Genomic DNA, 144,179 nt, shown 5'->3' on the forward strand with positions numbered 1-144,179 from the left:
CCCATCAATATACATCAAAACATAATTTGCAAATTACACTGGGCATGTAACTTTGTCTCTTTACTTAGCAATATAAAACCAAACAAACATAAACAATTTTAACAAACAAAAAAGAAAAATAAATAAATAAAAACATTGCCATAATGTGTTATGGTTAAACAACAAATGTACAGTTATTAAACTTAAAATAATAACAACAACATGAACCACAATATTTATCTTTTGCTTTTAGGATATTTAGCAGGGGGTGGAATATCAACATTCCTGCCTGTTAAACCTCCACGGTTCGGAGTCCAGACCTGGGTTATGTTATTGGTTCTACACTTGGTGCTGGGGTACTGCTAATGGATGCCAAAGCTAATGTTTCCGGAAGTCTATTTAAAAGTTGGTACCCTAGTGTAGTGATATTCTGATTTAAATGCACAATAGCATTAGTGTGCGCCTACTGTATTTGACTAATATTATTAATCAATGATTGTTGGGTTGAGAGGAACCCACTCACTAATGCCTGTTGTTGTGTGATGTTTTCAGCAATTTGAGTTTGAATGGCTGATGCCATATTGTGCATATTCGAGTTTATTTTTTCTAAGGTTGCATTAATATTGTTTAAAGCATTAGTTACCTTGCGGAGGAGTTTATTATTAACTGTATTTTGTCTTATCTGTGTACTCGTAAACTCCACCTGTGTTCGCTCAAATGCATAAATGGCTACAACAAAATCACAACCACTTTGTGTTTCAGGTAGTGGTGGTGTTTGCATGGCCTGTGTTACTTCTGAATCATCATGTGGTGTGGTGGGTGAAATTGGCCGCAACTCCAGCGTAAAAGTTTGGCTATTCGCAATTTCTGCACTTAGCTGGCCCTGGGGCATTCGTCCAACATAGAAATGTCAAAATCTGAAAACATTAGAAAAAGGTAAAAATAAGTAATTTTAACAAAATGAACAATACACAAGTTAACCCAAAATAAATTACAAACAAAAAATTAAAAAAACAAGGTTACTAACATTATTAATAACTTTGTAAAAACCATTATCCAAAAAAACAAAAACCATATTTGTATTATATAATTTGTAGGTTGCATGTCCTTTACCAGAATCAAGTCCAGGATTTTGAGATGCTTCCAAATGCGGTGTTGTGAGCTGAACTTCATCAGTTGGATCATTTGGAACTAAAACCTCAGCAGAGCACAGCTGACTCCACGCACAAGATGGCCCTTTAATCATTTGAGACAAAATTGATTACAGTAATTTATGTTTTTGGAAAAATTACATTGTTTGCACAAAAAACATGTAAACAAAAATAAGTTGAGCATTAAAAAAAATCATTCTCTCACAATCATGTCTAAATAATTATACTTTTCAGTAGTCAATGAAAAAGAGGCAAGCTTTGAGATTAACAATGTCAGATAGTGTCTAATTACATACTAATAGGTAATTAAAATCAATTAATCATTTAGTAAGTGTAGAAAAAAGGAATGTTATGGTGCCCATACATGGTACGATTTTTTACCCATAATGGACAGTTTCAACAGGTTGTACAGACCAATCTTATGAAAATAAGTCTTTTTTTTGTGTGTTCTGTGACCCCCATGCGCGTCCCCGCCGTCTTCTAGTTGGATCGCAGATCAGATGGTATTGCAGAGAGATCTACGATCTTTTGAGTACAATGTGATACACTTCTATGCATCTTATCCTATGATCGTAACGATCAATCGTACACCATTTGACCACATCTTATGAAAAATTTCAAGGGAAGAATTTCAAGGGCAATCGTACAACACATCTTACCAACTTTGAATTGCACCGTGTATGGGGGCCTTTAGTTTAATTGTTATTGGGAAACAAATAATTAAACAAACAATTACCAGTCAATTTGTCAACACTTTGTGGGTCTGGTGAAGGAACAGGTGCACTTTTCCTTTCTGCTGCAATCAAACAGTAACATTAAACTAATTACTGGCACATAACATACAATTACACATGTGTGTGTCCTTATATGTTTTTAATTAAAAAAAAAAGAAAAAAGAAATATAATTACAAAACCATTTTGATTTTTTAAAAAGTAGGTGTGACAAATGTTAGTGTCAGTATATGCTGAAAAATGTATATGTACTCACCAGGCACATGCCGACGCGTTGGTGCATCAGTGTCATGCACATTCACCCCTGCAACAAGTTCCAAAAGGACCTCTCTCTAGATCCACTCTCTCCTCCACAACCCTCTCTCTTTGCCTTCTTCTCTCTGGCTCCATAATGTAGTTAGAGAAAGGATATTGAAATCCTGTATTACTCACAAAGTTCAAACACTGGGGGTCATTCAGACCCGCTCGTGAGTGGCAGTACGCTTGCAAGCGGGTCGATGTTCCCCCACTGCGCATGCGCACGAATAAGGGAGCTCCGTCGTGCGCATGCGCGAGACCCGGCGAGCGACGGGCTCTCCATCGCTCCGGGTCTCGTACCAAAGGGGGCATGCTGTTGATGTTGATTGACAGCACGCCCCCTTTGGTGGGCATGCCGGGGGCGTGCCTGCCAGATGGAGGCGTTCCCATGGGAACGCCTACCGTCTGAAGCCGGCCCCACTGACATCACTAGTGACAGCACGCCCCCTTTGGTGGGCGTGCCGGGGGCGTGCCTGCCAGACGGAGGCGTTCCCATGGGAACGCCTACCATCTGAAGCCGGCCCCACTGACATCACTAGTGATGTCAGTGGGAGTGATTTTGGCTCTGAGAGAGCCAAAATCACTCCAGGGCTTGCGGCAGCGAGTCCCTACCGAAGGGTCTCCGTCGCAAGCCCGATGGTCGCGATGGTCTTGACCATCGCGACCATCATCATGGACGCTCGCATAAGCTGTGGGTGGTACCCCACAGCTATGTGAGCGTCCATGAGGACGCTATTAAAACAGGTAGGAGGGCCCTGATTCAGAGCGAGCGCTCTGGTCAGAGCGGTCAGCTCTGAATCAGGCCCACTCTTCCTTGGAAAGCTCTCTCTATGCTGTGTATCTGGAGATTGTGGAAAAAAACTCTATAGATGATCGGTATATAATCGGGAAGCCGGCTGCCTTAATACCGGCAGCTGGCTTCCCGACTGTCATATCCTGGCGAGGGTGAAATGCCGGGCATCTATATCTAGACGCCTGTCATTTCCCCGACGCTGGGAGACAGGCGCCCGGCATCCCGACCGAAGGGATGCCGGGCACCGCGAGCGGACAGCCGCGGGGGGGAGGGTTAGGTTTAGGGCACCCGGGGGGGACTTAGGGTTAGGCACCCCTCCGGGAGGGTTAGGCTAGGGGGAGGGAGGGTTAGGGTTAGGCACCGCCGGGGGGGACTTAGGGTTAGGCACCCCCCCTGGGGACTTAGGTTTAGGCAGCGGGGAAGGGGGGGTTAGGGTTAGGCACTTAGAGGGGGTATTAGGGTTAGGCACAGGGGGGGAGGTTAGGGTTAGGCACCCCTAAGGAGGGTTAGGGTTAGGGGGTTAGGTTAGTAGATACGATCGGGACTTCCAGCGCTGTCGGGCTTCCGCTGCCAGGCTCTGCTGGTTTGTCGGGCTGCCGCTGCTGGGATTCGAACTCCCGGCCATGCGGCAGCCGGGATATCATACCGATTCCAGATGATCCTCTTTTAAAGTATGTGTCAGGGTCTTTAGTAATTGCTAATTACCATTTCTAGGGCTAGAAGCCTATTTTGAGTAATAGCAATCAGACCTGTTTTTACATTTTCAAACTGAAGTTCGATTTGATGTGTGATTTGTTTTTCGATCTGCCATTTCAAAGGCAAAACCAAACAAAAAATCACTTTGTCAAATCGACCTAAATCGAATTCGATTTGAAAAACGTACACAAAATTGAGTGGAGCATTTCGGGCATTGACCCGATTCATCAGCCACTATATGCATATGGTGGCCTTGGGAAATATAAGCTCTATGCGTTGTACGAAAGTGAACTCCCTGAAGAGTGGCAGAGGGAAGATATTTTAACTGAAGTTTCATCATAGTAAGTGACTCTCCTGAAGAGAAAGTATCAGGAAAATCTTGGCACCATTTCATACTTGCCTACTTTTGAAAATGGGGGCGTGGTCTGCTCCACCCAAAGGGCATGTCTAAATCTACCTATGGGCGTATATATTCCTATAAGCTGACACCCCCACTGTCATTAATATATCTCTGCCCTACCACATTGACATTAATAGATCCCCACACACACACTTACATGAATAGATTCCCACACACACAGTCTCACACACACACATCACATGAATAGATTCCCACAGTCACACACACATATCACATTAATACAGTGATTTTCAACCTTTTCAACTCGAGGCACACTACACAAGATTTTAAAATTGCCAAGGCACACTATCCGGCTATGCGGTGTGCGTGACCAATGAAAATGCATAAACATTGGCTCTCACATAAAAGCGTACACACATATTGGCCTCCACAGGAATAAAACACACTACATTGGCCTCCACAGGAATAAAAAACACTACATTGGCCTCCACAGGAATAAAACACACTACATTGTCCTCCACAGTAATAAAACACACTACATTGGCCTCCACAGTAACAAAACACTATAGTACAAGTGCGCTGAGCTGACCACCGCGGAAAACTTGACAACTGCTCGCGGCACATTAGTGCGGTAGGGCACAGTGGTTGAAAAATGCTGCATTAGTAGTTTCACACACACATCACACACACATTAGTAGGTGCTCCCCCCACACGGCCACATATACAATACTGTGCAAAAGTTTTAGGCAGGCGTGGAAAAAATGCTGCAAAATAAGAGTGCTTTAAGAAAAATAGAAGTGTTGATTGATAAAAATAAATTATTAACAAAATGCAAATAGAACGAACGGAAGAGAAATCTAAATCAAATCAATTTTTGGTGTGATCGCCCTTTGCCTTCAATACAGCATCAATTCTTCTAGGTACACTTGCACATGGTTTTTGAAGGAACTCGGCAGGGAGGTTGTTCCAAACAGCTCTTCTGTGGATGTAGGCTTGCTCAAATCCTTCTGTCTCTTCATGTAATCCCAGTCAGACTTGATGATGTTGAGGTCAGGGCTCTGTGTAGACCACATAATCACTTGCAGGACTCCTTGTTTTTCTTTACGCTGAAGAAAGTTCTTAATGACAATGGCTGTATGTTTGCGGTCATTGACCTCCTGCAGAATAAATTTGGAGCCAATCAGACCCCTCTCTCATGGTATTGCATGATGGATAAGTACCTGCCTGTATTTCACAACATTGAGGACACATTAATCCTGACCAAATCCCCAACTCCATTTGCTGAAATGCAGCCCCAAACTTGCAAGGAACCTTCACCATGCTTCACTGTTGCCTGCAGACACTCATTATTATACCGTTCTCCAGCCCTTTGGCAAACAAACTGCCTTCTGTTACAGCCAAAAATTTCACATTTTGACTCATCAGTCCAGAGCACCTGCTGCCATTTTCTGCACCTTAGTTCCTATGCTTTCGTGCATAGTTGAGTCGCTTGGCCTTGTTTCTATGTTGAAGGTACAGTATGGCTTTTTGGCCACAATTCTGCCATGAAGACCACTTCTGGCCAGACTTCTCTGAACAGTAGATGGGTATACTTGGGTTCCATTGGATTCTGCCAGTCCTGAGCTGATGGCACTGCTGGACATCTTCCAATTTCGAAGGGATATGCATGATGTGTCTTTCATCTGATGTACTAAGTTTCCTTGGCCGAACACTGCATCTACGGTCCTCAACGTTTTCCATTTCTTTGTGCTTCTTCAAAAGAGCTTGAACAGCACATCTTGAAACCACAGTCTGCTTTGAAACCTTGTGTCTTGTTGCTGTGGTCATTCTTGCCATGGTGTATGACCTGTGACATAAAACTGTCTTCCAAAACCTTACCTATATAGCAGAGTCTGGCTGTTCCTCACCCAGGTTTAAGCCTCCTACACAGCTGTTTCTGTTTCAGTTAATAATTGTGTTCCAACCTACATATGGAAATGATCATCATTATCACCTGTTTGGTATGATTGGTTAATCCTACACCTGACTATAATCCTACAAAATCCCTGACTTTGTGCAAGTGTACCTAGAAGAATTGATGCTGTTTTGAAGACAAAGGTTTGTCACATCAAATATTGTTTTGATTTAGATTTCTCTTCTGTTCATTCATTATCACTGATAAAAATAAACTATTAACACTTCTATTTTTGAAAGCATCCTTACTTTGCAGCATTTTTTCCACATCTGCCTAAAACTTTTGCACAGTACCATACATACACGCATAGCAACATATACACACAGCCACATACTGTATACTACCACAGCCTGCACTCTGTCACTCTCTGCCCTGCCACTCTCCCCCATCATTCTCCTCTTCCAGTCTCACCAGTTGCTCCCCACACTGCAGCTACCGCTGCCGCTACTGGAACTCACCTATACCACAGGGGAAGGAAACTGGGATTGGTTTGCTTGGCATGCAGGAGCCGGGCACCAGGGCTGACAGGGGGCGGGCGGATACCCTGACACTGCAGATAAACCTTGCCTCCGCTTTCACTGAGATTGCTGAATGTTGCCGATTGTGCAGAACTGCTCATATGCTGTAAGTGGTTGGCACACAGTGATGGAAGTGCATCAGAGGAAATGGAGATGGTCAGGTGCCCATTTCAGAACTGGAACCTAGTGGCGACCAACTCCATTGTCTCCAGTACTTCCACCATAGCCCACTGCGGTTTCCAGCCCGGCCCCTTACAAACCATTCCCTTAGCACAGGTAGATGTGTCATAGTGACACAGTCTGCCCGAGGGAGCTTTGCTGCGCATATTGCTGGGATGGCAGAGCCTAGGCATCGTCCTCTATGTGGCACCCTACTCGGCCGTGTATCCAGTGTAAAGATAAAACTGTCCCTGTATAAATGTGAAAAAAGTAGTTTCCACCTGTTTTTAGTAATGAGTACATTCAGCATTACCCTAATGCATGAAATATCACTGATATCAATGTGGCACTCCTTCCCCATACACTAGAAAGGAGACCTACATTCAGTGTTGCTTGAACTGGCCATCTTTAGATGGTGTTAGCTCTCGGTGCCCCGATCCTTCCGATGGGAATGGGGTTCAGGTTGTGGACACTTGTGTAAACTTTTGCTGCTACTGAATAACAGTGAAGGCAGTGTGATAGGGCTTGCTGGGACACCAGATTTTGGAGCAGCTGATCATGCACTTGAGCAGTACTGAATTGATCCAGCAGTTTGGTATTTGCCGCCACAACCCATGGTGAGTTGGATACCTAATTAGTGGGGCCAACCTGGGCTGTGTGCCCTCGAGTCCCCTTTAGAAACTGTTACTGTGTGCATGCCCTTACATTGGGTACAGGCTCATCGAGTGCCAAATTGCCTTCTCCTCCCTGCACTTACCACCCTTTGCCCTACAACATACAGTGACTTTCCCTACCCTCTCCCCTTATCCTCATGCTACCTAGGCTGTCATTTTACATGTTATTGTACTTATGTTATGTCAGGTTACTCTGTTACTATGAATATTCCTTCTATGACATTGGGGACACTTTGTGGCACCGTAAAAAATAAAAGTAATGATATTTTCCAGCCGCATGATATGATCAGTGTCATTGCAGAGTTTTTTTATGTAACACTTGTCCTAAGTGCCATAACTTATGACAAAGAATAATGTGGTAGGGAGGATTATCCAGTCTGAGAGAATACATCTGGAGATGCATACAGCTCTGCATATAAGAGGAGACATGCTATATTACTGTGCAATTTCTTTGAGCAATTTATGCCCGTTCTGCTACCACTTCACCAGTCTCAAATGAGCTAATTCAGTTGTTAGCGCCAGTGGCTGTCAGTGCCGGGCGCACGACAGAGCAATTCAATTGTCACTTTGTTTGGGAGTGAACAGCCACTGGCATTTCTGCTCATCCCCTCCTGAGGAGGTGAGCAGAAAGGGTGTGATATAGAAGTATAATAGTGTCTAGATAGACACTCAATAGATCGACAACAGATAGTAGACAGACAATAGGTGGACAAGGACAAAAGGTCAACAGGTACAAATGATCGATGCATATGGTCATGCACAAAAATGGTTGACTTATTATTTGTACATTTACATTTAAACGTAGTCTTCCCCCTAACCCTCTCCCTAGTGCCTACCCCTCCCCCCCCCACTGGTGCCTACTCCTAACCCTCCACCTGGTGCCTACCCCTCCCCCCCCACTGGTGCCTACTCCTAACCCTCCACCTGGTGCCTAACCCTCTCACTAGGAACTAACCCTAACCATCTCCATCCACAGCCTAACCCTAACTCTCTGGTAGGTGCCTACCCCTCACCTTCAAAATGTTGAAAAAATCATGCATCGACCATTTGTCACTATCAACCGTTTGTCAGTCGACCTTTTGTACCTGTCGACCATCTTGTGTCGACCTTTTGAGTGTTTATGTAAACTGTTGATTTTTAAGCCAGATACCGACCAAAAATGTGCACAAAATCTGTGGTTTGGGCAACCTAACCAGGACATTAGGCAAGTTTATCCATTATACGCGGCTAAACCCTGTCTAATTGGGTGCAACAAGCGCGATAATTAATGCCCATGTGCCCAAAAACAGTTGAATTGTTACATTCGGCTCCCATTAATTATTGCGGTGGCCAAAACAATTGAATCACTCCCAATAAGTTAGTTGCAAAAAAACATGTTTGAAACCACTGATATCTCAGGGTACATCCAACTGATAAACAGCAGCAGCAATCTGCATCAGGAGTGTGCCAGGTGTACTGACGCCACACCATAGTAGTACATGTGACAGATGCATTAATCTAAACGTACTCAGTATAATGTAATGAAGTGTCATGTACACAACCAGGGGCGCCGAGAGGGGGGGGGAGCGGGTACAGTTTACCCGGGCCCGGGCTTCCAAAGGGGCCCGGGTCTGGTGCCGCCCCCCTCACTTCCTCCCTCCCTCTGCAGCAGCCCAGCACACAGCGTGTGCCGGGCTGCAACGGGAGATTGCTTGCGGCTGCTAATTAGCAGCCACAGCAATCTCCTATGCCTGAAGGGGGGAGCGATCACACTGATCACGCCCCCACTGGCTTTGCCCTGGGCTGAGGGGCTCACAGCGCCACCTCCCTTCGCGGCGCTGCAAAACACTGTTTTTTTTTCAAGGGGGCGTGGCCACGCCTTCTAAAATTAGGCCACGCCCCCTCTTTACAGGGGCCCCGCGTGGCTCTCTACGCCCCTGTACACAACAGAGAATTGTGTATTGACAGTATCAACAAATACAAGCCGCATGTTCATAAAAAATTTTATGAAATACCGTACAATTTGCAAACACACAAACATTTGTTGTGTAACATTTTTAAAATACAGTAAGGTTCCAGTAAGGCTCTTCTTTCCTGCAGTAGCCCAAAATAACAAAGAGGAAATCTGAAAACATGGCTGTGACCTAATATAACTTTCAACGTGGCCCATTGAGTTCTAGCTGTGTCAGAGTCTACTAGGTAAAAAGGTATGTAGTCAGGAAGCCGGTGGTCGAAACGCCAACCGCCGGCTTCCCAACTGTGAAATCCTGGCATGGGACTAATGATAGGCGTCTAAATACCGACGCCCATCGTCAGCCCCACACCGAAATCCCCACACCCGGCATTCCGAACGTAGGTAAGCTGGGCGTCAAGACCTGTTATCCGCAGGGGGGGTTAGATTTATGGACTCCCGGGGGGTTTTAGGGTTAGGCACCCCCTGGGAGGGTTAGGATTAGTCTAGGGGAAGGGTGGGGTTAGAGTCAGGAACCCCAGGGGAGGTTAGGCACCCCCCTGGGAGGGTTAGGGTGCGGAGGGGGGGTTAGGGTTAGGCACCCCTGGGGGAGGTTAGGGTTCGGCACCCCTAAGGAAGGGTTAGAATACTTACCAGGCGCCTTTGGGATCTTCATCTGCCGGACTTCCGGTGTAGGTATTTCATCCGCTGGGCTTAGGTCCGGTGGTATGTCATACTGATTCCGGTAAGAACACTTGTTTATTGCAAGGCGCTACGGCAGCACAAAACATAATATCTGAGAAGAGATATATAAATGTCTCCTGTGGGTTGACCTGTTTTATTTCCCTGCCATTTTATATGTATTTAGTAGTATTTATGTAAATATGTGTAGATAATATTCCGTTAGACAACTTGGTAACCACAGATTCCTATAGAACAGCCCCACATGTAACTATACTTATAATGAATTGTAGAAAGCTTCCTGTATTTTTCCATACACCAAGTATCTGAATAATGCATCACTCAGCAGGAAATGTTCTGGAGAACATTTATTGTGTTTGTTCTTACAATTCTTCATTTTTTATATTACAATCCATTCAATTTTTTATCAAGGGTGGTTCAGTAAATAAGGTAACAAGACCTCTCATTGAGTAAGTTTATTCAACTCATACATATACGTATAATCAATAGTATGGCCTTGGTACAGATTATTTTTCTACATAATCGCCCTATTTGTCTAAGCATTTGACAAGTATGGGGGCTACACCAAGGTATCTATCCCGGCATAGAAGAAATCAGTGCCAAGCGCCAGAAGCCAGGGCATGATGGATTGCTGAACTTCTCAGTCAGTTGCGAATCGCCTTCCACCCAGGTGCTTCTTCAATGGTCCAAAGAGATGGAAATCACTTGGTGCCAGGTCAGGACTGTAGGAAGGATGGTCCAGTACCTCCCAATGGTAGTGCCATAACAACTCACGCGTGCGGTTGGCTGAGTGTGGCCATTATCAAAGGTAGTGCAACAAGCTCAAACCTGTTTCCATCCCATGGCATTATCAACGTACACCTCAACAAGTTGGTGATGAATATCAGCTGCTTATGTGCCTTTTGGACATACAAATCTGATCATACTACGCACCTCAATGTTTGCCCATGTTCCGCCAGCCCTGCCATCTTACAACTGATATTGGGACAGTATAACTGATATGAGCCTCAGTGTAATGACCGTGAGGGGAAGCAGTGGTCTACCTGCTCTGGCCTGGCTGGAAATTAGAATGAAATAGAGAACATTACACACGTGAGAGGTTATGTTACCTTACTTATTGAACCATCCTCGTATTACAATGCATTCACTTTTATATCAATTTATTCTATTTATATCCGGCCTCCAAACCACCCCTTCCAGCCGGCCAGCACACACCTCTGATGTTATTATCTCTTATCTAATAAATATATAATAAAACCTAAATATTAAAATATAAAAGTAAATAAATAAGTATAAAAGTGATTAAGGTAATACATATAAATCACGTTTTTCTACATATAATAGAACAGTTTTCATAGAATGTAACAAATCTTATTCATAAGGCTACAATCTTCAGTCTTCCTACAATCTTCAGTCTTCCTACAATCTTGACATCTACATGGTCTTCGATGTTCTGTATAATTACAAAAGTATATCAGATCAGTATACCTATTACACATGTGTAATAATAATAATAATAATAATAATAATAATAATAATAATTTTATTTATATAGCGCTTTTCTCCTAAACGACTCAAAGTGCTTTACATTTGCCTGGTAACATGTACAAATAGATACTGTATAACATTATATACAGCTTTATTTACATTTGTGCAGTTTGTTTATTCCCTGTTACTCACCAACAGCTGACAGCATGAAGTAATATAGCCGGGTTATATACCAGCGTGTAATATTACGCCCCTGCAAAGCATATGCAGCCTTGTGACATCTCTTCTTGCACTAATGTGCACACTTATACAGTAAGCACCTGGATCTGTATATCTATGGGGTGGTGCAACATCTTGGTGGGAGAAGTTGGGATAATCAGTGTTTGTAGCTAAATATCGGGGGCTGCACTTGCAGGATGTGATATGTAACTGAGACTGAAGGGAAGGAGATTGGGCATGTATAGGGGCATTCTCTGGTTAGTGGGTGGTCGCAGAGACTATTCTCTACTAAAGGATCTTAGAAGGTGTCTGTAATTAGGAGATGGTCTAACTCTATACTATCAGTAGGACGGCTTTTGTATCACCCAGACATCTTTCAGATGAATGCCTGACTAGGTGCACATATATACGCTTTGTAATAAAAGCACTGACATATAAAAGGGACACATGCAGTAAGAACAGTCCACAACCCTCCCAGTCATTATTAATATATGACTGGTGATGCTTGTTTTAGGAGAAGGCGTAATATGGGAAACTAATGAATAGGCTGATGGTGTAATAATAGGTGGCCGGAATGTAACGTGACGCTTTTATTCTTTCCATCATCTACATTTCCATGTGCACCCACAATCCATCCAATACAGCTTTATCTCCATTTTGTGGACAGTTACCAAAGGTGTAACATGGGCTTCCCCTGTGTATGTTCTAATACGCACAATTAAAAAACAGAACACACATTGAACGTCATCATGTTGCAGTTAGTAAATGACACTTAGCACCTTTGTGAGCTTTCAGCGCTTTTTTTTTCATAAGAAAGTCTTGTTAATTATTAAGGCATGGGAGCTGATTTACTAACATACATGTGATGTATTCCATAGCAACTAAGTAGTAATTTTCTATCAAACATCTATCCACTAGACTGATGAACGGTAATATCTGTTGTTATAGCACATTGTCATATTTATATTATTGCATGCCTGTCCAACACACAGCCCACAAGGGGTCCTCATAGAGCCTGCAGTGTAATTAGAGAAAAAGGCCTCTAATCATAATATAACCTTCCAAAGAATCAGAGTGTGCGTCATCATCATCCTCTTTTTCTTATATAGGACTTCATGTCAGCATGGTAGCACCTTTAAAATTAGAGTGTGCAGTCCAGCCCCCCCTTCACTTGTATTTGTGTATATAAAGAAGATAGCTATTTCCTTCTGCTAGGTACCAGCACCCTCCCATCTGCCCTTAGGCGTTTATAACCAGCACAGGTTCCTGCATTGCTGTCTACATATTAGGGGGCATTATATAAATATACAATAATAAGCTGTAACTAAAAAATATAAATAGGGTTTTGGTAAATGACTGAATGAAAGCAGGGGATTGGGTGCCAGTATACCAAACCATTTGGAGCAATGCTGGAGGATGGGAAATAAATAAAACAAAGGGACATTACTCTGTACAAACACTGAACCCTTCTGTAGATAAGAACATGTATTAGGTCTGCTCGGTACTGTATGTGTAGCTGAGTATATAAGGCTGTGTTTTATGACACTTATATCTGATAATGTTAGGAAAACATATATGTGTGACTGCAGGAAAATGTAACAAATCCCTCTTGGAACATTTTTAAACATTAGTGTTTCCTATGTGATATGGGCGCTGTCATTGTATGACTTCCTTTATTCATACACGTAAGCCTAAAATATGTCCCTTCATATGTCAGAAATGATGCAGAAAACAACCTGTCTGGCACAATAGTGACTGCTTATGGTTAGTATTGTATGAATTAAGCGATATGTTAGACTTATATTTTAGTGTGCGCCGGTGGGTGGTGTGTTGCATGATATAAAAGCTGGTGAACAGGGGGTAGCAAAATATTTTATAGAAAAGTTGGTGGAGAAATAGTGGCATATGAGGGACAAGATCATGGGCATGTTAGAGACAAGCTGGTGGGTAGGGGCTGGCATATGAAATGAAAGCTGGTGAGCAGGGAGTGGCATGTGATAGAATAGATGGAAATGTGTATGATGTCAGTGGTTTTGCTTTATTTAAATTGTCATTTATTATAAATCCCTCAGATACCAGTTTAGAAATAAAACAACAGTAAAGAAGCACTGACCAGCTGACAGTGGGGTCACACTAACCCCAGAGATCTTACTTTTCTGGACCCATGTCAGGACCACCAAGTGGCATGTAAGAGAAAAGCTGGTTGGTAGAAGGTGACATGTGAGAGAGAATCTGGTGGGAATGGGGTGGAATGCTTTGCATGATTGTGGGGCATGTGAAGTAAGAGCTGGTGAGCAGGGGTTGGAATGTGAGAGACGTTGGTGGGTAGGGTTGGCATGTTATAGAAAACTTGCCAGTCAGGAGACATTTGGGTGCAAAGTTATTGGGTAGGATGTGCATAGGATAGAAAAGCTGGTGGGCTGATTGTGGTATGTGATAGAATAGATAGAAATGTAAATATTTATCGTCATTTGTTTTGCTTTAGTTAATTTTTTTATGATAAAGCCTCCAACCACAGAGTATTTGTGTGGCCAGTCACTATTTTAGAAACAAAGCAGTAAAGAAATAGTACCCAGCAGAAAAGAGGGTCTTGTGTGGGAAAAGCTCTTGTGCAGGAGTGTTATTTGTGAGATAGAGACTGAGCATATATGAAGCTGGTATAATGTCAGGCAGAGCATGATACCTGTTATAGTCTTGGTATCAGTACTATATACATATATAAGTTTGGAATAGAATCAGGGCAGAGTGTGGTCCCTGTAATGTGCTGGGTATAAGATACTGTATATAAATGAGGCTGGCACAGAATCAGGGCAGTGTGTGATCCCTATAATATACTAAGTATGTACAGTATACTATACAGGATGTAGTCATAATGCCGGCTATTTGAATGCCGGCGCCAGTCAGAATCCTGACCGCCGGCATCCCAATGGTAAGTAGTGGGGTTAGGGAGAGGGTGAGGGTTAGGCACTAGGGGGGGGGAGGGTTAAGCACTAAGGGGAGGCTAGGTTTAGGGTGCAGGGAGGAATGGTTAGGTGCAGGGTTAGGGGTTAAGGGAGGGGTACTTATCTGTAGGCATTGGGATTGTAATCCAGTCCGGGATGCCGCCATCAGGATTCTGACCGCTGGCATCCTGTACCCAACCGATACTGTACATATATGGGGCTGGATTATTGTCAGAATAAAGTGTGTTATGTATAATGTAATTGTATCAGTACTGTACATATCAGGCTGGCAAAGTGTCAAGACAATGTATGGTCAGTGTAATGTACATTGTGTGACATTTGTGGGAACATCTGTTGGGCATGGAAGGACAGGGGTGAAAAAATTTGAAAGGCAAGGGTTAGCATATGGGATAAACGCTGGTGGGCAGAGGGTGTCATGGGAGATAAGACATGGTGGCTGTGGGAGCATGTGAGAGAACAGTTGGTAGGGAGTGTTTGGCATGTGATATAAATCTGGTGAGCATGTGGGCATGTGAGTAAATGTTGGTGACCAGGGGGATATGAACAAAAAGCTGGTAGAGAGGACATCAAATGTGAGCTAGAACCTGGTAGGCACAGGGTGGCATATGATAGAATAGTTGGTGAGCAGAGAATGACTTGTGATTGAATAGATACAGGACTAGGGCTGAAACGGGAGGTGTTGGGCATATTATAGTGGTCAATGATCCTGCCCACTATGCCAATAAGTAAGGTGTAGAGTTAGATGAGAGTGAGAGAGACACCTCAAATTCCTGACTCACCATGCTGTGATCCAGCAGTAATCAAGGAAAACAACTCAGGCCTCACTGACGGGCGCAGCACTGATGCGGGAGAAGAGGATCCCTGCCTTGTACACCGGCCTTGGATAGCTGTAAAGAAAGGAATGGCAGTTCTGTGAGAGCACCACTATTCACATCACTGATCAAACTATACTCACCAAGTAACGAGTTCATCTGATGACCTTGGTGGAATCCTTGCTCCTACTCTTCATGGACATGACGGTGTTCTACTAGCAGGCTCTAACTGATGTTACCAGATGATCTGTGGACAGAATACACCTTATTACTTATCCTGTCCCTATTCCATCTCTGGTGATACTCTCTACAATCATTTACATGCAGCCCTGGCTGTTATACTCTACATGACATACAATAACCCAATCATCCACTGCACTGATCAGTTACATTTGGGATACATACCAGCTAGAGTACATTACTAGCGTCTTTCATGAGTGCTATAATAAATTCTCCAACATTTGTTCCCCCTGGATCACGTACCATAAGTCCCCGTGAAACAACTGATATTGCATGGTTCTCTTGCTTATTCTGAGGTGTCCATCCTCTGCTAACATCCCTGACAAGCCTCTTCTCCTCTCCTCATCCCCTATCCTCCATTTCCCCCATTTTATTATATCTCTTATGCTTAACTCAAGCTGTATGTCAGTTTAGGTAATAACCTCAGGACTGCTATTGTTCTCCAATTAGTCTTGTGAGAAGCCTATTGTACACCTTTCATTATGAATATTGATTATTACTGCTCCTTACATTATTGTTACTAGCTCTAGCTCCCTTTATCCTGCCTCCATTTAAAATATTCCATTAAACATATTTAAAAAATAATAACACACAAATATATTATGTACATACATGCAGAGACCTCAATTGGTGTAACCAGCAGTGCTGCTGCCTGAGCTCTGTGTACTTATAGGCAGGGTGGCTTTGGCAGGGTTCTCCAGGTGGAGTTGGTAAATGAGAACCCATGAAATACTGCCTGGTCCTTAGATGTTATTGGCTGTTTGCTGGCCTCTGCTGCTTCCAGACTTTCCAGGTGGTTCTTTCTGCATCCAGAGTGAGGAATGGCTGACTACAGAAAGAAGAAATAAGTGATTATTGAATCTTTCATTTCAATGTGTAAGATAGAAAAACAGCATTTATGAAACTTCTGTGTACTATGTGCCCTCAGGAGAAGCCTACGTAACCTAGAAGAGCACCTTGGTGAGCAGACAGGATAATGAATTTCCAGAGGCTCACTATGGTAAAGTGTAACTATCACTTTATATGCCAACCACTTTATTTCCCCCCATTCATTAACAAACATTTAGTGTTTTTACTGCAATACTGAATTATGTAAGGCAAGAAGAGCCCCACTAATAGTGGAAATTCCCCTTTGCACAAAAAAAATGTTTTTTTTGTGCAAAGGGGAATTTCCGCGTCCGCCCTTATCTCATTTCCAAAATATCACTCTGAGAAAGTAAATCTTAAGCTGGCCACACACATAGCGATATTTTACCCGATCTGGCCGATTCCGACACATTGGAACTACAGATCGTGTAAACCATGGCCAAATCCTGAGTAAATCGTGAGTCCTCACTCACGATGACGATGCAATGCGCGTCCCCGCTGGTCACACATCGCATCGTCAGATCTGCCATGCAGTAGGCCAGATCTGACAATCTAGGAGGCGATGCACTGTGAAAGTCTGGATGCAGGAGAGATCGTATGAAGATTGGACACCAAATTGTGTGCAGATCGTGTGGAGATCGTGTGTAGAGCTGCCGGGGAGAGTTTCAAGGGAAATCGTACACAAATCGTACACATTGGCTGATCATGTGCAGATCACCATGTGTGTGGCCAGCTTTAGACCTTACTGCTCTGGAAACATAGGAGTGCCGGTGTGCCTACTCCCTGCTTTATAATGAGCTCCCTTATTCAGCCTGTGCTAATTTGTGGTCTTCCACAGATGCTGCCATCTTGCCCATGTGTTTTGATGGAAATGTTGGTGCACTGGGTGCTCACAGCTGGCTTTACTCAGTGCAGCGACTGTGTTGTTTTTCACCAATGATCCAGAGGAGGAAATCTCTTTGTGCCCTGAACCAGCAGTTATGAGAATGAAGTCTGCCAATTCATTAGGAAAGAGTGACACCACTCAGGCACAAGGCACTGTGGGGTCTATTTAGTAAACAAAATGAAGGCTTTTGTCCAGCATTATTTTTTCTAATAACAGTGCTACAGCCTCCATAGGTTTCAATGGGGACTGTGCACAAACTCTATTTAAAAACACCATCTAAGGATGGCATTATGTGCACCATCAGGGGAGATAAGCAGGAAGAGACCGTTCTCTTCCTGCTTTCTCCCATACTGCATTGCACCCCAGGCTACTTTGGGGCAGAAGGGTAAAAGACGACAGTGGACTCTGTTATCTCCTCACTAGGTCTGTCTCGGCGCCCAAAAATATAAATATGGAGATAAAAGACAAGAGAACAGAGGTGATGCTATTATGCCGCTTCTCACTTTCCTTTTTAAATAGAGCCCTGTGTGTCCTTATAAACTTATTATGTGGGGGTGGGAGGGGTTAGAGTGGGGGGGGAGCGAGAGAGAGTGAGATGGTAGAAGTGACAGGTGCACATCTCCTTAGATCTATGTGACTGACACTTATACATCATCTGCTGATCTGCATTTAGTTACAGGCTGCCCAGGAGCTCATACAAGTTCTGTGTTATACTTACTGGAGCGGGTATGTACGGGGGTGCAACTTCAAGAGCTTCAATTGAGACCCAGTCAACATGCTGGAAAAATGGATGGTGGCGGATCTTTCCATGCACTCCGAGGCGTCTGGTCGGATCTTTATCGCGCAGCTGAAAAAGTGATTTGTATTTAATTTAGTGACTTTAATTAATACAGCAGACGTGCTCAGCACAATCATGTTATACACATTTCTGCTGCCTGGCACAGAGGAATATAAAGTGATCTGTCCATGGCCACAGTATGATAACACTGAGATTCTATCTGGGGACTGTAGCATGTCTCACATTGGGCCTGATGCAGAGGAGGATGCATTTAATACATCAGACAAAAGTGCCGGATGTTATATATGTGTGCATGGGTCTGAGACGCACTGAGCAAGCATCCTGATGGTTACCGCCAGGGGACGCAGATTGGAATTTCATGGAGACATATGCAATTCTGATAAACGTTCCTGGCCGGTGATTGGGATGACTTATGTCGGTGTACATGTCAGCAGGCAGTCTCACGGACTGCATTGTAAGATGCATTTCCACTGGCACCGGCGGCCATGTACCATCGGACATTCTGAGAAACCATAGGATTGCTCTGTCAGGTGATGCGACCGGTGTCCACTCAATTGTGGATCTATTTGTGCACTGCAGCAGATTACAGCATTACAGTAACAGCCGGCCGGTGTCTCAGTAGACAGCCCATCAGCTGCATAAAGTCACAGTAGCCCATCATCATTTCCCACTCCAGGAACACCTAAGCACCAAGTCATATGTCTGTGCAACAATGGGGGATCAGGTCTGGCTTCATTATAAAGTGGACAATTGTTTAGAAATTTGGAAATGAAATAATTACTCTTATAAATCTTGCTAGACAAATATATACTTATATGTAACATCATGGTGTGCAAGCCCAAGGGTACACAGCCAGAGTGCTCAAAGACCACACATGTGACCACTAGAAATATGTTTGTGGGCTTTGTTAGAATAATTAGTATTTTTCCAATTTGTCTCACTATACATTAGTCTTTAGTTACTTTTCTTATTATTGTCTCTTTTTCTAACAATAATGATAGCAGAGAAAACAGTTTGATGATTTAGTCATTTGTGTATGTACTTCAGTGGAGCTACTAGGGGGTGCGGGCCGTACCAGGTGACATAATCTGAGGGGGTGACACCAAAATAGTAGGAGCTACTCTGCTATTTTGCTGTCACCCCCTAGGATAGTGTCATCAAGCAGAGCAATTGGAGTAGTTTCAGTGAAAAACTACTCCAATCCCTTCAATTCACATACTTTTAGTAAGCAGATCGCATTTCCCATACTAAAATGTGAAAAAAATACCGGGGGAAGCCCTGTGATGGCGTTATCAATTGTTTCCACAAGCTGATTACTGTAAAAAAAAAAAAGAAAGTTTAAAACAGAAAAACACTTACTTACCGGTGATCGGTGCTCTGGTGATGTCCTCTGGGGCTCCTGTCAGCTGGTCTACGTGCTCCTGCACTGTGACCCTGGTCAGCTGCTGCGTAAAGGAGCTGACTGGGATCAGAGTGCAGGAGCCGGCGGACCAGCTGACCAGAGCCCCAGAGGGAGGACTTCACCGGAGCACCATTCACCAAGGTAAGTGTAAGTGAGCAGAGGTGGAGGTGGCTGGTGAGTCGGTGGCACATGCTTTATCGCAAGCTCTGTCCCTGCAAAGGATTTTTTATATATTCCTGTGATATTTCCTAAATTCGCAATGCAAATGTAGGTAAAAATATAACACTACAACTGATTGTAGTAAATAGGGCCCTTAGTGTGGTATCACATGGGGGCATCTATGTGTTTAAAAATCAGTAAATGTTAAACATGGCATCACATGAGAAGCTAATACTGGTCCTGATTCAGAGCCAGATGCTCTGACAGAGCACTCGCTCTGAATCAGGGCCGTCCCTCTGAATTTAAGAGCGGCCTCCTGGCCGCTCGCATTGCTGTGGGTGACCACCCACAGCTATAGCGAGCGGCCAAAATGATGGTCCATCGGGCTTGCAACGAGACCCTTGTGGTAGGGTCTCATCTGCCGCAAGCCCTGGAGTGCTTTTGGCTCTATCAGAGCCAAAAGCACTCCCACTGACATCACTAGTGATGTCAGTGGGGCCGGCCCCAGACGGTAGGCGTTCCCATGGAAACGCCTCCATCTGGGCAGCCATGCCCCCGGCACGCCCACCAAAGGCGGCGTTCTGTCATTCACCATCAACAGCACGCATCCTTTGGAGCGAGACCCATAACAACGGCTTGGCCATCGTTATTCGGGTCTCGCGCATGCGCACGATGGAGCCCCCTCCGTCGTGCGCATGCGCACTTGGCCAACATCGACCCGCTTGCAAGTGCTCAGCGCTCTCGAGTGGGTCTGAATCAGGCCCACTGTCTGCAGTGTCTAAGGAAAGTGTAATAATTGCTCATGTCAAATGTTTCATAGGAACTAATTTGTTTTTGTCACACTCAACGGGTTATTTAATAGGTCCGAAATTACAGAGCTGGCATGATTTTGACAAGTTCGTCTTTAAATTTTAAGCGGCAATCAGTTATATGGCAAAACCAGACTTATAACGGATTGCCACTTTAAATGCTGAAATCATACCATAATCTTGAAACCAATAGCACAGTGATAAATGGAATGTTAATTTAAACATCTAGGATTTCCCTCATGCTGTATATAATGTTATATAATGTTATCTATAGCCATTAGAGTTGCATAAGTTACAGAAATACTTCTAAACGTAATATCTAGGTTACCTTTACAATGATGTCTCTGGCTGCTGCGCCTGGTGCTTTAAATAGCTTACGTTGGAAGGTAAGTCTGCTGGTGATCATTTGGGTTAGGATGACACCAAACGAATACCAGTCAGCACCAGCGTTGTAGTTCTTGCCAGACCGCATCTACCAGAAGAGAGATAATAGTTATTATGGCTGTCACCAATCCCTCTCTAATTTACATTCTTTTATCTCACTGCCCCAGTCCATCACTCTATATAATAAGTGTTTATGTGGGGATAGAATACATGAAGGTAGAATAACAATACAATGTAATGCTCCAATTCAGAACACTGATGAGTGACTGTGCAAGCTTGTAATCATATTGGCATGTGCTGGGTTGTATGGGGAAGGCTGCATGTATACTATACAGGCATTACTATTACTCCGATCTTTATTTCATTATTTATATATCATGGATATTTCCCTGACCTGGGATATCAGGAATATAATAATGGTTACTTATCTTACTCACCTTTTCTTACTGTTTACATAGTAACATCACAAGACAACATTATAAATCACGTGATGACGATGATGGCCATCATTATAAAGATCCAAATAAATAACTAAGAACTCCTTGTTATCCCCTCATAATGTGTAACCAGCACCAGTGCTATAGCCAGGACTTGGTACAGCTAAAGCAGAGGGACCACCAGGGGGTGTGGGGATTAGCTCTCTGCTTTGTTGGGTCACCAGTGATCTTGCAGATACAACTGTAACAACATAATCACATGTGAGAGCCTGAAGTCTCACTAAGAGATCTCTGACAATGGCTAGTGGGCCTGACTCAGAGATGTACACAATGCCGATGTTTCCGCAAGTGGAGTGATTATTTGCCACTACGCAGGTATCACGGTACATTACCGTAGTCACACGCTGCCAGTTATTATTCACAGTGTAATTGGCAGGCAGGGAGCATGTGGAGGTGGCAACTGGAAGTGTTGGCTAAAAACACAAGTGTGTCTCGTCCATTTAGGGGCGTGTCACTTCCTGCCTCTGTGATCCCGTACACAGGTAATATGGTTCTGGCGGCTTAGTTATGGAACATTCTGAGTGGCAATAGACTCTCTCAAGGAGTCAATGTTTGCCTGATCAGCGTCCAATGCTGCGTATGTGTATGCAGTTGCGGATAGCTCTGATGGGCGTCTCCATACAAGTTCTGGCCACTGGTGCATTAGCATATGTTCTCACACCCACAGCTAGCTGGGGCAGCAATATCTATGAATCAAGCCCAGTGTTGCCTAATCCTCCATTTGTTTAAAGGGATAATGACAATAGATACAAACTGGTACTCACATCCTATCTGACTCCTGGAAGTGGTCACCGTGCCCTTTATACACCCTATTTCCTATTTCCCATTCATATCTAAAGTCTGTAGACTGTGAGTAAAATCAGTATCGCTTTCCATGAAATTGTTTCCTGGCTTCTATTGTGGCTCCATGTGATTTATGGAATCGGTATGAAATACCGCCGGCCGCATGGCCGACAAAAGCAGGGTTCCCGGCAGCGGAAGCCCGACAGCGCTGGAAATCCCGATCGTCGTGAAGGTAAGTATAAACTAACCTAACCTAACCCCTTAACCCTCCTTAGGGGTGCCTAACCCTAACCTTCCCCCAAGTGCCTAACCCTAATCCCCCCTCTCAGTGCCTAATCCTAACCCCCCCTTCCCCGCTGCCTAAACCTAAGTCCCCCCGGGGGGTTACCTAACCCTAAGTCCCCCCCAGGGGTGCCTAACCCTAACCCTCCCTCCCCCTGGCCTAACTCTCCCGGGGGGGTGCCTAACCCTAAGTCCCCCCCGGGTGCCCTAAACCCCTAAACCTAACCCCCCCCGCGGCGCCCGGCATCAGGGAATGTCAGGCGTCTACATCTAGACGCCCGGCATTTCACCCCCGCCGGGATATGACAGTCGGGATGCCGGCTGTCGGTATTAAGGCAGCCAGTTTCCCAATGGTATACCTGATTTATTGCATCTACATATATATAAAACTAGACTATTTTGTTATTACTTACATTGTATATTTTTATTAATTTTGTTATTTATTAAAAGTTGTCAAATAAAAAAGTTGAAACATAACAAAGGTTAAAATGCTGTTATACAGAAGCTACTGGACGAGAGCTACCTACACACTAAACAATTATTGGACCAATTTGCGAACAATGGGTGATTGGCATTATTTATTGTATTGTGTGTATGAATGATCGTTTCAGCGTTTCACCAATAAAACAGTTAGATAACACATTCCTTCCATTATCTCAGTGGTTCCCAAACTTTTTTGAAACGTGGCGCCCTAGAGTATCAGAATTGTTTTCACGGCACCCCTAAGTCAAAAGTAATTGAGAAAATCAGAAGAAAAATGTAAAGTAGTAAAATGAAGTGAATTGTGCATTCACAACCTGTCATCCTTAGGTTCAGTTATATGGTGGTGGACAGGTTTGCCCTTCTGTTTGTCCACATATTAACATTACATTGACCGCTGCAAGTGTCCCAAGGCACCCCAGGGTGCCACAGCGCACAGTTTGGGAACCACTGTATTATCTGATCTGTCAGTCAAGAATGAAAATCTCGGCCTCAATTTCCTGATATGAAGCAGTGTGTGTGCATTCTCAATAACCTGCCATACTTCCTATGTTCTCCTGTCACAATGTCATCATCCCTGTGAGTGGACTTATGCATAATCATTGTGGTGTGGTGACAAATCTGTAGCTTTTATGAGAAAATTGCATATTGTGTAGCACAGATATTGGGGCTTTCAATTTTCGGAAAAATTCCCCCATTCCTCGTCCCGATCAAAGAAATCTGACAGTGTGTAGCTATCTGTAGCCTGTCCACACATGTACAATCCATTCAATCTGATTGCTTCTTACAGGATTGTTAATCAAGAGAGTATGGAAAATAATAAATTCAATGAATCAAATGTTGATAGTTACTTCAATCAATAATCTGATTGGTTTAGGTGAGAATGCTCTATCCAAAATGATTGTGTTATATCTTATGGGGCCCATACATCGGCGACGGATTGCCGCGATCCTGCAACCCGGCATCGCAGGATCGCAGAAATCCAACATGTTGGATTTCGGCAATTTGATGATCGCGATCAAAAAAATGATCGCAGTTGTCAAATCGCTGACATTTAACAAGTGAAATGTCTGCAATCCGGCGATGGATCGAAGAACATCGATAGTGGGCGATCGGAAATTTCCGATGTATGGTCACCTTAAGTTTGTGTATTGCAGTTATATCACTACAGTCTTGCAGACGTCTATCTTCTATTAGATACATATTGTGATGTCTATGAATCTATCACTCATTTTTAATTTATCACCAGATAAACACAATCTTATGGTGGGTACACACTACACGATATTCTCCCTGAGCGATATCGTGTAGTGTTGTCCCCGGCAGGCTGTGCTCAATGTCGTTCATGACATTGAGCACAGCCGCTGAACAATATCATTAACGATATCGTTCAGCGCCGGGCTCTCTCCCCCATTCCCTGACATGCAGCAACCTGACAAGATCATCAGGTTGGCCTGCATGTCAGCCCAATGAACGATGATGACGTACGACCCACGGGAACGCGCGTCGTCGTCATCGTTCATCTTTTTGGGGTTAAAAATGGACGATAAAGTGGACGACTGAACGATAACGATATCGTTCTGTCGTCCACTTTATCGCCCAGTGTGTACGCACCATTAGTGTAATGTGTCTACAGTACACATTGCCTATAAATACATTGTGACATCTTGCTGCACGGCTGCAATGGTGCTTTTTATCAGGAGACAACACGTGCTGGTCTCAGCTTTCAGTTTTCCTAGTGAGGAGAAAACATTGCCATGTACAGTATGTGTCAGTGTAGAGACAGATTCAATTATCCGCAGGACTTACCACACGCCTGCAGCTCCTGGGTTTAATGCTCAGAGCTATTTAATTACTTATCAATATCCACCAGCAGTAAGCCCGCAGCTCATTTATAGCACGTCTAATTTGAGATGGTAAAAGCAGCTGAATATTACAAATGTCCTCTGCTGATATGGAAACTGTTGTATGAAATCTCAGTTTACTTTCCTCGTTATTGGATAGTTTGTAGGTGTAATGTACAGGTGTTCTTACAGTGTGCCTTTTGTAGCCATATTTCCTTACACCAGGCTTCTCTATGAAATGTGAGTAGTTACATGAGTAACAGTAGGAAATCCTGTGCACCTCACCTCAGGAGCGATGTAGCCAGGTGTTCCTGCGTATCCATTGGCTGTTCTGTCTCCCAGCATGTTTTCAATTGCAAGACCGAAGTCTGCAATCTTCAGATGACCCGTTTCAGCAACTAGAATGTTTTCAGGCTTGAGGTCTCTGTGAAGAAAATACAATCTTTGTATGCACTATGCATATATTATTTTAATACGTTAAATAATGTTAAACTTTAAATGTGTACATTCTAAATATTAGTAGTTTTGAATGTAGGTTTAGGAGCAATGACTAGACTGCCAGCACCTATTGTAACTTTTAAATTAGTGTCCATATGATCCCACTATTTTACATTTATATGGGTTCAGCAGAATTCTGTTAACCATTTTGCTGCTAAGGACGAGTGGGACTCTCCCTAACTACTGCATAGGTTCAAAGTGGGGTGTGGGACTTACCTAACATTCCCCTCTTAGGGCTATTTCACACACGCCGGTATTCACCGGCCGGCAAAAAAAAAATTTTTTTTGCTGTGTATTAATTTTAATACAGCCTTAAAATAGATGGGTCTGTTTAGACGGCATGGACACAGCGCGGTCATCATGTTACAGATGGGAATATCCACTGACAAAGATGGCTGCCGTCCGTGCCGTCACTGCCAGTCATATATATATGTTACAATGTTTCCTTTCACACACACCAGCCGGCTTTTCTGAGCTTGTACTGGCGTGTGTGAAATAGCCCTTATAGTTGATGTGGCTTGGACCTGTGAGGGGGTGGGGCATGATTATGTCATCTTTTTGTCCTGTGATGTCATTAAGTGTCATTACCCTTCCAGGTCAAACAATAAAGAACTTTTTGAAAGCTACAAGATTGGGGAGAGAGCATTACAAGTGCTCTATCTCCTCTCTCCTGGAATCCATAGACTAAGGGGAAGAGAATCTTCCCATTCAAATGATGTGACCCCATAGAAGTTATTTTGTGGTGATCATGTGTGATTACCATAGAACACATCTGGGCAGTCTGCTCTGTCGGCTCCTCTTCTATGGCAGGAGCCGGGTGCTGAAGGAGAATGTCACACTGCAGCACCCCATTCCTGTCACTGCAGAGGAGCCGGCATTTTGGTGTCACACCCTCCGAGGGTGACACCTGGGTGCGGGCCACACCCCCTTCATGACACCACTGTTTCTGTATAAGTGTTTTAGGGCCCTATTTATGAATGATGTATAACCCCTTTAGTGCTTGCTAAAGGGTTATGTCATCCTTTCTGTATCCAACAAACAGCAGTAATCTAAGATTACCGCTGTATGTCACAGCATCGTTCTCGCCATCTTGAGAAGGCGAGAACGATGTGGTCCCCACTGATGGAAATGGGGACCTAGCGCTGCCTTTCCGGCTTCAGCAAAGATTTCCAGGCACTGCCGGGTCTCAGACAGGTGAATGTGTCATGCACATATACAAACGGACAATCGGGGAGCCCGTCGCTGGCAGTGTTATGCTGCCAGCAGCTAAGCAGAGGACCTTGCCAATGAGGAGGACTCCGCTGGCCCTCACTGGAGGGGGAAGTATTGATATATACTAGTGCCATTTTCATTTGTATCGCAGTGATACTAAATGAAAAATGTCGCTGGTATTAAGATTCGTTCTTAAATAGGGCCCTTAAGGCCATATTCAATTTGACGTCATTTTTGCCTGTTTCATTTATCCCTGTATTCAATTTCAAAGACTTTTCGCCGGTGTGAAAAGTCTTTGTAAAAAATCGGGAATAAGTTTTCGCCACAGAATAGGTGGCAAATAAAAGTGCAGGATTGAGGTTTAGGGATGCAGGCTTTAAAAAAATAGCCTGCACCCCTGTGAATGTCCCCTAAAAGTAATTTGTGTCAAAAAAAGTTTTAAAAAAAAATCAGGACACCCCAAAAAATGATCTTTAATTTTGGGGGTAAAAAAAAAATAGGGAACAAACTTCTCAAATAGCAAAATTGATTCCAGAGGGGTTCCCAAGTATGCGGCAGGTGTTTTCTTCATTGTGGGTAGTAGCAGCAGATGCATTTTTTAAGAATTTTGAAAAATCAGTTTAGGGACTTAAAAATATGCTTGAACCCATTTTCATGTACCCCAAATTTGATAGGCATAGTTATTTTCCCCCCAAAAAAATAGTTAAATGCTTTTCTGCATCACCTTCTTCAAAGCCGCACCTGCCGCGGCTATTTAAAAACCTGACTTCACTTCAGCAGGCAAAAACGGGGGTACCAATAGTGATCCCCCATGTCAGGACATCTTTAGGGGGAGTGTCAGGATGATTGCCCGAAAATTGTCAGGACCGTTCGCCTCTTCCAGTTTCGCCGAGTCCCGTTTTCGCGTCCTTACAAATTAAATACGGGGATACGAGGGCACGATCGTGATACTTTTCCGCCTACAGAACAGGCGAAGGAGGTGAAAAGTTTGGCAGGCGAAAAGTCTGGACTTTTCACATCAAATTGGGCCTTACTCTTTTAATTTAATGTAAAGATGAAGGGGCTTTAATGTTTTATTACTCTTCCTCAGAGGTCCTCTCCAGTAGTGTTAGACATGTGCAGTAAGAGTGTGACATCCCTGTATTACAGGAGAGAGTTACGCCCTTAAGCAAACAGAAAGGCATAGTTGCCAACTTCTATATTTTCCTCCCCTTGCGGTAATTTGCAGCTAAAAAGTTACCGCTAGGAAGTGGACAGAATGCGGGAGAAGTGCCTACACTTCCAGGGATGCAGGGGGTTACCCAAAAAATCGTGAGCCTCCCGCAGGTCCCGGGAGGGTAGGCAAGTATGCAGAAAGGATATCCAAAACTCAGCATGTAGACTGCTATGGAGTTACCCTGACAATGCCTGATATGAGGGGGCCATAACCAATACAGTCCCACATCAGGCAGCTGAGAAGCTTCTGGAAAGAACCTCTGAATAATGTGAGTACAATTTTTTTAAAAACTCTCCTCACCCACAAATCCCAGTAACAGAATAAATGACTTGTGCAGAGAGATCCTATATGTGTTCTGAGAATACAGAGTGAGCATTACTGTGTAAGGGACGCAGTGTGTAAGATGTAGGTGGAAATATCGGCAAAGAATAAAAGTATAACATGTAAACATTCTGCATAATACAATCCATACTTATATAACGTCATTATACTATTGTTATGTTGTAGATATATAATTACCGATGGACTATGCCCTTGGAATGGAGGTATTGTACCCCACATACAATCTCCGCTCCATAGAACCTGGTAGAAAGAAAATAAGTTAATGTTTCATTGTTAGGATGGTCACATAATGCCAACACTCATATTTTATGACAATGTCTCTGACATATGTTTTATATTTACTAATTTCTCTTTGGTGATCCCTATCACTAATCTAACTGTATTCATACGATTGGCCAACTTGCACACCCCCAGGCAAATAGCACCTTTCTATGTGATAAGCTCCACCCCAGCTCTATCCTATTTGGATGGTGTTATACCCATGTGTCCTTCTCCCTGCATCTGACAGCTGCCTCCTTTCCTATATAAAGCTGACTTGCCCCCTGTTCTCTCTGACCTGCCTAATGCAGCCCAGCCTGAGATCTGGCAACAACAGTGAGATCAGAATCTCCTCCAAACACATGTGGTGAGTAATATATGTATACATTACTATAGGGACATTCCTCATCAAGTGATCAATGCAAATTACCTTACTGTTTACTTTTATGCTCAGCACACATTTATTACTATAAGAGTGTGTCCCAAATATATATCTCATGTAGCTTCTGCTTTATAAGTGTTTGACAATGTAAAAATGTGGGTAATATTGGCATTGGTGAGCATATGATTCTGAGTGGGACCCAGCCGCATCCGTGTGTGCGTCTTTTGGTGGTCGCCCATCTACGACTTTATGCCAATGATGCTACAAAGTCCTCCCTGGTGTACTCTTGTGCCTACGAATGTGCAAGGACTAAGACACCAACTGTCAGTGCCCGTAGATGCTGAATTACCAATTGGTCGTACCACTGACACTGGCACCAGCCCTATGGCAGATGCAATTTCCCCATCCGAGTACGGCCTCCTATATGAGCGGGCTGAGCTAGCAATTTATGACTTTTAAGGCCCATCGACAGCCTGTTTGAATACTTATTTTGATATTATCCCCGGGAGTTTTTCTATATGTATAAGTGTAATTATTATTAATATAATTAAAAATATATTTATACTATCCAAGTGTTTTCCTGTTTGATACACCAGTGCCTGGCATAATTCTCCTGGTATAAGTGGTTAAGAGTCTGTGTATACAACCACTTTCAATGAGACACCCATGGTACACCCATGACACGCCCATGACAGGGACCATCTCTGTGTATGCTCTAAGCCACCCCCCTGTCACCACCCAGGAAAACCCACTACATTTTCAGCACATTTCTGAGACTGTGCCTCCCGTGTGCTTCAATTGTAGCTCTGACCCTGTGCGCACACTATCTGGGCACATGAGCAGTGTGACATAAATTCATGCACAGCATAAAGAAATCGTCAGTGCATGCAACTCAGAGTCAGGCCCTTCATTTTCTTAGGTTAGGATAAAGATATTTAAAAAAACAAAAACATTTTGTTCAGAACAAAATATAATTTGTTATACCACATGGCTAGGTGTAAGGAGGAGAACATAGTATAATCTGTTAAACCACATGGCTAGGTGTAAGGAGGAGAACATAATATAATTTGTTATACCACATGGCTAGGTGTAAGAAGGAGAGCATAATATAATTTGTTATACCACATGACTAGGTGTAAGGAGGAGAACATAATATAATCTGTTATACCACATGACTAGGCGTAAGGAGGAGAACATAATATAATTTGTTATACCACATGGCTAGGTGTAAGGAGGAGAACATAACATAATCTGTTATACCACATGGCTAGGTGTAAGGAGGAGAACATAACATAATCTGTTATACCACATGGCTAGGTGTAAGGAGGAGAACAAAATATAATCTGTTATACCACATGGCTAGGCGTAAGGAGGAGAACATAATATAATTTGTTATACCACATGGCTAGGTGTAAGGAGGAGAACATAACATAATCTGTTATACCACATGGCTAGGCGTAAGGAGGAGAACATAATATAATCTGTTATACCACATGGCTAGGTGTAAGGAGGAGAACATAACATAATCTGATATACCACATGGCTAGGTGTAAGGAGGAGAGCATAATATAATCTGTTATACCACATGGCTAGGTGTAAGGAGGAGAACATAACATAATCTGATATACCACATGGCTAGGTGTAAGGAGGAGAATATAATTTGTTATACTACATGGCTAGGTGTAAGGAGGAGAATATAATTTGTTATACCACATGACTAGGTGTAAGGAGGAGAACATAATATAATATGTTATACCACATGGCTAGGTGTAAGGAGGAGAACATAATATAATCTGTTATACCACATGGCTAGGTGTAAGGATGAGAACATAATATAATCTGATACACCACATGACTAGGTGTAAGGAGGAGAACATAACATAATCTTATACCACATGGCTATGGCTAGGTGTAAGGAGGAGAACATAATATAATCTGATACACCACATGACTAGGTGTAAGGAGGAGAACATAATATAATCTGTTATACCACATGACTAGGTGTAAGGAGGAGAACATAATATAATTTGTTATACCACATGGCTAGGTGTAAGGAGAACATAATATAATCTGTTATACCACATGACTAGATGTAAGGAGGAGAACATAATATAGTTATACCACATGACTAGGGAGTCTATTTACTAAGCAGTGTTAGGAGACAGAGTGAAAAGTGATAAGGTGCCATCCAATCAGCTCCCAACTGTCATTTTTCAAACACAGCCTGTGAGATGACAGTTGGGAGCTGATTGGCTGGCACCTTATCACTTTTCACTCTGTCTCCTAACACTGCTTAGTAAATAGACCCCTAGGTGTAAGGAGGAGAACATAATATAATCTGTTATACCACATAACTAGGTGTAAGGAGGAGAACATAACATAATCTGTTATACCACATGGCTAGGTATAAGGAGGAGAACAAAATATAATCTGTTATACCTCATGGCTAGGTGAAAGGAGGAGAACATAACATAATCTGTTATACCACATGACTAGGTGTAAGGAGGAGAACATAACATAATCTGATACACCACATGGCTAGGTGTAAGGAGGAAAACATAATATAATCTGTTATACCACATGACCAGATGTAAGTAGGAGAACATTTCATAGTCACAGATGCAAACATTGAAAAGCAGATTTCCTAAAAAATAATGTTTTAAAATTTCCAAAAAGATTGATGTTTTAAGATTGTCCACATACAATTTCAAGAATCTCAAAACAATCTTATATTTTTAGCCATGTGTGTTTATATTAGAACATGTCTGATGTTGCACTATATTGTAGTCACTTATCAAATATTTATTTGCAATTGCAATGAGAACTGGAGCAAGGCCCTACCCACCCTCCCCTCACAGCTCACACTGGCTGCCACATACACAGCCTCTCACCCCCTCTAGCAGTGTGAAGAGGGAGAAAGAGGAGGGGAGGAGAGAGAGTGAGTGAGAATGAGAGTGAGGGAAGAGAGATGTAGAGGTTGGAAGGGAGAGAGCGAGAAGGGAGAGGGGGAATGAGAGAGGAGGGGTTATAGAGGGAGGAAGGAGGGTAAGAGATATAGATGTAGGAGGGTGATAGAGAGAGAGAGTGTGAGAGAGAGAAGAGGGAGGAGAGGAGATGGAATGATGAGAGAGACATAGGAGGGGAATAGAGAGAGGAGGGGAAGCGAGAGAGGGGGGAGGAAGAAGAGAGATAGAGGAGAGGGAGAGAGAAAGAAAGAGAGAGAGGGGGGAGGAAGAAGAAAGATGAGAGGGAGAGAGAGAAAGAGAGAGAGGAGCGAGGTAGAGGGGGAAGAGAGAGATTCCATAGCCATTGTTATATTAGTAGTAGCGCCAACCAGATATATACTAGTGGTCAAGGAGGGACTCAATGACCAGGGTGACTGCAAGCAGCCCAACTCTACCCTCAGGTAGGCTGGGGTAAAACCGCATGTGGTTTAGGGGTTTGCAAACTGCTACACATTGGATGTAAAGTGAGTTTCAAACCACACCAATAGTAAATGCAACAGTTTGCTTCTGAAAACCACATCTGATGAGTAGTGGTTTTAAAAACACATACTAAACTACACCTTATTAAATCTTCCCTTTCATTTTGCTGACCATTATATTTATATACAGCTGGGTGCACACTGAAGTGATTTCGGGCCCAAATGTAGCTTCCGGACAAATCGGAAAAACATATCGGCAGGATTGTTTACTGTGTATGGCTAATCTGCACGCTCCCGAGGTCGTTAGCGATATCTTCTGGTCGGCCATGCTGAATGGCCAACAGGACGATATCACATGTGGTGCCATGCAAAGTAACGAAGGACAGAACAAGGTATAATTTCGTCCCTCATTACATAGTTTTGATGTGTACCATGGATACGATATGTCGGCCCATCGGCTGCCATATTATCTGGGTACACATCGCTCCAGTGTGTACGTAGCATAAGACTTAGCTATGATCGGTGACATGTTTGCACACTTTGATAAAACAGCTTTACAATTATGTCACAGCTGTTATTCCAGGATAATATTACTGATATCCCTATTCTAAGATATAACACAGATGTAATTTATGTGTTATCTATTTCTATACATCAGATGAAAACGTTCATTAAGTCCATCCTCTATCTAGTTGTGTTTACAAGATATCATTCTATATCCTCACCTTGCACTGGGGATGTCAAGGCGGCCTTCCCTTGTGAGGAGCTGATGGAAATCCCCACCACATGCGTACTCCATGCCAAGAAGCACATGCTCCTGTTTATGGAAGAAGCAGTAGTATCATTACACATGTCGGGGAAGCCAGGAGGGAACAAATTGGACTGTGGGGAAATGTCATCTATTTACCAATAATAAATAAACAGAAATTATATGAGTTTTGCATTTTTAAAAATGTTTTTCCCTTATTTTCTCCTCTTGGGAATATAATGGACAGTCATAGGGAGGACAAGGAGAACATACAGTGGGTAGGAGAACTGGTAATAAGAAGTATCACACTGAATTAAAGCTCTATAGTGTTTTTACAGTGAAGTTCTTAATACATCACACCAGTAAAATGTTTATTTTTACAATGACAAATTAGAAAAGGAAATAAGTTGTCCTACATGCAAACATTGATAATAATTCAAGCATCTAAAGCAAAACATCACAATTAATGAGTAATTGCAGAAGGGCCACAAAACTACATTAGCATTAGAAGCTGTTATCAATGGCACCGATCCCCAATCTATGGGCCACATAGCACTGATCCCCAATCTATGGGCCACATAGCACTGATCCCCAATCTATGGGCCACATAGCACTGATCCCCAATCTATGGGCCACATAGCACTGATCCCCAATCTATGGGCCACATAGCACTGATCCCCAATCTATGGGCCACATAGCACTGATCCCCAATATATGGGCCACATAGCACTGATCCCCAATCTATGGGCCACATAGCACTGATCCCAAATCTATGGGCTACATAACACAGATAAAGCCGCTCTTTTCTTCCTGCAGGAAGCAGGACAGATACACGGATACCTGGTCAGAAATACCGCTGTCTCCCTGTAATTGTCCTTTCCTGCATGGTCCTGAGTCTGAGTTTGGCTTTCTGCAATCACCCACACAGCTGCAATAAGGCCTTTTATAAGTAATGTCAGTCACGCAGCAAGAATGAATGTGCTACACTGTGATATGCCCCCAGACCATTACTGTCCTAGAGCAGAGCATGGTTACCACATGGGAGGACAGGTAAGTGATATATAGGGGAATGTGTTACTGCATAGTTGGGACATACTTGCCTAGTCTTGGAACCTGCGGGAGACTCACGATTTTTCAGGTAGTCCTCCCGCATCCCTGTAACAGTAGGCACTTCTCCCGAATCCCACCCACCCACTGACTTGTAAAGTTGGCAGATTGCGGAAAATTTTACCGCAAATCCACCGTCCGTCAGTAGGGTGCGGGGCTTTTTGACACAATTATATGATAAATGCATCATTTGGTCTGCCCCTATTCAAATTTGTGCGTTTCACAGCATTTTGTCATAATGGGGCCTACTGATAGACATAGTGTGTCCCTGGCCATTACTGCCCACCTGCATCTCCTTTCTTGCTTCTCCCGGAGAGGACAATGTAAAAGTTATTTTTGTCTCCCTGGCCTTCCTTCAAAATTCCTCCAACACTTGGCTTCCTGGCTCTTAATATTCAAATGGGCTTGCAAGACCCATTTCTTCCTCAATGCTTTCCAGAGCTCATCCTAACCCACTACTCTATGCTCCTTCCTCACTAACTGGCCCATCTGTGTCACCCCTGTTTGTCTGACCCTCCCCTCAGAATGTAAGCTCTCACGAGCAGGGCCCTCTTTCCTCACGTGCTTCTTCTTGCCTTACTTTTACTTACATTTACAATGGCACCTAAAACTTGGTTACTGACACCCTGCCGCTTATTTAGGTGTTATGCAGCATTGTTTATAAATCTTGTATTTGTCCTGCATTGTCTGTACTGTTAATAACTGTTGTCTTGTGTGCTCATTTGTTTCTGTACTTTGTAAGGCGCTGCGGCACCCTTGTGGGGCCATATAAATAAAGGATAATAATAATAATAATAATAATAATAATAATAATAATAATAAGTAGGTAAGTATGAGTTGGGAGGGGTGGAGAAGAAATACAAAATGTTACTGCAGTGAGGGAGGGGTAATGTCTTGCTACAGAGGTTAGGGAGGAATATGTTATAGCAGTGATGGTGGTATAATAAGTAACAGTGGCATAACTATAGAGGGTGCAAGTGGTGCGCTTGTTATGGGGCCCGGCGGCTTAGGGGGCCCGCCGGCCCCGCAAAGCAACCCCCTGCACCCAGGGCCAGTTCTATAATTAAACTGCATGGTACGCAGTCCGCAACCATGCTAATTTATTATTTAACACAAGGCAGCAAGCAGCTGAGCTCGGGGCGGGCCACGGGCATACTTACTGTCACTCATAGCTGCCTGAGCAGCAACGCAGTTGGCTGTTCCGCTGCTCGGCAGACCTGCCCCCTTTGCATGTAAGGGGGCACTGGTGACAATACAGGTCACAATGCAGATGAAGCACTTTTTATTAGGTCTCACTACCCGCAACGTTTACAAACTTAAATAGATACAAACTTGGTGGCCGTTCAGCCCTGCCTCCCCCTTCTGCTTATGTATGGCAGCCCGCTAGTGTGATATCATGGAGTCTTGCTGTGGTTGCCAGTGTGAGGAGCCGGCCAAGAAGCTGAGGCGCAGCAGCCAGTGACAGACAGTTCACCAGCCAGACACCGGCAGTCAGACGGAACACTGCCTGACAGGGAAGCTGGAGATGAGGCAAGTGAGCTGTTGAACATAGACAGCTGCACAGGGGCGGGGTGGGCAGGACGGTACGTGAGGTCAAGACATTTACCAAGTCACTCACAATTGATCCCAGAGGGCTCTCATGCAGAACCCTGATAGTGACAGTCAGGAGTGGTAGCTGCAGCTCAATAAAATGGTAATGAGGTCAGACAGAGAGATACAAGCAGCCTATTCACAAGGCAGCCTATGGTAACTGTGCAGAGCTCTGCCTGCACTGCATATTATCTCTTCCATCCTTAATTTATACCCACCCTTTTATCTTCTCTTGATTTGCTGATAGAGAGAGATATGTATCCGTATCCTCAGTCTCTCCACTAATGCTGCTATTTATCTTACTTTGATCCTCAATGGTCTTTCCTTCCTCTATGTGCCCCCTGATTCCTATTAGGAGTTGTGTCCCTTGCTTACCAATTAGGGGTTACACACAGGTGCAGCCAGACAATGCAGGAAGGATGGTTGAAGTGGATATGATGTAAGGTAGAGGTTCCCAAACTTAGGGCCTCATTCAGACCAACTCGCGAGCAGCTGTCCACTCGCAAGAGGGTCAATGGTGTGCACTGCGCATGCGCACGATGGAGGGAGCTCCGTCGTGCGCATGCACGAGATGCGATGAGCGAAGGACTTTCCTTCGCTCGTTGTGTCTGATCAAAGGGGGCGTGCTGTCGATGTTGATTGACAGCACGCCCCCTTTGGTGGGCGTGCCGGGGGCGTGCCAGCCAGACGGAGGCGTTCCCAAGGGAACGCCTACCATCAGAAGCCAGCCCCACTGACATCACTAGTGATGTCAGTGGGAGTGATTTTGGCTCTGATAGAGCCAAAATCACTCCTGGCCTTGCGGTTGAAAAACTCAACCACAGGCTTCTGGTCGCACTGGCGATGGTCGCGATGGTCAAGACCATCGCGACCATCATCCTGCACGCTCGTATAGGCTGTGGGTGGTGACCCACAGCTATATGAGCGCCCAGGAGGACGCTCCATATTTATGGAGGTGGGCCCTGATTCAGAGCGAGTGCTCTGGTCAGAGCATTCGGCTCTGAATAAGGGCCTTAGCCCTCAAGGCACCCGAACAGTCCAAGTTTTAAGGATATGCCTGCTTGACCACAGGTAACCTAATTAGTACAACAGTTAATTTAATTTAACCACCTATGCTCAACAATGGATATCACTAAAACCTGAGCTCTTGGGGTAACTTGAGGACCATGTTTGGAAACCTCTGGTGTAAGGATATGCATGTGCACTTTGTGCCCTGAGCTAAACCAAATACCTGAACCACATAGGACAGTCCCACCTAAATGCACAGGTGACTGCATACTGGCCTTAAAAACACAACTGACTGAAGGGGTCAGAAGAATGTCCCCCCTTTCTTTGGCTGTCCTAGTGCTGATGATCTGTTTCAACTGTGCCATGTGTCATTGATGCTGCCCATATCATCCCAGGCACATGGACATAATCCATCTGCTGTTTTTGTGGGGGGGCTTTAAGCAGGAACCACCTTAGCAAGTTGAGAATATGGCTCCCTCCAGTGTGAGCCATGAGCTCATTGTTCCAGTCTGCATACATTCAGTGTAGTAGAGAACATGCAAGTGGGTGGGTATGGTGGTCAATAGGGTTCTGGATTTTCTCCAGGTCCACTTTAAGTTTCCAGTCTGTCCCTGGTTCACAGTCTACAAGGGACTTATTATGGGGAGTCAGTCATCAATATGGTGTACATGGGTTATTTTTTTGGTTGTTGTTTGGTAATGAATGTACTGTATAGTGTTGTCAGCGTCATTTGGTAATGAAGGGATTTAGCATGATGAATGAAGGGGTGTCAGGAATTATTATGGAAAAATGATTTACCAGATTTTACTATGTCCAGACATTATTTTGAAAGTGTAAGGATTCCAGGTGCTAGTATGGAATTATAAACTATTATGCATTAGTATGGAGGTGAAAAGCAGTGTGGGTTGGGACAACTAGTAAATATATATATTCTGAAAGTGATAAAATGTTTATCAAAAGCCTTTCTTTTTATATCAATTAGTAAAAATGGATTAAACAATCCTGCATTGGATGAAAATGTTCCACAAAGTATATTTTTAAATATTTTCTTCTGGATACTGTTAACAAAACAGGCAGAACTGCCTCAATCTTCATAAATACTTTTCCCCCAATGGGGATTATTGCAGATGGTATCCCCATATAGGGCAAAGTCAAAACAAGGCCTTTAGACAGCAGAAACACCCATTTTTCCATCAAAAGGGCTCATCTCCCTTTGATAAAATTGCCCACACTGTGTTTTATACTTAAAACCACTATTTAAGGATGGTTCAATGCTCAAGGGCCAGTGTTAAGGTCTGGTCTTGCCCCTAGGCCAAAATCTGCCAGGCAGCCTTTGCTGCTGCAGAAAATGGAGAGGGGTTCTACAAGTAGTCTACAATGATGATACTATTTGTGAGTGCTGCTTAGAGCAAGCGGTGAATAAATGCAGTGCACTTGCATGCCGCATCTACACTGGAGAGAGGGACTGGGCATAGGCGAAACTGGTGGGTGGTCCGGGTGTGCACAGGACCACCCATTAGCCCAGTTCACTTAAAAAAAAAAAAAAAGGCCTCCGAGGGAGCTGCTGCGCATTCCCAGCAGCAGCTCTTCACACAAGCAGCAAAATAGATGAGCAGCAGGTAAGTGCTGGCGGCGACTGCAGGGAGGGGGGTGGGGTGGATTGGAGCTGTGCACAGTGCTAAGGGGGGAGGGGGGAATTGGAGCTGTGCACAGTGTTGAGGGAGGATGTGGGATTGTTATAGCTGTGCACAGTGCTGAGGGGGGGATTGTTGGAGCTGTGTACGGTGCTGAGGGGGGAGGGAGGATTGTTGGAGCTGTGCACAGTGCTGAGGGGGAAGGGAGGGTATTGCTGGAGCTGTTCACAGTGCTGTGGGGGGAGAGAGGATTACTGGAGCTGTGCACAGTGCTGAGGGGGGAGGGGGGATTGTTGGGAGCTGTGCTGAGGGGTGAGGGGGGATTGTTGGAGCTGTGCACACTGCTGAGGGGAGGATTGTTGGAGCTGTGCACAGTGCTGAGGGGGGACTGGTGATGTGCACAGTGCTGAGGGGGGGATTGGAGCCATGCAAAGTGCTGAGGGGGGGATTGGAGCTGACTGCACAGGGGGCTGGGGAGGAAGGTTGGAGCTAACTGCACAGGGCTGGTGGGGGGGAATAGAGCTGACGGCACAGGGCTGAGGGGGGATTGGAGCTTACTGCACAGTGGGCTGGGGGGTATGGTTGGAGCCGACTTCACAGGGCTGTGGGGGATTGGAGCTGACTGCACAGGGGGCTGGGGGGAGGTTGGAGCTAACTGCAAAGGGCTGGGGTGGTTGGAGTTAACACAGGGCTGGGGTGACATGGGCTGGGGAATGATGCTGACGGACACTGTGGCTGGGGGAATGGGGCAGAGAGACGCACACTGGGGCCGGGGGAATGGGGCTGAGAGACACACACTGGGGCCGGGGGAATGGGGCTGACAGACGCACTGGGACAAAGACGCACACTGGGGTCGGGGAAATGGGGCTTAGACACACACTGGGGCAGAGAGACACACACTGGGATTGGGGCCTGGAGATAGAGACATGGAGGCCTGGAGATAAAGAGACACAGAGAGACTGGAGAACCACAGAGGTCCTGGGGATGGAGACATTGGGGGGTCTGGGGTAACAAAGGGGTGCCTGGAGAGACACAGAAGTTTGATCAGGGAAATTCACATTTTTCCTGCACAAAAGCTTCTGTTACTACAGTATATATTATCTGGTTATGATGATGACATGGGTTATATTTCTACCTAAACAGGCATCTTCCAGACAATGTGATCTCCTACATGAATAGTGAATACCGGCTGAAGACGCTGCCCAGTGAGGCTCAAATTCCTCAGATGTTCCCCGTTGCAGAGAAACCACCATACAGGTAAGAAAAGACTTTCAAACTGACTGGGGTCCCAAAAACCTGCCTAGGGGTGACACCAAGGTGACAGCAGCCGAGTGCTGCACTGTAGTATTAAATGCAGCACTAGGCTCCTGACAGTGTGAGGGAGCCGGCACTGCACAGTGCTCACCCGTACTTCTTCCACACACCAGACCACTGGGGTTCAGGCTGCGAGGCCATTCCCCCTTCTCAAGTGACCACACCCCCTGTTCACGAGGCCACACCCCCTTTTTGACGGCTCACGGCTATGCACAACATACCTCCCTGCACCTGGTGACACCATGGGGAAGGACGCCACTGGTGTTTTTTTTCCAATATCTGACATGGTGCTAAAACTGGGACCACCCATTACCAGATCTCTAGTTTCGCCTATGGGACTGGGGGCATGCCCAGCAGCTTCCGGAGCGCTGTGCATGCATCCAGGGTGCCAAAAAGTGGATGTGGCTCATGGGTAAGGCTCTTCCAACGAGACGTTGGCCCTTTAATATTATCGTGTGCGTGCCAAAGCAAGTGAAAAAATAAACAGTGGGGTGCCAGGTGCCAATTAATATATTCGCTTACCCAAAAAATTGGGCTAGGGCCAGCTCTGTCTGCACCCTGCCAAGTTTTTTTCAGTGACGTCATGCCAGAGGGGCGGGTGAGATGAGGAAGTTGTTGTTCCTGCTGCTGCTGCAGGAGTCACTGACTGGCCCCGTACACAAGCCCCCCCCCCTGTCTAACAGCCTTTCTCTACATCTGGTGGGGCTCTACTGAAGTGATGGTAAGTCCCCTGAATCTGGTGAGTGTCCCCCAACCCCCTCTGCACTGGGTCACATACGTGTTATGGCTGGTGACTGGATGTCAGGGCATCACCTGTCTACCTGGCAGCTCACTGGTTGCATCTATGGCAACTACAGTGTTACTCCTCCCTCTACCACTATATAGGCTTGTGTGACACTACATGTCCCAGCAAGTACCTACAGTGCAGACTTGTGTTTGTGGGTCTTCTCTGCCTCTACTGACAATCCACAGGCTGCCCACACCTGTGTTAATGTCACTCAGGTTATTTATATATTTGTTTATACACTTATATACACATATATATATATATATATATATATACACACTCTGGTTGACACCTGAGTTGGGGAAAGTCTTAAAAATTTTGCTATGGGGCCCACAAGGGTCTACTTACGCCCCTGATAAGTAATACATCCTGACTATATGATAAATAGAATAGTGGACAGCTGGCTCTTATTGGTATTTCTATGTTAGGATATCCCATACTCATCACCTGCTATGTCCTCCCATTTATCAGCCCAGTAACTGCAGCCCCTCAGATAACCCCACTATTAAATGATTATCGGCGAAGGTCTGTGACATATTTAGGCCAAGTAAACAGCCAGGTCCCAGCACTGGAGTAGATATGGCAGGAGATACAAAATTGATGTGTACATGAATATAATACTGCAGGAAGCACTTAATTAGTCTGATGTGACAGACATACAATCAGGTACAACATTAAATTCTCTTGTCTATTTTCAATAACTTCTATATCACCAAGTGTTGTAGACACAGAATACCAGGATTTCTGGAAATTATTAGATGAGATTTGCTTTCTAGGAAAGAAAAGTCACAGCAGAAGAAATTGAGGATACATGGTATAAGGGATATGTTCAGTATCCCAACACAGGGGATGCCGGCGTTTAGAATACCGGTGCCAGATTCCCAACCGCCGTTATCCCAAAGGTAAGTAGCAGGGTTGGGGGGAGTGTTAGGGGTTTTGTTTAGGCACTTGGGGGAGAGTTATGGTTAGGTTTAGGGTGCGAGTAGGGGAAGCTTAGGTTTAGGCACTGGGGGGGAGTTTAGGTTCAGGGGAGGGAGAGTTAGGGTAGTGAGAGGGTTAGGATACTTACAGACAGGTGTCGGTGTCCTAACCCTGGCGGGATGCCGCCCTCTGCATTTTGCCCGTCGGGATCCTAAGCGCCAGATCCTATACCCATCCCATGGTATCAGGGCAGTTTCTAGCCAATCTGGCTCCCAGTGCGAACATTCAAAATGTTTAGCTCTGAGGAAATGGAAACCTCTCTCTGCTGCCTGCGTGCCGTGCTCCGGCGTCTGTCATCACCACTGCAGTCCAGCCAGGCAGTCACACTCCGGCATCCCCTCACGAAATGGCGCCCAGGCTCCTCAGCGTCCGGGTTGTGGCTTTCACGTCATGATGCAGCCGCATCATGGGTGGGCGGGGACGTGACAAACAGGGAGAGAATGGACTCCAGTCTTTCCCTCTTCGTCGCATCCCCACCCATCCATGACACTGGAGGTAGGGAAGGGGTGGCGGTGAGCGCTGGGCAATGGTTGCTGATGCTGCCACTGGCCGACTGTCTGAAGGGTCAGGGTGGAGTGCCACGTGCGATTGCACGGGTCGCCCGCCCCTAGAAACGGCCCTGCATGGTATATACATGTATATTTAGCAATACAGAGATAGTGACAGCAGTACCTTGGTCTGGAAAGCAAAGTACCCATGGATAAGGAAGGCGCTTCCCGATGCAAGTTCTAATATCCTCCTCTCCACAAACACCATATCCTCCTCGCCCTCCGCTAGCAGCTCTCTCTTGCTCATGACTTTAACGGCCAAATGGTGACTACCATAGGAATCTGCAGCCAGCAGGACCTAGAGGAAATATTACAGAGTCATCCTCATAAGCAGCACAGGAATATAAAGGCAAATGCATTGTTGTATCACAGTGATTGTGTATTACCTGTTGGATTACTGAAAAAGAAAAATACCAATAAGAAGCTTTTGTTCTGCAGGCACCTTCCCTCACCCATAATCCAATTTATCTGGGACCATGGAGGATAAGGGTCTAATCACCAGTTCCAAGTGGGCCTGGGACAGGTACTTCAAAATATACACCACCCTCCTCCCCCTCTCAGTACCTGCATTGCTGAAGGTAAAAGTTTGCAGATACTGATGAGAGGAGTCTTTGCTAAGTGTGCATTAGACAAAGAATTGCACCTTGTTTTCCACTTTGCAGAAAGAGACTTGAAGTATTTGGGATATGCAGCTGCTCTAATGTGTGATTGGCTGACAGTATAAGAGACAGCTCCTGATTGGCTACCCAGCTAATAACAATCCACTATCACTGGAGCTTAATTCATTTTATGTATGGTCAGGGTGTAACTATAATTTTGAGGGCCCCATAGCAAAATAACTCCCAATACTTCTACAGAGACACAGCTCTCAGAAGCAGTAATTAATGCCTGATTGTAGTGTCTCAGTTTACATTATACCAGTGGCCGGGGAACAGGGGTAAATTACCCCACATGGGTAAAATTTAAATTCCTAGGGGTAATGGACAGACAGCCGGGCATGCATACGAATCATTCTATAATATAGAATGATTCATATGCATGCCCGGCTGTGCCGCAGGGAGGCTCTAAGCCGGACGCCCGCTGATATGAGGAGCAGCCGGGCGGACAGGAGGGCGGCGGATGCAGGAGCGGGGATTAAGGTGGTTTTTTTTGTACAAGCGGCACTACAGGGGCATTATATGGGGACACTACTACAGGGGCATTATATGGGGGCACTACTACAGGGGCACTATATGGGGGCACTACTACAGGGGAATAACTATGGGGGCACTACTACAGGGGCATTATATGGGGGCACTACAACAGGGGCATAACTATGGGGTCATTATATGAGGGCACTACTATATGATTTCCTTCCTTTCAAATCAAGGGGGTAACGTCGGCGTATCTAAATATATTTTGGGGTAAAAGGTAAAAAAGTTCCCCTGACCCCTGTTTTATACTATACAGTACATCCCGTTTACATTATACAACATGGTGCCTCAGTTCGAATTATGCCACACAGTGCCCCCAGTTCACATTATGCCAAAGTGCCCTCAGTTCACATTGGAGTGCACCTGCTTACTGTACCATGGTTCTTGACCTTGGATGCTTTCTACCCCATGTGCTCTGCACATCAAATCTGCTGCACGTGAACCACTGTGAGGCAGGGGTGGTGGAACGGGACAGACTACAAAGTACTTGCCATGGGCTAGTGTATACAATACACAGTATTAATTACACTAGAATCATGGAAAGTATTTTGTAGACTGTCCATTTTGGTATTCAATACTGTGTCAGCTGTTCTTACCGCACTGTTCGATGCCAATGTGAGCTGGGTGCAGGGGTCTCTGGCCCCCTAAGCCTCCACACTCCATAGCAATAGAACGCCATGCACCCACTAGCTAAGCCCCTGCAGTTGGGTGCTCCATAGAGTAGGACCATTCATTCCATGAGGAAGATTCAATTAGTGGTCTGTTTCCCCAGGTATAGTACCCAGAGCTATTCAATTACAGAACCAAGAGCAGCCCAGACACCACAGATGATGCTCATTCCTGCTCATACCTATGGGGGGAGCAAACATAAATAAGCATTAGCTTCATTGCTGCTCGTGGGTTTGTAATAAAATAACTGCAAGCACTTTACCAAAAAGATTGCGCAACTCAACCCGTAACTAATTGAATCTTCCCCATGTGTTTTTATTCTTTCCCATATGGATTACAATCCTCCCCCTGAATTAGATCAGAACAAGAAAGAATAAAGATGTTAGGTAACTATATATTATGGGAGCAGCATTTTTTTCTTCAGCGGCGGCAAAACCTAATTATTAGTCACAGGGAAGATTTATTTCTTTAGGATCAGGTGGATTATTTCTTTAAAATCAGGGAAACAATGAATGTCTTTATAATCAGGGACAAGATTCATTTCTATATTATCAAGGGCATCATTTATTTGTTAGGCAACAGTTCTTTTATATATTATGGATGCAATACTTTTTTGTCATATATTTTTTCTGATACTCAATTACCAGGGACACTAAGAGAGGCCTGACAGTGTAGATCTGGAAACCTCATCTCATGTATGGGTAACAAACTGCATAATAAACCCAGCGCCGGCCACTGCAGGGTGGTAGTGTGGACAGCACATAAGTGCCGTCCGCATTACACTATTAGTATAACAAACACACAGCCGCCGGCAGCTGTTTGTTTTAGCAGCCGATGAGAGTCAGACAGACTCTCATCGGCTGCTGCTGCGCCCACTGCCAGAGCCATCTTCCGGCTCCTGCAGTGGGTAATGGGAGAGACGTCATGACATCTCTCTCATAATGCAGAGCAGACCCGCCCAGGGTACAGAGGAGCGGACACCGGAGCGGGGATTAAGGTAAGTGGAGTTTTTTTTTATTTTTTATGTGTGTGATTGGCTGGGACTACTGCTGGGGGGGCGATCACTACTGGGGGCACTGCTGGGGGGAGACTACTACTGGGGACACCGCACGACTACTACTGGGGGCACTGCTGGGGGGTGGCTACTACTGGGGACACCGAATGATTACTACTGAGGGCACTGCTGGGGGGGATCACTACCGGGGGAGCGATTACTATGGGGGTATTGCTGGGGGGAGGCTACTACTGTGGGCACAACTACTGCTGGGGGGAGGCTACTACTGGGGGCACTATTACTACTGGGGCATTGCTGGGGGGGAGGTTACTACTGGGGGCACTGCTGGGGGGGCTACTACTGGGGGTACTGCATGGGGGGCTACTACTGGGGGCACTCCACAGGGGGGGCTACTACTACTGGGGGGTATTATATAAAGGGCACTGCATATGAGGGGACCACTACCTGGGGCAATACGTAGGTGGGACTACTACTGGGGGCATTATATAAGTGGCACTGCATAGGGGGACCACTACTGGGAGCACTGCATAGGGGGACACTACTGGGGGCACTGTATTAGGGATTGTGTAGCTATCCGAGGGTGGGGGGCGCAAGGCTGAAGAAATGCCTGGGGTGCCAAGAAACCTTGCACTGGCCCTGAATAAACCAGAGAGTAAACTAACTCCTGGGTCTTTTATAATACTGTTACTAAAAAGATTTTGCACCTTGCAGGTTGCACGTCAGGTGCATGTGCAGCCAGCGATGGCTTTCTATATTTCATGCACAGTTAGGAATTGCTTTCTATGGTGCATGTGCAGCCAGCAATTGCTTTCTATGCTGCATGTGCAGCCAGTGATTGCTTTCCATGGTGCATACGCAGATAGGAATTGCTTTCTATGGTATATGCGCAGCCAGTGATTGCTTTCTATGGTGTATGAGCAGCCAGTGATTGCTTTCTATGGTGCATGTGCAGCCAGTGATTGCTTTCTATGGTGCATACGCAGCCAGTGATTGTTTTCTATGATGTATGTGCAGTCAGCAATTGCTTTCTATGGTGCATGCGCAGCCAGTGATTGCTTTCTATGGTGCATGCGCAGCCAGTGATTGCTTTCTATGGTGCATGCGCAGCCAGTGATTGCTTTCTATGGTGCATGCGCAGCCAGTGATTGCTTTCTATGGTGCATGCGCAGCCAGTGATTGCTTTCTATGGTGCATGCGCAGCCAGTGATTGCTTTCTATGGTGCATGTGCAGTCAGTGATAGCTTTCTATGATGTATGTGCAGTCAGCAATTGCTTTCTATGGTATATGTGCAGTCAGTGATTGCTTTCTATGGTGCATGCGCAGCCAGAGATTGCTTTCTATGGTGCATGCGCAGCCAGTGATTGCTTTCTATGGTGCATGCGCAGCCAGTGATTGCTTTCTATGGTGCATGCGCAGCCAGTGATTGCTTTCTATGGTGCATGTGCAGGATTGCTGACTATGGTACATGTGCAGTCAGTGATTGCTTTCTATGGTGCATGTGCAGCCAGTGATTGCTTTCTATGGTGTATGTGCAGCCAGTGATTGCTGACTATGGTGCATGTGCAGTCAGTGATTGCTTTCTATGGAGCATCTGCAGCCAGTGATTGCTTTCAATGGTGCATGCGCAGCCAGTGATTGCTTTCTATGGTGCATGCGCAGCCAGTGATTGCATTCTATGGTGCATGTGCAGTCAGCGATTTCTTTCTATGGTGCATAGGCAGATAGGAATTGCTTTCTATGGTGCATACGCAGCCAGCAATTGCTTTCTATGGTGCATGTGCAGCCAGTGATTGCTTTCCATGGTGCATACGCAGATAGGAATTGCTTTCTATGGTGCATATGCAGCCAGCAATTGCTTTCTATGGTGCATACACAGATAGGAATTGCTTTCTATGGTGCATATGCAGCCAGCAATTGCTTTCTATGGTGCATGTGCAGCCAGTGATTGCTTTCCATGGTGCATACGCAGATAGGAATTGCTTTCTATGGTGCATGTGCAGTCAGCAGTTGCTTTCTATGGTATATGTGCAGCCAGTGATTGCTTTCTATGGTGCATACGCAGATAGGAATTGCTTTCTATGGTGCATGCGCAGCCAGTGATTGATTTCTATGATGTATGTGCAGTCAGCGATTGCTTTCTATGGTGCATGCGCAGCTATTGATTGCTTTCTATGGTGCATGTGCAGCTAGTGATTGCTTTCTATGGTGAATGTGCAGCTAGTGATTGCTTTCTATGGTACATATGCAGCCAGCGATTGCTGACTATGGTACATGTGCAGTCAGTGATTGCTTTCTATGGTGCATGAGCAGCCAGTGATTGCTTTCTATGTTGCATGTGCAGCCAGTGATTGCTTTCTATGGTGCATACGCAGCCAGAGATTGCTTTCTATGGTGCATGTGCAGTCATTGATTGCTTTCTAAGGTGCATGTGCAGTCAGAGATTGCTTTCTATGATGCATGTGCAGTCAGCGATTGCTTTCTATGGTGCATGTGCAGCCAGCGATTGCTTTCTATGGTGCATGTGCAGTCAGCGATTGCTTTCTATGATGCATGCACAGCCAGTGATTGCTTTCTATGGTGCATGTGCAGCCAGTGATTGCTTTCCATGGTGCATGTGCAGTCAGCGATTGCATTCTATGGTGCATGTGCTGTTAGCGATTGCTTGCTATGGTATATGTGCAGTCAGCGATTGCTTTATATGGTTCATGCGCAGTCAGAGAATGCTTTCTATGATGCATGTGCAGTCAGCGATCGCTTTCTATGGTGCATGCACAGCCAGTGATTGCTTTCTATGGAGCATGTGTAGCCAGTGATTGCTTTCTATGGTATATGTGCAGCCAGTGATTGCTTCCTATGTTACATGTGCAGCCAGTGATTGCTTTCTATGGTGCATGTGCAGCCATTCATTACTTTCTATGGTACATGCGCAGCCAGTGATTGCTTTCTATGGTACATGTGCAGCCAGTGATTGCTTTCTATGATACATGTGCAGCCAGTAATTGCTTTCTATGGTGCATGTGCAGTCAGTGATTGCTTTCTATGGTACATGTGCAGCCAGTAATTGCTTTCGATGGTGCATGTGCAGTCAGTGATTGCTTTCTATGGTGCATGTGCAGTCAGTGATTGCTTTCTATGGTGCATGTGCAGTCAGTGATTTCTTTCTATGGTGCATGTGCAGTCAGAGATTGCTTTCTATGATGTATGTGCAGTCAGCGATTGCTTTCTATGGTGCATGTGCAGTCAGTGATTGCTTACTATGGTGCATGTGCAGCCAGTGATTGCTTTCTATGGTATATGTGCAGTCAGTGATTGCTTTCTATGGTGCATGTGCAGCCAGTGATTGCTTTCTATGGTACATGTGCAGCCAGTGATTGCATTCTATGGTGCATGTGCAGCCAGTGATTGCTTTCTATGGTGCATGTGCAGCCAGTAATTGCTTTCTATGTTACATGTGCAGCCAGTGATTGCTTTCTATGGTACATGTGCAGCCAGTAATTGCTTTCAATGGTGCATGAGCAGCCAGTGATTGCTTTCTATGGTGCATGTGCAGTCAGTGATTGCTTTCTATGGTGTATGTGCAGTCAGTGATTGCTTTCTATGGTGTATGTGCAGCCAGTGATTGCTTTCTATGTTACATGCGCAGCCAGTGATTGCTTTCTATGGTACGTGCGCATTCAGTGATTGGATTCTATGGTGCATGTGCAGCTAGTGATTGCTTTCTATGGTGCATGTGCAGTCAGAGATTGCTTTCTATGATGTATGTGCAGTCAGCGATTGCTTTCTGTGGTGCATGTGCAGCCAGTGATTGCTTTCTGTGGTGCATGTGCAGTCAGCGATTGCTTTCTATGATGCATGCGCAGCCAGTGATTGCTTTCCACGGTGCATGTGCAGCCAGCGATTGCTTTCTATGGTGCATGTGCAGTCAGCGATTGCTTTCTATGGTGCATGTGCACTCAGCGATTGCTTTCTATGGTATACGTGCACTCAGCGATTGCTTTCTATGGTGCATGTGCAGTCATCGATTGCTTTCTATGGTGCATGTGCAGTCAGAGATTGCTTTCTATGATACATGTGCAGTCAGCGATTGCTTTCTATGGTGCACGCTCAGCCAGTGATTGCTTTCTATGGTGCACTTGCAGCCAGTGATTGCTTTCCATGGTGCATGTGCAGCCAGTGATTGCTTTCTATGGTGCATGTGCAGCCAGTGATTGCTTTCTATGGTGCATCTGCAGTCAGCGATTGCTTTATATGGTGCATACGCAGCCAGTGATTGCTTTCTATGGTACATGCGCAGCCAGTGATTGCTTTCTATGGTACATGCGCAGTCAGTGATTGCTTTCTAAGGTGCATGCGCAGCCAGTGATTGCTTTCTATGGTGCATGCGCAGCCAGTGATTGCTTTCTATGGTGCATGCGCAACCAGTGATTGCTTTCTATGGTGCATGTGCAGGCAGTGATTGCTTTCTATGGTGCATGTGCAGCCAGTGATTGCTTTCTATGGTGCATGCGAAGCCAGTGAGTGCTTTCTATGGTACATGCGCAACCAGTGATTGCTTTCTATGGTACATGCGCAGCCAGTGATTGCTTTCTATGGTGCATGTGCAGCCAGTGATTGCTTTCTATGGTACATGTGCAGCCAGTGATTGCTTTCTATGGTGCATTTGCAGCCAGTGATTGCTTTCTATGGTGCATGTGCAGCTAGTGATTGCTTTCCATGGTGCATGTGCAGCTAGTGATTGCTTTCCATGGTGCATGTGCAGCCAGTGATTGCTTTCTATGGTGCATGTGCAGCCAGTGATTGCTTTCTATGGTGCATCTGCAGTCAGCGATTGCTTTATATGGTGCATACGCAGCTAGTGATTGCTTTCTATGGTGCATGTGCAGCTAGTGATTGCTTTCTATGGTACATGTGCAGCCAGTGATTGCTTTCTATGGTACATGCGCAGCCAGTAATTGCTTTCTATGGTATATGTGCAGTTAGTGATTCCTTTCTATGGTGCATGTGCAGCCATTGATTGCTTTCTATGGTACATGTGCAGCCTGTAATTGCTTTCTATGGTGAATGCGCAGCCAGTAATTGCTTTCTATGGTATATGTGCTGTTAGTGATTCCTTTCTATGGTGCATGCGCAGCCAGTGATTGCTTTCTATGGTACATGTGCAGCCTGTAATTGCTTTCTATGGTGCATGTGCAGTCAGTGATTGCTTTCTATGGTACATGTGCAGCCAGTAATTGCTTTCTATGGTGCATGTGCAGTCAGTGATTTCGTTCTATGGTGCATGTGCAGTCAGAGATTGCTTTCTATGATGTATGTGCAGTCAGCGATTGCTTTCTATGGTGCATGTGCAGCCAGTAATTGCTTTCTATGGTGCATGTGCAGTCAGTGATTGCTTTCTATGGTGCATGTGCAGCCATTGATTGCTTTCTATGGTACATGCGCAGCCAGTGATTGCTTTCTATGGTACATGTGCAGCCAGTGATTGCTTTCTATGGTGCATGTGCAGCCAGTGATTGCTTTCTATGGTGCATGTGCAGCCTGTGATTGCTTTCTATGGTGCATACGCAGATAGGAATTGCTTTCTATGGTGCATGCGCAGCCAGTGATTGCTTTCTATGGTGCATGTGCAGTCAGTGATTGCTTTCTATGATGTATGTGCAGTCAGCGATTGCTTTCTATGGTGCATGCGCAGCTATTGATTGCTTTCTATGGTGCATGTGCAGCTAGTGATTGCTTTCTATGGTGAATGTGCAGCTAGTGATTGCTTTCTATGGTACATGTGCAGTCAGAGATTGCTTTCTATGATGCATGTGCAGTCAGCGATTGCTTTCTATGGTGTATGTGCAGCCAGCGATTGCTTTCTATGGTGCATGTGCAGTCAGCGATTGCTTTCTATGATGCATGCACAGTCAGTGATTGCTTTCTACGGTGCATGTGCAGCCAGTGATTGCTTTCTACGGTGCATGTGCAGACAGTGATTGCTTTCCATGGTGCATGTGCAGTCAGCAATTGCTTTCTATGGTGCACGTGCTGTCAGCGATTGCTTGCTATGGTATATGTGCAGTCAGCGATTGCTTCTATGGTTCATGCGCAGTCAGAGAATGCTTTCTATGATGCATTTGCAGTCAGCGATCGCTTTCTATGGTGCATGCGCAGCCAGTGATTGCTTTCTATGGAGCATGTGTAGCCAGTGATTGCTTTCTATGGTATATGTGCAGCCAGTGATTGCTTCCTATGTTACATGTGCAGCCAGTGATTGCTTTCTATGGTACATGCGCAGCCAGTAATTGCTTTCTATGGTGCATGTGCAGCCAGTGATTGCTTTCTATGTTACATGTGCAGCCAGTGATTGCTTTCTATGGTACATGTGCAGCCAGTAATTGCTTTCTATGGTGCATGTGCAGCCAGTGATTGCTTTCTATGGTGCATGTGCAGCCAGTGATTGCTTTCTATGGTGCATGTGCAGTCAGTGATTGCTTTCTATGGTGTATGTGCAGTCAGTGATTGCTTTCTATGATGCACAGTCAGTGATTGCTTTCTATGGTATATGTGCAGCCAGTGATTGCTTTCTATGTTACATGTGCAGCCAGTGATTGCTTTCTATGGTACATGCGCAGCCAGTGATTGGTTTCTATGGTGCATGTGCAGCTAGTGATTGCTTTCTATGGTGCATGTGCCGTCAGAGATTGCTTTCTATGATGTATGTGCAGTCAGTGATTGCTTTCTATGATGCATGCACAGCCAGTGATTGCTTTCCACGGTGCATGTGCAGCCAGTGATTGCTTTCTATGGTGCATGTGCAGTCAGCGATTGCTTTCTATGGTGCATGTGCACTCAGCGATTGCTTTCTATGGTATATGTGCAGTCAGCGATTGCTTTCTATGGTGCATGTGCAGTCAGAGATTGCTTTCTATGATGCATGTGCAGTCAGCGATTGATTTCTATGGAGCACGCTCAGCCAGTGATTGCTTTCTATGGTGCACTTGCAGCCAGTGATTGCTTTCCATGGTGCATGTGCAGCCAGTGATTGCTTTCTATGGTGCATGTGCAGCCAGTGATTGCTTTCTATGGTGCATCTGCAGTCAGCGATTGCTTTATATGGTGCATACGCAGCCAGTGATTGCTTTCTATGGTACATGCGCAGCCAGTGATTGCTTTCTATGGTACATGCGCAGCCAGTGATTGCTTTCTATGGTACATGCGCAGTCAGTGATTGCTTTCTAAGGTGTATGCGCAGCCAGTGATTGCTTTCTATGGTGCATGCGCAGCCAGTGATTGCTTTCTATGGTGCATGCGCAGCCAGTGAGTGCTTTCTATGGTACATGCGCAACCAGTGATTGCTTTCTATGTACATGCGCAGCCAGTGATTGCTTTCTATGGTGCATGTGCAGCTAGTGATTGCTTTCTATGGTGCATGTGCAGCCAGTGATTGCTTTCTATGGTGCATGCGCAGCCAGTGAGTGCTTTCTATGGTACATGCGCAACCAGTGATTGCTTTCTATGGTACATGCGCAGCCAGTGATTGCTTTCTATGGTGCATGTTTGCAGCCAGTGATTGCTTTCTATGGTGTATGTGCAGTCAGTGATTGCTTTCTATGGTGCATGTGCAGCCATTGATTGCTTTCTATGGTACATGCGCAGCCAGTGATTGCTTTCTATGGTACATGTGCAGCCTGTAATTGCTTTCTATGGTGCATGTGCAGTCAGTGATTGCTTTCTATGGTACATGTGCAGCCAGTAATTGCTTTCTATGGTGCATGTGCAGTCAGTGATTTCTTTCTATGGTGCTTGTGCAGTCAGAGATTGCTTTCTATGATGTATGTGCAGTCAGCGATTGCTTTCTATGGTGCATGTGCAGCCAGTAATTGCTTTCTATGGTGCATGTGCAGTCAGTGATTGCTTTCTATGGTGCATGTGCCGCCATTGATTGCTTTCTATGGTACATGCGCAGCCAGTAATTACTTTCTTTGGTGCATGTGCAGCCAGTGATTGCTTTCTATGGTGCATGTGCAGTCAGTGATTGCTTTCTATGGTGCATGTGCAGTCAGTGATTGCTTTCTATGATGCACAGTCAGTGATTGCTTTCTATGGTACATGCACAGCCAGTGATTGCTTTCTATGGTACATGCGCAGCCATTGATTGCTTTCTATGGTGCATGTGCTGCCAGTGATTGCTTTCTATGGTACATGCGCAGCCAGTGATTGCTTTCTATGGTGCATGTGCTGCCAGTGATTGCTTTCTATGGTACATGCGCAGCCAGTGATTGCTTTCTATGGTGCATGTGCAGCCAGTGATTGCTTTCTATGGTGCATGTGCAGCCAGTGATTGCTTTCTATGGTGCATGTGCAGTCAGTGATTGCTTTCTATGGTGCATGTGCAGCCAGTGATTGCTTTCTATGGTGCATGCGCAGCCAGTAATTGCTTTCTATGGTGCATGTGCAGTCAGTGATTGCTTTCTATGGTGCATGCGCAGATTGCAGATATCCACATTTCATCCACATTTCCACGTGCATCACACGGAGAATCTGCCCCTATGTGTCTATTCTAAGATTTTTCTACATCTCTGTAACCTACTCACTAATTAAACCCCAACCGCACCATAGAGCACAATGAAGTGACCCTGTCACCATCTCAGCACTTACCAATATTAAAGTATAATCAATGAATGTTCAATCAAACAAACGTTCCAATGAAGTTTTATTCTCGCCCCCCCAAAAATATTGACAAACAGCCTACTGAATATGCAGCTCAGCCGATTGCATGGATCAATCCAAAAGCCCTCCCATCCAACCTCGAAGCATACCTGCCTACTCTCCCAAAATGGCCGGGAGGCCTCTGAAAATCCGGAAAAATAATCAAGTCTCCCACACCGCCCGGACCCCCCTGCAGCCCTCTTCCATATGCTCACCCCCCCAAAAAAAACCTCCCACGGCCGCCCACTAACTAGCACAAGACGACGGTCTTTGGGAGCTAATGACGCAATTCGCAGTGAATTGTGTCATCGTAGTCCTGCCCCCAGTATATGATGTCTGTTTTCTCTACACTGTATAGCTGGGGCAGAGCGTGTCATCATGCCCCCTTCACCACCCACTTTCCTGACCACCACGCCCCCTCTTTACTGACCTGGCTGCCCCCTCCCGGAGGAGAGGGCATGAAAGTCAGTAAGTATGCATCAAAGGCCTCACATTTATACCTCACAACACATTAACAACACAAATATTCATAAGCAAACATGAGGATTTCCACGTGTGGAATATTATTACATGGAATGTGTATGCAAAATCAAAACTGACAGATTGAATGGAATTGTGCTGCAGCTTTGCTCATTTCTAATAGCATCCAAACTCAGGCATACAGTAACTCCCCTGTGACTATTGGAACTTCATTGCTTACCTTTCCAAAACTACCCTGGCCTAACTGGTGGTAAAATGTAAGTCTCTGGATGGTTTCAGAGGCTCTATGGCAGGATGACTGAGCACTGCTGGTTCCTAATGGAGACATAAAAGAACATGTCAACATCTACCATATATTATAGATCATTAACTGAGGGGTTTATTACAGCAAAAAATCACATAAAAATCACATAAAGACCTAGGCATCCAAGTGATAAAGATTTCTATTCCTGTATCCTACTACCTACTGAGTGCCAAGTGCAGTAATAATATTATTTAACACTACTGATAGTAATAATAATATACACATACAGTAATAAATGCATACACATCTAAACTCTTTATTTTGTTAAGGATTCCCCTTTGTGATATACAGCAGTGCCTAGAACATTTATGTTTCCGTTACCTCTGTGTGGTCACATGACAGTGCTGCGAGTGTAAGCCAATCATAAGTCAGTGACTGGTCATCAGTGCTGCACGCTGTCATATACACATTTGCACAGCTCTTGAGGGAGATGCAAACTTTATTAAAGAGGTTATCAGGGCAGCTGACAGTAAAGAAAAGCCTATTCTTCTCTTGTCAGCAAGAAAAATATAATAATAGCAGTTGCAGCAGAACCCATTGCAGTGCCACATTAATAATGAGGCAGTTGGAGTGGGATGGTGGGACTCTCCCGCTGAAAGTAGGACAGTATGGAAGTATGCCCAAGCTGCGCCAATGCCAGGCACTTCAACCAACAAGTAAATATCAGGTATGTTATTAAACATGTACTACTGCCATATACTATATGAGTGATACAGTATACTGTATTTGCAATGAAAACTTAAATAAGATTTTAGATCTATGTTTTGTACAAACTTGTCATTCCAAATTCTGAAATGTAAAGCGCAATGAAAAGATAATAAATATAAAGTGATTTAATGCTGAGAACTGTCTTTACCTTATCAATGTGAGTGGATCTGAATTTAATGTCAAATGTTTAGTACTGTTATATAATAACTTTTAGGGGGGTACCCAATTAGGTGCGAAAAGCCGTTTTCGGGAAAAAAGTTTCGCCGGTGACGTCATTTCGCCCGGTGAAAACTTATCCCTGTATTCAATTCCAAAGTCTTTTCGCTGGTGCGGAAAGTCAATGCATTGGAATATGCGTAAAAGATTAGCCTATGAAAGCTGTCGAAAAAAAGGGCAGAATTGGGGTTTTGGGGTGCAAACTTGCGAGAGCCAGCCTGCACCCTTGGGACAGCCCCCCAAAGGTAAACTGTGTCAAAAAAAAGTTTTTAAAAAACTTAACACCCCAAAAAAGTACTTTCATTTTGGGGGCGAAAAAAAACAAAGTTGGGGGACCAACTTAAAAAGTAGCTAAATAGACTCCAGGGGGGTCCCCAAGTATGCCCCAGGTGTTTTTAAGATTGCAGGTGCTTGTGGCAGGTGGATTTTTTATGTTTTTTAAGACTTCACATTAGCAACTTCCAAATATGCTAGCACCCATTTTCATGTACCCCAAATTTTCTGGGATTAGTTATTTTGATGAAAAAATATTGCTTAATGACATTCTTCACCACTTACGCAAAGACGCTAATAGCAAGCTTTTGGAGGGAAAAAAGCCCAGATTACCTTTATTAGGGGTACTAGAACACCCCTATAGTGATCCCCTATGTTAGTGCAGCTTTTCAGGGGGTACACACTGTTTTCCCCATTTTTAACAGGATTTTTTCGCAGGATCCAAATTCGCCGGGTTCCGTTTTCGTCACTTTCTAATTGAATACGATGATAAGCGGTGACGCGCGCGATACTTTTTCGCATGGGAAACCAGCGATGACAGTGAAAAGTCCGGCATGCGAAAAGTCTGGGACTTTTCGCACCTAATTGAATACGGCCCTTAGTGTACTTACAAGTGAAATTGAATACGTCCACTCGACCTGAGAATGTTCCCAACAATTAAATAGAGGAATTTTGCTTTGGCAAACAAAAATGACAGTGCTGGCCCGAAGCAGTAATATACATATACTAGCATTAGATAAAAGCAGCCTTTATGTCTCTCAAGGAGCAACCTTAAAAAAAAATATGCTTCATAGATTCCCAGGCCCAGTTAAATTGTACCTGCTTAAAGCACATCACTCATCTCCTGACATGCTCTGTGCTGCTGGGGACCCTGCTGCTTACACTATATAAGTCTGTGGCTTCCTGCTGCCTCCATTACTCCTCCTCATATCATGACACACCCACATAGCGCTAGCCATACCCATACTGTTTCTCACAATAGGCCACTGATTTTTTTAGCCCCAGGTGGCCCTTAATCTGTCCCAGAATGCAACACAAATACAGTAGACACAGAAAGGTCTCCCCAGTGATTATGAGATTGTGTAGGACTGAATTTTACCTACAATATCTGTTCCCATTGTTTTGTGGATGCTGCTATTACTTTTACCTCTAGAGAACTTTTCATGTAGCAAAAACAAGTCAGTGAAAACTGTTTTATTAATGGCCATTTGTTTTCTAGAAAGTCCCTGTTTACTTACACAGTTTCCATATGGGGGCTATTTAACAACATAACAACAGCCTAAAACAGGAAATATCAGTGATATTTTGAAAAACTCTAATTGGTGCTGCAGACCACAGTCCCCATTATTCTCAATGGGGAATGCGGTCTGGCACTTATATACTGAGCTCTGCAAAGTGTATGTTTTCAGAATTTAGCCTAGATTAGATTATTTGGGGGAGGGGGGAGGTTTGAACAAATAATTAGTAATTGCAATCTCTATAGTAAGCTATAGTAAACTATCTTCCTGGGGAGAAACTTTGGACGTCTCTGATAACAGACGCAGCAGTAGGAGCTGAATTTCTAGTTACAGCCATTGAAGTTACTGTGGTGTGCTGTATTCCGATATCCAAAGCATTAGCACATTTGCATAACTGTATTTACAAAGAGCAACCTTTGTGATAAGTATGTATACTAACCTACTCTCCCAGGACCCGCAGGAGTTTCACGATTTTTCAGGTAGCCCCCACACCCCCCAGAAGAGTAGGCACTTCTCCCGCTTCCTGCCCACTTCCTAGTGAAGTGGGCAGGAATGGGGAGAATCTTACCGGCAGTCTGTATAGGGGGGCCGGGCCTAATAACATGATGTTATGATAATCGCATCACTACGCACCGTCCTCTAATATTCACAACTCGCAGGATTTTCCCACAAAGAGGCGGTGCCTAATGACTTAAATACTTCACCCCCACTCCAATTATTGCCCACTTGAAAGGGTAGTGGATAGATCCCCTTCCGTAAATGTACCCTGACGTCATCAGTTACTGTCCAATGTCAATACTTATTATCCACGTGGACATAGAGGGGGAATATAAACCTGTGGTGAGCAAAGCGAGCCACCTTGCGAGAAGCGTGACGAGCAAAGTGGGCCAGCGAAGGGCCAATTTTTATGTTTTGGTGGCTTTTATGGGCATGAAACCGTACTTCTGACCTCACTCCACTTCACTACCAGGAGCATCTACTGAAGGGGATCTATACACTACCCACTTGAAAATCCTTCCTAGGCCACACGGAAAGGTAAAAACAAATGAAGGAAAGTATGTAAGGACTGTTAGCACTGGCACTCTTACTATACATTCCATAAAGTGGACTTTTCGCTCCTGTTAGGATCATTGATCTACTACGTTTATGCAACTTCCCACTAGAGAGATGTTAATTTAATTTAATGGACTATTCAAAATCTTCATGTATCTATAATTACAATTTATCCCCACAAGAAAAAAGTGGTGCTGATTATCCTTGTACCCAGGTGCTAGTAACACTGTCACGTTGCTACAGGACTACAAGATCTGCATGAATATATGGACCGTTAGTTCTACATGAATCCCTCCGAGAGATAACTATTCATCAGTGACTGTATTATAAATGGCACCCTTACATTGGACAAATTGATGACAAGAAATTCATTTGTGACATCCTTTTTTATACTTAGCGCTCTTTTGTGGATAAGTTATTGTGTTCAGTCACCTATGGCTATTTAATAATTCTAAATATTAAAATAGCCAACTCCATTTTATTGTGTAATAAGGGCCTGATTCAGACCCGCTCGCGAGCGCTATGCGCTCGCAAGCGGGTCGATGGTGGCCCAGTGCGCATGCGCACGACGGAGCCAGCTCCGTCGTGCGCATGCGCGAGACCCGGATAGAGACGGGCAATCCATCGCTCCGGGTCTCGTACCAAAGAGGGCGTGCTGTTGATGTTGAGTGACAGCACGCCCCCTTTGGTGGGCGGGCCAGGGGCGTGGCTGCCCAGACGGAGGCGTTCCCATGGGAACGCCTACTGTCTGGGGCCGGCCCCACTGACATCACAAGTGATGTCAGTGGGAGTGCCTTCCGCTCTGATAGAGCCGAGGCCGCTCTAAAAACACAGAAGGCCGGCCCTGATTCAGAGCGAGCACTCTGTCAGAGCGTCCGGCTCTGAATCAGGCCCTAAGTTCTTTGGGGAATGTTGGATTGACCCCATTTTTAGGATCTGCTAATATACAGTATATATAAATTCGTCAGTATAATATATATATATATATATATATATATATATATATTTGTCACTCTGCATTTAATAGATGAGCCTGATAAATTTCTGTATTTGTTGTTTTTAAATAATGTAAGAGATGCGATTGGTGTGGGAACAAATTGGACTGAAACAGCACAACATTTTTTTGACCCTTGTGATCCCCCAGATTCAAAGCTCCCCAAGGTTTTGGAAATAGCAAAAGCTGAAGGTAATTTTTTTTTTTAATTACTTTTTATCTTACCTCATAAGTCTGCTTTGATGGTAAATACAGTAATGATTAATGCAGAAGTTGTGTACTTTATAATGCACTCTTCTCTATTAGAAACCAGACTGACTACTTTATATGATATAAAATTGATTTACAGAAATAATTTATAAAAGTTTTGATTCATTGATGGAATATTTGGCCTATTAAATCAAAATGCTGCAAATAGGCATAGATTATAAACAGTATAAATACATCCTTCACTTTTACTAAGAAATGTAACCATGGCCGGCCCTAGCCAATGTGGTGCCCTAGGCAAGATTTTGGCTGGTGCCCCCTAGATAATCCCACCACCAATCTTAAAGTGTATACACACCTGACAGATACAGTATATCTGCAGATTATGGTTGTTCATACACACTGAACAACCATAACATAGCAACCCTCTCCCCCAATGGCCTTTGCAGCAAGTGTAAGTGTGGTCGGCTGGTCGCCCGTACACACAGCACGATGAGCAGATATATCTGTCAACGGCTGTGCTGGATAGCCAAAGCGATATGTCTGTGAACGATGTTGTTCATGAACAGATCGTGTGTATGGGATACATTCGGTATCTCGGCGATCGGGATGCCGATGCTTACATTACCTGCTCCGGAGACCCGATGCCGAAATCCTGCCTGCCGGGATACCGAAGGTAAGTAGCGGGTTTGGGAGGAGGGGTTAGGTTTAGGGTGCTGGGAACGTTAGGTTCAGGCACTAGGGGAGGAGGTTAGGGTTAGGCACCTGTCAGGATTCCGACCACCGGGATCCTAACTGCCGGCATCCTATACCCAACCCGTGTGTCCACACTGGCCGACGGGCACACAATATATCGGCCGTTCAATTAATAAAACGGCCGATATGTCAGCCAGTGTGTACCCAGCATTAGTGATTATACGTGGACGCCAAACGATATCTATATATATATATATATATATATATATATAGTGTGTGTTTAATACTAGCCACAATGAAATATATATATAGAGCGCCCCCTTATAGAGCTCAGAGCGCCCCCCTTGCCAGTGCTGAAAAACTGGGGGGGGGGGTTTGGGAAGGGGGCGTGGCCACGCCTCCCACGATTAGGCCACGCCCTGTTACCAAGGCCCGCCCCAGCTGCAGAGAGAGTAATGAGGGATGAAGGACCTGGGAGCTACAGGCAGAGTGAACTCTGCATAGTATAGAGACACTGGCACACTGCATGCCTCACTCTTTCCAGTCACTGACACCCGGCGCCACCAACAGCAACTAATCACCTCAGTCACCCTACCCCGGGGAAACCTGTCGTGTACCTGATCTGTCAATGAAGTCACTGTGCAGCCAGTGTCACAGCTCCATGCTCCTCACGCTGCAGCTGGACTGGTCTGGCACATTGACTCCGCCCCAGCCGGTCACATGGTTGTGAAGCCAGAATGAGCTTCTGACTCGGCTCTGGCTGTCACCTGACAGGCTGACTACTGCGCTGCCCGGTCGGAGCTGAGCTCCGATCGCGGTAGCGGAGGGGGGAGCTGCAGAGCCATGGAATGCCCTTAGGCAATCCAGATGCCCTAGGCATTTGCATAGAATGCCTATGCCTAGGGCTGGCTTTGAATGTAACCATGTGTGAGGTACATGTAACAGCCTGTGAGAGTCAGACATCCATTAGATTTCAGCAGATTAGCCTCTAGTGCAAGTGACTGAAGCTTCCTTGCAGGGGCGTATTTAGAGAGGAGTGGGCCCGTGTTCACTCACCATCCGAGGCCCCCTCCTCTTTCTCCGGTGGCTGCGGCATACTGACAGCTACAGTAGACTCTGGGCACGAGTCTACTGTGCATGCGCAGAACGCCAGGAAAGTGGCCACTGTGGTCAATTTCCCTACTGCGCATGCGCAGAACACTGGGAAAGTGCTCGCTGCGGCCATTTTCCAGGCGTTCTTCGAAGCGGCCTCTCCAGCCAATGTTCGGATAGGTAAGTATAGGGAAATATGGGTGCAGGGTGTGCGGTGTGGGCCCACCTGGACACAGGGGCCTGTGTGCCCGGCACACCCTGCACCCATTATAGATACACCACTGCTTCCTTGCCATGGGCAGCTCCCCATAAGCCTCTACATCTACTTAAATCACCCACACACCCAACCTGAGTATCACTGCTCCAAACCTGAGCTCTTATGTGTGTTTGATTCAAAAGAGCAGCTCCATGGCACAGACAGATAGCACAGTCATTGTATTACACATTAGCGATACTTGTTGTGGAGAAGATACAGGAGCTGATCCTGAGTTAGGAGCAAAGCAAGTACAGTAACTGTGTACCAGATTTAAAATGTGTGACTTAGATGGATGTGTACACACTCAAATCCACAGTGTAAAAATAAAGCTGTCCAGTATTTGTGGGCTACATGCAATAGCAGCCAGTATTTACCCTTCATTTATACAAATATATAAATGTATTTGCACCCCTTGCATTGCAACATGGTTTGTTCCAGATACAAAGATACTTTTTTTTTTTGCTTCACTCCCAACTCAGAATCATTAAATATTGGGATTTATAGGCATTTTCGGAATTACCAGCAAGACAAATTACAGTAATTTAGATTTTGATGCAGGTAATTTATCATTTCGCAAATAAATTCTAATAAATGTATTTTTAAATATTAGTAGATGAGATAGAGGCCTCAGCACTTCTCTAATGTGGTACAGCGACCAAAAGACATTTACAGTGTTTATATGAATATAGTTTGCATGTGTGAGTTTCCCTTACTTCTTTTCTCTGCATCTGCGTCATGTACGTCGCTCATCTTCCTCTCAGCTCCGCTCTCACTCTTCTCGTCCGAGCTAGATGGTAACTTTCTCCATCTCTTCTTATCATTTCTCTTGATGGATCCCTTCTGTTCTTCATCAGAGGAGTCGGAAACCATCCTCCTCTTCCTGGCTTCTCCAGCCCTGCTCCTCTCCTCCTCTGAGCTAGATGTTAAATTCCTACATCTCTTCTTAGTCTTCTTCATGATGGATCCCTTCACATCTTCCTCATCAGAGGAGTTGGAGCTAATCCTCCTCTTCATCGCATCTCGAGACCCGTTTCTCTCCTCCTCTGAGCTAGATAACTTTCTCCATCTCTTCTTATTCCTCCTCATGATGGTTCCCTTCACCTCTTCCTCATCAGATAAGTTGGAAACCATCCGTCTCTTCATGGCAGCCTTCTCCATCTCTGCATCCACAGCTGACGTCCAACTGTCACTGTTCCACCAGTGGTTTTAAAGTAAACAGCTCAGCTGTCCTGGCGGCAGCCGCATGCCTCAAAAACAACATGTGGCAGTTACCTGCCCATATCACTGTGCTGTATATGGTGTACGCTGGATGTGTCGATGTTCATGTAACATCCATTGGGGGGTATGGGTGAAATGAACACTGAATAACATAGGGGTGTCCTAAATTATGATGTGGAAGTAATTTGATCGATCAAGACTCACCAGATTAAAATGTATCTATATTAAGAACATTTGAAAAGATGTTTATTTTTATTTATTTATAACAATAGCAACTAGTTATTGGAAGAATAAACAACCAGGTGTAAGGGTAAATAATGTTATATAGAAGGTGAGCACAGTAGGTATTTTGTATAGCTTAGGGGGAAATTCAATTAGCTGTGAAAAGCCGATTTTATGAAAATTAAAAAAACCGGCTTATTGTGCAAATTTGTACTTATCGCGCATTCCTATCAGCCGTAACTTTTTGTGGCAAATGGTATGGAGAATTCACACCTGCAAAAAGTTTTTACCACCTCCTGAATAGTAAAGGACACCCTCCTTAATGACTAATTAGGCAAAAATAAGTTTTTAATTAGCTTCATTTGGAAAATAATGATATGTAATTTTGGGGGTGAAAAATGCAAAGTGCAAGAAAATGGGTTAATTGATGTGGGACATGTATATGGAGGTGCTGTATGAATGGGACAGGTGTTTTTAACCACTTAATTGACAATTATTTTTTTTCCAAAAACCGCTCCCAAGTTGTAGGGTTTTTTTATGACTGAATTAGGTCAAGGACATCTTTTTAAAACTTATCCAACATGATTTTATATAACATTTTTTTTAAAACACTGTATACCATAAAAATAGCAATTTTTATGTTATACTGTAATGATGGCTGTTGACAGCTGTACCATCGATAGCCGATGTGTCAGCCACTGATGTTTAATTAACATCGGTTGGGGGGAAAACCATCGATGGTCGGTGGCCATCCCTAGTATACTGTATATAGTATAGTATACTATATATACATTATATTCTCTCACCGGCTACTTCTGCGGATACCACTGGACCCTCTGTGGATGTCACTGGACCCTCCTGCACCCCTGCCGGACCCCCCTGCATCCCTCCACCAGGGCCACCTCCACACCTTGCCACAGGCACTGTTGGACACCCGAAACGAAAGCCGGACCCCCCGCTGACAACGCTAGAACCCCACGCACCTACGCCAGACCCCCAGATATTCGAAATACTGAAAAAATCCCATATCCGATATATATATATATATATACTGCATATACTGTACATACAGTGTATATATATATATATATATATATATATACACACACACACATACTGTATACATATATATATATACACATTAGTGTTAGGGACTGCTAGTGACAGAGAAGCAGTGACGTGGCCTAGCAGCTTCCCATGTATTTGCAAATTCATGCAACTAATATCTCTGAATTCCTATTACCATATAGTCTTCATATATTGTTGCAAGTATAATTCAGTGTGCTGAGGAACTATAGGGGGTTAACCCCCCCTCCCACTTTTTCTACTTGGTATAACCCCTCCCTTTCATGCACCTAAATATAGTACTGCCAGATTGATTGAGCAGCTGCCATTTTTTGTTTGTTGTCATGAGATGCATGAATGAGCCAGCATTAGGAAGGTATGCTGGTTCTAGTAGTGCTAGTTAGAGTTCCCAGGGGTGACTTCCAGGTAAGCTCGCTCTCAATTTGGATGCATTTATGTATGTGCCTTTATCATGAGGCCTTACATTTGACAAAATTTATATGTGCCTTTATCATGAGGCCTTATAATTGGTATATATTACATTTGGGGTGAGCGTTTGGTCGTAGGGCCCCTGAGGCTACTCTGGCTGGGCCTCCTCAGGGCATCACCGCTTAATACACGTAGTTACTTTTCACATCACCTTTTATGTTTGTTTTTTATTCATGTAATTTTTTCACATATATCTTAACATCTTTTTCAACACTTATTAAATACTCGTACACATCTATACTTTACACTGCACTGTCACCCTTTTTCCATTTTTCGTGTGATGCCCTGGGGAGGTCCTGGGCTGGACATTTTTTGGGGTGCCTTCCGCCCCGGACATGAACCCCTTAGTGTTAGGGACTGCTAGTTACAGAGAAGCCGTAACGTGGACTAGTACCTTCCCATGTATTTGCAAATGCATGCAACTAATATCTCTGAATTCCTATTACCATATAGTCTTCATATATTGTTGCAAGTATAATTCAGTGTTCTGAGGAACAATAGGGGGTTATCCCCCCCCCTTTTTCCTCCCCTATATCTTCCCTGGCACTTCCCCATGAGAGCCATGGCCCTTTTTCAGGTGCACTATATAATGTCCCTATTTAAAAAATGGGGGGCACAGGGCACCAGTCTACTTACAGTTCTGGAGGTTAGGGTTAGGCACCAAAGAGGTAGGGTTAGAGTAGGGAGAGGGGGAGCGTTAGCATATCGACCAACAAGTGTCGGTATGTTAACCCTGTCGGGATCCCAGCGTCGGGATTCTGACCGCCGGGATCCCGACTGTCAGTATTTCATAACGATTCCCTTTTTACAACTACATGGTATTTTGTGCACACAGACACTAACTCACATGTATATACAGCACAATCTGTTCCGCCTGTTGTTGAGGAGATTCACTGCATTGTTGCTTACTCAAATGCCCATGTTCTTTCACTGCAAGTATCTGTGTAAACTATACAAAAATCAAAGAGTTTTATGAAAGCCAGCAATGTATTGTATTCAGAAAACCTTGTATTAACACTTTATTAGGAATAACAATCTGTGATGCAATTTATATACCGTTGAGTCTCCCATATCCAAAATGCTTGGGACCAGAGGTATTTTGGATAACGTATTTTTCCGTATTTTGGAATATTTGCATACCATAATAAAATATCTTTAGGAATGGAACCCAAATCTAAACACAGAATGCATTTATGTTTTATATACACCTTATACACAGCCTGCAGGTAATTTTATACAAAATTTTATGCATCGAACGAAGTTTGCGTACATACATAAAAATTATTTATGTTTCATATACACCAGTGATTTTAAACCTTTTTAAGCCTGCGGCACACCAAACAAGATTTTAAAATAGCTAATGCACACCATCAGTCCCCCATGGGAAAAAAAACACACACACATTGGCCCCCACGGGAAAAAACACTCACAAATCGGTCCTGCGTATTAAAAAGCACAGACTGTGGGCCCCACAGAAAAACAAACACACACATATTGCCCCCCACAGAAAAAAATAAAATTCATTCGCCCCTACAGAACAAAAAAAAACACATTGGGCCCCACAGAAAAAAAAATATAAAACACAATGGTCCCCACAGAAAGAAAACAAACACTCAAATCGGCCCTGCACATTAAAAAGCACAGACTTTGGCCCCCACAGAAAAACAAACACACACATATTGCCCCCCACAGAAATTTTTTTAATTAATTTGCCCCCACAGAACAAAAACAAACACATTGGGCCCCACAGAAAAAAAATATAAAACACAATGATCCCCACAGAAAGAAACCAAACACACACATCGGCCCCCACAGTACAAAAAGCAATCACATTGTTTTTTTTTTCCTCTGGGGGTCAACCAATGTGATTGTTTTCTTTCTGTGGGGACCATTTTTTTCTATATTTTTTTCTGTGGGGCCCAATGTGTTTGTTGTTGTTCTGTGGGGGCGAATGGATTTAATATTTTTTTTCTGTAGGGGCTAATGTGATATTTTTTTTTGTTCTTTTTTTTCTGTGGGGAGCAATGCAATTGTTTTTTGTTTTTTTTTCCTCTGGGGGCCAAACAATCACATTGCTCCCCACAGAAAAAAAAAGAACAAAAAAAAAATCACATTAGCCCCCACAGAAAAAATAAAATAACCAGCTGAGAAGGCTCACTGTCCTGTCCCTCATCGTCTGGGGTTGCTCAGTCACACTCAGTGACTGAGCACACAGTGGAGAGCTAGGAGAAGGTGCAGGTGGGCGTGCAACGTGGTGTGTGTGACCCATGTCATGCTGCCGCATCTCCATAGGTCACGGCCTGGGCACGCCAGAGCCTCCCAGAAGAGCCCAGAAGTGCCCAGGCCAGCAGTACAGGTCAGCTCTGACTTTGGTGACCTCACTTGACAACCGCTTGTGGCACACTAGTATGCCACGGCACAGTGGTTGAAAAACGCTGGTATACACCTTATACACACAGCCTGAAAGCAATTTTATACAATATTTTTAATCATTTTGTGCCTTAAATAAAGTTTGTGTACATTGAACCATCAGAAAGCAAATATGTCACTATCACAGTCATGCTCAAAATATTCTGTATTTAGGAATATTCCGTATTTAGGAATATTTGGATTTGGGAGACTCACCCTGCAGCAAGAAAAGAAAGTCTGGATGTTCCCTAGTTGTGCATTGGACTGGCAAAGATTCTACAGCATTGCAATGTACAGGGATATAATTAGCCTAACAGTGACATTTATTTCAGACTCACTATTGCTGACAGCTTTAATACAGTCACTGCCATGAAAATATTTTGAGATTGTGCAACCTAAATACACAAACATGGGAGCATCATATGACTGAGACATAAACAAGTCTATATAAGATATGACACAAATACTGTAGGTGCACAACACCAAATAGATGCAAACTTGCAGACACTTTTTCAAATATCTATATTTGTCTGTTATCATTAATCTGCTAATAATTATTATTATTATTATTATTATTATTATTAAGTGAATAAAATTATGTACAAACAAATAATTATGAAATGTGATTTCTATGTGAATCCCTTATCCATTTGCCTCACACATGGGCTCTATTTACTACAATCCGCATATTGAATGCGGATTGTAGTGTGATATTACCGAGTGAATTCGCATTGCGAATTCAGGTAATATCACAGGGATTTACTATAAATCCCTTGCAGGGACAGAGCTTGCGATAAAGCTCTGTCCCTGCGGATCCCATCCGCACTCTAGTCGCGTTATTTTCGGAAAAAATACCGCGACTAAGAGCCCGCGCATGCGCCGACCGACCACCGCTACTACCCCCCCACCGACGCTAAGCCCCGCCCCGGTGCTAAGCCCCGCCCCCCGCGATCGCGGACCCCCGCTACCCCCCCCTCCCCCCCCCCGCAACCCCCCTCCCTTCATTACACTTACCTGCATCCTCCTGGCCTCCGGTGGTCTTCTCCGGGCTTCCCGATCAGGTGATCTCCCATACTGCACTGGGGCCCGATCACCTGATGACCGGGCCCCAGTGCACTGTGGGAGACCAGCTGACCGGAGAGGAGCCATCACCGGACGCCCGATCACCGGTCCCTGGATTCAGGTAAGTGAAAAAAAAAATGTTTAATTTTTTTTTTCTTTTTTTTATAGCAATCAGCTTGCGGTCTCTTTAGACCACATAGCTGATTACTGGTACCGGCTCCCGGCTCTGCTCTCCCCGTTAGAGCAGAGTGGGAGCCCGGTAACCGGGGGAGACCCTGGATAACGCCACCTCCAGGTGGCGTTATTATCACAGGGCTTCCCCCGGTATTTTTTTACAATTTATTTTTAGTAACTTGCACACAGATCACATTTCCCATTACAATTATGGGAAATGCGATCTGCTTTACTAAAAATAAGTGATACTGGGGGTTGGAGTAGAATTTTACTAATTCTACTCCAATTGCCCTGTAATAAATACAGGTGAAACTAAAATAATGTGAAAAGGGTGTGAAAACATCCTTTTTCACTTTATTTTAGTAAAAATAATGTTAATAAATAGAGCCCACAGAGCCTGATTCAGACCCGCGGCTGTCGATGTTGATCGACAGCTCGCCTCATTTTGTAGGCGTGGCGGAGGGGGTGGCTTCACAAACAGAGGCATTCCCATGCGAATGTGATGTCAGTAGGTGGACTTCCTGCTCTAGTAGTGCAGGAAGTCCACTGGGGCTTGCGGCAACGAGACTTGACCATCGCGACCATCATCATGGCCGCTCGCATAAGCTGTGGGTGGTAAGAGGCCGCAACAAAATATAAAAGCATACGCCCTGATTCAGAGCGAGCGCTCGCTTTTTGCGAGCGGCTCTGAATCAGGCCCACTGTTTTAATGTTTAGTCACAAGCTTAATACACTGTTTTAATACAAAGGATTTTCTACTATAAAGGAAATGCTGATATGATACTCTGATGCAGAGCCGTAACTAGACTTTTTGGTGCCCTGTGCCAGAGAGAGCATGCGCCCCCCCCCCCCATTTTTTAAATAGGGACATAAGATAGTGCACCTGAAAAAGGGCCATGGCCTCATGGGGAATGGCCAGGGAAGAGATAGGATAGGCCAGGAGATGCTGGGGATAAAAGAAGAGGAAGCTACAAGTGAGAATGATAATAAGCAGGAAAAAAGACAGGCCCAAACAGCACCCCCTGCCCTGCGGTGCCTTGTGCCAAGGCACAGGACAACACCACCCTAGTAACGGCCCTGCTCTGATGCCCATATGGTACTCTGTAGCCCTACATGTGAATATTAATGACTGTGCATGTGGTCTATGTAGTACTCATTTCCAATCTACCCAAACCCTTTCTGTGAACCCACACCTATTTTGGGCAAAGTTTTTTTTTTGTTTTAAACAAGAGAGCTGTTTGCATGTATGGATTTATTATAAAATACAAAAAATAAATAAATAAAAAGGAACAAATTTGAGAGTTTCAGCTTTAACATAGCTGACTACACATAGACAAACAACTAGATATCTTTGAACTTTCCATGACTGCATACACAGGCTAATAATAGTAATTATTAAATACCGACATGCTTGGCTCATTATCGGGCATTAGGAGGGGCATAAAGCACCTTTTTTTTATGATTGCTGTCTATATTGGGGAATGTTTGACCCACTTTCAATTACCTTTTTTTTTAACAATTTTCCTTCCGCTTAAATAGGGTGTGGTATATTAGGTTGACAGGTATCATGTTGACATGCATCAGGTCGACATGAGAATGTCATCATGGTCAAAATGTCGGCTAGTATGTTGACAGTGACCATGTGGACATTCATATCTACACGGATGACATGTTGACATGATAGAATGTTGACTCAATGTCCCTGGTGGCCCGACAGCTGCAGCGGCTCTAGCGCGTCTTCCGGGTTCCAGCAGTCATGTGACCATCACTTCCGTTGCAGATATCTGATGGAGCACAAGTTATTTCTCCCCCTATCTCTAATCCCTACCCATAATCCTCCCCTTAGGGCCATATTCAATATGGGGCGAAAAGTCCGATATGGGGCGAAAAGACGATGACATCATTTTCGCCTGCAGGTGCGAAAAGTCTTTGTTAAAAGAACGGGGATAAGTTTTCACCATGTAATACATGGCGAAAAAAGTGCAGAATTGGGGTTTGGGGGTATAAAGTAATAAAAAGTAGCCTGCACCCCTTGTAGTGTCCCCCAAAGGTTTTCTATGTGAAATTTTTTTTTTTTAATGTCCTCTGGTCACCCAAAAAATTTACTTTTATTTTGGGGGTGATAAAAAAAAAAGGAGGAGAAACTTCTAAAGTAGCGAAATTGATTCTAGAGGTGTTCCCAAGTATGCGGCAGGTGTTTTCTAGCATGCGGGTGGTAGCAGCAGGTGCATTTTTGAAGAATTTAAAAAAATTACTTTAGGGACTTAAAAATATGCTTGCACCCATTTTCATGTACCCCAAATTTGATGGGACTAGTTATTTCCCCCCCCCAAAAAATAAAAACCTAAGTGCTATATCAGTTCTTCTAAAGCCGCAATTATGCACCTGCCGCGGCTATTAAAAACCCCGACTACTTTCAGCAGGCCAAATCGGGGGTACCCATAGTGATCCCCCATATCAGGACATCTTTTGGGGGGGTGACAGCATGATTTCCCCAAAATTGACAGGATTTTTCGATACCTTTCCGCCGGGTCCCGTATTCGCCGGATCCTAATTGAATGCGGGGATAAGCGGGTACGCGCCCAATACTTTATCCCTGCATAAAACGGAGATGAGGGCGAAAAGTCCGACCTCAGACTTTTCGCCCCATATTGAATATGGCCCTTAGTGCCTAACCCTAACTAACCATTGGCATTCTGAAAATGTAGACATTTCACATGGCAACATTAAGAGGGCGTCGACATGGTGCCTGTCGACATTGTGACTGGATCCCCTTGAATATTGGGAGTACATGGCTTTTTTTCTAAACACAGGTTTCAATATAAATGTGCGTCTGCTTCAGAAAATATTTCACCTAGAGATATTTTCACATATAGGTTTCATAGTTCAAAGAGCAAGTATGACTAGTAATTTCCCTAAACCAGTTCTCAATTCTGAAAAATAATGTTTAGAACTTGTACACAACAAATGCAGTAACCTGGGTGCACACATGACACATTACTTTTGTATATACCGCTGTAAAAACCAAATCTCAACCAGTCTGTGGGTTTTGTTCCTTACTGATTCCATTCATCTGCTTACAAGCAACAGTTTGGTTGTGATATTTAGTTATTATATATCCCGGGTGCGACCCACAGTGACATTTCTAGAGAGGAGGGGGCCCGTGTGCAGTCTCCGTCACGGGCCCCCTCTTCTCAAACCGGCGGCCGGTAGCACACTGTGCGGTGCACTAGAGTGTGCCCAGAGTCTATAGCGCATGAGCAGGTCACTGGGAAAATGGCCGCGGCCTCCCATTTTACCAGTACTACGCATGCGTAAAACTACGGGAAAATGGCAGCGTCAGCCATTTTCCAGGCATTTTTCAGCACCGACACTGGCGCCGATTTGGGACTTCGAAGAGGTAAGTATAATATGAGTGCAGGGTGTGAGGTGCGGACCCCCCATGAACCCAGGGACCTGTGTGCACCGCACACCCTGCGCCCATTATAAATATGCCCCTGGCGACCTGGCTGAGACCCCTTTCAGACTGGCAGCCCGACCCGGCTTATTAACAGGTGGATGACATCACCGCCATCATGTGCCGAGCTGGAGATGAGATCATCTGCCAGCACTGGTTCTTTCTATGCTGTGAATGGGACCCGGTCGCATCGACCTGGGTTACCCGTTCACACTGCATCACGAGCCGGGTTGAACCAGTGTTCAAACTTGCTCATTACCAGGGTTGAAATGCCGGAATGACCCGGCTTATTTCGATCTGGCACTTTCACACTGCATAGTACCCCGGGTTGCTGCGGGCTCACGTGCATAACCCGGGTTATTGCAGCAATTGTGAAAGGGGTATAAGACAAGTTCTGGTGATGGATGATATTCATTCCTGTATTAATTCCTGTGATGTCAGCAAGATGTCTGTAAAAATAGTGAACGTCAACCTGTAGGTTTTTGATATGAATTCAAATGTTGGGGTTTATTTGCATAAAGATTGGGGAGTGCTTGAAGGATTTTAAGTTTCCTACCTTGGAGCTGTAGCCCAGCATTTGAATTTGGAAAATTAGTTTACTATAATCTTGTTCTAGCTGCTTAATATTAATACAACAGTCTCACTTACAGTACAGCTGTTGTGTTAGTGTGGGAGCCATCCTGTAATTACCACAATTCATACTTAAGGAATGTAACATTTAGGAAATGAGGATGAAGACAGTGCCCTCTTGTGTAGTATCTTGAAAAGAGATTATTATACATATTTACAATGCAAAATAGCCTCCTACCCAAAATAATATTATTTTTAGCTCACTGGTAAACTTGTCTTTACGTCCTCCTCTGTTAGATTAATTTCAACTCACAGGGGGCGATTCAATTAAGTGCGCTGTGAATATCCCTGGGAAGGAGTACCCGAAGCTATTCATTTCAGCGAGTTGTTAAGTCGGTCTATTCGGACTTCATTTGGAGAATGCCGGATAGAGCGACTGTTTAGTCGCGAGAACCGTCATTCTCCGACAAAAGTGCTGACCGCGAAGCTGTTAGTGCTGCAATTTCTCCTCGCACCCTAATAAGGGGGAGATAATAAATCCTTTAGTTGGACTAACAGAGTGCTGAATTGAATATCTCCAGGAACTTCTTCCCAGCGCTATTAACAGCACGCTAAATTAAATTACCCCCAAAGTGTCCCAAGTTGAGGAAAATAACCATGGAAGCAAATATACAGATATAGGGGAAAATCTAATTACACGCACCATGTTAAACTACAGAGGTGGATGAGAAAAGGTCACGAGAAAAGACTTTCTTCTTCCTACTTCATGGCAGCCATTACACTGAGATATACCAAAACACAATATATATGGGAGGGGAATAAATAGTAAACAGCAACAATCATGCTTAAATTACTGAATTTATTCAAGCTACTGCCCCTCTAAGGACATGACTTCCAAAGTGGGCTTCTGACACATCCAAGCAGAATGCCGTGAGAAGGTATGAACAGATGACCAGGTAGCTGCTGCACAGATGTCTTTCACAGATACTTCAGCCTTCTTTGCCCATGAAGCCGCCATTGCCCTAGACGAGTGTGCCTTCAGATTTTCTGGAGCTTTACTCCAGTTTTCTTCATAGATAAACCTAATCAATTGTTTAATCCATCTTGCGATGATCTGTTTTGTGGGTGCTCTGTCTTTCCTTGCACCTGTGTGCAGGACAAACAAATGTTTAGTCTTCCGAAATTCTTTCACTCTGTCTGAAAAATCCCCTTCACCAGATCTGACATACTGTATGTATTCTCTCTTCCTTCTCATCTTTTGTTTGTGGAACAAATGATGGCAAAATAATTTCTTTGTAAAAAACTTGGATTTGTCCTGAAGACAACCTTATCTATTAGGATATTCTGCCCATAATGCTTGATGTTCACCAATTCTTCTTGCTGAAGTGATAGCAGTTAGGAAGACCAGACCACTTTCCAAGTTAGTAGCTTTATTGGGATGTCATGTAATGGTTCAAACAGAGTTACCATTAATGCATTCAGTATTAGATTCAAATCCCACGGGGCTAAGGTCGATCTCACTTGAGGTCATATTTTTTTCATTGCTTGGCAGAACATTTTTACAAGATTCTCCTCGGATAATCTTCTATCCAATAAAATACTTAATGCTACTATTTTTATCTTAATGGTTGAAGTCGCCAGACCTTTCTCAAACCCATCATGTAGAAAACTGCAACACTTGAGGTGTATCAGCCTTCATCACATCAAATCTTGAGCCAGCCCAAAATATTAATGTTTTCCAGATTTTATAATAGATATCTGAAGATATAATTTCTTATGTACTCAAAAGAGTATCACTTGTTCAGACACACCTTTCTGTCTTAGTAGCTCCCGTTCAATTTCCACACCGTCAAATGAAGACTTTGAAGATTCGGATGTAACAACGGCCATTGATGTAACAGACCTGGTGTGACTGGTAAAATCCATGGATCTTCCACTGCCATTCTCACTACTGTTGGGAACCACACTCTTTTTGGACAAAAAGGAAGCACTATTATCACTTCTACTCGTTATCATCTGATCTTTTACGATAAATCATTGGAAATGGTGGGAACACAAATCCCAGTTTGAACTTCCAAGGTAGAGATAAAGTGTCCACTCCGCTTGTTTATGGTAAGTGGCATCTGGAGAAAACGCGTTGCACCTTTATGTTTTGATGGGTTGCTATCATATCTATTTGTGGATGACCAAACCTCATCACTATACTCTGGAAAACTTGGACGCCCAATTCCCATTCTCCTGGTAGCACTTTGTGTCTGCTGAGAAAATCTGCAATTATATTGTTCTTCCCTAATACATGAATGGCTGACAGGGAACACAGATGTTCCTCTGCCCATTTCAGAATTGTTGACTTCTTCCATTAGAACACGGTTTTTGGTACCACCTTGACGATTCAGATATACCACTACTGCTATATTGTCTAAAAATATCTTTAGATGTTCCCCTCTTAAATGAACTTGGAAACCCTTTATCGCATTCTATACTGCCCTCATTTACTTTTAATTTGAGGACATCAACCTTTCTTTGGCATTCCAAAGTCCTTGCAGACTTAATGCTAACAAGCATGCTCCCCATCTTGTCGAGCGTGCATCTGTAGTCAGATCCAAAGCCTGTTTCTCTGACAATAATGTTGTTCTGGAGTTTATTTTTGTACTTACCCACCACCTTAGAGAATATTTTGTTTCATAATGTAGATATATCTGTCAAGATAATGGAAGTTCCACTGTAACTTCCTCATTCTCCCTCTTGCCCATGGCATTATATCTATATTAGATTACATCATTCCCAATAGGTGAAGCCCTAGACGTAATGGTATTCTGCAGCATACCTGAACTAAAGACGCCAGACTTCGGATCTTTGCACATTTTTCTCCCAACAGTGCTAGATTGTATTTTCGAGTGTCTGTCTGCACACCCAGAAATTGTATTTGTTGTGCCTAATATAAATGACTTTTCCCAATTGCAATATCCAGCCGTGATACTGAAGAAACCTTATAGTTCTGTGCACAGCTTCTTTCACTATCTCTCTTGAGCTTCCAGTAATTAGCAGATCATCCAGATATGGCCATACTGCTATATCATGCATTCTTAGGCAATATATAAGAGTCACCAATACCTATGTAAATGTTCTCAGAAACGTAGCCAGACGGAAAGGTAGGCAAGTAAATTGGAGATGTTTCCCTTGAAAGCATATATATATATATATATATATATATATACACAAGAGGAATAGAATAAACTATTCCACTTGAGGGTGCGCGATATCATAGATTAACTAAGACACAGATGTAAAAAATCATTCATATTTAATAATATAATATAAAAGTACCTAGTTCTTGGCTAGGCTTGCATAAAACCATACACCACACAATTCCAATAATACATATATATATATATATATATATATATATATATATATATATATATATAATTGTAATGGAACAATATCCTGATATATCCCCACTTGACTGTTGATAAACAATAACATGCCTAGAAACCACTAGAGCAAGTAACCGATCATATTCTTTCACAATCTCACTCTAGGTAGCAATGCTACAATGCTGCCAGGATTGTTCATATATCTTATCCAATATCAATTGATGATCTCTTATTCATTTATGGAGAAAATATGAAAGGTCCTTTATCAAATGAGGAATAGAACCTCTTAAGTGGCTTCTTCTTGTGGAAAAAAAAGAAACAAAAAGCAGTAGGGTATAATGGTATCAACTGCTCCGATATAATAGAGCTCTCACTGGCCGTATCCCGTTTTCAATCCGACATCAGTCTTCACCGCTGTTAGCGCAACACCCGCCGTATTTTGCCAAGGAGTAATGGATATTCACTATCATTCATAAGTCATGTATCGCCCCATATGGAATAATAATGGGCGTACTCACAGTCTTGTATCAGACACTCCTGGCTGGCTCCGGTGTTTAATCTTTTTAGCGTATAGCGTGTATAAAGGGAATCGCATCCAGCATCTGAGTCTCCACGAATATCATCCAGTAAGTATCCACAGATATGCCAGGGGTCAGGACTGGTCCAAACAATGTCCCTATAGATGTCCTTGACACGTTTCTCTGCCTGGTTCAAATGGCAGTTTCTTCAGAAAAGCAGAATGTCAGAAACTTTTGATATTTTCTGCATACTGGAACATGAAAATAGGCATCCTTTAGATCTATTGATACTAGGAAATTATTTTGTCTTATGCCCATCAAAATGGATTTCAGTTTCCATATGAAATTTATTTACTCTTACACATTTGTTCAATTGTCTGAGATCTAAAATGGGAAAATGGGTTGGACTCTTCCTGTAGCTTTCTCTACCCCCAAAAATTGGAGAATAAAAACCCTTCTTCTCATCTGACAGTGGGACAAATTCCACAGCTTTTGAGGTGATCAATTTCCTTATGCTGTTTTCTAAGACTATGACCTCCATAGTTGACCCTAGAACCCTTAATTCCACAAATTTGTGTGTTCTGGGGATATCTAAAAATGCTATCCTGTATCCCTGTGATATACTTCCAGAACCCAACAGTCTCAAATAGACTATTTCCACTCACTGGTGAACTCCAGAAGTCTGCCCCCTACTGGAACATGTCGAGATTCTGTAGTAGTCATTGTCTCCGATTGTCTCACCTGTAAGATTGGCGAAAGGATTGTCTCGTCATCCCTGCAGAGTATCTGCCACTGTATTACCGCCAGTCTATAACTTCTGGCTTCTTTTTACTGCCGCTTCGCAGATGTCATAGGATACCTACTTCTTTTATCCTGAGGTAATTTTACTCCAAATCAGGGTATTCTATTAAGTCAACGTTTCGGGGATGAAGTCAGGGCAACATATAACCACACAGTGTGCATAACAGTGTTTAAATAAGACATAACAGTCACACTTACCCTATCCCCCAATGTGTCCTGGTCCCGTCAGCTGACAAACTCGAGCAGCATCCTCCGGCAGCAGCACCTCCGTTGTGTCAGAAGTCACGCCCCGGGACCATGGTAACAGCTAAACCAAAATAAATATGCGGCAAGTGAATACAGAGTACAGATGTCATCAAGCAAAGTGTCTGTGTGCAGACACATACAATCTAGTGCACAATACTTCCATCCCAGTGATAAATAAGATGACATACAGTATATATACATATGTGTCAATTATTTGCCAGCTGACAGGACCAGGACACATTGGGGATGGGGTAAGTGTGACTGTTATGTCTTATTTAAACACTGTTATGCACACTGGGCCTGATTCGCTGAGCGCTCGCAAGCGGGTCGATGTTGGCCAAGTGCGCATGCGCACGACGGAGGTCGCTCGGCTGCTCGCTATAGCTGTGGGTGGTCACACACAGCTATGCGAGCGGCCAGGAAGCCTCTCTTAAAATCAGAGGGACGGCCCTGATTCAGAGCGAGCGCTCTGTCAGAGCGTCCGGCTCTGAATCAGGGCCACTGTGTGGTTATATGTTGTCCTGAGGAAGGGGTCTTGATCCCCGAAACGACTTAATATAATACCCTGGTCTGGTATAGTCTCCGAGTGCCGCCTCTCGTTTTCTGATGTGTGTATATATATATACATATATATATATAAATACACACACAATTTATATTTTTACACATATACAAACATAAAAATATACACACTGCAACTGGTTGCTGTTTATATCTATATAAAAAACTATTTTGTTAAAAAGTACTAGCTTTCATTAGCTGAAAAAAAGTCCCAGAGCAATAATTTCAGATCCCAGGATAGTTTAGTAACATAATTAAAATGTAATCTTTAGTCTGTGTGTCTCCATAAGATCATTAGTATGTTATATGTCTCACAACTTTAATCCTTAATATCACCGGATAAATAAGCTGGAGTAATATTCCTCCAAAACAATGAATCTGTAGTCTTGTGTTTAGAAGACACTTATAGGAGGAATCCATAACCTGCACTGCTACTGTAACAGTGGCTTTCTGTATACTCACAGCTGTTTTTCAGCAGTGGCTCCACTTGCCAGCGGCTCCACTCGTCTGCGGTGATGGAAGCATTCTGGCCGCATCCACTTGCAAGCAGCCGTGTCCTCCGGCTGCCTTTCAGCCCACACCACGCTGCTGACTGCTGTCCCTTGATACAGCGCTGGTGTATAGCCGGGTAAGTGTCTCACTGCTCTGGCTCTTAATGAACGGCTCCAGTACCAGTAATTGTGAAAAGCAGCTCTCACACGGATATTGCACAGTCTTCTGGGGTTCATCAAAGTGGGGGTTACCTCTAACCGTTTTCGCTCCTTTTTGTGGGAGCTTTTCCAAACATGTTGAAAAAGCAGTAACTGGTGTTAGTATTGCCTGAAATAACAAGAGGAAGAGCGATACTAAATAAGAAAACACTTTCACTAAAGAGAGCTTGAGAAAAAAATGGGGGGAAGAAAAAAGGCAGAGAAAGACGTCAGGGGAAAGAATGAATGTGAGAGAGGAAAGTAGAGTGACTGGGAAGAGAGAGGCAGGGAAATAGAGAGACGGAGATAAGGAAGGAGAAAAACGGGGAGAAAGACACAGGATAAGAGATAGGAGGAAAATGGATAGAGAGAGAGAAGGGAATTAGGAGAGGGAAGAAAAGGCAACGCAGGGCACAACAGCTACAGGTAACCATGCAGATCACTGTTTTATGTATTGTGCTTGTGACTCAGCAAATGTGTGGAACACTACTTACATTCATAAATACAATCTAAACGCAAAGCTCAAGGTTTTTACATTAACAATAATTTATGTGTACTTATCTTTAGAGAAATTGCCATATAGATCAAAGTACATACAGTCAGGTGCATAAATATTGGGACATTGACAGAGTTTTCATATTTTAGCCTCTATTCACCACCACAATGTCTTTGAAATGAAACAAACAAGATATGCTTTAACTGCAGACTTTCAGATTTAATTTGAGAGTAATTACATCCAAATCAGGTGAACGGTGTAGGAATTACAACGGTTTCTATATGTGCCTCCCACTTTTTAAGGGGCCAAAAGTAATGGGACAAACTAAACAATCCTAAATCTAACTTTCACTTTTTAATACTTTGTTGCAAATCCTTTGCAGGCAATTACAGCCTGAAGTCTGGAATGCATAGACATCACCAGACGCTGAGTTTCATCCCTGGTGATGCTCTGCCAGGCCTCTACTGCAAATGTCTTCAGTTCCTGCTTGTTCTTGGGGCATTTTCCCTTCAGTTTTGTCTTCATCAAGTGAAATGCATACTCAATCAGATTCAGGTCAGGGGATTGACTTGGCCATTGCATAACATTCCACTTTTTAGCCTTAAAAAACTCTTAGGTTGCTTTTGCAGTATGCTTCGGGTCATTGTCCATCTGCACTGTGAAGCACCGTCCAATGAGTTCTGAAGCATTTGACTGAATATGAGCATATAATATTGCCCGAAAAACACTTCAGAATTCATTCTGCTGCTTTTGTTAGCAGTCACATCATCAATAAATACAAGGGAACCAGTTCCATTGGCAGCCACACATGCCCACGCCATGACACTACCACCACCATGCTTCACTGATGAGATGGTATGTTTTGGATCATAAGCAGTTCCTTTCCTTCTCCATACTCTTCTCTTCCCATCACTCTGGTACAAGTTGATCTTTGTCTCATCTGTCCATAGGATGTTGTTCCAGAACTGTAATGGCTTGTTTAGATGTTGTTTGGCAAACTCTAATCTGGTCTTCCTGTTTTTGAGGCTCACCAATGGTTTACATCTTATGGTGAACCCTCTATATTCACTCTTGTGAAGTCTTCTCTTGATTGTTGACTTTGACACATACACACCTACCTCCTGGAGACTGTTCTTGATTTGGCCAACTGTTGTGAAGGGATTTTTCTTCACCAGGGAAATAATTCTTCTGTCATCCACCGCAGTTGTTTTCCGTGGTCTTCCGGGTCTTTTGGTGTTGCTGAGCTCTCCGGTGCATTCTTTCTTTTTAAGAATGTTCCAAACAGTTGATTTGGCCACACCTAATGTTTTTGCTATCTCTCTAATTGGTTTGTTTTGATTTTTCAGCCTAATGATGGCTTGCTTCACTGATAGTGACAGCTCTTTGGATCACATATTGAGAGTCGAAAGCAACTGATTCCAAATGCAAATGTCACACCTAGAATCAACTCCAGACCTTTTACCTGCTTAAATGATAATGAAATAACGAGGGAATAGCCCACACCTGTCCATGAAATAGCTTTTGAGTTGATAGTCCCGTTACTTTTGGCTCCTTAAAAAGTGGGAGGCACATATAGAAACCGTTGTAATTCCTACACTGTTCACCTGATTTGGATGTAATTACCCTCAAATTAAATCTGAAAGTTTGCAGTTAAAGCACATCTTGTTTGTTTCATTTCAAAGCCATTGTGGTGGTGAATAGAGGCCAAAATATGAAAATTCTGTCAATGTCCCAATATTTATGCACCTGACTGTATATATTGACAGGACACTCCACCCTTCCCCAAAACATCCAATGTACAGTTTTTGAATTTGATGACATTCAGCTCTACAGGAAATATTATTAACATACTGTATATCTTAAGCAGAATATTTCTAGTGCTTCTAAATCTATGCAGATTAATCAGAATTTTAAATAATTTTTAATTCATTGCAATGGCTACCACTAATTGTAGCACATAGAATTAGCGACACTAGCCAAAAACCAGTGAGAAATAACAACTTCTGGGCTGAAGGACCAGGACCCCGGCAGACTTAGAAATTGTAAATTTTAGGGCTTGATTCATAGTTGAGCGGTATTCAGATATTTACGTAGTTGAACGATTATCGGTGACTTGCGCATGCATCACAGCCGCATTGCACAAGCGGTGCAAATTAATTTGTGATTGCGGTGGCTGTGAGGATTCACTCGCAATTGATTGACAGGAAGAGACCGTTTTGTGGGTGGTTACAGGGAGTTCCGGCCAAAACACGGGCATTTTGGGGCCGTTTCCTGGGCGTGTACGCAGTTGCGGGTAGCTACGATGGCTCCGGTGGGCATCTCACTACAAGATCTGCCTCTGCTGCATTAGCATATTTTAGCAACTGCATTCCGTGAGAGTATGCAGTTGTGTATGCATTACTGTACGTCTCTGAATCAGGCCCTAGACCACTAACACTTGATATGTACAATATTTCTCACAACAGATGGATAAGCAGCATTTCTCATACAATAATTCTAGAAAAGTAATCTATGGGCCTGATTGGGAATCTGCGCAGGCGCCAGACCTGTTCTGCGCATGTACAGAACGGGTATGTGAGTACGCTTGCAAACTGGCAGCAGACGGTCAGTGATTGACAGTCTGCTGCCGTTGGGGGGGAGGGAAGATGCCAGGATCTCCGACGGGTGATGGAGATTTCCTGGCCTCTTCCTTTACACTGCAGCGGCCGGCTGCAGGAGCCTATGGTACGCAGATTAACCAATGCTGAGTTGAACAACGCAGCTTGATTAAGTAATGCACAGGGGACGTGATACCTCCTGCTGCATTGCCATATCTGCAAGGATCTCAATTGCAAAGCTGCCTGGGTGCATGCATCATATATCTATAGCCTGCGTGCAGCTTTGCAATTACGATCCTTACAGAATCAGGCCCTATGTCCATAGACCTGCATTACACAGCTTCAGAGCCTCATGTTTTTTTGATGCTGGAAATATGCAGCATTTACAAATGGGGATGTAGGCAGAATATCAGCATTCATAATGCTGACATGGCTAGAAATAGGCCCTATGGTCCAGGCTCTAATAATCATTCTAAATAATAGCGGTGAAAGTCCCAATGTCTTTCCTCAGACTACTACTATGGACATGTGACACATTTGTCTGGCAGGGGAAGAAAAGCGAGGAATAATAGAGATTTGGGTCTTTTGAAAATTATTATTGAGTTACCCAATTGGCACATGGCTAGGTTGTAAAAACAAAAATAAAAATGTGGGTTGATATTGAAACTGCCTTAACTAGAGATCAGGTAGTATGGTTTTTACCCTTGGTATCGAAGCGTCTCAAGCCAGACCCAGTACATACTATTCCTACTGTTTAATTGACATTGGGCCTCCAGGGCAGCTGAACAAACTGCTTCATCTTGTTCATTACCCGTCTCCCCTAACACCCCTTTGGAAACATCTGCTAGGGGGTTGTGCTACCGCTTATGCTCATTATTGGACTTCGCCCAAAAATCTTTCCATGATGTGTGCATACGGTATGATATACCTCCCGCACTACATTTTCAATATATTCTGCTAAAAATCTTTATACTAGCTCAATGTAAAATGTCCAAAATGTGTTTCCTCTTTTCTTTTGAATGGAAGTGCATATATAAACCAGTAGGTACAAGTCCATCTCCCTTTTATACACTACAATCATGTTCCCAAACCCACACCTGGGGATGTCTGTGGACTTAGACACCCCCAAAACTGTCAGACCAATCACTAATCTGGCATATCTGCAAAGCACGAAGAATAAAGAGAGGTGCGCTTATCAACCAATTAGTATATCTTAATCAAACAGGCTACTCACACGGCAGGTTCTGCAACCTGCTAATATAGTGCAAAATATGGAAAAGTGGAGCGTTAGTTTGAATAAGTGACCATAACTATTTAAAAATATTTATTAAATGTAAAATTAATATACATAAAAATTGGTGCAATATTCAGCTTGGGCAAACAATAACACTCTATTATACAAAGACAGCAGCCTTAATGGGGGTGCAAGTTCATATGAGAGTGGATATGGACACAGTGGGATTGAATGCATAAATCTTATATAGTTTCTCCCTTCTAAGTGTCCACAATGTATAATAATAGTACTCTCACTGTGTTGCACACTTCTTGTATGTACACAATAGTAAATTGCAGGAGAAACCATAACAGCAGCTGCAGCCGCAGTGATCAGGAATAATGTAAAAAGTCTGATGGGGGTGGAGTAGCATGGAGTCTGTCTGCAGTTGCCGGTGGGCTGCTTATTAAGCCGGGAATGGCAGTTGGCAGTGCTGTGTCTGTGCAATATTTCCAGCAGCAGAACTAGGCTGTCCAGGCGTCCAGAGACCCCGTCAGGTGTGTAAAAGAAGTTACAACTCCGTCTTTAGGCAGTGCTATGGATACAGCTGCACTAGTAGTTAGCACTCTGTCTTCTGCCGGCTGTCTGGTAATAGGTGCATCCAGTGGGTCAAATGGAATAGGAGATATCTGTGCCCATGCAATTTCCTTTCTTTTCCTAGACGCGTTTCTCCAGGTTAAAGCACTCCCAGCTTCAGCAGAACACACACACACTTGTTCTTCTCTCTTAGTTTTCCCCTACACTGTCGCCCAAATGATGGGTCGTGGCATGCAAACTGTGAGAGCTCCAGTCTGTTGCAAACTAAATCCTTATCCATCTAATTGTCTGCTGTACATATTTGGTTCCCTAAATAAATATATGTAAAGTTGTAAAAGGTATAAACATTTACTTCAGTACCTTTGAATGTAAAAAAAACAACCATAAGAGTAATAGAAATGTAGAATTTGACGGCAGATAAGAACCACTTGGCCCATCTAGTCTGCCTTTTTTACCTTTAGATAACCTCAACCCTATGTCATCTTCAGCTCTTTTTAAGAATGCTCTTATATCTATCCCAAGCATGCCAATCCCTGTAATGGCTGTGTTAGTTGTATCTCTCACAATATTATACATCTCAATCAGAAGGGACAGTCTGCAAACTTGGTATACACAGAATGTAGGAGCCTAAATTATAGTAAGGGTCAAACAAACCTATCCAGTAATGGTGATAACCAGGTTCTCCAATGCAAAGTCTGCAGTGCAGCCATCTACGTCTGTTCCGTAAGCAGCAGATGTTCACAGTGCTTTTGTTGTGATAAGACTGCCCCAGTAAGGTAATAAAAGAGTATAAAAGTACATGACTTTATCTGAAGCTGTTGGAGTATTAAAATATTATGTTAGAGGCACTGCCTTGCCGTTATGTTGCTGATTCTTCAGCAGTTTAAATGCCACTTTCATCAGAAGTATTTCCTGCTATATTCAGTATGTTTTTAGAGACAGGAGGTACTGCAATGGGGACCAGGTTCGCTCCGAGCTTTGCCGATGCATATATGGGGTCCCTTGAAGAATGTTACATCTGGGATGGCGAGTTTGCAGCAAACCTTCTCTTCTGCGGGGCGATACATATGTGACCTCTTCTTGATTTGAAAAGTAGATGTGCTCAGTCACTGTGTTTGCTAAATATTTGAACACTGGGCCTAATTCAGACACGCTCGTGAGCGCTAAGCGCTCGCAAGCGGGTTGATGTTGGCCCAGTGCTCATGCGCACGACGGAGGCGGCTCGGTCGTGCGCATGCGTGAGACCCGGATAGCAACAGGCAAACCGTCGCTCCGGGTCTCGCACCAAAGGGGGCGTGCTGTCGATGTTGAGTGACAGCAAGCCCCCTTTGGTGGGCGTGGCTGCCCAGATAGAGGCGTTCCCATGGGAATGCCTACCGTCTGGGGCCGGCCCCACTGACATCACAAGTGATGTCAGTGGGAGTGCCTTCCGCTCTGATAGAGCCAAAAGCACTCCAGGGCTTGCGGCAACGAGACCCTACCACAAGGGTCTCGTCGCAAGCCCGATGGTCGCGATGGTCTTGATCATCGCGACCATCTTCCTGGCCGCTCGCTATAGCTGTGGGTGAAGAAGGATGGCCCTGATTCAGGCCGCTCGCTATAGCTGTAAAAATGAAAAAGGACGGCCCTGATTCAGAGCGAGTGCTCTGTCAGAGCGTCCGGCTCTGAATCAGGGCCACTAACCCTTATCACCTTTCCTTCATTGCAACTAATAGTCCCTCTATTATCAACCTCCGGGATATCACTCTCCCAGTGAAATATGGCATAATTACAAATATTTTATACAAAGTAGTGGATAATAATAAACATTTTAATAGCAATCATAATAAAAGTTTGCTGCGTAATATCAGGTGGATACACAGAAATTGCTCAAATTAAACTCTATTTAAGGAACAAGCTACATCATTGTTGGATACCTTCAGAGAAAAAAAAAGTATCTGAATTCCCTTTGAGACACTTCTAGTTCTTGTGATGTGTGGTGGGGCTATTAATGTATGTGTGGTTGTGGGGGTAGAGTGTTAAAATAATGTGTTGGTGTGACTATTAATGTAGTGTGGGGGTGGGTGCACACTGTTAAAGTAATGTGACTACTGGTGAAAGCTATTTATAGAAGTTATCACCAGGTGAGGCTATTAGCATAATATGGAGTCTCCTTTTATTAAATGTGGGGCCTTTTAATTTAAGATTAATGCGTGCTATTCATATAATGGGGGGGCTAATAATGTTATATGGAGTCTCTATATAAAATGTGTGTTAAAGATTGAAAGGAGGCCTTTTAATTGTGATTGCTATTGATTTAATGCTGGAAAGAGGGAGGCCTAAAGTGTTCACTTGCAGCAGGTGAATAGTTCCTATTGCTTTTCTAAATTGGGTACCAACCTTCCAGGAACTGGCCAAGCAGCAACTGAGCTTAACAGCAGCAGGTAGACAAAGCTGCAAGAACGGGTAGGAGAAAGCCTGACAATCTGCCATCTGTCCTGTTCTAGAAGGACAGTCCTGATTTTGAGAGAGTATGTCTTGCTCTCGCAATTTGCCCCTGCCAGCTGCTCTTTCCCTGCTGTGATGTTAGATGAATGAGAAGTTAGAGTGATGTACTGGCACAACTCAGCAGCAGCTCACACTCCTACTTCATGATTTGGACAGAATGTGCCAGTGACATCATCAGTGGGTGACACTGGTGGTCTTCCCAGTGTTCTTACCCACATGAAACAACAGAGGTGGGAGCTGCCGTGAAGGTGAGAGACCTCCTCAACTGGACCCTGCAGCTGTGAGGTTTGTGTGTGGGGAGAGGCAGACATCACAAAGGGAGAATGGTGGGGGAGCCTATATAGGACAAGGGGAAAGTTGGGAAGGAATACATCACATATGCCTTCCCCACCATGCTCCACTTGTAACATATTAAGGGGGAAGGAGGAGCACTATTCTCCCACACAGGTCCACTAAATTCATAAACACTCACTGATGTTTGCACTATGTTTCCCTGTTATTCGCATTATTGTATGCTTACATTGGCTTAACCCTCTTAAGAATATGCAACATGGGTGGGAATATGAATGTACCTTAATGTAAAAGTGCCTGCCATCACTTAGACACCCATTATATGTTTTGTTTTCTGACCTCTGCGTGCTATTGTCCTACTGAATTACTGTTTTTGAAATACGCTTTAATTTTCACTAAATTACAAACTAACAATTAGCAGTTTAATATCTAAAGCGCTTGAAAGAGATTCCAATTACTATCTGTGTGATAAGACATGGCTACAGTAGACAAAAAGTTTCTAACAGCAGTAAAGAAAAGCATAAATAAACTTCTGCTTCTGTGGATGCACATACAGACTACTAGCTGAAGCACGAGAAGCAGACAGCTATTTAAACATAAATACCACAGCTGAGAGCGTAATAGTGTGGTTAAATAAAATCTTTGGTTTAGCAACTCCTATAATTATTCATTGTTTTAATTATTGTTTAGGAAAAGCCTTCAACAATACAGTACATACACCTCCTACAGTATATTACAGTGTAAGGTTACGGTCTACATATCCACCTAGACAGACTTGAGCCGCTGTCTGTACGGCATCAGATTTTCATCCTCCGAAAAAAACTAGGGTCCCTTTTGTGGATGCATGAAAAGCACAGAGCTCTTCATGGGTGCACTGTGGGTGGGTACGGCTGTTTCAGCGGGGCACCACCATAAGGGCAGGGGGGCGCATTTCAGCACTTTCAAAACGGGCAAGGCGTGAAGCCCCGCTAAAACAGCCTGGTGGGAAGACTACTTGTGCGTGGTAGTAAATTTAGACTTTAAGCTACAATGGGGCAGACACTTGTGTTAATGGTTACATAGAACAGCAACTGATAATGCCTAAGATAGCTGCCTCATCCTCTGCATTTGTGGCTAGTTAAAGATGCATATGAGTGTACAAAGGGATAACTTGTTTTGTCAGCCTAGAAGAGTTTATTCACAAACTTGATTTCTCCAGGGAAAATTGGGACCCTGTTGCTGTAAATATTTTACCCCAGCGGGAATTCTCCCTGACTGCAAAGAACTATCTAAAAAAAAATAACAATCTAATATAAAAAATGAAAATGCATTGTCTAATTCAACATGCAAAGTAGGAAAATAAACAGAGATTTTAGAGCAAATTGGTATGAGGCTCGCTACACAGAAACAATGGAAAGAGAACATAAGACTTTCATCCAGTATATAGAGGGCATCTTTGCATGGTGTCTCACGCAGACCCTTCTCTAAATATAAACAACCAGTTAATGTGGTCTTCGCCTTTAGCAGACTATAGGTGGTATTTATCAAAGCTGGGAGAGATAAAATTGTGAGATATAAAGTACTAACCAATCAGCTTCCAATTTACATTTTGCAGGCTGTGTTTATAAAATGATAGTTACGAGCTGATTGGTTAGTAATTGATTTTTTTACAATTTTATTTCTCTCCCAGATTTGATAAATACCCCCCATATATTTCCATTATAGCAGTGGTTCCCAAACGTTTTTGAATCACGGCGCCCTAGTGTATCAGCATTGTTTTCAAGGCACCCCTAAGCCAAAGGTTTGTTATTGAGAAATTCTGAAAAAAATGGAGTGAAGTAGTAAATTGTGCTTACAGTATATGTCATCCTTAGGTTCAGTTATGTGGTGGTGGACAGTTTTGCGCTTTGTTTCTTCACATATTTACATTACATTGACCATAAAGAATTTGTTTTGGTGCTAGACCACCAACCTGAGGCACCCCTGCAAGTATTACGAGGCACACCAGGGTGCCACGGCGCACAGTTTGGAAACTGCCGCATTAGAACAAGCATTATAAAGTGCGGTCACGCAAGCAGGCCCGGCGACAGGGGGGGGGCTAAGGGTACACCCGTACCGGGCCCGAAGCCCAGATGGGCACAAAGCGTGGGGCCACAGACAGCTGACTTAAATGCTACAGCCGCGACAGCCGGTACACATATCCGCCGCCCTGTTCTTTTCTACTTTGGCCTGGGCAGTGCTGGGCTGATCTTGAAAATAGTGGCGCCCATGCCAAACGGAACGGAGACGCCACCAGGCCTTACCAGTGCAGAGTGACAACAGGCCCGCACAACAATGCACGCAGCCAAAGCCCCCCACCAGACACCAGCTCCGCCACCAGACAGCCCGTGCCACAACGACCTCACACCCACCTAGCGCCGTGCTGAAATACCCTGGCCGTGACAGTACTCCCCCTTTTTGGGGTGGCCTCAGGACACTCACCAGGCATCTCCAGATGGGCAGAATGAAATCTCTCGATGAGCATGGGAGCGTGGACATCACGAGCATTGGTCCAGCAACATTCCTCTGGACCGTAACCTTTCCAGTCTAGCAAATACTGTAGATGACCTCTGCGTAGACGAGAGTCCAAGACCTGGGCGACCTCAAACTCAACTCCTCTCTCCGTCTGGACTCGAGGAGAAGCAGGTAGAGCACTGTGGAACACGAGGATGAAGGCCATAAACAACCTGAAATGGCGTTTTCTTAGTTGAGTAGTGGTAGGAAGCATTATGTGCAAACTCAGCCCACGGCAGCAAGGCAGCCCAATTGTCCTGGGAAGATGTCATAAAAATTCTTAAGAAAGTCTCTAGATCTTGATTAACTCTCTCGGTGGAGCCGTTGCTTTGCAGATGGTAGGCCGTGGAAAAGTTTAACTTCACTTGAAAAACAGAACACAAAGCCCTCCAGAATTTCGCAGTAAACTGCACACCACGGTCAGAGACAATTTCAGCAGGAAGGCCATGAAGACGAAATATGTGTTGGACGAATAATTGTGCCAGGTCAGGAGCAGAAGGTTACTTCTTCAAAGGTATATAGTGGACCATCTTAGAGAATCGGTCTATTACAACCCAGATAGTATTGAAGCCTTGAGAGACCGGCAGGTCTGTGATGAAATCCATGGAGAGATGCGTCCATGGACATGATGGAGTGGGTAGTGGAAGCAATTCCCCAGCTGGAGCTTGTCGTGATGATTTATGCAGTGCACAGGAGCAGGAAGAGATAAAGGCCCTGATTCAGAGCCGGACGCTCTGACCAGAGCGCTCGCTCTGAATCAGGGCCCACCTCCATTAATATGGAGCGTCCTCCTGGATGCTCGTATAGCTGTGGGTCACCACCCACAGCATATACGAGCGTGCAGGATGATGGTTGCGATGGTCTTGACCATTGCGACCATCGAAACTGCGAGCAAAAGCCTACGGTTGGGTTTTTCAACCGCAAGGCCAGGAGTGATTTTGGCTCTATCAGAGCCAAAATCACTCCCACTGACATCACTAGTGATGTCAGTGGGGCCGGCTTCAGACGGTAGGCGTTCCCTTGGGAACGCCTCCATCTGGCAGGAACGCCCTTGGCACGCCCACCAAAGGGGGCGTGCTGTCAGTCACCATCGACAGCACGCCCCCTTTGATGAGACACTCCGAGTGAAGGAAAGTCCTTCGCTCGTCGGGTCTCGCGCAAGCACACAACGGAGCTCCCTCCGTCGTGCACATGCGCATGCGCAGTGGGGACCATCGACCCACTTGCGAGCGGACAGCCGCTCGCAAGTGGGTCTGAATGAGGGCCCAAATCCATTATATCTTCCTTCATAGAAGGCCACCAATAGTGTCTTTTCAGGAACTCCAAAGTCTTCCGAGTGCCTGAGTGCCCTGCGAAGCGAGAGGAATGTGCCCAAGTGAGAAGCCGCTTCCTTAATTCCGGGGCCACAAACGATTTTCCTGTGTGAGGCTGAACCTGTAATGCGGCAAAAACTCTTGATTCCAAGACAGAGGTATTGCTTTGATTTTCAGATTGATCATCACAGAGAAGATATCTCGATAGGGCATCAGCCTTCTGATTAAGTGCTCCAGACCGGAAGGTCAGGGTGAACTGAAACCTGGCAAAGAATATTGCCCAGTGGGCTAAACGAGGACTCACACATTGAAGGTTTTTGAGAAATAGGAAATTTCTATGGTCCGTAAATACAGTAAATGGAAACTTAGCACCTTCTAGTAAATATCTCCATTCCTTCAACGCCAACTCTACAGCTAGTAGTTCTTGCTCACCTATGGCGTAGTTCCTTTCGGCAGGTGAGAATTTTTTAGAAAAGAACCCACAAGGATGGACTCGATTGTCCTCATAACGTTGAGACAGGACTGCTCCCACAGCTTCAGATGATGCGTCTACTTCCAACAAAAAAGGCCTGTCCAGATCTGGTTGTCGAAGAACTGGTGCTGAGATAAAGGCCTATTTTAATAGATGAAAAACAGACTCTGCCTCAGGTGACCATTGGGCAGGATTAGCACCTTTGCGGGTCAAGGCTGTAATGGGAGCCAGCAATGTAGAAAATCCCTTAATGAAGCATCTATAATAATTGGCGAAGCCCAACAATCTCTGGATGGCTTTCAGTGTCTGAGGTCGGGTCCAATCCAGACTTGCTTGTATCTTCTTGGGGTCCATTTCCCAACTGGAGCCAGAAATAACGTAGCCGAGAAAAGGTACACTGGGCACTCCAAAGACACACTTCTCTAGTTTGCAGTAAAGGTGGTTTTCTCTCAAACGGGTCAAAACTTCTTTAACATGTTCTTGATGTTTAGCCACAGAGGGTGAAAAAATCAATATATCGTCCAGATAGACAACAACTGAAACATATAACAGATCCCGGAAAATCTCATTAACGAAACTCTGAAAGACAGCAGGGGCATTGCACAATCCAAAAGGCATTACTAAATATTCGAAATGTCCATCTCTGGTATTAAAAGCAGTCTTCCATTCATCACCAGCTCGAATACGAATGAGATTGTAAGCCCCACTCAGATCTAATTTATAAAAAATGACAGCCCTTGACCCTATCAAACAACTCAGTAATCAGGGGAAGAGGGTATTGATTCTTTACAGTAATGTCGTTAAGGCCGCAATAATCGATACATGGTCTTAAACCACCGTCCTTCTTGCCAACGAAGAAAAACCCAGCTCCGGCAGGTGAAGTAGAGGGGCGAATGAACCCCTTAGCCAGGTTATCCCGGATGTACTCGGTCATGGCTTGAGTCTCAGGCAAGGATAGCGGATAGGTACGACCATGAGGTGGTATCTTATCAGGTATCAAATCAATTGGACAGTCCCATTCCCTATGAGGAGGTAAGATATTTGCTTGCTGCTCAGAGAACACTTCGGCAAACATCTGATATTCCTTGGGAATGGCAGAAGAAACTAATGGAACTGTCTTTCTTAGAGGTTGAATTTTTGGAAGACAGAATTTCTGACAGTCCATGCCCCATGAAAGAATCTGCATAGAACTCCAATCAATCCTGGGATTATGTTGACGCAACCAGGGTAGACCAAGAATAATTTCTTGAGAGGCCTCTGATATCACCAGGAATTTTAAGGACTCAGAATGAAGTGCCCCAATTTGGACCAATACTGGTTGAGTCTCCTTGGTGACTATCCCGTTAGTTAGAGGACGTCCGTCTATAGAGGTCAGAGAGATGGCATGATTGAGAGACAAACAAGGAATCTGAAATTTATCTATGAAACTAGACGCTATGAAATTCCCGGCTGCTCCCGAGTCAAGTAGAGCAGTACCAAAGACAGGTTTGGGTTTAAGATCCAAAGCTAGGGTAATCATGAAATCTTAAATTTTTGGAGATGGGCTCATAACTCCTAACTCAGGGGCGGGCTGGGCCGGGGGGCAGGGTGCCAGCTGCCCCCCGGGCCGGTACAAGTTTAGTATTTCAGGGCCGCCAGACTGCACAAGGCAGAGGATGCTCCTGCTCAACGGCCACTGACAGCTTGAAAGAGATCCGATTCAGTAGCAGGGGCTAATAGAAAATGGCTGCCCCATATCAGGCTACAGAAAGATGGCCGCTGTCGACCAATGGGGAGCAAGGTTTCCCTACCCAGAAACCCAAGAGGCTAGAGAATGGGGTAAGGGGGCGTGGCTTATCGGAGGAGTGAGAAGAAGTCGAAGAGGAGCTGAAATGGCACCGCACCCATGGAGGAGAGAGTCAGAGAGGGCAGAATGAGATGAGGAGTGCCTTAGAGTGGAGGAGATCTTGCTTCCTGTCTTCTCCACTCATACCAGGTAAGTGGAGGGTGGAGTGGGGCATATATATATATATATATATATATATATATCACAGTGGCATATGTATGTATGTGTGTGTGAGTCTGTCTGTATCTGTGTCTCTGTATATGTGTCTGTCTCTGTATCTGTGTGTCTGTATATGTGTGTGTGTGTGTGTCTGTATGTGTGTGTGTTTGTGTCTGTCTGTATGCGTGTGTCTGTCTATCTGTCTGTCTTTCCGTGTCTGTATGCGTGTGTCTGTCTGTATGCGTGTGTGTGTGTGTGTCTGTCTGTATGTATGTATGTATGTGTGTGTGTGTCTGTCTGTATCTGTGTCTCTGTATATGTGTCTGTCTGTGTGTGTGTGTGTGTGTCTGTATTTGTGTATGTGTCTGTATCTGTGTGTCTGTATATGTGTCTCTGTGTGTGTCTGTGTCTGTATGTGTGTGTGTTTGTGTCTGTCTGTATGCGTGTGTCTGTCTATCTGTCTGTCTTTCCATGTCTGTATGCATGTGTCTGTCTGTATGCGTGTGTGTGTCTGTCTGTATGTATGTATGTATGTGTGTCCACGGGCAAACGCAGGAATTTTAAAGGGGGGTTTCCAAACTGTTGATTTTTTTTCTTTTTAAAAAGCAAATATATATATGCTGTATATATTGTATCCCCAGCAGCACATAATCTGAGATAGTGGCTAACTCGGACTTCAAGCAAGAGGCTTTTATAGCACATAAACATCAAATCAATAATATTCCCCATTAATTCTTTCCTCTTTCACATACAGCAGCACACACACCCTGTCACACACGGCAGCAGCACACACCCTGTCACACACGGCAGCAGCACACACCCTGTCACACGTGGCAGCAGCACACACACTGTGTCACACACGGCAGCATCACACACACTATGTCACACATGGCAGCAGCACACACCCTGTCACACACAGAAGCACACACCCTGTCACACACAGCAGTGGCACACACACCCTGTCACACATAGCAGCAGCACACGCTCCCTGTCACACACACAGAAGCACACACACAGAAGCACACACACTATCACACACAGAAGCACACACACCATCACACATAGCAGCAGCACACACTCCCTGTCACACACACAGAAGCACACACAGCCACACACACAGAAGCACACACAGCCACACACACAGAAGCACACACACCCTGTCACACACAGCCACACACACAGAAGCACACACACCCTGTCACACACACCTTGTCACTCACAGCAGCACACACACCTCTCTGTACTTACTTCCTGCATCCAAGGAGTTAATCATCAGGAGTCTGAGGCAGTAGAATAATATGGCACCTGCATTAAAAAAAAAAAAATATTGGGACTCCCAGCCTCCGCCCCTGCCCGCCCACCCCCCCCTCCCGATAGCAGTAGAATAGCAGCAGCAGTAGAATATGGCAGTGCCGGGGGGGGCGAGCGGCAGGGGCTGGGAGTCCCAGTATTTTTTTTTTGAACGGTGCCGACCATTCAAAAAAATATACTCGGACTCCCAGCCCCCGCCGCCCGCCCGCCCTGAAGATCCCTGGTGCTCCCCCGACACATACTGCAGCTTGAACAATTCGGCGGCCACTTACATCTTGCAGCACGGCCGAACTCAACAGCTCCGGAGCGCCGCTGACAGCTGCATGAGAGGCACGGTGCCTGCCTGGGAACTGGCTGGGAGGGGCTTGCGCTCTGCAGCTCCCCTTACAGCCAGCCCAGGCAGTGTCAGTATTCCTTAAAAAAAAAAAATTGTTAAGCAGCGCTGCTCGCCGGGTCGAACAGGGGGGGTTTCCAGGGACTCGGAAAACCCCCCTGCGTGCGCGGGTGGTGTCTGTATGCATGTGTCGGTCTGTATGTGTGTCTGTCTATATATAGAGAGAGAGAGAGAGAGAGAGAGAGATAGAGAACGACAGGTGTCTCGTCATCAGGATAAGAAACATACAGTAATAACTAATATTATATATCTCCACCATCACCGCGTGCAATGTCTGCAGCCGGGAGTCGCAGGGCGTATTATAATATCAGTATATCTGGACAAATCTCTTAATGCATGACGTTCAGTTTTATTCATATTATTATAATTTTTATAAGATCCACCACGTGTCTCAGCATTGTTTTTCAACACTGCATTCACCCTGTTATCCAACAAGCAAGAAAAAGTTTTTATAGATGTCTTCTGAGACATCAGATCAAAAGTACTCCTATACTGTAAATGTCTGAGTTGTCAAGGAATTTGTGTTTCCACTTGATCCCCTACCCTTGAAAAAGTCCCCACATGGGATGAAACGCGTTGGAACTACTGACTGATGTGACTTTTGATTTTTGATTTTTCCATAGACCATATGCATCATATGTTCTAAGCCTTATCAATGTTATTTAATTTTAATCAATTTTCTGACACCGATTGTTTGCCCTTCTGGGCTAGGTGTCATAATAAATAGTTTTTTACCCATACTCCATATACTAGTGTTCTATCCAGGCATATTGGCTAGCAGTGGCTGCCCTTTATACCCATCACTCTAGCACTCCGCTTAAGGAGGCACATCCGGTGGACCAGCAGGGGTACGTCGGGACCTAGGTAAGTCCTACTATTCACTTACCTCTGCACCATAGTGTCCACCAGCACCTGATACTGCGTTTGTGTTTTTTGTGAATTCCTGAGGTGGAGTGGCTGTTTCCTGGGACAGAGACCAATTGGAGAGGGGAGGTTACACCTATCGTATACACATCAATTAGTATACAAGAACTTTGAAAACAACAACCACATTGACTATATTCACATACAGATGAAAAAGCTGCCCAAAGTTTTTGCCCACCAGCAAATACCACCAGGATTGCTGTTTTTAAGAACTACCATCCTACAGCTTTCATGAGGTGGATTACACCAGGACATTTCTAATCAAGTCTTGTATTTGGGGAGTTCCCCAATCGAACATAGACATCAACTAACATCCACAACATCCACAATTTCCCTCACGGATCACAACAGACATACCTCATAAACATCTTTAAGTTTAATAACAATCCATGCTACAATAGCACCTCAGAGCGCAGACACCATATCCTACTATTTCCAATCAATAAAGGAAGGTGGGGATACCTTCCCGGTGCTTAGCTGCTAGAGGTACTACTCAGTAGCGTGAAACCCACAATTACCTGTATCCGCTTGATCTGTATGCCGGGGTGATCGAGCTGGCAAGTTGTTACGCTGTGAATCACAATGGGTTCACAGATTTTGAACTATGGGCCTGATTCAGAGGCGCTCGCTGTTTGTGAGCGCTCGCACTGAATCAGGGCATTTTTTGGGGGGGGTTCCAGCCTCCAGGCCGCTCGCAAAGCTGTGGGTGACCACCCACAGCTAGTGCGAGCGGCCTGGCAATGGTCGCATTGAGAGCCCGAGTGGACTTCCTGCTCTAATAGAGCAGCAAGTCCACTACTGACATCACGAGTGATGTCAATAGGGCTGCACACAAACGGCAGGCGTTCCTAATGGAACGCCTGCGTTTGTGCAGCCACCCCCCCTCCCCGACTATCAAAACAGGGCGAACTGTTACTCACCATCGACAGCCGCCCTGTCTTGTAGCGAGCCCCGGAGCGACAGTACTTCAGTTGCTTGCTGGGGCTCACGCATGTGTACGCCAGAAGCGGCGAATGCGCAGGGGCTGAACATCGACCCGCTTGTGAGCGCTATGCGCTCGCGAGTGGGTCTGAATCAGGCCCTATGTTCCCGAAGGGACTGAATGAAAGTATGGGACTTCATTGTTTCATGTGAATATTTCATGCATGTGTGGTGAAAAGACCACTATTTTAACTTTCGCTATCCCTGTTGTAGTATCTAACGAGTCCTTAGTGTATGTAATGTATTATGTATATATTTTTTGCTGCCTTTGGTGTAGTACCTGGAATATGGGGATGCATTATATTATATTATAGACCATGTTGCATGTGGCTTGTTGACTGTTTGCAGTTATTACCTAGCACGAGAACTACTAAGGAAGTTATTCTATGGGTCAGCAGGTACAATACCTCCAGCTCTGTGTTACCTAGAGCTTCCAGAGCCCTCTGGCCAATCATCTCTACTGATAGAGAATTACAATGCTTTAAGGACAAACATCCTATGCCGTGCTTTACGCGAGGCAGAAATATTAAAGACATGATTGTCCACACGGACATTACCAACTTCTTGTCCACACTTGCCTCAAAAAAATTCTTGTCTAAAGCATCAGGTCGCTATAAATGCCTCCGATGTACCCCCTGTCGCAGTATGATTTTTGGGTCTACTTTTAGTCACCCACATACAGAACAACAATTTAACTTCAAGTATGTACTAACTTGTACTTCATCTTTCGTTGTGTACATAATCATTTGTCCCTGCGGTCTTTATTACGTAGGGAAAACCTCTAGGTCCTTACGTGAGAGAATGGCCTTACACCGCTTGCACATCAAGGCGGCCTTGAGCAGTAAGACCTCGGATCAACCTGTGGCCAGGCACTTTGTGGAGATGCAACATGATCTGACTAGGTTTAAACATATAATCATTGACCATGTGCCAAAAACACTTATAGGTGGGGACTGGGCTAACAAACTTTTGCAGATGGAATCAAAATGGATGTATGTCTTGAATACCATTAGCCCCAATGGTCTAAATGAAAGGATGACATGGAACGTGTTTTGATCATCCTGTGCCAAAGTGTTAGAGGGCTATAACTCGCATTAGATGGACTTATTACACTGTCTTTTCAATATGTCCTTACAAATTCTATAGATCATTATGCTATACTACCCCTGTTTCCCACTCATATCCAGCTTTCCTTGGTCTCTGGGCCTGATTCAGAGCCGGACGCTCTGAACGAGAGCCCACTCTGAATCAGGGCGTGTTTTTTTTTTTTAACGAAGCGCCCTTATGCGAGTGTCCATGATGATGGTCGCGATGGTCAAGACCATCGCGACCATCGGGCTTGCGACGAGACCCTTGTGGTAGGGTCTTGTCTGCCGCAAGCCCGGAGTGCTTTTGGCTCTATCAGGGCCAAAAACACTCCCACTGACATCACTAGTGATGTCAGTGGGGCCGGACCCAGACGGTAGGCGTTCCCACTCACCATCGACAGCACGCCCCCTTTGCTGCGAGACCCATAATGACGGCTTCCCCGTCGTTATTCGGGTCTCGCGCATGCGCACAACGGAGGCGCCTCCGTCGTGCGCATGCGCATTTGGGCACCATCGACCCGCTTGCGAGCATACAGCGCTCGCGAGCGGGTCTGAATGAGACCCTCTGTCCTTTTGCTTTTTTGTATTTGTTTTTTCATCTAGTCAGTGCCAGTTGTCTAACGTGTCTAAATTCCCCCACTTAACTATGGGGGACGTATGTAGGCTAATTAAATTTTTTTTACTTCTAATGTATAGTCTACAAGGACAATTATTTTCTGCCTTAGCAAATATCTGTTGTTCGGGCTTTTGTCTGTTACATGTTTATGGTTGTGATATGCCTCTTACTGCTTCTTCTTTTAACATTTTTAGTGATGTTTCTGATTTCTTCGTTATTATTTGTATTATGTTTTTCTTCTTTATCTATTACACTGGTCTTTCATTATTTATTACTAGATCTCCTTAAGGGTTTACGACTTCACTATTTTATCTGTTTCTACACACACAGGCTGGATCGCGTCTCCAGTTACCCGGACAACCTGGGCGCCATCAGCGCAATGACGTCATCTTACTGGGAACCGGCAGCCGCACACTGCTCTGCTTCTGGACACGCTCGTGAGCTTCTCCCTGGTATTTAAGGTAAGCTTTTAGCCTGTTTCTTTGTTACGTACCTTGACAAAGGGGCGCTGATGCCCCGAAACGCCTGCTTCTGTAACTATGGATTCAATTTATCTATGTATTTATCTACCTGAGTCTTGGAGTGCCGCTACTTTGTTCCTGTTGCATTGTCTACTTACTCAGGAGGCACCCGAGCACCTTTACTGTCTGGGAAACTGGGAGTGCCGGACCATTGTATCATATATATATACATCCATCGCAGCATTTATGAAGGCACTAGATCTACAGTTGATTGAGTCAGCCAAAAAAGATACACCTGTTAAATATAATCTGTCTCGTGAAGAATTTCAAGCCTTAAAAAATTTGAGTACCTACTGTATAAGGATGTGGTATACCACCCAGCTGACAAAGGCGGGGGGATTGTCGTACAAGATGTGCTACATTACCATGAGGAATTGATCAGACAATTGTCGGATACAGATGTTTATCTTAAATTAAAGGCCAATCCGACAACTGAATATAAACTGGAGTTGGATCAACTGCTGGAAAAAGCTGTTTGTGATGGTTTTATAGATTCGGAGACCAGTATGTTTTTGAAAACTGATTTTCCGACAGTGCCTTTAATTTATAGCCTGCCGAAAATACACAAGAGTTTGTTAAACCCTCCTGGACGGCCGATTATTTCCGCCCGAGGGTCTTTGACTAGTGTAATCTCAGAATATCTGGATTTCTATATTCTTTAGCCTTTCTATATTCTTTAGCCTTGTGTACAAGCTAAAGAATCATATCTTAAAGATACTACATCACTATTGAATAAATTGGAAGAATTGGGAACCATCCCGGCAAATACGTGGATGTGTACATTAGATATAACAAGTCTCTATACCAATATCCCTCACCGTGGTGGGGTACGGGCGATGTATGAACTCCTGCACAACAACCCACTGTACAAGGGACCAGATTTAATTTTTTTTCTATCATTATTGGAATATATTCTCCATAGGAACTATTTTTATTACAATGGAGAATACTACGTACAACAAATGGGATGTGCGATGGGTTCGCATGTAGCCCCTACATATGCGAATTCCTATATGTACTATGTTGAACAGGAAATGTTCTTTAATAGAGAAGTGAGAGAGAAAATACTTTTCTATTCAAGATTTATTGACAATGTTATCTTACTCTGGCTGGGTAGTTATGATGAGTTTGTGTCCTTGATTGAAAACATCAATAAAATGGAGTGTCCTATAAAATTTACTTACAAACTAAGCTTGGAGGAAATAGTATATCTTGATGTCATCATCTCTCTACAAAATAATAAAATAGTTACAGAGATATATACGAAACCAACTGACCGTAATACATTACTCATGTGTAACAGTCATCATCCGATGGCGGCCAAAAAGAGTCTTCCATACTCACAACTACTTCGAGTTAAAAGGATTACTAATGAAGAGGAAAAACTTATGCGCGGATTGAATAATATGGTGAATAAATGTAAAGAGCGTGGATACCCAGATGATCTTCTGCAGAAATCAGTGGAAAAAGTTAAAAAGTTACCACGGGATGTTTTGTTGAAAAAAACAGTGCCTAATAAGGATAAGAACAGAGATAGACTACACTGGGTGAGATGATTTAACACATCCCATTCAGTTGTAGAAAGTACCACTAAAGCTCTATGGCCCATTATACAAAATGATAAGGACCTCCGTGATTTAAAACAGATGAGAGTGATGTCCTGTTTAAAAAGAGGAAGAAATATATGGGACTGGTTAGTAAAAGCAGATGTGACTGAACAGATGAAGTTGAGTATGCCTATCCAGATTAAATCAGGTGGATGCTATAAATGTACTGGGTGTACAACATGCAGACATATGACTGCTGGTAAACATTTTTTTCACCCTCATACTGGCAAACGTTACGATATTAGATTTGCTTTAACTTGTACGAGTAGTTATGTTGTGTATATGGTGAAATGCCCATGCGGCCTATGTTATATAGGTAAGACCATGCGCACCTTTAGGGAGCGCATGGCACTACATAGGTCCACAATTAGGGCAGCTTTGGGTGGTAAACCTTCTGAACAACCTATTGCAAGACACTTTGTTGAGCAAAGACATAATCTATCTAATTTTAAGCATATGATTATAGACCACATACCGGAGAATCCTCGTGGTGGAGATAGACATAGAAAGCTATTGCAGGCTGAAGCAAAATGGATATTTTATTTAGATACTGTTAAACCAAGAGGCCTTAATGATCACTTACAGTTTAATGTATTTTGTTAATATTTTGAGTATTTCTCATAGATAGATATATAACTATTATGTGTTACTTTGATAAATTTAAATTTAATCTTATGGATCATTGTTATACTTAAACATTTTGGATATTAGTGGGATTGATTACTATATAGTGCAAATTTCCTATTTACTGCTTATCTAGATTGTTTGTACATTTATGTTTATATTTATATTTAATTTGAGATTCCTAGTGTATTTAGGAATCTGGGTACTGGTGTTTATGTGGATATTTTTTTCTTGGTGCAGGACGCTATCGGGTTGCCATGGCAACTGAAGCGGGGCCCCGGGGACACGTGTTTCCGGATGGCTTCCGGAAGTCCTGCGGGTGCCGCTGACGGAGCCAGGGAGATCCGAGCGTGTATCTGCAATGGGGGTATTTAAGGTAAGCTTCTGTATTGTTCTTCTGTTCCTGATGACGAGTTGAATAAACTCGAAACGTTGAAGATGCAGTCTCTTTTTTACTGTTAAAAAACGGTGTCCGACGAGTGCCGCTGTACGTGGATGGATGTTTGTATTTATTTGTCTGGCAGGCACCACGGTCTTAATATAGAATTGAAGGGAGTGCCAATCGCACTGGAATTCTATATATATATATATACATATACTGTATATGTGTGTGTTCCCACTGTCCATTTTGTTAATCGTGAAATGCACCCTGCCCATTCTGTAATAGATGATTTGCACCCTGCCTTTTCCACAGCAGACACACACAACGCAAAAAGGGGAGGTGGAACAAAGGGCCAGGCGCAGCTGCTCAACCCAGCCCCTGGGAGGCACACGCAATAAAGTGTGGTACCCAGGGCTCCCACTACATGCCTACAGCAGCCCAGTCCACACAAGCTGGAGGGGTACACCCAGACATACTGTGCAGCTTCCCCCTGTGACTGCGAGACACCAGAGTCAGGACAGCACATGATTTTACCTGAAGGATATGGAGCAGACTGAATGCTTTGGGCCTGTATTGGCATCAAAGCATTCAGATATATCGGCATCAGCTGTGCTGCAGGGCAGATGCGATATGTCTGTGAATGACGCAGTTAATAGACATTTCATTTTTACACACTCACCAATCATGCTCTACAAATATATTGCCCGTTCAATAGAACAGGCAATATATCTGTCAGTGTGCACCCAGCATTAGTCATATGGGGCTGGTACATGATATATGTGTTTATAGCTCTTTGTCATAACAATTTTTCATATTTCATTTGCTATTTAAACCATACCCACATTACGGAAACCACACCCCCAACATTATTGCCACGCCCATTTTTAAAATTCCATTCGCTGGTAGAAAAACTGTGCCACTTGCTCCTGTTTGCCCCTGTCCTAACTTGATGTCTCCAGGGTCAGTTAGGATTTGGCATTTCCCGGTTTACGGGGGCAGGAGATCAGCAGGTGACCAGACTCTCCACAGTACAGACAGAGGTTCTTTTGTATTCTTCTCTGACGTTCTTCTTTGGAGAGGTGTGTATGATTCACCTGTATAGGCTCCTCTTCAGTAGGAGAAGGAATGGGACGGGTAGAAATGGAGGGGGCAAATGACCTTTGCCGGTCAGTTCTGTGTTTTTCAGCCTGACATTCCCTGAAGCGTAGGTCAACTTTGATACACAACGAAATCATGTCGTTCAGATTAATAGGAAGCTCTCGAGTGACTAGATCATCCTTTAGTCGGTCTGACAACCCATGCCAGAAGGCCGAGGTGAGGGCTTCCTCATTCTATTTGAGCTCTGATGCTAAAATTTGAAATTGCACGACATATTGACTGACAGGACGGACCCCTTGTCTCAGTGTAATGATGTTTGATGATGCTGATACAGTACGCCCAGGTTCATCGAAAATCCTCCTGATGGATGACACAAAGCCTGCGTAATTATCCAGCAGTGGATCTGAGCGCTCCCAGAGTGGGGAAGCCCATTCCAAGGCCTGGAAAGACAACAGAGAGACTATATAAGCCACTTTAGTTCTTGCAGTTAGAAAGTTATCAGGCTGCAGGGTAAAATGTATGTCGCACTGATTTAGGAATCCTCGGCAGAGTTTAGGGTTGCCGTTAAATTTACTTGGTAAAGGAAGATGTAAGCGGGGAGATGATCTACCTCTTGTATTCCCAGACGCTGATGCGGATGTAGTTGCTGGTACTCCAGGGGTAGAAAAGGAAGTTTGTAAACTATCCTGTCGCTTAGACATCTCTTGCAGAAATTGAGCCATCTGATGCTGCATGTTTTCCAGATTTTCTAAACGACCAGAAATGCACCATAACAAATCCACTCCTGACTCCTGATCCGTAGCCAGCTCCATTGGGCCAGTGCAAACTGTTATGTTCTGGGTTGTTTGTGGACCCGGGGTGGTAGCAGGAGCGATCACAGAAGCGGGTTTGAATATAAAACTAGGGTTTTTAATACGTGCTTGAGTAGACATAAAATATGGCAGTAAATAAAAGTCCAGGTATATATAAACGTGCACTAGAGTTCTGTGGTGGGAGTAATGGATTAATGTCCAAGTAGAAACAATTAGAACTGTCCAGGTGTGCAGGTAGTGAGACTGGAATAATCAACCAGGTATGCAGGTAGTGATGCAGGAAATAATAAGCCAGGTATGCAGGTAGTGAACTAAGGCAAATGAGCAGGATGTCAGCAGGCTCAGGCACTCAGGTATGGGGAAGGGTGGTGGAGGAAGCGGGGTAGTCCAGCAGAAGCTAGGAGCTGACAGGCAGACTGGCAGACAGCAATTCACAGGAACAGGATAAACACAGAGAACTCCCTCTCAGCTAGGCTGAGATACACGTTGCACTGGCAAAGAAGGAATACACTGAAACTTCCTAAATACCCCATGCCGTGCTGTTACTGGCAGGAGGGAACATGTGACTTACCAGAATTGGCCAGCCGCATCACATGGCCAGAAGGCAAAATGGCGGCGCCCATGCCAAACGGAACGGAAACGCTGCCAGGCCTTACCAGCGCATAGTGACAACAGGCCCGCACAACAATGCGCGCAACTAAAGCCCCCCACCAGGCACCATCTCCGCCACCAGACAGCCCGTTCCACAACGACATCACAGGTAACACCCGCCTAGCGCCATGCTGAAATACCCTGGCCGTGACATAGGGCACCCGGGGGGACTTAGGGTTAGGCACCCCCCCGGGAGGGTTAGGGTTAGGCTAGGGGAAGGGAGGGTTAGGCACCCCCGGGGGGACTTAGGGTTAGGCACCCCCCCGGGGGACTTAGGTTTAGGCAGCGGGGAAGGGGGGGTTAGGATTAGGCACTTAGAGGGGGGATTAGGGTTAGGCACTTGGGAGGGAGGTTAGGGTTAGGTACCCCTAAGGAGGGTTAGGGTTAGGGGGTTAGGTTAGTTTATACTTACCTTAGCGACGATCAGGATTTTCAGCGCTGTCGGGCTTCTGCTGCCGGGCTCTGCCTATCTGTCGGCCAGGCGCTGCCGGAATCGATTCTGGCTCTGCTGCTCCCTATCACACAAAAGAGTGGAGGAGAGGGAGTGAGAGATCTGCTAGTGCTGTAACCCCTGGAAGTAGCAGTCAACAGTGGTCAACGTCATCAGCCCTAACTTCTACTATCGGTTGTCTTGATAAATTGCATTGGACAACCATGAGAAAATCAATAGGTTGGTATGAAAAACCACTGGGAATGTAAAGAAAGGATGCTGGTACAAGTACCTAAATCACTGTGAATATGGTATGAAATCACCTTAAAAAAGGATGATTATACATTAGGTATACATATCAGTGATATCATTCTAAAATCCTCACAAAGGTAATCAATGTTCAAAATCGTCATGTGATGATAATTAGGATTTAGAGAAAGATATAGATAAGTGGGGACAACCAGTTAGCACATAGGCTCTGCTGCTCAGTCTCATACAAGATGCAGAGGAGAGGGAGTGAGAGATCTGCTAGTGCATCTGCTAGTGATTTATCACTGCACTAGCAGATCTCTCACGCCTCTCCTCTATATATTATATATCCCTAGATTCCCTACCCTGGCTACGACATGTCTCATTCCATCCGGTACATATTGCTCTACTCCTGGACTTACCACCAAATTTGTGATTATATATATATATATATATATATATATATGTAAGAATAATAGTCCTACAAATAGTCCTACAAAATATCAACAGCCCTGTTGCCACAGTCAACCATGGGTTAAATAAGTAGAAAACAGAGAGAGGGCACTCAATGGGACTTATGCAGCAGATGTAAATAAGTTAGGTCAAACCAGAAATGCTGTCAACGTTTCAGCAACTTAATGCTTTTATCAAGACATGTCTCACTCGGCTGTGGACAGTGAAGAGGGAGGGTGGGAGTTAGGGCTGGCTGGGCTGTGTAGTGTAGTGTAGTGCAGTGTAGTGTTGTGCTGTGCTGTACTGCGCTGTGCTGCTGTTGTCCATAGGGGCTGTGTCCACTACTTCAAAGTCCATAGGGGCTGGCTGGACTGTGTTGTGCAGTCAGTTGTCCATAGGGGCTGTGTCCACTCCAAAGTCCTGTGCAGTGTCCCAGTCCTAAAGGGGTGCTGTAGTGTTGTCCAGGGAGTGCTCTGTCCATCAGGGGTGCTCCCCCCAAGTGCACAAAAAAATATATTTTTTCTGTGTTTGTGAATTGTGTGAACTGTGGCTGCTCGTGCATCAACAAAGGAGCAGCGCCAAGCGTGCGCCTGTGTCCCATAAGTAAAGGGCCGGCTGGCTTGTCCGTTAAAGGGTGCTGTAACCCCCAAAGTACACTCCAAACAAAATAAAAAAATATATTTTTTTGTGTTTGTGAATTGTGTGCACTGTGGCTGCACGTGCATCAACAAAGGAGCAGCGCCAAGCATGCGCCTGTGTCCCATAAAAAAAGGGCCAGCTGGCTTGTCCATTAAAGGGTGCTGTAACCCCCAAAGGGCACTCGAAACAAAATAAAAAAATATATTTTTTTGTGTTTGTGAATTGTGTGCGCAGTAGCCGAAAGGTGCATCAACAAAGTTGCGCCAAGCGTGCGCCTGTGTCATAGGTAAAGGGCCGGCTGGCTTGACCATTAAAGGGTGCTGTAACCCCCCAGTGCACTCCAAACAAAATAAAAATATATTTTTTGTGTTTGTGAATTGTGTGCACTGTGGCTGCACGTGCATCAACAAACGAGCAGCGCCAAGCATGCGCCTGTGTCGCATAAGTAAAAGGCCGGCTGGCTTGTCTGTTAAAGGGCGGTGTAACCCACAAAGTGCACTAGTCTCCAACAAAAATAAAAAATTATTTTCTGTGTTTGTGTGCGCCTTAGCCGCACGTATATATCAATATAACATAAATGGAGGACCAAACTTTCTCCGATAAAAATAAAATAGGGAAAGATCAAGAACCACTTCCTCCTAGTGCTTTTGCTGCTGCTGGGAGTTGTTCATCATCCCAGAGAGGAAGTAGGAACACCACTACTTTTACTAAACAATTGACCCTCCAACAGTCCTTAGCGAGGAGGATGAAGTACGACAGCAGTCATCCTGAAGCAAAACGTATAACTGAGGCCTTGACTGCTATGTTGGTGTTAGACGTGCGTCCGGTAACCGCCATTAGTGCAGTGGGATTTAGACAATTGATGGAGGTAGTGTGTCCCCAGTTCCAAATCCCGTCTAGATTCCACCTGCATCCTCAAAGCAGCAGCGACAAGCGTGCGTCTGTCTGTTAAAGGGTGGTGTAACCCTCAAAGTGCGCTCCACAAACAATAAAAAAATCTTCTTTTTTTTTCTGTCTTTGTGAATTGTGTGGGCTGTAGCCGCATCTGCATCCTCAAAGCAGCAGCGACAAGCGTGCATCTGTCTGTTAAAGGGTGGTGTAACCCCCAAAGTGCGCTCCACAAATAATAAAAAAATTCGTCTTTTTTTTTCTGTCTTTGTGAATTGTGTGCACTGTAGCTGCACGTGCATCAACAAAGGAGCAGCGCCAAGCATGCGCCTGTGTCCCATAAGTCTGTTAAAGGGTGGTGTAACCCCCAAAGTGCTCCAAAAAATAAACATTTTTTTTTCTGTGTTTGTGACTTGTGTGCGATGTAGCCGCACGTGCATCAACACAGTAGCAGCGCCAAGCATGCGTCTGTGTCAGAAGTCAAGGGGCGGTTTGGACATCTGGTCCAGACTGAAGGACGTGCCAACAATTTCTGACAAGTCTACTGTCACTGCATATGATACTGTCCTCAAAGCAGCAGCGACAAGCGTGCGTCTGTCTGTTAAAGGGTGGTGTTACCCCCAAAGTGCGCTCCAACAAAATAGAATAATCTTCTTTTTTTCTGTGTTTGTGTGTGAAATGTATGCGCAGTAGCCGCACGTGCATCCTCAAGCAGCAGCGACAAGCGTGCATCTGTCTGTTAAAGGGTGGTGTAACCCTCAAAGTGCGCTCCACAAAAAATAAAAAATTCTTCTTTTTTTTTCTGTCTTTGTGAATTGTGTGGGCTGTAGCCACACCTGCATCCTCAAAGCAGCAGCGACAAGCATGCATCTGTCTGTTAAAGGATTACATCAGTGACAGCATCCAAGTAGGCATGTCAGACAGTCCATACCTGTACTGGCAGGAAAAAGAGGCAATTTGGAGGCCCCTGTACAAACTGGCTCTATTTTACCTGCGTTGCCCCCCCTCCAGTGTGTACTCCGAAAGAGTGTTTAGTGCAGCCGGGAACCTTGTCAGCGAAAGGCGTAAGAGGTTGCTTCCACAAAATGTGGAGAAGATGATGTTCATAAAAATGAATTATCAACTCTTCCAGGGAGATCAGCCTCCAGAACGTACAGAGGGACCTGTGGTGGTGGATTCCAGCGGGGACGAATTAATACTCTGTGAGGATGAGGATGTACACAACACTGAAGAGGGTGAGGAATCGGTGGATGAGGAGGATGAGGACGACATCTTGCCTCCATAGAGCCAGTTTGTGCAGGGACAGATTAATTGCCAGCTTGTTTTGTGGGGGCCCAAACGAACCAATCATTTCAGCCACAGTCGTGTGGCAGACCCTGGCGCTGAAATGATTGGTTTGATAAAGTGTGCATGTCCTGTTTATGCAACATAAGGGTGGGTAGGAGGGCCCAGGGCCGGATTAAGGTCTGTGGGGGCCCCTGGGCAGCAAACTTGTGGGGGCCTCTATGTAACCGCTATATATATAAATATATATATATATATATATATATATATACACACACACTCATATATAGGTGTTAGTGTGTATATACACACATATATACATATACTGTGTGTGTAAGTACACTATATACATATATATATAGAATAGGGGTGAGCGGGTTCGGATTTCTGAAATCCGAACCCCCACGAGCCCCCCCGATCCGAGTCAGATCCGAGTCAGGCTCGACTTTTCCCGCCTGACTCGGATCTGAAATCGAGGCAAAACGTCATCATCCCGCCTTCCGGGTCTCGCGGGTTTTGGATCCTATATAAGGTACCCGCGTCGGCGCCATTTTCTCACTCAGCTGTGGACAGTGAAGAGGGAGGGTGGGAGTTAGGGCTGGCTGGGCTGTGTAGTGTAGTGTAGTGTAGTGTAGTGCAGAGTAGTGTTGTGCTGTGCTGCACTGTGCTGCTGTTGTCCACTACTTCAAAGTCCATAGGGGCTGGCTGTGTTGTGCTGTGCTGCTGTTGTTAATAGGGGCTGTGTCCACTACTTCAAAGTCCATAGGGGCTGGCTGGACTGTGTTGTGCAGTCAGTTCTCCATAGGGGCTGTGTCCACTCCAAAGTTCTGTGCAGTGTCCCAGTCCTAAAGGGGTGCTGTAGTGTTGTCCAGCGGGTGCTCTGTCCATCAGGGGTGCTCCCCCCAAGTGCTAAAAAAATAATATTTTTTCTGTGTTTGTGAATTGTGTGCGCAGTAGCCGCACGTGCATCAACAAAGTAGTGCCAAGCGTGCGCCTGTGTCACAAAGTAAAGGGCCGGCTGGCTTGACCGTTAAAGGGTGCTGTAACCCCCAAAGTACACTCCAGTCCAAACCCCCCAAAAAAATATTTTCTGTGTTTGTGAATTGTGTGCACAGTAGCCGCACGTGCATCAACAAAGTAGTGCCAAGCGTGCGCCTGTGTCATAAGTAAAGGGCCGGCTGGCTTGACCGTTAAAGGGTGCTGTAACCCCCAAAGTACACTCTAGTCAAAACCAAAAAAAAAATATTTTCTGTGTTTGTGAATTGTGTGCGCAGTAGCCGCACGTGCATCAACAAAGTAGTGCCAAGCGTGCGCCTGTGTCATAAGTAAAGGGCCGGCTGGCTTCACCGTTAAAGGGTGCTGTAACCCCCAAAGTACACTCCAAACCAAAAAAAAAAATATTTTCTGTGTTTGTGAATTGTGTGCGCAGTAGCCGCACGTGCATCAACAAAGTAGTGCCAAGCGTGCGCCTGTGTCATAAGTAAAGGGACGGCTGGCTTGACCGTTAAAGGGTGCTGTAACCCCCAAAGTACACTCCAGTCCAAACCAAAAAAAAAAATATTTTCTGTGTTTGTGAATTGTGTGCGCAGTAGCCGCACGTCCATCAACAAAGTAGTGCCAAGCGTGCGCCTGTGTCATAAGTAAAGGGCCGGCTCGCTTGACCTTTAAAGGGTGCTGTAACCCCCAAAGTACACTCCAAACCAAATAAAAAAATATTTTCTGTGTTTGTGAATTGTGTGCGCAGTAGCCGCACGTACATCAACAAAGTAGTGCCAAGCATGCGCCTGTGTCATAAGTAAAGGGCCGGCTGGCTTGACCGTTAAAGGGTGCTGTATCCCCCAAAGTACACTCCAAACCAAATAAAAAAATATTTTCTGTGTTTGTGAATTGTGTGCGCAGTAGCCGCACGTGTATCAATAAAGTAGTGCCAAGCGTGCGCCTGTGTCATAAGTAAAGGGCCGGCTGGCTTGACCATTAAAGGGTGCTGTAACCCCAAAGTACACTCCAAACCAAATAAAAAAATATTTTCTGTGTTTGTGAATTGTGTGCGCAGTAGCCGCACGTGCATCTACAAAGTAGTGCCAAGCGTGTGCCTGTGTCATAAGTAAAGGGCCGGCTGGCTTGACCATTAAAGGGTGCATTAACCCCCAAAGTACACTCCAAACCAAATAAAAAAATATTTTCTGTGTTTGTGAATTGTGTGCACTGTGGCTGCACGTGCATCAACAAAGGAGCAGCGCCAAGCGTGCACCTGTGTCCCATAAGTAAAGAGCTGGCTGGCTCATTTCTTAAAGGGTGGTGTAACCCACAAAGTGCACTACTCTCCAGCAAATATAAAAAAATATTTTCTGTGTTTGTGTGCGCTTTAGCCGCACATATATATCAATATAACTTAAATGGAGGACCAAACTTTCTCTGATAAAAATAAAATAGGGAAAGATCAAGAACCACTTCCTCCTAGTGCTGTTGCTGCTGCTGGGAGTTGTTCATCATCCCTGAGAGGAAGTAGGAACACCACCACTTTTACTAACCAATTGACCCTCTAACAGTCCCTAGCGATGAGGATGAAGTACGACAGCAGTCATCCTGAAGCAAAACATATAACTGAGGCCTTGACTGCTATGTTGGTGTTAGACGTGGGTCCGATATCCGCCATTAGTGCAGTGGGATTTAGACAATTGATGGAGGTAGTGTGTCCCCGGTTCCAAATCCCGTCTAGATTCCACCTGCATCCTCAAAGCAGCAGCGACAAGCGTGCGTCTGTCTGTTAAAGGGTGGTGTAACCCTCAAAGTGCGCTCCACAAACAATAAAAAAATTCTTAAATTTTTTTTTTTTTTGTGAAATGTGTGGGCTGTAGCCGCACCTGCATCCTTAAAGCAGCAGCGACAAGCGTGCGTCTGTCTGTTAAAGGGTGGTGTAACCCTCAAAGTGCTCCAAAAAATAAAAAATATTTTTTTTATGTGTTTGTGACTTGTGTGCGATGTAGCCGCACGTGCAGCAACACAGTGGCAGTGCCAAGCGTGCGCCTGTGTCATAAGTCAAGGGCCGGTTTGGACATCTGGTCCGGACTGAAGGACGTGCCAACAATTTCTGACAAGTCTACTGTCACTGCATATGATACTGTCCTCAAAGCAGCAGCGACAAGCGTGCGTCTGTCTGTTAAAGGGTGGTGTAACCCTCAAGGTGCGCTCCACAAACAATTAAAAAATTCTTATTTTTTTTTCTGTCTTTGTGAAATGTGTGGGCTGTAGCCGCACCTGCATCCTTAAAGCAGCAGCGACAAGCATGTGTCTGTCTGTTAAAGGGTGGTGTAACCCTCAAAGTGCGCTGCACAAACAATAAAAAAAATCTTATTTTTTTTTCTGTCTTTGTGAAATGTGTGGGCTGTAGCCACACGTGCATCAACAAAGTAGTGCCAAGCGTGCGCCTGTGTCATAAGTAAAGGGCCGGCTGGCTTGACCATTAAAGGGTGCTTTAACCCCCAAAGTACACTCCAGTCCAAACCAAAATAATATATATTTTCTGTGTTTGTGAATTGTGTGCGCAGTAGCCGCACATGCATCAACAAAGTAGTGCCAAGCGTGCGCCTGTGTCATAAGTAAAGGGCCAGCTGGCTTGACCGTTAAAGGGTGCTGTAACCCCCAAAGTACACTCCAAACCAAATAACAAAATATTTTTTCTGTGTTTGTGAATTGTGTGCGCAGTAGCCGCACGTGCATCAACAAAGTAGTGCCAAGCGTGCACCTGTGTCATAAGTAAAGGGCCGGCTGGCTTGACCATTAAAGGGTGCTGTAACCCCCAAAGTACACTCCAGTCCAAACCAAAAAAAAAAATATTTTCTGTGTTTGTGAATTGTGTGCGCAATAGCCGCACGTGCATCAACAAAGTAGTGCCAAGCGTGCGCCTGTGTCATAAGTAAAGGGCCGGCTGGCTTGACCGTTAAAGGGTGCTGTAACCCCCAAAGTACACTCCAGTCCAAACCAAAAAAAAATATTTTCTATGTTTGTAAATTGTGTGCGCAGTAGCCGCACGTGCATCAACAAAGTAGTGCCAAGCGTGCGCCTGTGTCATAAGTAAAGGGCCGGCTGGCTTGACCGTTAAAGGGTGCTCTAACCCCCAAAGTACACTCCAAACCAAACAAAAATATATTTTCTGTGTTTGTGAATTGTGTGCACTGTGGCTGCACGTGCATCAACAAAGGAGCAGCGCCAAGCGAGCACCTGTGTCCCATAAGTAAAGAGCCGGCTGGCTCATTTCTTAAAGGGTGGTGTAACCCACAAAGTGCACTCCAGTCCAAACCAAAAAAAAAAATATTTTCTGTGTTTGTGAATTGTGTGTGCAGTAGCCGCACGTGCATCAACAAAGTAGTGCCAAGTGTGCGCCTGTGTCATAAGTAAAGGGCCGGCTGGCTTGACCGTTAAAGGGTGCTGTAACCACCAAAGTACACTCCAAACCAAACAACAAAATATTTTTTCTGTGTTTGTGAATTGTGTGCGCAGTAGCCGCACGTGCATCAACAAAGTAGTGCCAAGCGTGCGCCTGTGTCATAAGTAAAGAGCCGGCTGGCTTGACCGTTAAAGGGTTCTGTAACCCCCAAAGTACACTCCAGTAAAAACCAAAAAAAAAAATATTTCTGTGTCTGTGAATTGTGTGCGCAGTAGCCGCATGTGCATCAACAAAGTAGTGCCAAGCGTGCGCCTGTGTCATAAGTAAAGGGCCAGCTGGCTTGACCGTTAAAGGGTGCTGTAACCCCCAAAGTACACTCCAAACCAAATAACAAAATATTTTTTGTGTTTGTGAATTGTGTGCGCAGTAGCCGCACGTGCATCAACAAAGTAGTGCCAAGCGTGCGCCTGTGTCATAAGTAAAGGGCCAGCTGGCTTGACTGTTAAAGGGTGCTGTAACCCCCAAAGTACACTCCAGTCCAAACCAAAAAAAAAAATATTTTCTGTGTTTGTGAATTGTGTGCGCAGTAGCCGCACGTGCATCAACAAAGTAGTGCCAAGCGTGCGCCTGTGTCATAAGTAAAGGGCCAGCTGGCTTGACCGTTAAAGGGTGCTGTAACCCCCAAAGTACTCTCCAGTCCAAACCAAAAAAAAAAATATTTTCTGTGTTTGTGAATTGTGTGCGCAGTAGCCGCACGTGCATCAACAAAGTAGTGCCAAGCGTGCGCCTGTGTCATAAGTAAAGGGCCAGCTGGCTTGACCGTTAAAGGGTTCTGTAACCCCCAAAGTACACTCCAAACCAAATAACAAAATATTTTTTCTGTGTTTGTGAATTGTGTGCGCAGTAGCCGCACGTGCATCAACAAAGTAGTGCCAAGCGTGCGCCTGTGTCATAAGTAAAGGGCCGGCTGGCTTGACCATTAAAGGGTGCTGTAACCCCCAAAGTACACTCCAAACCAAATAACAAAATATTTTTTGTGTTTGTGAATTGTGTACGCAGTAGCCACACGTGCATCAACAAAGTAGTGCCAAGTGTGCGCCTGTGTCATAAGTAAAGGGCCAGCTGGCTTGACCATTAAAGGGTGCTGTAACCCCCAAAGTACACTCCAAAAAAAATAACAAAATATTTTTTGTGTTTGTGAATTGTGTGCGCAGTAGCTGCACGTGCATCAACAAAGTAGTGCAAAGCGTGCGCCTGTGTCATAAGTAAAGGGCCAGCTGGCTTGACCGTTAAAGGGTGCTGTAACCCCCAAAGTACACTCCAGTCCAAACAAAAAAAAAAATTATTTTCTGTGTTTGTGAATTGTGTGCGCAGTAGCCGCACGTGCATCAACAAAGTAGTGCCAAGCGTGCGCCTGTGTCATAAGTAAAGGGCCAGCTGGCTTGACCGTTAAATGGTTCTGTAACCCCCAAAGTACACTCCAAACCAAATAACAAAATATTTTTTCTGTGTTTGTGAATTGTGTGCGCAGTAGCCGCACGTGCATCAACAAAGTAGTGCCAAGCGTGCGCCTGTGTCATAAGTAAAGGGCCAGCTGGCTTGACCGTTAAAGGGTGCTGTAACCCCCAAAGTACTCTCCAAACCAAATAACAAAATATTTTTTCTGTGTTTGTGAATTGTGTGCGCAGTAGCCGCACGTGCATCAACAAAGTAGTGCCAAGCGTGCGCCTGTGTCATAAGTAAAGGGCCGGCTGGCTTGACCATTAAAGGGTGCTGTAACCCCCAAAGTACACTCCAGTCCAAACCAAAAAAAAAAATATTTTCTGTGTTTGTGAATTGTGTGCGCAATAGCCGCACGTGCATCAACAAAGTAGTGCCAAGCGTGCGCCTGTGTCATAAGTAAAGGGCCGGCTGGCTTGACCGTTAAAGGGTGCTGTAACCCCCAAAGTACACTCCAGTCCAAATAAAAATATATTTTCTGTGTTTGTGAATTGTGTGCACTGTGGCTGCACGTGCATCAACAAAGGAGCAGCGCCAAGCGAGCACCTGTGTCCCATAAGTAAAGAGCCGGCTGGCTCATTTCTTAAAGGGTGGTGTAACCCACAAAGTGCACTCCAGTCCAAACCAAAAAAAAAAAAATTTTCTGTGTTTGTGAATTGTGTGTGCAGTAGCCGCACGTGCATCAACAAAGTAGTGCCAAGTGTGCGCCTGTGTCATAAGTAAAGGGCCGGCTGGCTTGACCATTAAAGGGTTCTGTAACCCCCAAAGTACACTCCAGTAAAAACCAAAAAAATATATATTTTCCGTGTCTGTGAATTGTGTGCGCAGAAGCCGCACGTGCATCAACAAAGTAGTGCCAAGCGTGCGCCTGTGTCATAAGTAAAGGGCCGGCTGGCTTGACTGTTAAAGGGTGCTGTAACCCCCAAAGTACACTCCAAACCAAATAACAAAATATTTTTTGTGTTTGTGAATTGTGTGCGCAGTAGCTGCACGTGCATCAACAAAGAAGTGCCAAGCGTGCGCCTGTGTCATAAGTAAAGGGCCAGCTGGCTTGACCGTTAAAGGGTGCTGTAACCCCCAAAGTACACTCCAGTCCAAACCAAAAAAAAAAATATTTTCTGTGTTTGTGAATTGTGTGCGCAGTAGCCGCACGTGCATCAACAAAGTAGTGCCAAGCGTGCGCCTGTGTCATAAGTAAAGGGCCAGCTGGCTTGACCGTTAAAGGGTGCTGTAACCCCCAAAGTACACTCCAAACCAAATAACAAAATATTTTTTGTGTTTGTGAATTGTGTGCGCAGTAGCCGCACGTGCATCAACAAAGTAGTGCCAAGCGTGCGCCTGTGTCATAAGTAAAGGGCCAGCTGGCTTGACCGTTAAAGGGTGCTGTAACCCCCAAAGTACACTCCAGTCCAAACCAAAAAAAAAAATATTTTCTGTGTTTGTGAATTGTGTGCGCAGTAGCCGCACGTGCATCAACAAAGTAGTGCCAAGCGTGCGCCTGTGTCATAAGTAAAGGGCCAGCTGGCTTGACCATTAAAGGGTTCTGTAACCCCCAAAGTACACTCCAAACCAAATAACAAAATATTTTTTCTGTGTTTGTGAATTGTGTGCGCAGTAGCCGCACGTGCATCAACAAAATAGTGCCAAGCGTGCGCCTGTGTCATAAGTAAAGGGCCAGCTGGCTTGACCGTTAAAGGGTGCTGTAACCCCCAAAGTACACTCCAAACCAAATAACAAAATATTTTTTCTGTGTTTGTGAATTGTGTGCGCAGTAGCCGCACGTGCATCAACAAAATAGTGCCAAGCGTGCGCCTGTCTCATAAGTAAAGGGCCGGCTGGCTTGACCATTAAAGGGTGCTGTAACCCCCAAAGTACACTCCAGTCCAAACCAAAAAAAAAAATATTTTCTGTGTTTGTGAATTGTGTGCGCAATAGCCGCACGTGCATCAACAAAGTAGTGCCAAGCGTGCGCCTGTGTCATAAGTAAAGGGCCGGCTGGCTTGACCGTTAAAGCGTCCTGTAACCCCCAAAGTACACTCCAGTCCAAACCAAAAAAAAATATTTTCTATGTTTGTAAATTGTGTGCGCAGTAGCCGCACGTGCATCAACAAAGTAGTGCCAAGCGTGCGCCTGTGTCATAAGTAAAGGGCCAGCTGGCTTGACCATTAAAGGGTGCTGTAACCCCCAAAGTACACTCCAAACCAAATAAAAATATATTTTCTGTGTTTGTGAATTGTGTGCACTGTGGCTGCACGTGCATCAACAAAGGAGCAGCGCCAAGCGAGCACCTGTGTCCCATAAGTAAAGAGCCGGCTGGCTCATTTCTTAAAGGGTGGTGTAACCCACAAAGTGCACTCCAGTCCAAACCAAAAAAATATATATTTTCTGTGTTTGTGAATTGTGTGTGCAGTAGCCGCACGTGCATCAACAAAGTAGTGCCAAGTGTGCGCCTGTGTCATAAGTAAAGGGCCGGCTGGCTTGACCGTTAAAGGGTGCTGTAACCCCCAAAGTACACTCCAAACCAAATAACAAAATATTTTTTGTGTTTGTGAATTGTGTGCGCAGTAGCCGCACGTGCATCAACAAAGTAGTGCCAAGCGTGCGCCTGTGTCATAAGTAAAGGGCCAGCTGGCTTGACCATTAAAGGGTGCTGTAACTCCCAAAGTACACTCCAGTCCAAACCAAAAAAAAAAATATTTTCTGTGTTTGTGAATTGTGTGCGCAGTAGCCGCACGTGCATCAACAAAGTAGTGCCAAGCGTGCGCCTGTGTCATAAGTAAAGGGCCGGCTGGCTTGACCGTTAAAGGGTGCTGTAACCCCCAAAGTACACTCCAAACCAAATAACAAAATATTTTTTGTGTTTGTGAATTGTGTGCGCAGTAGCCGCACGTGCATCAACAAAGTAGTGCCAAGCGTGCGCCTGTGTCATAAGTAAAGGGCGAGCTGGCTTGACCGTTAAAGGGTGCTGTAACCTCCAAAGTACACTCCAGTCCAAACCAAAAAAAAAAATATTTTCTGTGTTTGTGAATTGTGTGCGCAGTAGCCGCACGTGCATCAACAAAGTAGTGCCAAGCGTGCGCCTGTGTCATAAGTAAAGGGCCGGCTGGCTTGACCATTAAAGGGTGCTGTAACCCCCAAAGTACACTCCAAACCAAATAACAAAATATTTTTTGTGTTTGTGAATTGTGTGCGCAGTAGCCGCACGTGCATCAACAAAGTAGTGCCAAGCGTGCGCCTGTGTCATAAGTAAAGGGCCAGCTGGCTTGACCGTTAAAGGGTGCTGTAACCCCCAAAGTACACTCCAGTCCAAACAAAAAAAATATATATTTTCTGTGTTTGTGAATTGTGTGCGCAGTAGCCGCATGTGCATCAACAAAGTAGTGCCAAGCGTGCGCCTGTGTCATAAGTAAAGGGCCAGCTGGCTTGACCGTTAAATGGTTCTGTAACCCCCAAAGTACACTCCAAACCAAATAACGAAATATTTTTTCTGTGATTGTGAATTGTGTGCGCAGTAGGCGCACGTGCATCAACAAAGTAGTGCCAAGCGTGCGCCTGTGTCATAAGTAAAGGGCCAGCTGGCTTGACCGTTAAAGGGTGCTGTAACCCCCAAAGTACACTCCAAACCAAATAACAAAATATTTTTTCTGTGTTTGTGAATTGTGTGCGCAGTAGCCTCACGTGCATCAACAAAGTAGTGCCAAGCGTACGCCTGTGTCATAAGTAAAGGGCCGGCTGGCTTGACCATTAAAGGGTGCTGTAACCCCCAAAGTACACTCCAGTCCAAACCAAAAAAAAAAATATTTTCTGTGTTTGTGAATTGTGTGCGCAATAGCCGCACGTGCATCAACAAAGTAGTGCCAAGCGTGCGCCTGTGTCATAAGTAAAGGGCCGGCTGGCTTGACCGTTAAAGGGTGCTGTAACCCCCAAAGTACACTCCAGTCCAAACCAATAAAAAATATTTTCTATGTTTGTAAATTGTGTGCGCAGTAGCCGCACGTGCATCAACAAAGTAGTGCCAAGCGTGCGCCTGTGTCATAAGTAAAGGGCCGGCTGGCTTGACCTATAAAGGGTGCTGTAACCCCCAAAGTACACTCCAAACCAAATAAAAATATATTTTCTGTGTTTGTGAATTGTGTGCACTGTGGCTGCACGTGCATCAACAAAGGAGCAGCGCCAAGCGAGCACCTGTGTCCCATAAGTAAAGAGCCGGCTGGCTCATTTCTTAAAGGGTGGTGTAACCCACAAAGTGCACTCCAGTCCAAACCAAAAAAAAAAATATTTTCTGTTTGTGAATTGTGTGTGCAGTAGCCGCACGTGCATCAACAAAGTAGTGCCAAGTGTGCGCCTGTGTCATAAGTAAAGGGCCGGCTGGCTTGACCGTTAAAGGGTGCTGTAACCCCCAAAGTACACTCCAAACCAAAAAAAAAAATATTTTCTGTGTTTGTGAATTGTGTGCGCAGTAGCCGCACGTGCATCAACAAAGTAGTGCCAAGCGTGCGCCTGTGTCATAAGTAAAGGGCCGGCTGGCTTGACCATTAAAGGGTGCTGCAACCCCCAAAGTACACTCCAGTCCAAACCAAATAATAAAATATTTTCTGTGTTTGTGAATTGTGTGCGCAGTAGCCGATCGTGCTTCAACAAAGTAGTGCCAAGCGTGCGCCTGTGTCATAAGTAAAGGGCCGGCTGGCTTGACCGTTAAAGGGTGCTGTAACCCCCAAAGTACACTCCACACCAAATAACAAAATATTTTTTCTGTGTTTGTGAATTGTGTGCTCAGTAGCCGCACGTGCATCAACAAAGTAGTGCCAAGCGTGCGCCTGTGTCATAAGTAAAGGGCCGGCTGGCTTGACCATTAAAGGGTGCTGCAACCCCCAAAGTACACTCCAGTCCAAACCAAATAATAAAATATTTTCTGTGTTTGTGAATTGTGTGCGCAGTAGCCGATCGTGCTTCAACAAAGTAGTGCCAAGCGTGCGCCTGTGTCATAAGTAAAGGGCCAGCTGGCTTGACCGTTAAAGGGTGCTGTAACCCCCAAAGTACACTCCAAACCAAAAAAAAAAATATTTTCTGTGTTTGTGAATTGTGTGCGCAGTAGCCGCACGTGCATCAACAAAGTAGTGCCAAGCATGCGCCTGTGTCATAAGTAAAGGGCCTTCTGGCTTGACCGTTAAAGGGCGCTGTAACCCCCAAAGTACACTCCAGTCCAAACCAAAATAAAAAATATTTTCTGTGTTTGTGAATTGTGTGCGCAGTAGCCGCACGTGCATCAACAAAGTAGTGCCAAGTGTGCGCCTGTGTCATAAGTAAAGGGCCGGCTGGCTTGACCGTTAAAGGGTGCTGTAACCCCCAAAGTACACTCCAAACCAAATAACAAAATATTTTTTCTGTGTTTGTGAATTGTGTGCGCAGTAGCCGCACGTGCATCAACAAAGTAGTGCCAAGCGTGTGCCTGTGTCATAAGTAAAGGGCCAGCTGGTTTGACCATTAAAGGGTGCTGTAACTCCCAAAGTACACTCCAAACCAAATAAAAAAATATTTTCTGTGTTTGTGAATTGTGTACGCAGTAGCCGCACGTGCATCAACAAAGTAGTGCCAAGCATGCGCCTGTGTCATAAGTAAAGGGCCGGCTGGCTTGACCGTTAAAGGGTGCTGTAACCCCCAAAGTACACTCCAAACCAAATAAAAATATATTTCTGTGTTTGTGAATTGTGTGCACTGTGGCTGCACGTGCATCAACAAAGGAGCAGCGCCAAGCGAGCACCTGTGTCCCATAAGTAAAGAGCCGGCTGGCTCATTTCTTAAAGGGTGGTGTAACCCACAAAGTGCACTCCAGTCCAAACCAAAAAAAAAAATATTTTCTGTTTGTGAATTGTGTGTGCAGTAGCCGCACGTGCATCAACAAAGTAGTGCCAAGTGTGCGCCTGTGTCATAAGTAAAGGGCCGGCTGGCTTGACCGTTAAAGGGTGCTGTAACCCCCAAAGTACACTCCAAACCAAAAAAAAAAATATTTTCTGTGTTTGTGAATTGTGTGCGCAGTAGCCGCACGTGCATCAACAAAGTAGTGCCAAGCGTGCGCCTGTGTCATAAGTAAAGGGCCGGCTGGCTTGACCGTTAAAGGGTGCTGTAACCCCCAAAGTACACTCCAAACCAAATAACAAAATATTTTTTCTGTGTTTGTGAATTGTGTGCTCAGTAGCCGCACGTGCATCAACAAAGTAGTGCCAAGCGTGCGCCTGTGTCATAAGTAAAGGGCCGGCTGGCTTGACCATTAAAGGGTGCTGCAACCCCCAAAGTACACTCCAGTCCAAACCAAATAATAAAATATTTTCTGTGTTTGTGAATTGTGTGCGCAGTAGCCGATCGTGCTTCAACAAAGTAGTGCCAAGCGTGCGCCTGTGTCATAAGTAAAGGGCCAGCTGGCTTGACCGTTAAAGGGTGCTGTAACCCCCAAAGTACACTCCAAACCAAATAAAAAAATATTTTCTGTGTTTGTGAATTGTGTGCGCAGTAGCCGCACGTGCATCAACAAAGTAGTGCCAAGCGTGCGCCTGTGTCATAAGTAAAGGGCCTTCTGGCTTGACCGTTAAAGGGTGCTGTAACCCCCAAAGTACACTCCAGTCCAAACCAAAATAAAAAATATTTTCTGTGTTTGTGAATTGTGTGCGCAGTAGCCGCACGTGCATCAACAAAGTAGTGCCAAGTGTGCGCCTGTGTCATAAGTAAAGGGCCGGCTGGCTTGACCGTTAAAGGGTGCTGTAACCCCCAAAGTACACTCCAAACCAAATAACAAAATATTTTTTCTGTGTTTGTGAATTGTGTGCGCAGTAGCCGCACGTGCATCAACAAAGTAGTGCCAAGCGTGCGCCTGTGTCATAAGTAAAGGGCCAGCTGGTTTGACCGTTAAAGGGTGCTGTAACTCCCAAAGTACACTCCAAACCAAATAAAAAAATATTTTCTGTGTTTGTGAATTGTGTGCGCAGTAGCCTCACGTGCATCAACAAAGTAGTGCCAAGCGTACGCCTGTGTCATAAGTAAAGGGCCGGCTGGCTTGACCATTAAAGGGTGCTGTATCCCCCAAAGTACACTCCAGTCCAAACCAAAAAAAAAAATATTTTCTGTGTTTGTGAATTGTGTGCGCAATAGCCGCACGTGCATCAACAAAGTAGTGCCAAGCGTGCGCCTGTGTCATAAGTAAAGGGCCGGCTGGCTTGACCGTTAAAGGGTGCTGTAACCCCCAAAGTACACTCCAGTCCAAACCAATAAAAAATATTTTCTATGTTTGTAAATTGTGTGCGCAGTAGCCGCACGTGCATCAACAAAGTAGTGCCAAGCGTGCGCCTGTGTCATAAGTAAAGGGCCGGCTGGCTTGACCTATAAAGGGTGCTGTAACCCCCAAAGTACACTCCAAACCAAATAAAAATATATTTTCTGTGTTTGTGAATTGTGTGCACTGTGGCTGCACGTGCATCAACAAAGGAGCAGCGCCAAGCGAGCACCTGTGTCCCATAAGTAAAGAGCCGGCTGGCTCATTTCTTAAAGGGTGGTGTAACTCACAAAGTGCACTCCAGTCCAAACCAAAAAAAAAAATATTTTCTGTTTGTGAATTGTGTGTGCAGTAGCCGCACGTGCATCAACAAAGTAGTGCCAAGTGTGCGCCTGTGTCATAAGTAAAGGGCCGGCTGGCTTGACCGTTAAAGGGTGCTGTAACCCCCAAAGTACACTCCAAACCAAAAAAAAAAATATTTTCTGTGTTTGTGAATTGTGTGCGCAGTAGCCGCACATGCATCAACAAAGTAGTGCCAAGCGTGCGCCTGTGTCATAAGTAAAGGGCCGGCTGGCTTGACCATTAAAGGGTGCTGCAACCCCCAAAGTACACTCCAGTCCAAACCAAATAATAAAATATTTTCTGTGTTTGTGAATTGTGTGCGCAGTAGCCGATCGTGCTTCAACAAAGTAGTGCCAAGCGTGCGCCTGTGTCATAAGTAAAGGGCCGGCTGGCTTGACCGTTAAAGGGTGCTGTAACCCCCAAAGTACACTCCACACCAAATAACAAAATATTTTTTCTGTGTTTGTGAATTGTGTGCTCAGTAGCCGCACGTGCATCAACAAAGTAGTGCCAAGCGTGCGCCTGTGTCATAAGTAAAGGGCCGGCTGGCTTGACCATTAAAGGGTGCTGCAACCCCCAAAGTACACTCCAGTCCAAACCAAATAATAAAATATTTTCTGTGTTTGTGAATTGTGTGCGCAGTAGCCGATCGTGCTTCAACAAAGTAGTGCCAAGCGTGCGCCTGTGTCATAAGTAAAGGGCCAGCTGGCTTGACCGTTAAAGGGTGCTGTAACCCCCAAAGTACACTCCAAACCAAAAAAAAAAATATTTTCTGTGTTTGTGAATTGTGTGCGCAGTAGCCGCACGTGCATCAACAAAGTAGTGCCAAGCGTGCGCCTGTGTCATAAGTAAAGGGCCTTCTGGCTTGACCGTTAAAGGGTGCTGTAACCCCCAAAGTACACTCCAGTCCAAACCAAAATAAAAAATATTTTCTGTGTTTGTGAATTGTGTGCGCAGTAGCCGCACGTGCATCAACAAAGTAGTGCCAAGTGTGCGCCTGTGTCATAAGTAAAGGGCCGGCTGGCTTGACCGTTAAAGGGTGCTGTAACCCCCAAAGTACACTCCAAACCAAATAACAAAATATTTTTTCTGTGTTTGTGAATTGTGTGCGCAGTAGCCGCACGTGCATCAACAAAGTAGTGCCAAGCGTGTGCCTGTGTCATAAGTAAAGGGCCAGCTGGTTTGACCGTTAAAGGGTGCTGTAACTCCCAAAGTACACTCCAAACCAAATAAAAAAATATTTTCTGTGTTTGTGAATTGTGTACGCAGTAGCCGCACGTGCATCAACAAAGTAGTGCCAAGCATGCGCCTGTGTCATAAGTAAAGGGCCGGCTGGCTTGACCGTTAAAGGGTGCTGTAACCCCCAAAGTACACTCCAAACCAAATAAAAATATATTTCTGTGTTTGTGAATTGTGTGCACTGTGGCTGCACGTGCATCAACAAAGGAGCAGCGCCAAGCGAGCACCTGTGTCCCATAAGTAAAGAGCCGGCTGGCTCATTTCTTAAAGGGTGGTGTAACCCACAAAGTGCACTCCAGTCCAAACCAAAAAAAAAAATATTTTCTGTTTGTGAATTGTGTGTGCAGTAGCCGCACGTGCATCAACAAAGTAGTGCCAAGTGTGCGCCTGTGTCATAAGTAAAGGGCCAGCTGGCTTGACCGTTAAAGGGTGCTGTAACCCCCAAAGTACACTCCAAACCAAAAAAAAAAATATTTTCTGTGTTTGTGAATTGTGTGCGCAGTAGCCGCACGTGCATCAACAAAGTAGTGCCAAGCGTGCGCCTGTGTCATAAGTAAAGGGCCGGCTGGCTTGACCGTTAAAGGGTGCTGTAACCCCCAAAGTACACTCCAAACCAAATAACAAAATATTTTTTCTGTGTTTGTGAATTGTGTGCTCAGTAGCCGCACGTGCATCAACAAAGTAGTGCCAAGCGTGCGCCTGTGTCATAAGTAAAGGGCCGGCTGGCTTGACCATTAAAGGGTGCTGCAACCCCCAAAGTACACTCCAGTCCAAACCAAATAATAAAATATTTTCTGTGTTTGTGAATTGTGTGCGCAGTAGCCGATCGTGCTTCAACAAAGTAGTGCCAAGCGTGCGCCTGTGTCATAAGTAAAGGGCCAGCTGGCTTGACCGTTAAAGGGTGCTGTAACCCCCAAAGTACACTCCAAACCAAATAAAAAAATATTTTCTGTGTTTGTGAATTGTGTGCGCAGTAGCCGCACGTGCATCAACAAAGTAGTGCCAAGCGTGCGCCTGTGTCATAAGTAAAGGGCCTTCTGGCTTGACCGTTAAAGGGTGCTGTAACCCCCAAAGTACACTCCAGTCCAAACCAAAATAAAAAATATTTTCTGTGTTTGTGAATTGTGTGCGCAGTAGCCGCACGTGCATCAACAAAGTAGTGCCAAGTGTGCGCCTGTGTCATAAGTAAAGGGCCGGCTGGCTTGACCGTTAAAGGGTGCTGTAACCCCCAAAGTACACTCCAAACCAAATAACAAAATATTTTTTCTGTGTTTGTGAATTGTGTGCGCAGTAGCCGCACGTGCATCAACAAAGTAGTGCCAAGCGTGCGCCTGTGTCATAAGTAAAGGGCCAGCTGGTTTGACCGTTAAAGGGTGCTGTAACCCCCAAAGTACACTCCAAACCAAATAAAAAAATATTTTCTGTGTTTGTGAATTGTGTGCGCAGTAGCCTCACGTGCATCAACAAAGTAGTGCCAAGCGTACGCCTGTGTCATAAGTAAAGGGCCGGCTGGCTTGACCATTAAAGGGTGCTGTAACCCCCAAAGTACACTCCAGTCCAAACCAAAAAAAAAAATATTTTCTGTGTTTGTGAATTGTGTGCGCAATAGCCGCACGTGCATCAACAAAGTAGTGCCAAGCGTGCGCCTGTGTCATAAGTAAAGGGCCGGCTGGCTTGACCGTTAAAGGGTGCTGTAACCCCCAAAGTACACTCCAGTCCAAACCAATAAAAAATATTTTCTATGTTTGTAAATTGTGTGCGCAGTAGCCGCACGTGCATCAACAAAGTAGTGCCAAGCGTGCGCCTGTGTCATAAGTAAAGGGCCGGCTGGCTTGACCTATAAAGGGTGCTGTAACCCCCAAAGTACACTCCAAACCAAATAAAAATATATTTTCTGTGTTTGTGAATTGTGTGCACTGTGGCTGCACGTGCATCAACAAAGGAGCAGCGCCAAGCGAGCACCTGTGTCCCATAAGTAAAGAGCCGGCTGGCTCATTTCTTAAAGGGTGGTGTAACCCACAAAGTGCACTCCAGTCCAAACCAAAAAAAAAAATATTTTCTGTTTGTGAATTGTGTGTGCAGTAGCCGCACGTGCATCAACAAAGTAGTGCCAAGTGTGCGCCTGTGTCATAAGTAAAGGGCCGGCTGGCTTGACCGTTAAAGGGTGCTGTAACCCCCAAAGTACACTCCAAACCAAAAAAAAAAATATTTTCTGTGTTTGTGAATTGTGTGCGCAGTAGCCGCACGTGCATCAACAAAGTAGTGCCAAGCGTGCGCCTGTGTCATAAGTAAAGGGCCGGCTGGCTTGACCATTAAAGGGTGCTGCAACCCCCAAAGTACACTCCAGTCCAAACCAAATAATAAAATATTTTCTGTGTTTGTGAATTGTGTGCGCAGTAGCCGATCGTGCTTCAACAAAGTAGTGCCAAGCGTGCGCCTGTGTCATAAGTAAAGGGCCGGCTGGCTTGACCGTTAAAGGGTGCTGTAACCCCCAAAGTACACTCCACACCAAATAACAAAATATTTTTTCTGTGTTTGTGAATTGTGTGCTCAGTAGCCGCACGTGCATCAACAAAGTAGTGCCAAGCGTGCGCCTGTGTCATAAGTAAAGGGCCGGCTGGCTTGACCATTAAAGGGTGCTGCAACCCCCAAAGTACACTCCAGTCCAAACCAAATAATAAAATATTTTCTGTGTTTGTGAATTGTGTGCGCAGTAGCCGATCGTGCTTCAACAAAGTAGTGCCAAGCGTGCGCCTGTGTCATAAGTAAAGGGCCAGCTGGCTTGACCGTTAAAGGGTGCTGTAACCCCCAAAGTACACTCCAAATCAAAAAAAAAAATATTTTCTGTGTTTGTGAATTGTGTGCGCAGTAGCCGCACGTGCATCAACAAAGTAGTGCCAAGCGTGCGCCTGTGTCATAAGTAAAGGGCCTTCTGGCTTGACCGTTAAAGGGTGCTGTAACCCCCAAAGTACACTCCAGTCCAAACCAAAATAAAAAATATTTTCTGTGTTTGTGAATTGTGTGCGCAGTAGCCGCACGTGCATCAACAAAGTAGTGCCAAGTGTGCGCCTGTGTCATAAGTAAAGGGCCGGCTGGCTTGACCGTTAAAGGGTGCTGTAACCCCCAAAGTACACTCCAAACCAAATAACAAAATATTTTTTCTGTGTTTGTGAATTGTGTGCGCAGTAGCCGCACGTGCATCAACAAAGTAGTGCCAAGCGTGTGCCTGTGTCATAAGTAAAGGGCCAGCTGGTTTGACCGTTAAAGGGTGCTGTAACTCCCAAAGTACACTCCAAACCAAATAAAAAAATATTTTCTGTGTTTGTGAATTGTGTACGCAGTAGCCGCACGTGCATCAACAAAGTAGTGCCAAGCATGCGCCTGTGTCATAAGTAAAGGGCCGGCTGGCTTGACCGTTAAAGGGTGCTGTAACCCCCAAAGTACACTCCAAACCAAATAAAAATATATTTCTGTGTTTGTGAATTGTGTGCACTGTGGCTGCACGTGCATCAACAAAGGAGCAGCGCCAAGCGAGCACCTGTGTCCCATAAGTAAAGAGCCGGCTGGCTCATTTCTTAAAGGGTGGTGTAACCCACAAAGTGCACTCCAGTCCAAACCAAAAAAAAATATATTTTCTGTTTGTGAATTGTGTGTGCAGTAGCCGCACGTGCATCAACAAAGTAGTGCCAAGTGTGCGCCTGTGTCATAAGTAAAGGGCCGGCTGGCTTGACCGTTAAAGAGTGCTGTAACCCCCAAAGTACACTCCAAACCAAAAAAAAAAATATTTTCTGTGTTTGTGAATTGTGTGCGCAGTAGCCGCACGTGCATCAACAAAGTAGTGCCAAGCGTGCGCCTGTGTCATAAGTAAAGGGCCGGCTGGCTTGACCGTTAAAGGGTGCTGTAACCCCCAAAGTACACTCCAAACCAAATAACAAAATATTTTTTCTGTGTTTGTGAATTGTGTGCTCAGTAGCCGCACGTGCATCAACAAAGTAGTGCCAAGCGTGCGCCTGTGTCATAAGTAAAGGGCCGGCTGGCTTGACCATTAAAGGGTGCTGCAACCCCCAAAGTACACTCCAGTCCAAACCAAATAATAAAATATTTTCTGTGTTTGTGAATTGTGTGCGCAGTAGCCGATCGTGCTTCAACAAAGTAGTGCCAAGCGTGCGCCTGTGTCATAAGTAAAGGGCCAGCTGGCTTGACCGTTAAAGGGTGCTGTAACCCCCAAAGTACACTCCAAACCAAATAAAAAAATATTTTCTGTGTTTGTGAATTGTGTGCGCAGTAGCCGCACGTGCATCAACAAAGTAGTGCCAAGCGTGCGCCTGTGTCATAAGTAAAGGGCCTTCTGGCTTGACCGTTAAAGGGTGCTGTAACCCCCAAAGTACACTCCAGTCCAAACCAAAATAAAAAATATTTTCTGTGTTTGTGAATTGTGTGCGCAGTAGCCGCACGTGCATCAACAAAGTAGTGCCAAGTGTGCGCCTGTGTCATAAGTAAAGGGCCGGCTGGCTTGACCGTTAAAGGGTGCTGTAACCCCCAAAGTACACTCCAAACCAAATAACAAAATATTTTTTCTGTGTTTGTGAATTGTGTGCGCAGTAGCCGCACGTGCATCAACAAAGTAGTGCCAAGCGTGCGCCTGTGTCATAAGTAAAGGGCCAGCTGGTTTGACCGTTAAAGGGTGCTGTAACTCCCAAAGTACACTCCAAACCAAATAAAAAAATATTTTCTGTGTTTGTGAATTGTGTACGCAGTAGCCGCACGTGCATCAACAAAGTAGTGCCAAGCATGCGCCTGTGTCATAAGTAAAGGGCCGGCTGGCTTGACCGTTAAAGGGTGCTGTAACCCCCAAAGTACACTCCAAACCAAATAAAAAAATATTTTCTGTGTTTCTGAATTGTGTGCTCAGTAGCCGCACGTGTATCAACAAAGTAGCGCCAAGCGTGCGCCTGTGTCATAAGTAAAGGGCCGGCTGGCTTGACCGTTAAAGGGTGCTGTAACCCCCAAAGTACACTCCAAACCAAATAAAAAAATATTTTCTGTGTTTCTGAATTGTGTGCTCAGTAGCCGCACGTGTATCAACAAAGTAGCGCCAAGCGTGCGCCTGTGTCATAAGTAAAGGGCCGGCTGGCTTGACTGTTAAAGGGTGCTGTAACCCCCAAAGTACACTCCATACCAAATAACAAAATATTTTTTGTGTTTGTGAATTGTGTGCGCAGTAGCCGCACGTGCATCAACAAAAGTAGTGCCAAGCGTGCGCCTGTGTCATAAGTAAAGGGCCGGCTGGCTTGACCGTTAAAGGGTGCTGTAACCCCCAAAGTACACTCCAGTCCAAACAAAAGAAAAAAATATTTTCTGTGTTTGTGAATTGTGTGCGCAGTAGCCGCACGTGCATCAACAAAGTAGTGCCAAGCGTGCGCCTGTGTCATAAGTAAAGGGCCGGCTGGCTTGACCGTTAAAGGGTGCTGTAACCCCCAAAGTACACTCCAAACCAAATAAAAAAATATTTTCTGTGTTTGTGAATTGTGTGCGCAGTAGCCGCATGTGCATCAACAAAGTAGTGCCAAGCATGCACCTGTGTCATAAGTAAAGGGCCGGCTGGCTTGACCATTAAAGGGTGCTGTAACCCCCAAAGTACACTCCAAACCAAATAAAAAAATATTTTCTGTGTTTGTGAATTGTGTGCGCAGTAGCCGCACGTGTATCAACAAAGTAGTGCCAAGAGTGCGCCTGTGTCATAAGTAAAGGGCCGGCTGGCTTGACCGTTAAAGGGTGCTGTAACCCCAAAGTACACTCCAATCCAAATAAAAAAATATTTTCTGTGTTTGTGAATTGTGTGCGCAGTAGCCGCACGTGCATCAACAAAGTAGTGCCAAGCGTGTGCCTGTGTCATAAGTAAAGGGCCGGCTGGCTTGACCGTTAAAGGGTGCTGTAACCCCCAAAGTACACTCCAAACCAAATAAAAATATATTTTCTGTGTTTGTGAATTGTGTGCACTGTGGCTGCACGTGCATCAACAAAGGAGCAGCGCCAAGCGTGCACCTGTGTCCCATAAGTAAAGAGCCGGCTGGCTCATTTCTTAAAGGGTGGTGTAACCCACAAAGTGCACTACTCTCCAGCAAAAATAAAAAAATATTTTCTGTGTTTGTGTGCGCTTTAGCCGCACGTATTTATCAATATAACATAAATGGAGGACCAAACTTTCTCTGATAAAAATAAAATAGGGAAAGATCAAGAACCACTTCCTCCTAGTGCTGTTGCTGCTGCTGGGAGTTGTTCATCATCCCAGAGAGGAAGAAGGAACACCACCAGTTTTACTAAACAATTGACCCTCCAACAGTCCCTAGCGATGAGGATGAAGTACGACAGCAGTCATCCTGAAGCAAAACATATAACTGAGGCCTTGACTGCTATGTTGGTGTTAGACGTGGGTCCGATATCCGCCATTAGTGCAGTGGGATTTAGACAATTGATGGAGGTAGTGTGTCCCCGGTTCCAAATCCCGTCTAGATTCCACCTGCATCCTCAAAGCAGCAGCGACAAGCGTGCGTCTGTCTGTTAAAGGGTGGTGTAACCCTCAAAGTGCGCTCCACAAACAATAAAAAAAATTTTAAATTTTTTTTTTTTTGTGAAATGTGTGGGCTGTAGCCGCACCTGCATCCTTAAAGCAGCAGCGACAAGCGTGCATCTGTCTGTTAAAGGGTGGTGTAACCCTCAAAGTGCGCTCCACAAGCAATAAAAAAAATCTTTGTGAATTGTGTGGGCTGCATCCTCAAAGCAGCAGCGACAAGCGTGCGTCTGTCTGTTAAAGGGTGGTGTATCCCTCAAAGTGCTCCAAAAAATAAAAAATATTTTTTTTATGTGTTTGTGACTTGTGTGCGATGTAGCCGCACGTGCAGCAACACAGTGGCAGTGCCAAGCGTGCGCCTGTGTCATAAGTCAAGGGCCGGTTTGGACATCTGGTCCGGACTGAAGGACGTGCCAACAATTTCTGACAAGTCTACTGTCACTGCATATGATACTGTCCTCAAAGCAGCAGCGACAAGCGTGCGTCTGTCTGTTAAAGGGTGGTGTAACCCTCAAGGTGCGCTCCACAAACAATTAAAAAATTCTTATTTTTTTTTCTGTCTTTGTGAAATGTGTGGGCTGTAGCCGCACCTGCATCCTTAAAGCAGCAGCGACAAGCATGTGTCTGTCTGTTAAAGGGTGGTGTAACCCTCAAAGTGCGCTCCACAAACAATAAAAAAAATCTTATTTTTTTTTCTGTCTTTGTGAAATGTGTGGGCTGTAGCCACACGTGCATCAACAAAGTAGTGCCAAGCGTGCGCCTGTGTCATAAGTAAAGGGCCGGCTGGCTTGACCATTAAAGGGTGCTTTAACCCCCAAAGTACACTCCAGTCCAAACCAAAATAATATATATTTTCTGTGTTTGTGAATTGTGTGCGCAGTAGCCGCACATGCATCAACAAAGTAGTGCCAAGCGTGCGCCTGTGTCATAAGTAAAGGGCCAGCTGGCTTGACCGTTAAAGGGTGCTGTAACCCCCAAAGTACACTCCATACCAAATAACAAAATATTTTTTGTGTTTGTGAATTGTGTGCGCAGTAGCCGCACGTGCATCAACAAAAGTAGTGCCAAGCGTGCGCCTGTGTCATAAGTAAAGGGCCGGCTGGCTTGACCGTTAAAGGGTGCTGTAACCCCCAAAGTACACTCCAGTCCAAACAAAAGAAAAAAATATTTTCTGTGTTTGTGAATTGTGTGCGCAGTAGCCGCACGTGCATCAACAAAGTAGTGCCAAGCGTGCGCCTGTGTCATAAGTAAAGGGCCGGCTGGCTTGACCGTTAAAGGGTGCTGTAACCCCCAAAGTACACTCCAAACCAAATAAAAAAATATTTTCTGTGTTTGTGAATTGTGTGCGCAGTAGCCGCACGTGCATCAACAAAGTAGTGCCAAGCGTGCGCCTGTGTCATAAGTAAAGGGCCAGCTGGTTTGACCGTTAAAGGGTGCTGTAACTCCCAAAGTACACTCCAAACCAAATAAAAAAATATTTTCTGTGTTTGTGAATTGTGTGCGCAGTAGCCTCACGTGCATCAACAAAGTAGTGCCAAGCGTACGCCTGTGTCATAAGTAAAGGGCCGGCTGGCTTGACCATTAAAGGGTGCTGTAACCCCCAAAGTACACTCCAGTCCAAACCAAAAAAAAAAATATTTTCTGTGTTTGTGAATTGTGTGCGCAATAGCCGCACGTGCATCAACAAAGTAGTGCCAAGCGTGCGCCTGTGTCATAAGTAAAGGGCCGGCTGGCTTGACCGTTAAAGGGTGCTGTAACCCCCAAAGTACACTCCAGTCCAAACCAATAAAAAATATTTTCTATGTTTGTAAATTGTGTGCGCAGTAGCCGCACGTGCATCAACAAAGTAGTGCCAAGCGTGCGCCTGTGTCATAAGTAAAGGGCCGGCTGGCTTGACCTATAAAGGGTGCTGTAACCCCCAAAGTACACTCCAAACCAAATAAAAATATATTTTCTGTGTTTGTGAATTGTGTGCACTGTGGCTGCACGTGCATCAACAAAGGAGCAGCGCCAAGCGAGCACCTGTGTCCCATAAGTAAAGAGCCAGCTGGCTCATTTCTTAAAGGGTGGTGTAACCCACAAAGTGCACTCCAGTCCAAACCAAAAAAAAAAATATTTTCTGTTTGTGAATTGTGTGTGCAGTAGCCGCACGTGCATCAACAAAGTAGTGCCAAGTGTGCGCCTGTGTCATAAGTAAAGGGCCGGCTGGCTTGACCGTTAAAGGGTGCTGTAACCCCCAAAGTACACTCCAAACCAAAAAAAAAAATATTTTCTGTGTTTGTGAATTGTGTGCGCAGTAGCCGCACGTGCATCAACAAAGTAGTGCCAAGCGTGCGCCTGTGTCATAAGTAAAGGGCCGGCTGGCTTGACCATTAAAGGGTGCTGCAACCCCCAAAGTACACTCCAGTCCAAACCAAATAATAAAATATTTTCTGTGTTTGTGAATTGTGTGCGCAGTAGCCGATCGTGCTTCAACAAAGTAGTGCCAAGCGTGCGCCTGTGTCATAAGTAAAGGGCCGGCTGGCTTGACCGTTAAAGGGTGCTGTAACCCCCAAAGTACACTCCACACCAAATAACAAAATATTTTTTCTGTGTTTGTGAATTGTGTGCTCAGTAGCCGCACGTGCATCAACAAAGTAGTGCCAAGCGTGCGCCTGTGTCATAAGTAAAGGGCCGGCTGGCTTGACCATTAAAGGGTGCTGCAACCCCCAAAGTACACTCCAGTCCAAACCAAATAATAAAATATTTTCTGTGTTTGTGAATTGTGTGCGCAGTAGCCGATCGTGCTTCAACAAAGTAGTGCCAAGCGTGCGCCTGTGTCATAAGTAAAGGGCCAGCTGGCTTGACCGTTAAAGGGTGCTGTAACCCCCAAAGTACACTCCAAATCAAAAAAAAAAATATTTTCTGTGTTTGTGAATTGTGTGCGCAGTAGCCGCACGTGCATCAACAAAGTAGTGCCAAGCGTGCGCCTGTGTCATAAGTAAAGGGCCTTCTGGCTTGACCGTTAAAGGGTGCTGTAACCCCCAAAGTACACTCCAGTCCAAACCAAAATAAAAAATATTTTCTGTGTTTGTGAATTGTGTGCGCAGTAGCCGCACGTGCATCAACAAAGTAGTGCCAAGTGTGCGCCTGTGTCATAAGTAAAGGGCCGGCTGGCTTGACCGTTAAAGGGTGCTGTAACCCCCAAAGTACACTCCAAACCAAATAACAAAATATTTTTTCTGTGTTTGTGAATTGTGTGCGCAGTAGCCGCACGTGCATCAACAAAGTAGTGCCAAGCGTGTGCCTGTGTCATAAGTAAAGGGCCAGCTGGTTTGACCGTTAAAGGGTGCTGTAACTCCCAAAGTACACTCCAAACCAAATAAAAAAATATTTTCTGTGTTTGTGAATTGTGTACGCAGTAGCCGCACGTGCATCAACAAAGTAGTGCCAAGCATGCGCCTGTGTCATAAGTAAAGGGCCGGCTGGCTTGACCGTTAAAGGGTGCTGTAACCCCCAAAGTACACTCCAAACCAAATAAAAATATATTTCTGTGTTTGTGAATTGTGTGCACTGTGGCTGCACGTGCATCAACAAAGGAGCAGCGCCAAGCGAGCACCTGTGTCCCATAAGTAAAGAGCCGGCTGGCTCATTTCTTAAAGGGTGGTGTAACCCACAAAGTGCACTCCAGTCCAAACCAAAAAAAAATATATTTTCTGTTTGTGAATTGTGTGTGCAGTAGCCGCACGTGCATCAACAAAGTAGTGCCAAGTGTGCGCCTGTGTCATAAGTAAAGGGCCGGCTGGCTTGACCGTTAAAGAGTGCTGTAACCCCCAAAGTACACTCCAAACCAAAAAAAAAAATATTTTCTGTGTTTGTGAATTGTGTGCGCAGTAGCCGCACGTGCATCAACAAAGTAGTGCCAAGCGTGCGCCTGTGTCATAAGTAAAGGGCCGGCTGGCTTGACCGTTAAAGGGTGCTGTAACCCCCAAAGTACACTCCAAACCAAATAACAAAATATTTTTTCTGTGTTTGTGAATTGTGTGCTCAGTAGCCGCACGTGCATCAACAAAGTAGTGCCAAGCGTGCGCCTGTGTCATAAGTAAAGGGCCGGCTGGCTTGACCATTAAAGGGTGCTGCAACCCCCAAAGTACACTCCAGTCCAAACCAAATAATAAAATATTTTCTGTGTTTGTGAATTGTGTGCGCAGTAGCCGATCGTGCTTCAACAAAGTAGTGCCAAGCGTGCGCCTGTGTCATAAGTAAAGGGCCAGCTGGCTTGACCGTTAAAGGGTGCTGTAACCCCCAAAGTACACTCCAAACCAAATAAAAAAATATTTTCTGTGTTTGTGAATTGTGTGCGCAGTAGCCGCACGTGCATCAACAAAGTAGTGCCAAGCGTGCGCCTGTGTCATAAGTAAAGGGCCTTCTGGCTTGACCGTTAAAGGGTGCTGTAACCCCCAAAGTACACTCCAGTCCAAACCAAAATAAAAAATATTTTCTGTGTTTGTGAATTGTGTGCGCAGTAGCCGCACGTGCATCAACAAAGTAGTGCCAAGTGTGCGCCTGTGTCATAAGTAAAGGGCCGGCTGGCTTGACCGTTAAAGGGTGCTGTAACCCCCAAAGTACACTCCAAACCAAATAACAAAATATTTTTTCTGTGTTTGTGAATTGTGTGCGCAGTAGCCGCACGTGCATCAACAAAGTAGTGCCAAGCGTGCGCCTGTGTCATAAGTAAAGGGCCAGCTGGTTTGACCGTTAAAGGGTGCTGTAACTCCCAAAGTACACTCCAAACCAAATAAAAAAATATTTTCTGTGTTTGTGAATTGTGTACGCAGTAGCCGCACGTGCATCAACAAAGTAGTGCCAAGCATGCGCCTGTGTCATAAGTAAAGGGCCGGCTGGCTTGACCGTTAAAGGGTGCTGTAACCCCCAAAGTACACTCCAAACCAAATAAAAAAATATTTTCTGTGTTTCTGAATTGTGTGCTCAGTAGCCGCACGTGTATCAACAAAGTAGCGCCAAGCGTGCGCCTGTGTCATAAGTAAAGGGCCGGCTGGCTTGACCGTTAAAGGGTGCTGTAACCCCCAAAGTACACTCCAAACCAAATAAAAAAATATTTTCTGTGTTTCTGAATTGTGTGCTCAGTAGCCGCACGTGTATCAACAAAGTAGCGCCAAGCGTGCGCCTGTGTCATAAGTAAAGGGCCGGCTGGCTTGACCGTTAAAGGGTGCTGTAACCCCCAAAGTACACTCCATACCAAATAACCAAATATTTTTTGTGTTTGTGAATTGTGTGCGCAGTAGCCGCACGTGCATCAACAAAAGTAGTGCCAAGCGTGCGCCTGTGTCATAAGTAAAGGGCCGGCTGGCTTGACCGTTAAAGGGTGCTGTAACCCCCAAAGTACACTCCAGTCCAAACAAAAGAAAAAAATATTTTCTGTGTTTGTGAATTGTGTGCGCAGTAGCCGCACGTGCATCAACAAAGTAGTGCCAAGCGTGCGCCTGTGTCATAAGTAAAGGGCCGGCTGGCTTGACCGTTAAAGGGTGCTGTAACCCCCAAAGTACACTCCAAACCAAATAAAAAAATATTTTCTGTGTTTGTGAATTGTGTGCGCAGTAGCCGCATGTGCATCAACAAAGTAGTGCCAAGCATGCACCTGTGTCATAAGTAAAGGGCCGGCTGGCTTGACCATTAAAGGGTGCTGTAACCCCCAAAGTACACTCCAAACCAAATAAAAAAATATTTTCTGTGTTTGTGAATTGTGTGCGCAGTAGCCGCACGTGTATCAACAAAGTAGTGCCAAGAGTGCGCCTGTGTCATAAGTAAAGGGCCGGCTGGCTTGACCGTTAAAGGGTGCTGTAACCCCAAAGTACACTCCAATCCAAATAAAAAAATATTTTCTGTGTTTGTGAATTGTGTGCGCAGTAGCCGCACGTGCATCAACAAAGTAGTGCCAAGCGTGTGCCTGTGTCATAAGTAAAGGGCCGGCTGGCTTGACCGTTAAAGGGTGCTGTAACCCCCAAAGTACACTCCAAACCAAATAAAAATATATTTTCTGTGTTTGTGAATTGTGTGCACTGTGGCTGCACGTGCATCAACAAAGGAGCAGCGCCAAGCGTGCACCTGTGTCCCATAAGTAAAGAGCCGGCTGGCTCATTTCTTAAAGGGTGGTGTAACCCACAAAGTGCACTACTCTCCAGCAAAAATAAAAAAATATTTTCTGTGTTTGTGTGCGCTTTAGCCGCACGTATTTATCAATATAACATAAATGGAGGACCAAACTTTCTCTGATAAAAATAAAATAGGGAAAGATCAAGAACCACTTCCTCCTAGTGCTGTTGCTGCTGCTGGGAGTTGTTCATCATCCCAGAGAGGAAGAAGGAACACCACCAGTTTTACTAAACAATTGACCCTCCAACAGTCCCTAGCGATGAGGATGAAGTACGACAGCAGTCATCCTGAAGCAAAACATATAACTGAGGCCTTGACTGCTATGTTGGTGTTAGACGTGGGTCCGATATCCGCCATTAGTGCAGTGGGATTTAGACAATTGATGGAGGTAGTGTGTCCCCGGTTCCAAATCCCGTCTAGATTCCACCTGCATCCTCAAAGCAGCAGCGACAAGCGTGCGTCTGTCTGTTAAAGGGTGGTGTAACCCTCAAAGTGCGCTCCACAAACAATAAAAAAAATTTTAAATTTTTTTTTTTTTGTGAAATGTGTGGGCTGTAGCCGCACCTGCATCCTTAAAGCAGCAGCGACAAGCGTGCATCTGTCTGTTAAAGGGTGGTGTAACCCTCAAAGTGCGCTCCACAAGCAATAAAAAAAATCTTTGTGAATTGTGTGGGCTGCATCCTCAAAGCAGCAGCGACAAGCGTGCGTCTGTCTGTTAAAGGGTGGTGTATCCCTCAAAGTGCTCCAAAAAATAAAAAATATTTTTTTTATGTGTTTGTGACTTGTGTGCGATGTAGCCGCACGTGCAGCAACACAGTGGCAGTGCCAAGCGTGCGCCTGTGTCATAAGTCAAGGGCCGGTTTGGACATCTGGTCCGGACTGAAGGACGTGCCAACAATTTCTGACAAGTCTACTGTCACTGCATATGATACTGTCCTCAAAGCAGCAGCGACAAGCGTGCGTCTGTCTGTTAAAGGGTGGTGTAACCCTCAAGGTGCGCTCCACAAACAATTAAAAAATTCTTATTTTTTTTTCTGTCTTTGTGAAATGTGTGGGCTGTAGCCGCACCTGCATCCTTAAAGCAGCAGCGACAAGCATGTGTCTGTCTGTTAAAGGGTGGTGTAACCCTCAAAGTGCGCTCCACAAACAATAAAAAAAATCTTATTTTTTTTTCTGTCTTTGTGAAATGTGTGGGCTGTAGCCACACGTGCATCAACAAAGTAGTGCCAAGCGTGCGCCTGTGTCATAAGTAAAGGGCCGGCTGGCTTGACCATTAAAGGGTGCTTTAACCCCCAAAGTACACTCCAGTCCAAACCAAAATAATATATATTTTCTGTGTTTGTGAATTGTGTGCGCAGTAGCCGCACATGCATCAACAAAGTAGTGCCAAGCGTGCGCCTGTGTCATAAGTAAAGGGCCAGCTGGCTTGACCGTTAAAGGGTGCTGTAACCCCCAAAGTACACTCCATACCAAATAACAAAATATTTTTTGTGTTTGTGAATTGTGTGCGCAGTAGCCGCACGTGCATCAACAAAAGTAGTGCCAAGCGTGCGCCTGTGTCATAAGTAAAGGGCCGGCTGGCTTGACCGTTAAAGGGTGCTGTAACCCCCAAAGTACACTCCAGTCCAAACAAAAGAAAAAAATATTTTCTGTGTTTGTGAATTGTGTGCGCAGTAGCCGCACGTGCATCAACAAAGTAGTGCCAAGCGTGCGCCTGTGTCATAAGTAAAGGGCCGGCTGGCTTGACCGTTAAAGGGTGCTGTAACCCCCAAAGTACACTCCAAACCAAATAAAAAAATATTTTCTGTGTTTGTGAATTGTGTGCGCAGTAGCCGCATGTGCATCAACAAAGTAGTGCCAAGCATGCACCTGTGTCATAAGTAAAGGGCCGGCTGGCTTGACCATTAAAGGGTGCTGTAACCCCCAAAGTACACTCCAAACCAAATAAAAAAATATTTTCTGTGTTTGTGAATTGTGTGCGCAGTAGCCGCACGTGTATCAACAAAGTAGTGCCAAGAGTGCGCCTGTGTCATAAGTAAAGGGCCGGCTGGCTTGACCGTTAAAGGGTGCTGTAACCCCAAAGTACACTCCAATCCAAATAAAAAAATATTTTCTGTGTTTGTGAATTGTGTGCGCAGTAGCCGCACGTGCATCAACAAAGTAGTGCCAAGCGTGTGCCTGTGTCATAAGTAAAGGGCCGGCTGGCTTGACCGTTAAAGGGTGCTGTAACCCCCAAAGTACACTCCAAACCAAATAAAAATATATTTTCTGTGTTTGTGAATTGTGTGCACTGTGGCTGCACGTGCATCAACAAAGGAGCAGCGCCAAGCGTGCACCTGTGTCCCATAAGTAAAGAGCCGGCTGGCTCATTTCTTAAAGGGTGGTGTAACCCACAAAGTGCACTACTCTCCAGCAAAAATAAAAAAATATTTTCTGTGTTTGTGTGCGCTTTAGCCGCACGTATTTATCAATATAACATAAATGGAGGACCAAACTTTCTCTGATAAAAATAAAATAGGGAAAGATCAAGAACCACTTCCTCCTAGTGCTGTTGCTGCTGCTGGGAGTTGTTCATCATCCCAGAGAGGAAGAAGGAACACCACCAGTTTTACTAAACAATTGACCCTCCAACAGTCCCTAGCGATGAGGATGAAGTACGACAGCAGTCATCCTGAAGCAAAACATATAACTGAGGCCTTGACTGCTATGTTGGTGTTAGACGTGGGTCCGATATCCGCCATTAGTGCAGTGGGATTTAGACAATTGATGGAGGTAGTGTGTCCCCGGTTCCAAATCCCGTCTAGATTCCACCTGCATCCTCAAAGCAGCAGCGACAAGCGTGCGTCTGTCTGTTAAAGGGTGGTGTAACCCTCAAAGTGCGCTCCACAAACAATAAAAAAAATTTTAAATTTTTTTTTTTTTTGTGAAATGTGTGGGCTGTAGCCGCACCTGCATCCTTAAAGCAGCAGCGACAAGCGTGCATCTGTCTGTTAAAGGGTGGTGTAACCCTCAAAGTGCGCTCCACAAGCAATAAAAAAAATCTTTGTGAATTGTGTGGGCTGCATCCTCAAAGCAGCAGCGACAAGCGTGCGTCTGTCTGTTAAAGGGTGGTGTATCCCTCAAAGTGCTCCAAAAAATAAAAAATATTTTTTTTATGTGTTTGTGACTTGTGTGCGATGTAGCCGCACGTGCAGCAACACAGTGGCAGTGCCAAGCGTGCGCCTGTGTCATAAGTCAAGGGCCGGTTTGGACATCTGGTCCGGACTGAAGGACGTGCCAACAATTTCTGACAAGTCTACTGTCACTGCATATGATACTGTCCTCAAAGCAGCAGCGACAAGCGTGCGTCTGTCTGTTAAAGGGTGGTGTAACCCTCAAGGTGCGCTCCACAAACAATTAAAAAATTCTTATTTTTTTTTCTGTCTTTGTGAAATGTGTGGGCTGTAGCCGCACCTGCATCCTTAAAGCAGCAGCGACAAGCATGTGTCTGTCTGTTAAAGGGTGGTGTAACCCTCAAAGTGCGCTCCACAAACAATAAAAAAAATCTTATTTTTTTTTCTGTCTTTGTGAAATGTGTGGGCTGTAGCCACACGTGCATCAACAAAGTAGTGCCAAGCGTGCGCCTGTGTCATAAGTAAAGGGCCGGCTGGCTTGACCATTAAAGGGTGCTTTAACCCCCAAAGTACACTCCAGTCCAAACCAAAATAATATATATTTTCTGTGTTTGTGAATTGTGTGCGCAGTAGCCGCACATGCATCAACAAAGTAGTGCCAAGCGTGCGCCTGTGTCATAAGTAAAGGGCCAGCTGGCTTGACCGTTAAAGGGTGCTGTAACCCCCAAAGTACACTCCATACCAAATAACAAAATATTTTTTGTGTTTGTGAATTGTGTGCGCAGTAGCCGCACGTGCATCAACAAAAGTAGTGCCAAGCGTGCGCCTGTGTCATAAGTAAAGGGCCGGCTGGCTTGACCGTTAAAGGGTGCTGTAACCCCCAAAGTACACTCCAGTCCAAACAAAAGAAAAAAATATTTTCTGTGTTTGTGAATTGTGTGCGCAGTAGCCGCACGTGCATCAACAAAGTAGTGCCAAGCGTGCGCCTGTGTCATAAGTAAAGGGCCGGCTGGCTTGACCGTTAAAGGGTGCTGTAACCCCCAAAGTACACTCCAAACCAAATAAAAAAATATTTTCTGTGTTTGTGAATTGTGTGCGCAGTAGCCGCACGTGTATCAACAAAGTAGTGCCAAGAGTGCGCCTGTGTCATAAGTAAAGGGCCGGCTGGCTTGACCATTAAAGGGTGCTGTAACCCCAAAGTACACTCCAATCCAAATAAAAAAATATTTTCTGTGTTTGTGAATTGTGTGCGCAGTAGCCGCACGTGCATCAACAAAGTAGTGCCAAGCGTGTGCCTGTGTCATAAGTAAAGGGCCGGCTGGCTTGACCGTTAAAGGGTGCTGTAACCCCCAAAGTACACTCCAAACCAAATAAAAATATATTTTCTGTGTTTGTGAATTGTGTGCACTGTGGCTGCACGTGCATCAACAAAGGAGCAGCGCCAAGCGTGCACCTGTGTCCCATAAGTAAAGAGCCGGCTGGCTCATTTCTTAAAGGGTGGTGTAACCCACAAAGTGCACTACTCTCCAGCAAAAATAAAAAAATATTTTCTGTGTTTGTGTGCGCTTTAGCCGCACGTATTTATCAATATAACATAAATGGAGGACCAAACTTTCTCTGATAAAAATAAAATAGGGAAAGATCAAGAACCACTTCCTCCTAGTGCTGTTGCTGCTGCTGGGAGTTGTTCATCATCCCAGAGAGGAAGAAGGAACACCACCAGTTTTACTAAACAATTGACCCTCCAACAGTCCCTAGCGATGAGGATGAAGTACGACAGCAGTCATCCTGAAGCAAAACATATAACTGAGGCCTTGACTGCTATGTTGGTGTTAGACGTGGGTCCGATATCCGCCATTAGTGCAGTGGGATTTAGACAATTGATGGAGGTAGTGTGTCCCCGGTTCCAAATCCCGTCTAGATTCCACCTGCATCCTCAAAGCAGCAGCGACAAGCGTGCGTCTGTCTGTTAAAGGGTGGTGTAACCCTCAAAGTGCGCTCCACAAACAATAAAAAAATTTTTAAATTTTTTTTTTTTTTGTGAAATGTGTGGGCTGTAGCCGCACCTGCATCCTTAAAGCAGCAGCGACAAGCGTGCATCTGTCTGTTAAAGGGTGGTGTAACCCTCAAAGTGCGCTCCACAAGCAATAAAAAAAATCTTTGTGAATTGTGTGGGCTGCATCCTCAAAGCAGCAGCGACAAGCGTGCGTCTGTCTGTTAAAGGGTGGTGTATCCCTCAAAGTGCTCCAAAAAATAAAAAATATTTTTTTTATGTGTTTGTGACTTGTGTGCGATGTAGCCGCACGTGCAGCAACACAGTGGCAGTGCCAAGCGTGCGCCTGTGTCATAAGTCAAGGGCCGGTTTGGACATCTGGTCCGGACTGAAGGACGTGCCAACAATTTCTGACAAGTCTACTGTCACTGCATATGATACTGTCCTCAAAGCAGCAGCGACAAGCGTGCGTCTGTCTGTTAAAGGGTGGTGTAACCCTCAAGGTGCGCTCCACAAACAATTAAAAAATTCTTATTTTTTTTTCTGTCTTTGTGAAATGTGTGGGCTGTAGCCGCACCTGCATCCTTAAAGCAGCAGCGACAAGCATGTGTCTGTCTGTTAAAGGGTGGTGTAACCCTCAAAGTGCGCTCCACAAACAATAAAAAAAATCTTATTTTTTTTTCTGTCTTTGTGAAATGTGTGGGCTGTAGCCACACGTGCATCAACAAAGTAGTGCCAAGCGTGCGCCTGTGTCATAAGTAAAGGGCCGGCTGGCTTGACCATTAAAGGGTGCTTTAACCCCCAAAGTACACTCCAGTCCAAACCAAAATAATATATATTTTCTGTGTTTGTGAATTGTGTGCGCAGTAGCCGCACATGCATCAACAAAGTAGTGCCAAGCGTGCGCCTGTGTCATAAGTAAAGGGCCAGCTGGCTTGACCGTTAAAGGGTGCTGTAACCCCCAAAGTACACTCCAAACCAAATAACAAAATATGTTTTCTGTGTTTGTGAATTGTGTGCGCAGTAGCCGCACGTGCATCAACAAAGTAGTGCCAAGCGTGCACCTGTGTCATAAGTAAAGGGCCGGCTGGCTTGACCATTAAAGGGTGCTGTAACCCCCAAAGTACACTCCAGTCCAAACCAAAAAAAAAAATATTTTCTGTGTTTGTGAATTGTGTGCGCAATAGCCGCACGTGCATCAACAAAGTAGTGCCAAGCGTGCGCCTGTGTCATAAGTAAAGGGCCGGCTGGCTTGACCGTTAAAGGGTGCTGTAACCCCCAAAGTACACTCCAGTCCAAACCAAAAAAAAATATTTTCTATGTTTGTAAATTGTGTGCGCAGTAGCCGCACGTGCATAAACAAAGTAGTGCCAAGCGTGCGCCTGTGTCATAAGTAAAGGGCCGGCTGGCTTGACCGTTAAAGGGTGCTCTAACCCCCAAAGTACACTCCAAACCAAACAAAAATATATTTTCTGTGTTTGTGAATTGTGTGCACTGTGGCTGCACGTGCATCAACAAAGGAGCAGCGCCAAGCGAGCACCTGTGTCCCATAAGTAAAGAGCCGGCTGGCTCATTTCTTAAAGGGTGGTGTAACCCACAAAGTGCACTCCAGTCCAAACCAAAAAAAAAAATATTTTCTGTGTTTGTGAATTGTGTGTGCAGTAGCCGCACGTGCATCAACAAAGTAGTGCCAAGTGTGCGCCTGTGTCATAAGTAAAGGGCCGGCTGGCTTGACCGTTAAAGGGTGCTGTAACCACCAAAGTACACTCCAAACCAAACAACAAAATATTTTTTCTGTGTTTGTGAATTGTGTGCGCAGTAGCCGCACGTGCATCAACAAAGTAGTGCCAAGCGTGCGCCTGTGTCATAAGTAAAGAGCCGGCTGGCATGACCGTTAAAGGGTTCTGTAACCCCCAAAGTACACGCCAGTAAAAACCAAAAAAAAATATATTTTCTGTGTCTGTGAATTGTGTGCGCAGTAGCCGCATGTGCATCAACAAAGTAGTGCCAAGCGTGCGCCTGTGTCATAAGTAAAGGGCCGGCTGGCTTGACCGTTAAAGGGTGCTGTAACGCGCAAAGTACACTCCAAACCAAATAAGAAAATATTTTTTGTGTTTGTGAATTGTGTGCGCAGTAGCCGCACGTGCATCAACAAAGTAGTGCCAAGCGTGCGCCTGTGTCATAAGTAAAGGGCCAGCTGGCTTGACCGTTAAAGGGTGCTGTAACCCCCAAAGTACACTCCAGTCCAAACCAAAAAAAAAAATATTTTCTGTGTTTGTGAATTGTGTGCGCAGTAGCCGCACGTGCATCAACAAAGTAGTGCCAAGCGTGCGCCTGTGTCATAAGTAAAGGGCCAGCTGGCTTGACCGTTAAAGGGTGCTGTAACCCCCAAAGTACACTCCAGTCCAAACCAAAAAAAAAAATATTTTCTGTGTTTGTGAATTGTGTGCGCAGTAGCCGCACGTGCATCAACAAAGTAGTGCCAAGCGTGCGCCTGTGTCATAAGTAAAGGGCCAGCTGGCTTGACCGTTAAAGGGTTCTGTAACCCCCAAAGTACACTCCAAACCAAATAACAAAATATTTTTTCTGTGTTTGTGAATTGTGTGCGCAGTAGCCGCACGTGCATCAACAAAGTAGTGCCAAGCGTGCGCCTGTGTCATAAGTAAAGGGCCGGCTGGCTTGACCATTAAAGGGTGCTGTAACCCCCAAAGTACACTCCAAACCAAATAACAAAATATTTTTTGTGTTTGTGAATTGTGTGCGCAGTAGCCACACGTGCATCAACAAAGTAGTGCCAAGTGTGCGCCTGTGTCATAAGTAAAGGGCCAGCTGGCTTGACCATTAAAGGGTGCTGTAACCCCCAAAGTACACTCCAAACCAAATAACAAAATATTTTTTGTGTTTGTGAATTGTGTGCGCAGTAGCTGCACGTGCATCAACAAAGTAGTGCAAAGCGTGCGCCTGTGTCATAAGTAAAGGGCCAGCTGGCTTGACCGTTAAAGGGTGCTGTAACCCCCAAAGTACACTCCAGTCCAAACAAAAAAAAAAATTATTTTCTGTGTTTGTGAATTGTGTGCGCAGTAGCCGCACGTGCATCAACAAAGTAGTGCCAAGCGTGCGCCTGTGTCATAAGTAAAGGGCCAGCTGGCTTGACCGTTAAATGGTTCTGTAACCCCCAAAGTACACTCCAAACCAAATAACAAAATATTTTTTCTGTGTTTGTGAATTGTGTGCGCAGTAGCCGCATGTGCATCAACAAAGTAGTGCCAAGCGTGCGCCTGTGTCATAAGTAAAGGGCCAGCTGGCTTGACCGTTAAAGGGTGCTGTAACCCCCAAAGTACTCTCCAAACCAAATAACAAAATATTTTTTCTGTGTTTGTGAATTGTGTGCGCAGTAGCCGCACGTGCATCAACAAAGTAGTGCCAAGCGTGCGCCTGTGTCATAAGTAAAGGGCCGGCTGGCTTGACCATTAAAGGGTGCTGTAACCCCCAAAGTACACTCCAGTCCAAACCAAAAAAAAAAATATTTTCTGTGTTTGTGAATTGTGTGCGCAATAGCCGCACGTGCATCAACAAAGTAGTGCCAAGCGTGCGCCTGTGTCATAAGTAAAGGGCCGGCTGGCTTGACCATTAAAGGGTGCTGTAACCCCCAAAGTACACTCCAGTCCAAATAAAAATATATTTTCTGTGTTTGTGAATTGTGTGCACTGTGGCTGCACGTGCATCAACAAAGGAGCAGCGCCAAGCGAGCACCTGTGTCCCATAAGTAAAGAGCCGGCTGGCTCATTTCTTAAAGGGTGGTGTAACCCACAAAGTGCACTCCAGTCCAAACCAAAAAAAAAAATATTTTCTGTGTTTGTGAATTGTGTGTGCAGTAGCCGCACGTGCATCAACAAAGTAGTGCCAAGTGTGCGCCTGTGTCATAAGTAAAGGGCCGGCTGGCTTGACCATTAAAGGGTTCTGTAACCCCCAAAGTACACTCCAGTAAAAACCAAAAAAATATATATTTTCCGTGTCTGTGAATTGTGTGCGCATCAACAAAGTAGTGCCAAGCGTGCGCCTGTGTCATAAGTAAAGGGCCGGCTGGCTTGACCGTTAAAGGGTGCTGTAACCCCCAAAGTACACTCCAAACCAAATAACAAAATATTTTTTGTGTTTGTGAATTGTGTGCGCAGTAGCCGCACGTGCATCAACAAAGTAGTGCCAAGCGTGCGCCTGTGTCATAAGTAAAGGGCCAGCTGGCTTGACCGTTAAAGGGTGCTGTAACCCCCAAAGTACACTCCAGTCCAAACCAAAAAAAAAAATATTTTCTGTGTTTGTGAATTGTGTGCGCAGTAGCCGCACGTGCATCAACAAAGTAGTGCCAAGCGTGCGCCTGTGTCATAAGTAAAGGGCCAGCTGGCTTGACCGTTAAAGGGTGCTGTAACCCCCAAAGTACACTCCAAACCAAATAACAAAATATTTTTTGTGTTTGTGAATTGTGTGCGCAGTAGCCGCACGTGCATCAACAAAGTAGTGCCAAGCGTGCGCCTGTGTCATAAGTAAAGGGCCAGCTGGCTTGACCGTTAAAGGGTGCTGTAACCCCCAAAGTACACTCCAGTCCAAACCAAAAAAAAATATTTTCTGTGTTTGTGAATTGTGTGCGCAGTAGCCGCACGTGCATCAACAAAGTAGTGCCAAGCGTGCGCCTGTGTCATAAGTAAAGGGCCAGCTGGCTTGACCATTAAAGGGTTCTGTAACCCCCAAAGTACACTCCAAACCAAATAACAAAATATTTTTTCTGTGTTTGTGAATTGTGTGCGCAGTAGCCGCACGTGCATCAACAAAATA

At 44.8% G+C, this 144,179-nt stretch overlaps 1 protein-coding gene across 2 annotated transcripts; it reads right to left on the bottom strand.

Annotated features, from left to right (window-relative positions):
• Positions 1-10,306: 10,306 nt before the first annotated feature.
• Positions 10,307-66,690, bottom strand: LOC148511679 (protein kinase C delta type-like). Of its 2 annotated transcripts, none has more exons than XM_088482897.1 (12): positions 66,615-66,690; positions 64,837-64,938; positions 54,179-54,273; positions 42,034-42,207; positions 32,918-33,009; positions 28,306-28,368; positions 25,146-25,284; positions 20,919-21,062; positions 18,140-18,268; positions 16,291-16,497; positions 15,396-15,675; positions 10,307-11,399 (listed from the first exon to the last, which is right to left on the bottom strand). In XM_088482897.1, the coding sequence occupies exons 4-10, from the start codon at positions 42,154-42,156 to the stop codon at positions 16,336-16,338; spliced, it is 852 nt and encodes a 283-aa protein (XP_088339023.1). In that variant the 5' UTR covers positions 42,157-42,207; positions 54,179-54,273; positions 64,837-64,938; positions 66,615-66,690; the 3' UTR covers positions 10,307-11,399; positions 15,396-15,675; positions 16,291-16,335. The 2 variants fall into 2 exon arrangements, with proteins under 2 accessions (XP_088339023.1, XP_088339022.1); XM_088482896.1 differs by having other exon boundaries at positions 16,281-16,497.
• Positions 66,691-144,179: the final 77,489 nt, after the last annotated feature.

This window comes from Taudactylus pleione, unplaced genomic scaffold (assembly GCF_031769625.1).
Source record: "Taudactylus pleione unplaced genomic scaffold, aTauple2 ptg000296l, whole genome shotgun sequence".
Classification (NCBI taxonomy): Eukaryota; Metazoa; Chordata; class Amphibia; order Anura; family Myobatrachidae; genus Taudactylus; species Taudactylus pleione.

Excerpts from the sequence above, each read along its gene's own strand:
- LOC148511679 (XM_088482897.1), bottom strand. The coding sequence starts at position 42,156 with ATGAGCAAGAGAGAGCTGCTAGCGGAGGGCGAGGAGGATATGGTGTTT. Across the intron at positions 33,010-42,033 it reads ACTTTGCTTTCCAGACCAAG|GAGCATGTGCTTCTTGGCAT; the intron begins GTACTGCTGTCA and ends TTCCATAAACAG. Across the intron at positions 25,285-28,305 it reads TCCAAGGGCATAGTCCATCG|AGACCTCAAGCCTGAAAACA; the intron begins GTAATTATATAT and ends TTTTCTTCACAG.